At 39.5% G+C, this 144,179-nt stretch overlaps 1 pseudogene and 8 gene segments (V, D, J or C); all 9 read right to left on the bottom strand.

Annotated features, from left to right (window-relative positions):
* Nucleotides 1-9,740: 9,740 nt before the first annotated feature.
* Nucleotides 9,741-10,333, bottom strand: LOC119819840. The segment is given in 2 exon segments: nt 9,741-10,126; nt 10,226-10,333. Coding segments are annotated over 2 exon segments (432 nt in total).
* A 12,399-nt stretch (nt 10,334-22,732) lies between these two features.
* Nucleotides 22,733-25,023, bottom strand: LOC119819838. The segment is given in 4 exon segments: nt 22,733-22,885; nt 23,120-23,186; nt 24,441-24,846; nt 24,948-25,023. Coding segments are annotated over 4 exon segments (672 nt in total).
* Nucleotides 25,024-33,198: 8,175 nt separating this feature from the next.
* LOC119819837 lies at nt 33,199-33,853 on the bottom strand. The segment is given in 2 exon segments: nt 33,199-33,707; nt 33,808-33,853. Coding segments are annotated over 2 exon segments (555 nt in total).
* Nucleotides 33,854-47,420: 13,567 nt separating this feature from the next.
* Nucleotides 47,421-55,023, bottom strand: LOC119819836. The segment is given in 3 exon segments: nt 47,421-47,491; nt 54,514-54,825; nt 54,925-55,023. Coding segments are annotated over 3 exon segments (429 nt in total).
* A 29,632-nt stretch (nt 55,024-84,655) lies between these two features.
* On the bottom strand, nt 84,656-85,198 carry LOC119819835. The segment is given in 2 exon segments: nt 84,656-85,068; nt 85,153-85,198. Coding segments are annotated over 2 exon segments (459 nt in total).
* Nucleotides 85,199-88,922: 3,724 nt separating this feature from the next.
* On the bottom strand, nt 88,923-89,487 carry LOC119819834. The segment is given in 2 exon segments: nt 88,923-89,344; nt 89,429-89,487. Coding segments are annotated over 2 exon segments (468 nt in total).
* A 17,460-nt stretch (nt 89,488-106,947) lies between these two features.
* LOC119819833 lies at nt 106,948-107,493 on the bottom strand. The segment is given in 2 exon segments: nt 106,948-107,363; nt 107,448-107,493. Coding segments are annotated over 2 exon segments (462 nt in total).
* A 3,649-nt stretch (nt 107,494-111,142) lies between these two features.
* Nucleotides 111,143-112,386, bottom strand: LOC119819832 (annotated as a pseudogene).
* Nucleotides 112,387-123,997: 11,611 nt separating this feature from the next.
* LOC119819831 lies at nt 123,998-126,234 on the bottom strand. The segment is given in 3 exon segments: nt 123,998-124,102; nt 125,779-126,089; nt 126,189-126,234. Coding segments are annotated over 3 exon segments (462 nt in total).
* Between the last annotated feature and the right edge of the window lie 17,945 nt (nt 126,235-144,179).

Genomic DNA, 144,179 nt, shown 5'->3' with positions numbered 1-144,179 from the left:
TTGGAAATTAGTATGGCCACACCCGCTTGTTTCTTAGGGCCATTTGCTTGATAAACCTTTTCCCAACCCTTTACTCTGAGTAGGTGTCTGTCTTTGTGTTTGAGGTGTGTTTCTTGTAAACAGCAAAATGTTGGATTCTGTTTTCGTATCCAGTCTCTTAGCCTGTGCCTTTTTATAGGTGAATTGAGTCCATTGATATTAAGTGATATTAATGACCAGTGGTTGTTAACTTCAGTCATTTTTAGTAGTAGAGTTTGTGTGTTTCCCTTCTTCTAGTTGTGCTGGTGAAGGGTCGCTAGATGCCTGAGTTATTGTGGGTGTTGTTGGATTCCTTGGTTTGTGATTTTCCTTCTATTACTTTCTGCAAGGCTGGATTTGTGGCTGCGTATTGTTTAAATCTGTTTTTGTCCTGGAATATCTTGTTTTCTCCATCAATGGTGAATGCAAGCTTTGCTGGGTATAGTAGTCTAGGCTTGCATCCATGTTCCCTTAGTGTCTGTAGCACATCTATCCAAGCTCTTCTGGCTTTCATGGTTTCCATTTAGAAATCAGGTGTAATTCTGATAGGTTTCCCTTTATATGTTATTTGACCTTTTTCCTTTGCAGCTCTTAATATCTGTTCTTTATTCTGTATGTTTTGTGTTTTGATTATTATATGGCGTGGGGATGCTTTCTTTTGATCCAGTCTATTTGGTGTTCTGTAGGCTTCTTGTACCTTCATAGGAACCTTCTTCTTTAGGTTGGGGAAGTTTTCTTCTATAATTTTGTTGAATATGTTTTCTGGGCCTTTGAGTTGTAATTCTTCTCCTTCTTCTACCCCAATTATTCTTAGGTTTGGTCTTTTCATGGTGTCCCAGATTTCCTGAATGTTTTGTGTTAAGAATTTGTTAGATTTGTTTAGTTCTTTAATCTGTGAGTTTATTTCCTCTATAGTATCTTCAGAGTCTGAGATTCTTTCTTCCATCTCTTGTATTCGGTTGGAAATACTTGTCTCTGAAGTTTCTGTTCGTTTACTCAGAGTTTCCATTTCCAGTCGTCCCTCAGATTGTGTTTTCTTCAATACCTCCATTTCATTTTTCAGGTCTTGTACTGTTTCCCTTACCTGTTTGATTGCTTTTTCTTGTTTTTCTTGTTTTTCTTGGGTATCTTTGAGAGATTTATTTATTTCGTCTACCTTTTTGTTTGTCATCTCCATTTCTTTATGGCAGTTTTTTACCTCCTGTTTAAGGTCCTCTATTATTTTCATAAAGTACTGTTTAAGGTCGGATTCTTCTATATCTTCTGGGGTAGGGTGTTCAATTTTTGTTGTTTCAGGATGTCTGGATTGTGGTGATGTCATGTTGCCTTTCATGTTGTTGGAGGAGCTCCTGCATTGGCGCCTGCCCATCTCTTTCTTCAAAAGGAGCCCGGAGGCATTTGGTGTCCTAGACCAATCTTTGCTGTGACTGAAACTGGTTGGATCTCCCCTGTGTCAGAGGAGGACCTATTCCTTGCGTCACAATCTGAAGAAGCCCGCACTCCTTGCAGGAATCCCCAGACCTGCCTGAAGGCCAGAGTCTGATTCCTCTGGGTGGATGGCCTTAGAACAGGAGCAGGACACCAGTTCAGGTGGAACTGAACTGGTGGAATACCACACAGCGAACCTGGCAGCACAATCTGAAGGAGCCCGCACCCCTCCGCAGGAATCCTCAGACCTGCCTGGAGGCCAGAATCTGACCCCTTTGGGTGGATGGCCTTAGAACTGGAGCAGGACACCTGAGAACACTAGGGAAAGCTTGGGAGACACAGGGACGGGAGAAACAGACACAAGCCTGCACAGGGAAGTGGGGGTAGGGGGTCTGTGCTCTCTTCCAGGGCAGGTTGCCCCAGGGTCCGCATTCACTCACCAGTTCAGATGGAATGTCAGTGCACAGGATCAGGGATTCCAGGCAGCCCAGGGTCGCAGCCCAGAAAAAAGGGCCAAGGTGGGGGCAGGGCGGGATGGAATACCACACAGCGAACCTGGCAGCACAATCTGATGGAGCCCGCACCCCTCCGCAGGAATCCTCAGACCTGCCTGGAGGCCAGAGTCTGACCCCTTTGGGTGGATGGCCTTAGAACTGGAGCAGGACACCTGAGAACAACTAAGAAAACATCACTGGTGCTATTGTGTTGAGAGGTCAGCGAGGTATGAAAGTGCGTCATCAGGACTGCAGTGTCCCAAAGAATGATGGATCCTCTGGCAGACTGTCAGGTCCCCTTACAGGCCAAGCAGCTCTCAGACAAAGGCCTACCCTGCCCCAGGTAGGCCAATGTAGGAGGGGACCTCCCACGGGCCTGGGTGCACTCAATTCCAGGTCCCCAGAGCCCAAACAGGCTGAGCTGTGGGATTTTGTGGCCCCAAAGACGGGAGGATGAGGCAGGGGGAGGGGGGGAGCATTCTGGGTGCAAGCTGGGAAGGGACAGGAAGAGAGAGGCAGTATCCGGGGAGAATAACCCCTGCAGGAAGAGCAGGAAGTGTGCTGGTGGCATGGGGAGTTGTGGAATGTCGGTGGTCCCTCTCCGGGCAGCTGCCGCGGTTCGGGCACTCACTCCTCACTCACCCTAAAGAATGATGGATCCTCTGGCAGACTGTCAGGTCCCCTTGCAGGCCAAGCAGCTCTCAGACAAAGGCCTACCTTGCCCCGGGCATTCAAATGAAGGAGGGGACCTCCCACCGGCCTGGGTGCACTCAATTCCAGGTCCCCGGAGCCCAAACAGTGTGAGCTGTGGGATTTTGTGGCCCCAAAGACGGGAGGATGAGGCAGGGGGAGGGGGGAGGATTCTGGGTGCCTAAATATTTATTTTTTAAACACATAGTTAGAGCTGTCCCATCTTTTATCTGATAAACTTCATTTGAAGAGGAGTGATGCTTAATTCTGAGACACATAACTTTTCAAATTGCTTATAATAAGTGAATGTGTTCTGTTTTAGTGGGAATCTATGTCACCTCCTCCATGTCAAAAGAATTCCTCAGTAGAGAAGGTGGAGAACATGTAAGACCCAGAGAATGAGGCGGAGGGCTATGCTGTAGACTCCATGACAATGTGAGCAGACCAACAACATATCCTTATTTTCATCACATTTGAGTTGATAAATGTTATCTCATTGATATGAATACCCACTTGTTCTTCTCCAGTGAGATCAATCAGAAGGTTCCAAGAATGTGATGGAGGATAGACCAGAAACACACAAGCCTTTCCCAGACTCTTACAGGTGCAACAAGCTGGGACATCTGACATTGAGATCAAAGATATCACTGCAGAGACCATAAAACTTATTTGCAAGTGAATTGGTGTAAGAACTCTGTGGAGGAATGAATGGTGAGAGAAATGTATTTACATGATAAAAATAAAACCAATAAATTTTAAAATGTGTTTAAATACCTCAGTAGATGTACTGTATTTTGCTTTAGTCAAAACCAAATTTATTATACACCAGCAATCTGAGAAGATCAGAGTAGATCCCAAGACCTACAAACTACATTGCAATTTGACATCATTTCCAGACAGGGACTTGAGGCTCAGGCACACCTTAAAGAGAGTGTTAGCCAGGAACCTCCTGCTGACTCCTGAAGCTCAGCTGCTGTCTATAGCTGCATTGGTTCCATGATCTAAGAACCAGAGCATACCCATGATCAATGATGAAACTGATGTTCATGTTTTATGTGAGGCTAATGGAGCCAGTGGAAGATACCAAGGTTAAAGGTTTGTAGGTCCTACCAGTGTATTCCTGCTTGATCTGTTGGCTCTTGCCAAAAACCTAAATTCTACTCTAACTGGAGAATTGAATGAAGCTCTGTTGTGAATCTAGGGAACCCACTCCCAATGATCTCCTTATTACTTCAAGATTGAACCAAGTGCCCACAGCATAGCCAGGTCTTCCCTTTATGATACTATCTTGTTCTGATGAGATTGCAAATTCTATAGAAAAACAAACATTACAGTGGAAAAATGGACTTCAAAAATATTCAGATTCATTTACAATTAGTACACACTAAATTCTATAAGAGTGCAATGAGAAACATGACTTTGACGCACAGAGCAAGCCAAGTAATAAAGAAGCCAACCCTTTATGGTCTTGTGCACCTGCTGTGATTCAGCACTCTGAAATGTCTTGTGCTAGTGCTGGGGAGGCTCTGTTGGCCCTAAGTACCACCTACTGTTCCTGAGGTCTCTGTAGGAAGGCTTTGTACAGGTTCACACTGGAATTCCCTCACTTTATCTCTGGTAGAGTAATAATACATGGCTGTATTTGCAGCCTGTTCAGTTTTAAGAAAACTTGGCTCTTGGAGGTATCCCTGTTGATGGTGACCTTGGATTTGAGAACTGAATTATAATCAGTGTTTTAATTATTCCATACTATTCCCATTAACTTTAGACCTTTTCCTGGAGGCTGGTGTCCCAATTTTTATGGCAGCTGGTTAATGAGAACACAGAGAGAGTTCAGGTAAGAGACAGGGTCTGAGTCTGTGATGGCTGCACCAAGCGATGTCCTGACTCCTTCACCTGTACTTGTGACATTGCACATGGTGACAAGAAGCATCACCATCAGTATTACATTCCATACATGATGTACCTGGGTCTCTCCTGAAACCCTGAAACATTTACAGATCAGAAAGGACATGATTCAGATGAGTAGCACCAAATCACCCATGCTTTGCTGGAGGCTCCATTGAGATGGAGATAGGCCTTGACTTTCATCCTAAGCTTGAGGGCTGCTTTGCATTTGGGGAGGTTCCTGAGATATAAAAGGGAACACAAGAGGCTTTAATTTCCCTTTCAAGTGACTGAATTTTGCTTTCTGCTTCTTAGTACAAATGGAAGTGGATATTTAGGAATATTTTCCTGGTTCTGGCTGGGTTTCTAATCTCTGACAAACAAGAAATATTTTGAGTTACACTTTGCAAACTTGCCAGACAAAAGATGGGAATGTTTATGGTGAGTCTACATTCATTCAATGATGATAGAACAGGGCATCACTTACTCGACACATTTGAAAGTTTCTGAAAATTCATAAAGTGGATTTTGGATGGAATCGGGGTTTGTAGTGATCAGAAGTCATAGTAAAGAAAACTTAGAATTTATTATTTTGTTGTCAGTAGAGACATCTTATTCTTGTCCCTCATCTAGAAGATAACTTGTGATTTGCTAACATTTAGTATGTGTGATCTCTTACATTTATCTGGGAAACAACTCAAGTGACTGACTAGGATTTTATCTCATTAGGCTTAGACTATTTACCTTCTTAATTAGGGATGCCATACCTAGGTACTTGTCCTTGAACATCTTTATTCATGTTAGTCTACTTTTCTCTTTGTATGTTAGTATCTCTCTTTTTCTCTGTTCTAAGGTTGTAGCACATACGAACCAAGATTTTATATCTGTTGCATTGGCATGGATGAGAAAGCCATTAGTTCACAACACCTCATGAAAAGAAGTAACTACCAGCCAGATTTGACCTGAAGCAATAAAAAGGCAAAATGATGACAAGACATGGAGTGAGGGCATGCTTGAACAGTGGGAACTGTTTGCCTTTGGTGGGAATAACCAGAGAGGACAAAGCACTGCTGGGGTGTCTCCCATGCCTTGGTAATGTAAATCACCAGGGAAGGGAAATGAGGAGCTGTGACCAACCTGCCCTGTCAGATCCTGATATCCATCATTTCCTATTTATTGGTACCTCACATTTTATATTCCTCATTTCATCATGCATAATCTGTTTACTGTGAGTGGCAGTGGTGGAGCTAGAGCATAATGTAGACAAGACAGTCATCCTTGAAAATGCTGTTGGTAAACCAACACTATGACTGTTGTATTCTTATTCATGATGTTCAGGAAGTTAGAAGACTATTTCTCAGACATGTTTACTATGTCTCATCTTGGGTTTGTCTGATATTCTCTTTGTGGTTACAAAAATAAGGGAAGGAGTATTACAGAAATAAAAATACATTTCTGATACTGTATTTGAGAACTTGTTGTGGATTGACTTATACAGGAATTTTTGACTTTTGTTACTGCAGAGATGGTTTGTATATGTATTCTGTATTCTATTCCTACCTGGGTTTCTCTTTTCTGTGAATCTGTCTAGAACGAAGTCACTAAGAATAAGCCATTTGCAAAGGAAATGAGTTCATGGTAAAGTCACACATTATTTATAATTATCTTTTGAGAGGTGGATGCATATTCTTGAGTGTTTCATCAGTCATTTTTTCTTATGTATTGAACAAATGCCAATCATTTAATGGGCCATGTTATCATGACTATACCAGCCTGTCCATTTATGCTGTGGTTAGAATTTCATCAACATAATATAAAATAGAGTCATCAGGAAACAAAGAACCTCAGCTGGAAAATATGCCTCCACCATTTTGGTATGCATGCAAGACTTTAGGAACCATTTTCTTGCTTAATGACTAATGTGGTAGGACCCCATGATGATGTTGAAGATGTCATCCATGAGAATGTGTTGCTGGTTTGTTTAAGAAAACAGCCTGAACAACCATGGACAGCAAGCTGATAAAAAAAGAGTTCCTTATTTCTCATTCAGTCCCCACCTTCACGTTCCTAACTTGATTTAATTTCCTGAGTTTTCTTATGATGAATTGTGAGAGTTAAAATAACAGAAACCCTTTCATTCACATGTTGGTTTTGTTCATAGTGTTGATCACATTAATAGATCACAAGGTAGAGCGACTGAAAATTCTTCTCATGAAAATAGGAAAGTAAGGGACATTTTTTTCTTTTTCTTAAATTTATTTATTTATTAAAACTTTTCACCTCTTCCCATTTTCCTCCTACTCTCCCCATTCCCTTTCCCCCTCCTCCAGTCCTAAGAGAAGTCAGGGTTTTCTGCCCTGTGGGAAGTCCAAGACCCTCCCCACTCCATTCAGGTCTAGGAAGGTGTGCATTCAAACAGACTAGGCTACCAAAAAGCCAGTATATGCAGTAGAATCAAAACCCAGTGCCATTATCATTGGCTTTTCAGTCATCCCTCATTGTCAGCCACATTCAGAGAGTCCAGTTTGATCACATGCTCATTCAGTCCCTGTCCAGCTGGCCTTGGTGAGATCCCATTAGATCAGTCCCACCGTCTCAGTAGGTGGATACACCCATTGTGGTCCTGACTTCCTTCCTCATGTTCTCTCTCCTTCTGCTCTTCATCTGGACCATGGGAGCTCAGTCCAGTGCTCCATTGTGGGTCTCTGTCTCTATCTCCATCCATCGCCAGATGAAGGTTCTATGGTAATATGCAAGATATTCATCTATGTGGCTATGGGATAAGGCCAGTTCAAGCACCCTCTCTGCTGCTGCCCAAGGACCTAGCTGAGGACATCTCCTTGGACACCTGGGAAGCAGTAAGGGACATTTAAAATGTACAACTGCAACCTCAGCCACACAGAGTCCTCATTCCAGATACAACCACACATTTAAACATACATAGACAGAGACTCACAGAGAGCAAATGAGAGTTCTACTTCCAGTTACAATCCTTACCCTGAACTGGATTCACGGTTTGTAGTTATTTACAACTGTGCCATGGAAACCCATCCTACACACCCACATGAAGAAATAGTCTCACATTCACAGATAGAGGGGATTACTTTCTTTTTTTTCACAGAGTCATCTAGGTGGCCTCTCTATATAGACCAAGCTATGAGAGATTTTCTTGCTCTGTCTCCCTAGTGAATGTATTAAGACTGGTTTCACTACACCCAACCATCAAATGCAGTGTTCTTGATAATTAATGAATTTAGTTTTATGAAAAACTTTTAACACAATATATTCTGATGATAATTTCCCTTCCCTCTTCTTTTTCAGATCTTGCCCATCTCCACAATTCCAGAATTACATGAGAAGTCAGAGTTTTAAGGGTTGTTATGAGGGCGTAAAAGGTTTAGATTCAAGGCATTAATTTTCATAGAGACTGTTAATGGTTTAAAAATCCATAATTGGCAATACATTTTCTCTTTTAAAAATTATTATAGCAGGGGCCGGAGAGATTGCTCAGTGGTTAAGAGCATTGCCTGCTCTTCCAAAGGTCCTAAGTTCAATTCCCGGCAACCACTTGGTAGCTCACAACCATCTGTAATGAGGACTGGTGCACTCTTCTGGCATGCAGACATACACACAGACAGAATATCGTATACAAAGTAAATAAATAAATAAATAAATATTTTTAAAAAATTATTATACCATACACATTTTTCCTTTTACAAATTACAAGTCTTTTTATCAACGTATAGTGATGATATCCTGAGCTCAAGAGTTGGGTCAGTGGTAAGGCGCCTGACTCGCAATATTAGTATCTTAGCTTGAGGCACAACACTTAGCTTAGAAGCTGGGTGTGATGGTTCATCCTATATTCCCAGCACTGGGGAGGTTGTGAATGGAGGTTCTCTAAGACTTGTCATTCAACGATTCTATCTGAGCATGTGTTGTCTAGGTTCACTGTGAGATCCTGTCTCAAAAATATGATAGAAATCAACTGATAAACATTCTCAAACTCAACACTGGCATCCAGACACCTTTGAAAACCATATACTATGCACACAGAGTCTAGTCAAATAGCATTTACAACCATTCAAACATTGTCCTTACCCTGAATTTGATTCATGGTTTGTAGTTATTTACAGCTGTGCCATGGATGCTGCAGACCTTGGATGAACTGCTTGCTGTGGAACCCAAGAGGTGAACTCTTGTAGACTTGTTTCACTTCTCAATCTGGGGAATTTCTTTCCTTTTCCAGCCATGAGAGTGAAATATTTAAGTCTAAGAGAGTGAGAAATAGTATTTGTCTAAGTGCTTAATTCTTATTTTTAAGTGAGTGTGTTTCTTAAACATAAGACCTTTCACATCATCAGAACGCACTCTTCCACAGAGCTAGAAGACTTGTTCAATCTTTTAAAACATCACTTTTTTCCTACAGAAAAGAATTTTGGATCTGCATTTATACACTATTAAAGTAAACACGAGGAATCACAAATTCTTCTTTTTTGATGCCCACCACTTATAACTATTTCTGTAAAGGATCAATCTACTGAGCATGGATGTCATGAATGTTGGGGCATTGAGGTTAAATCAAACCAAACAAAGAAAAGATAAGGAAGAGGACAAGGAGAAGTACAGGGAAACTTCACCCTCAGCTGGTGACTCCTGTTCTGCGTCTGGACTCCATGATCTTTTCAAGACTACAGTGTAGTGGAACCACAGCATCTGATGGAATCTCACTATCCATGGTCAACTCCACAAACCTGAATTAAATGGCAAAAATGAGAGCAGACTGCACATATGAGTTACAGTGTCAGCCACACATTGAAAAGAGGAAGACAGAGGCTGTTAAACATCATATGTCAGCACACACACATACACACACACACACACACACACACACACACACACACACACACACACGGAGAGTACTTAGAGAGAAAGTGTGGGAGACAGAAAGAGAGAAAAAGAGGGAGAGTGAGAGTGAGTGAGACATTGAGAGACAGGTAGACAGAGTTAAAGGGAAACAAGGAGAAACACATAAATAAACACATACAACCCAACAGGAAAAAGAAACTGGAACAAACATTTGGACATTCAAGGATTAGTACACTCTATACCTGTAGAGAAAATCCCTAAATGTGATATGGAGAGGCAGTGCAGACACAGAGAAGTCCAGTCTTCCATGCTTCTCTGAGCAGTCTCTTCTCTGATCCTGATTTCTAAGGGATCTCAGCGACCCCTCCTGGTCCTATGTTCCCCACAGGGATGTTTATGTCTGAGCTCCCAGTAGCATACACTCACTGTGTCTCTTGCACAGTAATACATGGCTGTGTCCTCAGACCTCAGACTGTTCATTTCCAGGTACAGAGTGTTCTTGGCATTGTCTCTGGAGATTGTGAACCGGCCCTTCACAGCGTCAGCATATTTGGTATAGCCACCACCACCACTACTAATGCATGCAACCCACTCCAGCCCCTTTCCGGGAGCCTGGCGGACCCAGTGCAAGTAATAATCACTGAAGGTGAATCCAGAGGCTGCACAAGAGAGTTTCAGGGACTTTCCAGTCTGCACTAAGCCTCCCCCAGACTCCAGCAACTGCACCTCACAATGAACACCTGTAAACACAAAGAATTATGGTTAGAAAACTGACACAAAAGACATTTTTCTCTTTCTCATGTCCACACAGCACACAGTATCTCATATTTATAAATTACCTTTTAAAATCAGGACAGAGAAAACCAATATGAGCCCTAAGTCCATGGTGAGTGGTCTATGTTCAGTGTTGAGCTCTGACTGGAAGGACTTGGGATTCCAGGACTTGTCTCTTCTGCCAGAGCTGCAGGGTCAGTTCAGGGCTGGGTCTTATGGGCTCAAAGAAGCCTTATTTGCATATCTTCCTGCTATAGCAGGCGCTGTAATTGGACCTGGGCAGAAGGCAGTATTAAGCGCAGACATAAGACATCATACACACTGCTGACAGTTATAAAAATCTAAGCATTAACATACACATTTTCTTTCACTACACTGTACTTACTTCCCTTTTCACCTTATGCAAAGAAAATGTTGTGTTTTTACACTGTCATGTCTCTTTAGGATCAATGTGAAATTGAAAAGTTCCACACTCCTCTCTTTCTAGATACTATCTCTATCTGCTCCTATAAACATAGTTGAACAAATGCTTTTGTAGTATGATTGATCATCTTTTGGGTATATGCCCAAGAGTGGTATTGCTGGATCCTGACATAAGTTGATTTCAAATTTTCTGAGAAACCACATACTTATTTCCCAAGTGGTTGTACAAGTTTGCATTCCCACTAACAATGGATGAGTGTTTCCTTATTCCACCTCCTCTCCATCATAAGCTATCATTAGTGTTTTTAATCTTAGACATTCTAATATGTGTAAGACGGTATCTCAGAATTGACTTGATTTGAATTTCTCTGATAGCTAAGTATGTTGAACATTCCCTTAATTATCTTTTGCCCATTTGAGATTCGTCTGTTGAGAATTCTCTGTACCCCATTTTAACTGGGTTTTTATGAATTTTAATATCTAATTTCTTGAGTTCTTTATATATTTTGAAGATCAGTCCTTTGTCTTAAGTGGGGTTGGTGAAGATCTTTTCCCATTCAGTAGGCTGCCTTTTGTCTTAGTGACTGTGTCCTTTGCTTTAAAGGGGCTTCTCAGTTTCAGGAAATTTATTTGCAGATAATCCTATACATGATTTGTAAAATCACTTTTCACATTTGTTTAGTTGTTAATTCACTCTAAGGTGACATTATCCCATCATCAATCAGAATTAGGGGAAACACATATCAATCCTGCCTACCTTTCAGGGCTCATGCTGCAATAACAGTTATTCTGGTTTCATCTAGGTATTTCCTTTTCTATAAATTATCTAGAACAAATTAGAGGATATACTGAAGAGAAGATAATTTCAAGGACATCTCTATAAACAACTGTTACTTCGTTTCTACTCCAGAGGGAAAACTTGGCCTATGCCTATTTGTTCAATAATTTATTTATTATGTAGTGTGGATATATGAAGCCTTTTAATATTGGTAGGCTCTCCGTAAAATATTATGGATATACTATTTTCCTCATTTTTTTATTAAAAATTTCCATCTCCTCCCCCTTCTCTCCCCTTCCCTCCATCCATATCCCACCTGCTCCCTCTCCAGACCAAAGAGACATCAGGGTTCCCTACACTATGTTAAGTCTAAGGTCCTCGCAACTCCCCCCAGGTACAGGAAGGTGAGCAACCAAACTGACAAGACTCACACAGAGCCCGTCCGTGCCATAGAGTCCAAGCCCATCGATATTGTCCTTGACTTCTCAGTCAGCCTCCACTGTCAGCCACATTCAAAGAGTCCGGTTTGGTCGCATGTTCCATCAGTCCCATTCCAACTGGTCTTGGTGATCTCCCATTAGTTCTGTCCCACCGTCTCAGTGGGTGAACACACCCATCACGGTCCTGACTTTCTTTCTCATGTTCTCCCTCCTTCTGCTCCTCATCAGGACCTTGGGAGCTCAGTCCGATGCTCCAATGTGGGTCTCTGTCTCTATCTCCATCCATTGCCAGATGAAGGTTCTATGGTGATATGCAAGATGTTCATCAGTATGACTATAGGATCTGGCCTTTTCTGGATCCCTCTCCTCAGCTGCCCAAGGCACTAGCTGGGGCATCTCCCTGGATACCTGGGAACCCCTCTAGAGTCAAGTCTCTTGACAACCCTAAGATGGCTCCCTTAATTAAGATATATGCTTCCCTGCTCCCATATCCACCCTTCCTATATCCCAAGCAACCCATTCCCCCAAGCTCTCCACATCCTCCCCTTCATGCTTTTCTCTTCCCATCTCCCCTTAGCCCCATCCCACCACACCCCCAAGTTCCCAAGTTTTGCCTGACAATCTTTTCTACTTCCAATATACAGGAGAATAATTATATGTTTTTCTTTGGGTTCACCTTATTATCTTCTCAAGGATTACAAATTATAGGCTTGATGTCCCTTAATTATGGCTAGAAACCGATTATGAGTGAGTACATTCCATGTTCATCTTTTTGGGTCTGGGTTACCTCAATCAGGATGGTGTTTTCTATTTCCATCCATTTGCATGCAAAATTCAAAATGTCATTGTTTTTTATCGCTGAGTAGCACTCTAATATGTATATATTCCACACTTTCTTCATCCATTCTTCCACTGAAGGGCATCTAGGTTGTTTCCAGGTTCTGGCTATTACAAATAATGCTGCTTTGAACATAGTTGAACAAATGCTTTTGTAGTAAGATAGGGCATCTCTTGGGTATATTCCCAAGACTGGAATTGCTGGGTTCTGGGGTAGGTTGATCCCAAATTTCCTGAGAAACCACCACACTGCTTTACAAAGTGGTTGCACAAGTATGCATTCCCACCAGCAATGGAAGAGTGTACCCCTTACTCCACAACCTCTCTAGCAAAGGCTATCATTTTTGTTTTTGGTTTTAGCAAGTCTGACAGGTGTAAGATGGTATCTCAAAGTTGTTTTGATTTGCATTTCCCTGATAGCTAAGGAGGTTGAGCATGACCTTAAGTGTCTTTTGGCCATTTGAAGTTCTTCTGTTGAGAATTCTCTGTTCAGTTCAGTGCCCCATTTTTTAAATGGGTTAATTAGCATTTTAAAGTCTAGTCTCTTGAGTTCCTTATATATTTTAGAGATCAGCCCTTTGTCAGTTGCAGGGTTGGTTAAGATCTTTTCCCAGTCAGTAGGCTCTGATTAGAATAGAGTATTGGTTATGATATATTATATGTCCAAAAAAAACTTATTAAAAACATTACTCTGTTCATCCTTTTCAGGAGCAATCATGTAAGCTGATCTTCACACTGACGCTGGAAAATATGATAGTGGAACCTCTGGCTTCAACATAATGTGGAGTTAATCAATTCACTGTTATTTGTTCTGCTATCAGAATTCTGAGAATGTAGTCAATGTGGTCTCCAAGGCTTAGTCACACACTATTGGTGTCAATGCATGAATTTCTGGATAAGCCTTAGCATCAGATGAAAAGATTTTCTTTTCCATTTTAAACATGTCTGATATTTATGATCCATTAACATGGAGCCCACAGCCAACACGGCTTCTCTGAAGACACTTCTCTATCCCACACATGAGACACCAGGCTTTTCTTGTCACCAACATCAGAGAGTTCAGAGGAGTAATTCTGGGAGCAACAAAAGCACCAACAAACTGTGAAAATCATAGAACTCAGATCTATGGAAAGGGTTGGAGAGAGGAGAACCAGGGACTGGAACTGATGTCTGCTGGGATGTGCTTAATTTTGGCTGAGAATTTTGTTGGACAATCAAGTTGGACAATCTGCCTATAGAGAAATCATTAGCTTGGACTTCAAAGTGCAAGGTAATTTTTAACAAAATGTAAAGGCTCAAAAATAGAATCTTACAAAAATTTTAACAACTGTATACTTTTATAAGGTCCTATTAGTTTAGAACTGGAAAACTATGACCTGTGTCTTATCGGATCACCATCGAATAAAGTTAGAATTTAATAACAATTCACACAATAACACACATGTTGGAGAAATAGATATATGTATGCTAAAACCTTAAGTTATTTCAAAATATTACTTTTCAGCCTATGTCATTCATTCTACTTAAAAACAAAACATCGAGCTCATTCACAATATACCTTGATAGTATTGATGTATCCTAGTACCCTTTCTCATTTGATCTCACTCCAGGTGGGCCTGTATTCCCTGAGCTCTGTACTGTCCCGTGGAATCAAACTTCAGATGAGTGATAGAAAAGAGTTGTTTCTGGGGAAAAAAAATGAGTCTGTTCTGTTGATGAGAAAAAAATGTCCTAACTTTTAACAGGGAGTAGGGACAATTCAAATACAGTATTTATTAATGAAAATGAGGAATGCATAATTGCAATGGTACTTTTTGAATCAAATTTTCATATACACTAAACCAGAATTCTCCAATCAAACTAACTCCCAGAAATGAATGAGAAACTTTTAAATAAATGCTTTATTTTTAATTATGTGTGTATGCTTCTGTATAGATGCTGTAGTGATCATGAGGAAAAGCAAAGGTCACAGGGGCCTCAAAATATACATGTGGTTATGAGATGCCCTGAGTATAGGATTTACAGTCTCCAGGTTCTTTTTTTAATTTATTTATTTTTCATTAAAAATTTCTACTTCAAGGAGATACATCCAGGAGGTGTGTTCCTGACCCCATGGCAGCAGCCCAGGAGAGAGAGCCCAGACACTCTACAACCCCTTATCCTTCCTGGTCTTCCAGCTGGGGCTATTCTCCCTGGCTACTGCCTCTCTCTTCCTACCCCACCCAGCTTGCATCCAGAAAAACCCTCCCTTCTTCTTCCCCTCTACGGTCTCATAACATCCCCATCTCAGCCTGATGGGGTGCTGGGACGGGGTAGGGAATGCAACTGGGCAGGTGGGAGTTTCTTTGTTTCAATAGCCTGCCTGCAGCAAGGTAGGCCCTTTGTCTGTGAAATCCCTGGCCACCAAGGAAAACTGATCTTAGTACCAGAAGGTACATCCAGGAGGTGAGTGAGTTCCTGACCCTGGGGCAGCAGCCTGGGAGACAGAGCCCAGACACTCCTCAAACCCCATCCTTCCTGGTTGGGCGGGTGGGAGTTTCTTTGTTTAAATAGCCTGCCTGCAGCAAGGTAGGCCCTTTGTCTATGAGCTCCTTGGCAAGGAAGGACACCTGATCCTATAAAATAAGATTCATAGAGGAGCATTCTGAAGAAGAGAAGGGCAGGAGCCAATGCAAAAATTTCCCAACCCCCCTACACTTCCTGGTTTTCCTGCAGGGGCTATTCTCCCCAGATACTGCCTCTCTTTTCCTGTCCCTTTGCAGCTTGCACCAAGAACCCCCACTTCATCCTTCCATCTTCAGGGCCATAAAATCCCACAGCTCAGCCTATTTGGGTGCTGGGACTGGAAATTGACTGCACCCAGGTGGGTGGGAGGTCCTCTGTTTCAATAGCCTACCTGCAGCAAGGTAGGCCCTTTGTCAGAGAGCTGCTTGCCCAGCAAGGAGACCTGATTGTCTACCAGAAGATCCATCATTCATTGGGGTGAGTGAGTGCCTGAACCACAGCAGCTGCCTGGAGAGGGACCACAGACATTCCCCAACCCCCCTTCCTACACTTCCTGGTCTTCCTGTGAAAGGCCCCCCCCCAAGAGGACCTTCCCTCAGGAGGAGACCCCTGAGACCCAAGGATGAAGCCGAGACCAAGGATGCAAACTGCAAGAGGTTTATTAGGTAGTCACAGGTACCTGCGGGCGGCAAAGTCACTCGGGAGACTTGCGCACCTCTAGGCAAGGTGACTCCCCTTTTTATAGGGTAGGGAAGCAAAAAGCATGCGAACAGGAGCAGATGCCTGATTACATTCCCCATCCTTCCTCCAACTTTAGGTGCTTGGCCACAGACATCCTGTTTTGCACAGACAAGGTGGCGTCATCTGTGACCCTATTATTGAAAGACCCTCAGGAGCCCCTTCCCCAAAACCTGCAGCTGGCCTGTTCCCATGAGAACATCCTGTTTGTTTGAGAGAGCAGGATGTCTGTAGTTAGCACATGTGCCAATCTTAGAGTGCCAGCAGCTCACAAAAGGGATAGTCGCCCCCCACAGATGTTTCTCTTATCACGTAGCCATTCTCCTGTCGTAACAGAATGAAAATCCTCTTTCCTTTACATCAATTTTGTAGTCATGTGAATGGTGTCTGAAGTAACTTCTCCCTAGTCCAACATTATGAACTTTAGTGCTTAGTTCAAGCCTTGTTGGAAATATTACTGCAGTTGACTGGGGTTCTTTCACCTGCAGGGGCTATTCGTCCCAGATACTGCCTAACACTTCCTGTCCCTTCCCAGCTTACACCCAGAACCCACTTCATACTCCCTTCTTCAGGGCCATAAAATCCAACAGCTCAGCTTGTTTGGGTGCTGGAACCAGGTATTAAGTGCACCCAGGGCTGTGGGAGTTCTTTTGTTTCAATAGCCTGCCTGCAGCAAGGTAGGCCTTTTGCCTGCTAGCTGCCTGGCCAGCAAGGAGAATTGAACTTCTAAAAGAAGACCCATAGGGGATTATTCAGAGGAAGAAATGGGCAGGCGCCAATGCAAGAATTCCTCCAACAATTTGAAAAACAACATGAAAGCACCAGAACCCAGGGAACTGACAACAGGAGGACTTGAACACACTAATCAAGAAGAAGTAGAAAAAATTGACTCTATGAAAGTAATTGAGTCCCTTAAACAGGAGGTGAAAAACTCTCTTAAAGAAATGGACGAGAAGAATAACAAAAAGTTTGAAGATTTGAGTAAATCCGTAAAAGATATCCCAGGAGACTAAGAAAAAACAATCAAACAGATAATGGAAAGAGTTCAAGACTTGAAAACTAAAATGGAGGCAAGGAAGAAAACACAAGCTGAGGGCCGGCTGGATATGGAAAATCTACGTAAATGAATAGAGACTACAGAAACAAGCATAACCAACAGAATACAAGAGATAGAAGAAAGAATCTCAGATTATGAAGATACCATAGAGAAAATAAACACACTGATCAAAGAAAACAGCAAATCAAACAAATTCTCATCACAAAACATTCAGGAAATCTGGGACACAATAAAAAGACCTAACCTAACAATAATAGGGGAAGAAGAAGGAAAAGAATTACAGCTCAATGGTCCAGAAAATATATTTAATAAAATTATAGAAGAAAACTTCCCCAACCTAAAGAAAGATATTCCTATGAAGGTTGAAGAAGCTTACAGAACACCAAATAGACTGGATCAAAAAAAAGAACCAAACATCTCCTCGCCATATTATGATCAAAACACAAAACATACAGAATAAAGAAAGATTATTAAGAGCTGCAAAGGAAAAAGGTCAAGTAACTTATACAGGTAAACCTATCAGACTTACACCTGACTTCTCTATGGAAACCATGAAAGCCAGAAGGTCCTGGATAGATATTCTGCAGAAACTAAGAGACCATGGATGCAAACCCAGATTATTATACCCAGCCAAGATTTTGTTCACTATAAATAGAAAAAACAAAATATTCCAAGATAAAAACAAATTTAAACAATACGTAGCTGCAAATCCAGCCTTACAGAAAGTAATAGAAGGAAAATCACAAACCAAGGAGTCCAGCATTGCCCAAAATACCTCAGAAATCTAGCAACCCTTCACCACCACATCTCAAAGAAAGGAAACACACAATCTCTACTACCAAAAAAAAAATTAAACAAAAAAAACAAAAACAATGACCGGAGTTGACAACCACTGGTCATTAATATCACTTAATATCAATGGACTCAATTCACGTGTAAAAAGGCACAGGCTAACCGATTGGATACGAAACAGGATCCAACATTCTACTGTTTACAAGAAACACACCTCAACCACAAAGACAGACATCTACTCAGAGTATAGGGTTTGGAAAAGGTTTATCAAGCAAATGGACCTAAGAAATAAGCAAGTGTGACCATACAAATTTCTAACAATGTTGACTTCAAACTAAAATCAATCAGAAGAGATGGAAAGGGACACTTTATACTCATTACAGGAAAAATCCTTCAGAATGAAGTCTCAATCCTGAATATCTATGCCCCCAATATAAAAGCACGCACTTGTGTAAAAGAAACATTACTAGAACTCAAGGCAGCCATCAAATCACACACACACTAATAGTAGGAGACTTCAACACAGCTCTCTCACCAATGGACTGGTCAATCAAACAGAAACCTAACATAGAATTAAGAGACTTAATGGAGGTAATGAACCAAATGGACTTAACAGACATCTATAGGACATCTACCCATTCTGCCCATTCTGTGGCTCATGGAACCTTTTTGAAATTGACCACATACTCGGTAACAAAGCAAACTTCCACAGTTAAAAAACATATTAGTAACTACCTGCATATTATCAGATCACCATGGATAAAAATTAGAAATCAACAACAATGCTACCCCAGAAAGCCTACAAATTCATGGAAACTGAACAGTCAACTACTGAACCACACCTGGGTCAAGGAAGAAATAAAGAAAGAAATTAAAGTCTTCCTTGAATTTAATGAAAATAAAGAAACGAAATACTCAAACCCATGGGACACTATGAAAGCAGTGCTAAGAGGAAAGTTCATAGCACTAAGTGCCCACTTAAAAAAAAAAAACAGAGAAAGCACACATTGGAGACTTAATTGAACACCTGAAAGCTCTAGAAAAGAAAGGACTAGACTCACCTAGGAAAAGTAGAAGACTGGAAGTAATCAAACTGAGGGCTGAAATCAACAAAATAGAAACACAGAAAACAATCCAAAGAATCAATGAAAGAAAAAGCTAGTTCTTTGAGAAAATCAACAAGATTGACAAACCCTATCTAAACTAATCAAACAGCAGAGAGAGAATAAGCAAATTATTAAGATCAGAAATAAAAAGGGGGACATAAACACAGACACAGAGGAAATTCAGAGAATCATTAGATCTTACTACAAAAGTCTGTATGCCACAAAATTGGAAAATGTAAAAGAAATGGACAGTTTTGAGATAAGTATCATATACCAAAGTTAAACCAGGACCAGGCGAACAATCTAAATATTCCTGTTAGTCATGAAGAATTAGAAACTGTTATCAAAAACCTCCCTACTAAAAACAGCCCAGGACCAGATGGTTTCAATGCAGATTTCTAACAGAACTTCCAAGAAGACCTAATACCTATACTCCTTAAGGTATTTCATAATATAGAAACAGAAGAGTCATTGCCAAATTTCTTTTATGAAGCTACAGTTACCCTGATACCTAAACCACACAAAGACTCAACCAAGAAAGAGAATTACAGGCCAATCTCACTCTTGAACATTGACACAAAAATTCTCAATAAAATACTGGCAAACCGAATCCAAGAACACATTAGAAAAATTATCCACAACGATCAAGTAGGCTTCATCCAAGAGATGCAGGGCTGGTTGAACATATGAAAATCTATCAATGTAATCCATCATATAAATAAACTGAAGGAAAAAAAAAACATATGGTCCTCTCATTAGATGCTGAAAAAGCATTTGACAAAATTCAACACGCCTTTATGATAAAGGTCTTGGAGAGATTAGGGATACAAGGGTCAATCCTAAATATAATAAAGGCTATTTACAGCAAGCCGACAGCTAACATCTAATTAAACGGAGAGAAACTCAAGGCAATCTCACTAAATTCAGGAACACGACAAGGCTGTCCACTCTCTCCTTATCTCTTCAATATAGTGCTTGAAGTTCTAGCAATAGCAATAAGACAACACAAGGGGATCAAGGGGATTCGAATTGGAAAGGAAGAAGTTAAACTGTCGTTATTTGCAGATGCTATGATAGTGTACATAAGCGACCCCAAAAACTCCACTAAAGAACTCCTACAGCTGATAAACTCCTTCAGTAACTTGGCAGGATACAAGATCAACTCCAAAAAAATCAGTTGCCTTTCTATGTAAAAAGGATAAGGAAGCAGAGAGGGAAATCAGAGAAGTATCACCTTTCACAATAGCCACAAATAGCATAAGATATCTTGGGGTAATTATAACCAAGGAAGTGAAAGATCTATTTGACAAGAACTTTAAGTCTCTGAACAAAGAAATTGAAGAGGATACCAGAAAATGGAAGGATCTCCCTTGCTCTTGGATTGGGAGGATCAACATAGTAAAAAAGGGCTGTTCTACCAAAGGCAGTCTATAGATTCAATGCAATCCCCATCAAGGTTCCATCAAAATTCTTCACAGATCTTGAGAGGACAATAATCAACTTTATATGGAAAAACCAGAAACCAAGGATAGCCAATACAATCTTATACAATAAAGGAACTTCTGGAGGCATTACCATCCCTGACTTCAAACTCTATTACAGAGCTACAGTATTGAAAACAGCTTGGTATTGGCATAAAAACAGAGATGTCGACCAATGGAATCAAATAGAAGACCTGGATTTTACCCCACAAAACTATGAACCCTTGATTTTCGATAAAGGAGTTAAAAGTACACAATGGAAGAAAGGAGGCATCTTCAACAAATGGTGCTGTCATAACTGGATGTCAACCTGTAGAAGAATGAAAGTAGATTCATATCTATCACCATGCACAAAACTCAAGTCCAAATGGATTAAAGACCTCAACATTAATCTGAACACACTGAGCTTGATAGAGGAGAAAGTGGGAAGTACTCTAAAACATATGGGCAAAGAAGACCACTTCCTAAGTATAACCCCAGCAGCACAGACATTAAGGGCAACCTTGAATAAATGGGACCTCCTGAAGCTGAGCAGCTTCTGTAAAGCAAAGGACACTGTCACTAAGACAAAAAGGCAGCCTACAGACTGGGAAAAGATCTTTACCAACCCCACAACAGACAAAGGTCTGACCTCCAAAATATATAAGGAACTCAAGAGACTAGACTTTAAAATGCTAATTAACCCAATAAAAAATGGGGCGTTGAACTGAAGAGAGAATTCTCAAAAGAAGTTTGAATGGCCAAAAGATAATTAAGGTCATGCTCAACCTCCTTAGCTATCAGGGAAATGCAAATCAAAACAACTTTGAGATACCATCTTACCACTGTCAGACTTGCTAAAACCAAAAACAAAAATGATAGCCTTTGCTAGAGAGGTTGTGGAGTAAGGGGTACACTCATTGATTGCTGGTGGAAATGCAAACTTATGCAACCACTTTGAAACGCAGTTTGGCAGTTTCTAGGAAATTTGGGATCAACCTACCCCAGAACCCAGTAATTCCAGTCTTGGGAATATACCCAAGAGATGCCCTATCTTATTACAAAAGCATTTGTTCAACTATGTTCATAGCAGCATTATTTGTAATAGCCAGAACCTGGAAACAACCTAGATGCCCTTCAGTGGAAGAATGGATGAAGAAAGTGTGGAATACATATTAGAGACCTTCTCAGCGGTAAAAAACAATGACATCTTGAATTTTGCATGCAAATGGATGGAAATAGAAAACAGCATCCTGATTGAGGTAACCCAGGCCCAAAAAGATGAACATGGTATGTACTCACTCATAATTGGTTTCTAGCCATAATTAACGGACATCGAGCCTATAATTCGTGATCCTAAAGAAGATAAATAAGAAGGTGAACCCAAAGCAAAACAAATAGTTATCCTCCTGGATATAATATAGGATGTATATTATGCCCAAGATTGCCGGGCAAAAATTGGGAACTTCGGGGCGGGATGGGATGGGGTTAAGGGGAGATGGGGAGAGAAAAGAGTTAAGGGGAGGATGTGGAGAGCTTGGGGGAATGGGATGCTTGGGATATAGGAAGGGTGGATATGGGAGCAGGGAAGTATATATCTTAATTAAGGGAGCCATTTTAGGGTTTGCCAGAGACTTGACTCTAGAGGGGTTCCCAGGTATCCAGGGGGACTCCCTTAGCTAGTTCCTTGGGCAGCTGAAGAGAGGGATCCAGAAAAGGCCAGATCCTATAGTCATACTGATGAATATCTTGCATATCACCATAGAACCTTCATCTGGCGATGGATGGAGATAGAGACAGAGCCACACATTGGTGCACTGGACTGAGCTCCCAAGGTCCTGATGAGGAGCAGAAGGAGGGAGAACATGAGCAAGGAAGTCAGGACTGCTAGGGGTGCTCCCACCCACCGAGATGGTGGGGTTGATCTAATTGTACCTCACCAAGGCCAGCTGGACTGGAACTGAAAAAGCATGGGATAAAACCGGACTCCCAGAACATGGCAGACAATGAGGGCTACTGAGAAGCCAAGGACAATGGCGCTGGATTTGGATCTTACTACACATACTGGCTTTGGGTGCCTGGTAGCCTGTTTGGATGCTCACCTTCCTAGAGCTGGATGGAAGGAACTTGGACTTCCCACATGGCAGGGAAACCTTACTGCTCTTCGGACAGGAGAGAGAGAGGGGTAGTGGAGGGGTAGTGGGAGGGGGAGGTAAATCGGAGGCGGGAAGGAGGCAGAAATTTTTAATAATAAAAAAAAGAATGGCGGTGCTTAGTTCTCTGAACAAATCCATTAAGAAATGTTTTCAAAAGAGTTAACCAAGGTCTGATGAAAATGAGAGGCAATCACTACAATGGCCAGTCTCAGGCAGCAGCCTGGCTGGACCATTTTTCAGTAATTGAGTCATTCACTAGCCGTTCTGTGTCTGTGAGCTGTCATAACCATGACAGAAGTCTGGGTTTCTTGTTGGTCAGGAACAAAGTCCTCCCAGAATTGTATGGACCTGATGCTGGAAGGGCAGTGCAGAGAAGATGCAATTGCTTTGTAGGAGCAGTCTTGTCTCCTTCTGCAACTTCCAGATGCTTTGCCTAATGGCTGAACTTATGAATACACAGTTCTTGTCCTGAGACTTTTCCAGAACTCACAGAACACCAGAGTATCCCAGGCTTAGTCAAAGGTGAGAAAAGTTCAAGACAGTCTCAGCATGCGTTGATCAGTTTTCAGGTGTCATCACATTTTCACTGAAAAATAAATAACACATTCCGGTTTCCAATGCTTATCTATTCTTTCATAATGACACTATCCATAGGATTCCAACATACCATAAGTGAGGAATCATCAGTTTTTTTTTTCAGGTTTCTGTAGAATCCATGCTTGAATAGTCCTGAGCTGCAGATAAAGAATCTGTCTCAGATTTTACAACAGTGACTACTCATCATGTGTGCTGAGAGGCAGTGTAAATAAGTCATTGGAAGGAGCCTGCAGGAAAGAAAATGGATGAGCATGTTAAAAAAATTCCCTATGCCCTTTAAATTAGACAATTATATGAGTAGAACAAGAAATAAATATTAAAGAAGTAAACAAAGGACATGCTGTCTGTGAGTAGATTAGGGACTGACTGCAGCTAATTGAAGATCAGTGAGTGACACTGGCTGCATTGTCATCACATTTGATGATGGAGCTTCACACACAGCCAGTTCCAGTTCCACACCTGTGTCTGATGTGAGAGTGAAGGCCATCAGGGTTCTTGGGTCTCTGACCCTGCCTAATTTCCTTGTTGGCTCTAAATTGAATCCCAGTGATTCAATTTAGATGGTAAATATTGAAACTGCTTTAAATCTAATACTTCACAATTTCCAGACCCTTTTGTCCTTTTAGGATCTGATTCCAGTCCCCATACAGAAACACTTTCTCCCTTTGTCATGCTCTGTGTTTTGCTCTGATCAGAGGATAAAATATATTTATATATTAAAAACCCAATAATAAGGCTGTGGAGATAGGTATGTCATTCAAGTTCTCACTATATAAGAATGTATGAATGGGATTTCTACTGTTCATAGCTAAAAAAGCAAATACTTGGTGTGGAAAACCAATGCCTCTAAGATGTGGAGATAGTGTTACAAATGTGGAACACTGTGCAACCAGTATAGCCAGTTAGTGCAATCTAAGGCCAGTGAAATATATTTGTCTCAAACATATGGTGTAGGTTGATTGAGCACAAAATTTCATATTAACAAGTATGGAATTATACTTATACACACTTACACACTAAGACAAACAAACATACAGACAAACAGAGACACACTGACAGACACAGTCCCGCAGCACAGCAAACACAAACTGATACAGAGAGATAGAGATAGAGAGAGAGAGAAAAAGGGAGAGAAAGAGAGAGAGAGAGAGAGAGAGAGAGAGAGAGAGAGAGAGAGAGAGAGAGAGAGAGAGAGAGAGAGGGGAGTGAGAGAGAAAGAGCATGAGGGAGAAATAAAATGGAAACCACACAGCATCTCACAATGGATCACAGAAATCTGAATAAAAAATTGACACACTATACCTGTAGAGAGAATCCCCGAGCATGATTTGGAGAGTCAGCCCAGACACAAAGGAGTCCAGCCTTTTATGCATCTCTGAATAGGCTCTTACCTGACCCAGACCTCTGGGTGCTCTCTGCGTCCCCTGCTGGCCATAAGTGCCCTGCAGGGAGGATTGTGTCTGATCTCAGAGTAACTTTGCATCACTGTGAATCTGGTACAGTAATATATGTCTGTGTCCTCAAGCCTCAGACTGTTCATTTCCAGGTACATGGTGTTCTTGGCATTGTCTCTGGAGATGGTGAATCGGCCTTTCACGGCATCAGAATATTCGATGTCGCTACTATCACCACTAATATCTGCGACCCATTCCAAGCCTTTCCCTGGAGCCTGGCAGACCCAGTTCATGTAATAATCATGGAAGGTGAATCCAGAGGCTGCACAGGAGATTTTCAGGGATTTTCCAGGCTGCACTAAGCCTCCTCCAGACTCTACCAGCTGCACCTCACACTGGCCACCTGGAAACACAGAGAATGCTGGTCAGAAGACTGTCACTGAAACTATTTTTCTTTCTCATATCCACACAACACACAGACAGCATCTCCTCTCCATTAATTACCTCTTAAAATAACAGCAAGGAAAAGCCAAATAGGCCATAAGTCCATGGTAAGTGATCTTTGCTCAGTGCTGATCACTGAATGGGAGGTGCTGGGAATCCAGGACTGGGCTCCTCTGCCAGAGCTGCAGGCTCAGGGCAGGGCTGGTTTTCATGGGCACAGAGAAGCCTTATTTGCATGTCTTCCCCCTGTAGCAAGCTCTGGAGTTGAACCCTTGGGGGAAGGCAGTGCTCAGATCAGATATAAGGTATCAAAGACAATGATGACAGTTACAGAGACTTACGTACTGAAGAATCTCTATGTGCACCTTTTCTTGCTAAGGATTCACCACACTTCTCTTAGTTCTCTTTCACGCAGGTGCTCAGAACATGCTGTGTTTCCACACTGTTGTATCTCCTTACCATATCTATGTGATTTAAAAGATCCACAAGCTGTTGTGTTTCTATAGAGGGACTCTGTCTTTTCCAGTCTCTGGATTAGACATGGCTTCTCCATAATGTGGATCTTGGACAGGGCCATGCCTAACCAGGGAGGTTAGCAGAACTCTTTCCTTGTGTCAGGAGCACCTTGGAATTTTCTGAATTTTACATATTTATGAGACAATGCTGTTCTCAGGCCATAAAAGACTTTCAAATGAGACAGCCTTTGTCGCTGCTGCTCTGCTTTTGGTCATGGTTTTGACCTCATCAAAGATAACAGGCGGGGACATTTTAAAATTGTTCTGATGAAAGGATTATGTAGGGATGGTGAATGTATGCACAAATTCAAGCACCATCATACACACAGTTACACGTTTAAATGCGGCCATACACCCCAACACACACAGAGTCACGCTTACACACGCAGTCACCAAAACCAATTACCTTCCATGTAGTCACACTTTCTGACACAATTGAAAGACCTGGATAAATCCAGACCCCTTTAGCAGAAAAAAATAGAGCCAAAAATCTAAGCATGGAGAGAAGAATCAAAAATCTAGATTAGCCTGTTCAGTGACTGTTTCAGGAACTAGCTGAAGATAAAGTTAGATCATAATCTTGAGAAACAGGGAGTTACCCCCTTGTGATTATCACTGGTAATTTCTGAATTTTTCAATGACACCCTCCATACCCCCTTTGGATTATTAGGTTATGGTTTCTTCCCTTAAATACCCCATTTTCCCAGCTACTTGGGGTCGAACTCCTCCTCTGCATGAAATATGAGTCTCGGCCCCAGTGCACTGGTTCCTGTCCTGTCAATAAACTTTGTGTGATTGCAGCAAGGATGGTCTCTCGTGAGTTCCTGGGGGGTCCTGTTATCCTGAGACTTGAGTGAGGGTCTCCCCACTCTGGGAGTCTTTCACAATCACACATTCAAACACACACACACACACACACACACACACAATATCACACCCACATGTAAACACGTTTGCGGGCAGAGGGATTGGATTTCTTTTGACATGGTCACTCTGGTTGGCTTGGACTCACTATATAGACTAAGCTGATATTGAACCATGAGAGATTCTCTTACTATTGTCTCCCTAGTGACGGGATTAAAAGTATACACTACAATTTCTGACTATCTCATGCAGATTTTGTAAAAATTTGAAATATTTTTATAGAAAAATTTCTGATTATTATTTACTTCGTTCATTTTTTCCAGGTCCTTTCTCTTTCTCAAACTGCCAAACTCTATAACAAGTGGAGTTTTATGGTGGTTTTAGGGTTTAGGCTCATGGCTTTCATTTTCAAACAGACAATGAGCTTTCATTTTCAAATAGACAATAAATAGCTTAAAAATCAATAATTGACAATACATTTTATCTTTAAAAACATTATATAATGCTTGTGTTTGTCTTATATTTTAAAATGTTTTATTAATATGCACAAAATATAGCAACAAAATTCAAAACTTAGATTCCTTAGGGCTAAGAAGCCTGCCTCCTTGTATGAGTACCTTAATTGCATTCTCAGTACTTGACTATGAAGCTGGGTGTGATGGTTTAACCTTCATTTCCAGCACTTGGGAGGTGGTGACAGGAAACTCACTGTGACTTGTCATCCCAGCATTCTATCTGAACCTCTGAGCTCCAGGTTCAGTGTGAGACCCTCTCAACAAATATGGAATATGTCAACTAAGGAATACATTCAGGATCAACTTGTGACACCCACAACCATGTGCAAATACACATTGTGACTATTAGCATTTCCATAAATTCAAATATTTCCTTTTCCCCGGATTGAACTTTGTACCTATTTAGAAGCAAGTCATGGAAGCTGCAGACTTAAGCTGACTTGCTTGTTATTCTAGGAAGCAAGAAAAGGACTCTTGTGACTCATTGTATACTTGTTCCTTCTCCAAAACTTTCATCGTCCCTTACTAACATAGGGGTTGTCATTCTTTCTCCAGCCACAAAATTGCATATTTCAAGTATATTAATGTGAGAAATGATATTTTTCTGTATACAGTTCTGATCTTTTTCTTTTTAAATTGGGCTTGTTTCTTGAATTCAGGACCTTGCACATGGAAAGCAAACACTATAACCAAGAGCTATATATCAAGCCCTCCTATCTTTTAAAACATCACATTTTCAAACAGAAAATTACATTTATTATTACAGTATTCTGGTATCTAAATCTAAATCAAACACCAGCCTCTCCAAAGTCTTCATAATGTCACCACATATGACTGTATGTAAGATAGCAGAAAAATTGTAGGATCGAAAATTGTGCATCAATCTCAAGAAGGTATGGTCTGAAAGACAAAAGAAGCCAAAGAAATATGAGACAGAGAGAGAGAGAGAGAGAGAGAGAGGAAGAAACTTCATTTCCATTATGTGGCTTCTATCCAGAATCTGGACTACATGAAATGATGACATCTTTATCTTCTGTAAGGACACATAGCACTGGTTGTGATCTCATTTTCATGTTGAGCACCGCACACCTGAATTAAAAGGTAAAATAAGAGTGGACTGTGCCAATAGGCAACATGGCGTCTGCCATACACTGAGGTGAGTAAGACAGGGCTGCTGAGCTGGGTTCTCAGCCACTGAGTTCTGAATGTAACTTTGGCCCTTAGGCAGAAAATGGAGCTGGGCTGTGTTTAGAGACTTTATTATGGAAAGGGAGGCCCTGATACTGAAGTCAAACTCCAATTCCCAGTTTTTCAGGACACTTGATGCCTTAGATGGGCTCTGTGGTCAGAGGATGCTATGGTCACCCCTGCAATGTAAACTATTAATATAATATGAGAAAATATGCCTCTCTGAAGCAAACATGCTAACTCCAAGACATAAACACCAGAACAGTGATATAACAACAGATGTAAACCTACACAAAGACAGACATACTACTCAGAACATAATATATATGTTAAAATCTTAAATTACTTGATAATATTCCTTTTGAGGAAGCTACAAGTTCTATCCCACCCCCAAACTCACCTATCCTCCTGCAACCTCAGTGGAACTTTGAAACACAGCTTGCTACAATACAGAGAGGACTAAGAGGTGAATGACTGGCCACCCATTAGCATACCCCACTCTCTGTGCCCATCATAGTGGGGCAGAACCCCATGCTTCTCCTTTACATGCCTCAGCTTCTCTAGCCAGCCAGCAGGAGAGTTACCTGCCATAGGTGGCCACAATACCTTCCTATCTACCAACCCTGCAAGCTACAAGTCCCACCCTGGCCCAAAACTCACCAATCCTCCTGAAACCTCAGTGGAACTCTGAAATGCAGCCTTCTACAATACAGAGAGTGTAGAAGGAAGCGGCGGGGCTGTGTCCCGCCACCCGGCTAGCTTTACCCAAAATAATTACATGGAAACTATATTCATTTAAATAGTGCCTGGCCCATTATTTGTAGCTTCTTATTGGTGGATTCTCATATCTTGCATTAACCAATATTTAGTAATCTGTGTAGCACCACGAGGTGGATCGCTTACCAGGAGAGATTTTAACCTGCGTCCATCTCGGAGAGGAGAAACATGGCGACTCACTATGGCGACTGCCTGAAGCGTTTCCCCAACTCTGCTTCCTTTATCCCACAATTCTGTTCTGTCTACTCTGCCTACCTAATTTTCTGTCTCTTAAAGGGCCAAGGCAGTATTTTTATTAATAATGAAAGTAACACATAGACACTCCTCCATCATTTACCCTTTTTCTGTTTAAACAAAAAAGAAAGGCTTTAACTTTAACATAGTAAAATTACATGTAACAAGAGTTATCAAGCAAGAATTACAGTTACAATATTTATATCTATTTTATCTTTTATCATAACTAAGGAAAGCTATAACTATCTATTCTTCAACTCCATCAAAGACTCCAGAAGGATATAATATTACCTAAGTAAACAAGTCATATGCAACTTTCAGACTGTAGAAATGACAGAGACAATTCACTGCCTGGACAGTCACCCAAAGTTCCTCTGTACCGTTGGGGCATCCATCTTCGGCCTTCAGGCCCATAGTGTCCAGCAGACATTTCCATGACGCAGGAAATTCCAAAGACAGTTCAGTCACTTTCTGCTGTGTCCTGCAGACCGTCTCACAGACTCTTTCACGAATCAGGAACCTCAAAAGACCGTCTCACCCTTAGGCAAGTTCAGCAGTCCTCTCTCTGCAGGTTCTTTGTGTCCAGTTTATGCAACAGTCCAGGCAAGAGCAGTTTCTTGCCCAAATGGCTATCAAACTCCATAAGGAGCCTCTTCGATGCCCATCCTCTTGAAGTAGATTGGTGCTGCCAGGAGCAGACATGTCTCATTGTCATGAAAAACCCTAAGTTATTAAAACATTAAATGCCATATTCTGCAGTCTTTGAAAGATATGAAGAATGTCTATCTAACTGAAATATATCTCTACATATCTAGAAAATCTAATAACATAACTACAAGATTAACTGTTATCGATGATGTCAAGTAATGTAAACTTAAATATGATGGACTACCATATGTGTTTTACTATTTGAAAGCAAAACACCTGCATTTTAAGCAGGATTGAAGGGGAAGTTCTCTTTGGTGCTGTTTTAGTTTGTTTGATTGTTGTTTCATTTTGTCTGTTCCTGGCTAACCTGGAATTTGCTATGTAGACCAGGCTGGTCCAGAACTGAAAGTTATTCGCTTACCTTTGCCTCCATGTCCTGCATGTGGCATTAAAGTATGGGCTACCATGCCTGCTAAAAAAAAAAACCTATATTTCCTAATTATACATTACATTTTTAAATGAACTACACAATTACAATACTTTAATCAAGATCAGAAATACATATACATATAACAAATTGACCTTAAAATCCATACCAATGCAAATTATTCATATCTATATCATCTCCCCCTTTAAATGTAAAAGAACATTTATAAACAATATTTGGGAAAATGGTTGCCTCAACATTGCTAACAAGATTTCGTGTGGTTGCCCAGGAAGTCAATTGTCTCTGTCTTCTGTTGCACATTTTGGAAGTTTCTCGTTTGTGCTTCCTGGTTGCTTTAGTAATATTACGTCCCTTCTCAGATCTTTGATGGGGTTGAAGATTAGATAATTGTAGCTACCTTCTACATTATTTAGACTTCCTGAAGTAGAATGTTTAGTAAAATTTTTGTTATATGTTCCTCGCCTAATATTGTTTACTTCTTGTAATTTTATATGATCTATTCCCATTGTATATAGTTATATTTGGTTTCTGAATCTGCCTTATTTAGACAAAAGGGGGAGATGTTGGGGCAGCTGGCCTAATCCCTGCGTTCAGGGGCTTGGCTGCCCCAGGGGAGAGAGGTACCTTTAATAAGAACCGGGTTGGGGATAGCCACCCTGTTTTTTTCCCCCGCATCACCCTCTGCTTCGCTGGAGCCTTGGCTTTGTAAGTGTCCCTCTTTCTTCTTTTATTAAAACTGATCTATTCCAAAAGGACTATTTTTGGTTATTTCAAATCTCTCGCATCATTTTGGCGTTCCAACGTGCCCCCCCCCTTTCTCCAGGGGCCTGCAATCCCCCTTCCCTCGGCTCCGGCGCGTCCCCGTAGCCACACTGCGCGCCTCATTCGGCGCCACCGCTCCATCTACAGTTCCTTCAACAAGAGAGGACCAAGAGGTGAATGACCAGCCACCTGGCAGGACACCCTACTCTCAAACACTCCATTGTGGGGCAAAGCCCCAGGCCTCTCCCCCATCTGCCTTAACTTCTCTAGGCCAGGCATCAGGAGACTTTCCTGTAGGTTGGCTTCCCCAATACTCCCACCCTATCCATCAGACCTTGCAAGTTACAAGCCTGATCCTGTCCACAAAGTCTCCTATCCTCCTGCAACCTCAGTGGAAGCCTACTACAATAAAGAGAGAGCCAGGAGGTGAGGGATCAGCCACCTGGTGGGACATCCCACTATCTACGCCCTCCATAGTGTGGCAAACACCAGGTCTCTATCTGACTCTTAAGGAAGAATGGGAACTGGAATGTCTTCAGAGGCTTACTCAAGGTAATGGAGGCCCTGAGCCTGAAGGCAAACCTCAGAGAAGGTTTCAGTGGTAATGATGTTGTCATAACCTCTGTAATGTAAACTTTTATAAATAATGATAAAGTATGCATCACTGAAGTAAACACACAAACACTCAGACATATACAGAGACAGATATACAATAACAGAGACAATCCTTCCCAAAAACACAGTTACAAGAGCAGATGGATATATGTGTATTAATATATATGATGTTTGAAAATATTCTTTTCCCACAATGTCATTCATTCTACTTAAAAACAAATAACCATGCTCATTTATACTGCACTCTGATTATATTGATTCATCCCACTACCTTTTCTCCTCTTTCTCTCACTCCTTTGACCCTTCCAGCCTCTCATCCTTTCATGTCTCTTCTGTCCTCTCCTCCCTCCTCTCTTGACTTCCTGCACCAACTCTGCTTCTTTTTCTCCTTATCAAGAAGTGAGATTGCAGAGTCCCATCATCTTTTGTAATTCTCTGAGGAACTGTCCAGTTTTTATAATGTCTTAGTAGGACCACATTCCCATTTCCACAGCACAGGCATCCCTTCTTCTCCATTCCCATAATATGGTGTCATTCATTCTTTGGGTAAATGGCACTCATATCAATAGTTACAGGCAGCTAATTCTTTTGGGTTTAAGATCCATTTCCGTGGTTATGAAAAATTTTAGCTTTAAGTAACCTCCTCTGTACACTTTCACTGGTCAAGGTGAATTATCCCAATCAGAGGATGGAGGGCAGAACACTGTGTGCTCATGAGGACATCACCTCTCATATCTGGATTCCCAGAGCTATCTGTTAACCTTGTGACTCAGAACTTAGAGAAGTAAAAAAAAAGAAATTTTTTGGAAAGAAAAAAATTAAACTGTTCTTTTGGATGTTATAACAATGTTATATATTTATTTAAGAGAAAGTGGTGATATTTCAAACACAGTGTTTATTCAAAATGATCAATATATTTTGAAATATCACCATTTGAATCAAAGTCTCACATAAACTATATAGGAACTAGACCATTGGGCTAAATCACAGCATTGAATGAGAACTATTAAAGCAAATACACTGTTATAATTAGAGGTACATTCTTCTGTGTGGGTGTTGTAGTGGTCATGGAGACAAAGAGATGGCATAGGGGCCTCTAGACACACATGCGGTTCTGAGTTGCCAGCATCTTTGAGGGTTTACTGCCTTCTTTGGCTTTTTCAGGAACTGATGCTGATCACTATACTGGATCATTTTGCTCTGTGTGATGATCTGCATTTTGTTCAGGTAAAAGTACATCCTCAATTTAAAAAGCAACTATAATGGGGCTGTGAAAAACAACTTTTTGCCACACAAGATCCATTCAGTGGGTTCTGAACACAGAACTCAGAATCCTTAAATAAATAAAAAAAGAGAAATGGGTGTAGCAGTCAAGCAATATACCATATAGTGAATGTGGAGTGAGAACCATCACTGGGATTCAGTAAACGAGACTACCCAGTCGTTGAGATCCAGGCCCAGTAATAGACTCTGTCTCAAAGGAAGTGATGCAGATTATTAGAGAAATGCATCTATGTCAGGATACGTACACACACACACACACACACACACACACACACACACCTGGAGAGGAGTGAGACAGAAAGATTAAGAGAGAGAAAGAGGGAGAGTGAGAGAGACTGAGAAATAGACAGAGATAGGGAGACAGAGATAAAGGGAAACAAGGAGAAACACTATAATAAATAAACATTCACAACACAACTGGAACCAGAAATTTAAATAATAATTTGGACATTCAAGGATTTCTACACACTAAACCTGTAGAGAAAATTCTTAAGTGTGATAAGGAGAGACAGTGCAGACACAGAGAAGTACAGTCTTCCATGCTTCTCTGAGCAGGCTCTTCTGTGACCAAGATCTCTAAGTGCTTTCAGCGCCCCCTGCTGGTTTGGTGTTCCCCATAGCGGTGTTTTTGGCTTGAGTTCACAATAACATTCACTCACTGTGTCTCTTGCACAGTAATACATGGCTGTGTCCTCAGATCTCAGACTGCTCATTTCCAGGTACAGAGTGTTCTTGGCATTGTCTCCAGAGAGTGTGAACCGGCCCTTCACAGCGCTGATATACCTGGTGGTACCACCACCTTGATTAATGTCTGCAACCCACTCCAGCCCCTTCCCTGGAGCCCGGTGGACCCAGTCCATCCAGTAGCTACTGAAGGTGAATCCAGAGGCAGCACAGGAGAGTTTCAGGGACTTTCCAGGCTGCACTAAGCCTCCTCCAGATTCCAGCAGTTGCACCTCACACTGGACACCTGGAAACACAAAGAATTCTGGTTAGAAAACTGACACAGAAGACATTTTTTCTCTTTCTCATGTCCACACAACACACAGCATCTCATCTTTATGAATTACCTTTTAAAATAAGAACAAAGGAAACCAATATGAGCCTAAAGTCCATGGTAAGCGTCCTGTGTTCAATGTTGAACCCTGACTGGGAGGACTTGGGAATCCAGTGTGTGTCTCCTCTGCCAGTGCTGCAGGGGCAGGGCAGGGCTTCATTTTATGGGCACAAAGAAGCCTTATTTGCATATCTTCCTCCCATAATAGGCTCTGTAGTTGGAGCTGGGCTCAAGGCAGTACTCAGAGCAGATATAAGACATCATACACTGATGACAGTTATAGAAATTGAAGCATTATGGAGCTCTGTGTACACATTTTCCTTGTTAGGGATTCAACACACATATTTAGTTCTCTTTTCACCATATGCATGGAAAATGTTGTGCTTCCATACTGTCATGACTTTTTAGAATCAATATGAAATTTAAAAGCTCCACACACAAATGTAAGCAATGTATAAAAATATGTTGATTGGAGGTAGAAATATACATTATAATATGATAAATATATCCTAAAATTGCATCTACATGCAAAAATGTTTTAAGGAGAGGTAGAACCATGCATGCATACAGTATGACAAAATAAATTTGCCTAGATATACAAATATTGTAGATGAAAATAGGAACATATTTAATACAATTGAAGTTTATATCAATATACAAGAATCTCTACCAATGCAATTTGCCTATAAATAAGAGCTTACAAGTATTCACTCTATTACTCACTATTATTATTAGTGTGAATAAGCTCACACTAATCTATTATTCCATTTAATTTCCCCATTTTTTTCAAAGAGATCCTTTAGCCTAAGAAATGTTTTCCCAAACCCCAAATCTTATTCTATTTATAATCAATTGCTAAATGATGTCCCTAACCCCAAGAACAAACTTTGTTGGAAGAGGGAATGTTTTCTTCTAGAAATACTTCCAGCAGTCATGGAGGTGATGTACTTTCTATGTGATCCTGTGAAAGTAAAATGATGGTTAAGTTCCAAGATTACTGTCTGGTATAATTGGAAATGGTCTCTGAGTTTTCAGTAGGGTTTTTCTGAAGTTCCTATTTGGAGTTCCGGGCAGAGCGTTATAAAAATGTACACCATTTCAGCTAATCAATTTGGAACCATCTTGAGCAGCTGGTACCCAAATCAGGTCTTATAGTAGCACTATCAGCATCATGATGTCATATCAACAAGGTGGAGTTGTTGTGGGGCCAGATCTTCTTCCTGGAAACTCCAAAATTACTGCAGAAAAATTCATTGCTCATTGTGGAAAACTTAAACAATATTTATATAGACATATACTGACATATATATTCAAAGATAGAGACAAAAATCGGTATGAAGAAAGGTAAAACTTTTTCTAAACTCTTTCTTCTTTCTGTCCCTTACCAGATGGTTCTTGACATGAGACAGAAACTCCTAATTTTTATTTTAATAACTTGCTTGGACTTAGAAAAGGAAAGAGCCATTGTCCAAACCCAAAGCCCCAGCATTATATGTTCACACACACACACACACACACACACACACACACACACACACACACACACACGTTTAAATGTATGTGTTTTGATTACCTGTCCTTACAAGTCATATTTCTATGATCCTTATTGGATAGTTATTTTTTTTCTGTCAGCTCCCAAGCATTCAGGGCTCTTGAATTTTTGAAGATGTATATTTTTCAATAAAGACAATAGCAGAATCCTGCCCCAAACCTTATAATGTTTTCTTACCACCTGTATGATTGCCATCTCTGTGGATGAATTGTCATTTCTCTGTCTCAAGAGGTTTCTCTTTTTTTAAACCGAATCTTTATTAATTTTTATGGTATACACAGTTTTTCTTCTCCTATAGAAACAAGAGCAAAACCGTTTCCCCAACATAGCACATCTCCTGGTTTCCATTGTGAGGTCAACACATCCTTGAAATACTCTGGCTGTTTTAATTCAGAAGACTTTTCTATTATCCAATGTGTCTCTGCTGCTGTGGTCCCTTTCTCATTGGCTTTAAGAAAATTCAATAATAATAAACCATTATGCAATCAATTCCTGGGGGTATTTTCCATCCCTTTCTGTTTGTTTAACATATCCTTTATAGTTCGATCTAAGCTTTCTACAACTGCTTGACCTGTAGGATTGTGTATTATCCCTGTAATATGCTTTATATTATAATAAGCAAAAAACTGTTTCATTTTCTTAGAGGCATATGCTGGACCATATCTGTCTTTATTTGTGCAGGTATACTCATGTTGGCCATAACTTTAAATAAATGTGTGATTACTGAATCAGGCTTTTCAGAGCTCAAAGCAGTTTCCCTCTGAACACCTGAATAAGTGTCAATGATGTGGTGTACATATTTTAATTTTCCAAATTCTGCAAAGTGGAATACAACCATCTGTCAGATTTCATTCCTTTGAGTACTCTTTGGGTTAGTCTCTGAAGATAGAAGTGTTTGGTTATAAAAAGAGCAAGTAGGACATCTCTTTATAATCGTCTTAGCTTGTTGCCATGTAATAGAAAACTCTTTCCTTAAACCTTTACTATTGACATGATGCTTCTTATGGAATTCTGAGGCCTTCAACACACTTCCAATCAATAATCGATCAATTTATGCACTACTTTGTGCTAGAAGACCTGGCAGACTTGCATGGAATTGGATGTGTGTTATGTATATGGGACAAAGTCTATTCCTGATTATATCTTGAAACTGTGTGAATAATGAAGCCAATTCTGTATCATTTGGTATAAATTCAGTGGTTTCAATATACAAAACAATTCTTTCTGCATATTGTGAATCTGTAACTATATTAAGAGGTTCTTTAAAATCCCTTAGCACCATGAGAATAGCATATAATTCTGACTTCTGGGCAGCATTATAAGGGCTTTCTTCCACCTTACTTATTTCTTCTGATTTGTAACCTGCCTTCCATGATGTATTTACATTGGTATAAAATTTACTGGTGCCAGTTATTGGAGCATCATTTACATTTGGAGAAGAATCCAAGAAGATCTTTCTATCAGGTTAAGTTTATTGCTTTTGGGATAATTGCTATTCACCCATAATTTAGCATAAGTTCTTTGTTATGGTTCATTGTCTTCCTTTAACTTTTTAATTTTATCAGTTGTAAAAGGCACTATAATATCTGTTGGGTCTATACCTACTGTCATCTGGGAGCCAGATGAAGAAGGATGCATAAAAGAAATCCAATACTAGCTCAGAATTGAGTATCTTAGTGCGTTATTAATTTAGGGGTAGAGTCACAGATCACAATCCTCTGCTGGAAATGGGAACAGCAACCAAATCCTGAATCCTAGAAAAGATTCCAGGTATCATTTACATTGGCACAAATAATATAAGAGGCCACACCCAAGTGGGTGGGTAACAATGTCTACTGATGGTAGGAATTTCTACAGCAAGAACACTTGAGACTTTTTTTAATTTTACTCATTTCTCAGTGATGCTGTCTGACATACTCAGAAAAATTTCAAATATGTTTCTTTTGGCTGTCTGTCTTCCTCTCAGTGATTGCTGTGGGACATATTTCTATTTGCAGCACTCAATTGTTTGCATCCTGAAATTCTTCCTATGATCAATTTTTACTCCCCCCTCTGCCTTTCCCTTTCCAATTCCGATACCAGTCAGCAAATGGCTGTGTTCCTGCTGTCTTAGGTCAGTTTTTATTTCTGCAAATTTATATAGTCAGCAAAATGGGGACATTTAATGCATTTTTGTAACAATACACAAAACTTTTGCATCAATTTTGTATTTTCAGAAGACATTGTTTTTATTTTCCCAAACTGTCATGCTTTCTACCCATCAGCCCCTTTCTCTCATTACACCCAACTTTTCCTTTCAAAACCCCTGTGTTACCCTGTGCTTTTTCCCTCTTGCCGCTCACTTAAGATGTCCTTTCCTACCTTGACTTCCATTCTAGTTCTAAGCCTACAAAACAGAAGTTAGAGCACCAAACACACAGAGTCTCAAACACGCAATCTGGATTCTCTATAAGGCAGAATTTGTCCTTCCCAAACTTCAGTATATTGTGTGATATATTTCAAGTATCATTCAAGTTCCTCCAAGGCTCAGAGAATACTGATGAAGAGGATGTAGAAAGAATGTAAGGAGTGGAACACAGGGAGGGGAGTGTGAAATGTTGTCTTCTGGACATGACATGGATATTACAATCATGGACACATGATGGCTACTGATGTCTGTACAAATCCAACTATGTTCAAACCAGTCAAAACCATGATATAGATTGGGCTGATAATTCCATGGCCCTATCTCTTACTGAGAGGAGTTGAAAATTTATTTTTCTGAACAAGGGATATAGTCACTTTTTTGGGTTCAAACACATGAAGATATGGTTAACACTAACTGTGCTTAAATGAGGATAAGGTTAATAGGGCCCTGTGTTTGGAAGATGAGGGAGGAGCTGGATGGGAAAGCATCACATGTAGAGATCCTAAAGAATAAAGAAAAATAGTAAGAGCTGTATAATTGAGGCTCAAAACAATAAATTCAGAAAGCCAATTAAGGAACACTCATAAATATCAAATAACCTGGTAGGCAACTTTATCTGGGATCGTCTTCCCATCCATCTAAACTGGTAGGGTCCTTTACTTATTTCTAAAAATAAATCCATTTACAGATACTACTATACTTGATTTGTAAAATATCTTTCCACATTTGGTTATCTGTTACTGTTCTCTATGGTGACAATATCCAATCATTGATCTAGGGGGAAAAGATTTCCTTCTTGCCATACCCTTTCAGGTATCATGCTGCAGGAACAGTTATTCTGGTGTTAGGTTATACGTATGTGTCTTCTAGGTATAACCTTTTCTTTAAAATTAGAGCGATCAGAGGACATACTGAATAAAAAAGAATTTCAAGGGCATCTCTATAAACATTTGCTGATTCTTTTCTCCCATCCAGGTACTAACAAGGCCCAATCCTGTTTATCTTCTGAGATCAGATGAGATCAGAGGCATTCCGTGTGGTATGGCCATAAACTTGCTGCTTCTTTTCTACGACAGAGGGAAAATTTTGCCGGTGCCTATTTGTTTAAAAATTTATTTACCTTAATATGAATATGTGAAGACTTTTCATTTATATTGGTAAGCTCTTCAAAAATGTTCTGGGTATTCTTTTTTTTTCTCATTTTTTCATTCAAGATTTCCATCTACTCCCCCTTCCCTCCCCTCCCTTCCACCCATACCCCCACTCCACCCCTCTCCAAAGACAAAGAGCCATCAGGGTTCCCTTCACTATGTTAAGTCCAAGGTCTTCCCAGCTTCCCCTAAGTCCAGGAAGGTGAGCAACCAAACTGACAAGGCTCACAGTGAGCCCGTCCATGCTGTAGGGTTCATGTTCATTGCCATTGTCCTTGGTTTCTCAGTCCTCCTCCACCATCAGCCACATTCAGAGAGTCTGGTTTGGTCCCCTGTTCCATCAGTCCCATTCCGACTGGACTTGGTGGTCTCCCGTTAGATCTGTTCCACCGTCTCAATGGGTAAAAGCACTCCTCGCGGTCCTGGCTTCCTTGCTCATGATCTCCCTCCTTTTGCTCCTCATCAGGACCTTGAGAGCTTGGTCTGGAGCTCCTATGTGGGGCTCTGTCATTTTCTCCATCCAATGCCAGGTGAAGGTTCTATGGTGATATGCAAGATATTCATGAGTATGACAATAGGATCTGGACATTTCTGGCACCCTTTCCTCACTATATATCTTAGTTAAGGGAGCCATTCTAGGGTTAGCAGAGACTTGACTCTAGAGGGGTTCCCAGGTGTCCCGGAAGTCGACCCCAGCTAGTTCCTAGGGCAGCTGAGGAGAGGGTGCCAGAAATGTTCTGGGTATTCTTGTTCAAAAGTAAAATCCTTGTGATGAGAATAGAGTTATTGGTTCTGATATAGACTAGGTCTAACAAACTTATTAAAATTTTACCCCGTCCATCCATTTTAGGAGCAACTATGTAAGCTGATCCTCACACTGACCCTACAAAATATGATAGTGGAACCTTTGTGTTCAACATTGTGTGTAAGTATTTAATTCACTGTTATGTGTTCTGTCAGTATTCTAAGAATGTAATCAATATGGTCTCCAAATTTTCATCATACACTATTAGTGTCACAGCCTGATATTCCAGAGAATCCACAGCCTCAGATGAATAGATTCTCTTTTCCTTTTTTTATATGGTTTATTTTTTTATATTTAAAAATTTCCATCTCCTCCCCTCCTCCTCCCCCTTCCTTCCCCTCCCCTCCACCCATACCTCTCTCCAGGCCAAGGAGCCATCGGGGTTCCCTACTCTATGTTAAGACCAAGGTCCTCCCAACTCCCCCCAGGTCCAGGAAGGTGATCATCCAAGCTGAGAAGGCTCCTACAGAGCCCGTCCATGCAGAAGAATCAAATCCCAGCAGCATTGTCCTTGGCTTCTCAGTCAGCCTCCACCATCGGCCACATTCAGAGAGTTCGATTTGGTCTCATGTTCCATCAGTCCCATTCCAACTGGAGTTGGTGATCTCCCGTTAGTTCTGTCCCACCTTCTCCATGGGTGAACGCACCCCTCACGGTCCTGACTTTCTATCTCATTTTCTCCCTCTTTCTGCTCCTCATCAGGACCTTGGGAGCTCAGTCCAGTGCTCTAATGTGGGGCTCAGTCATTTTCTTCATCTATCGCCAGGTGGAGGTTCTATGGTGATATGCAAGAAATTCATCAGTATGGCTATAGGAACTGGACTTTTCAGGCTCCCTCTCCTCAGCTGCCCAAGGAACTAGCTGGGGGAGTCTCCCTGGATACCTGGGAACTCCTCTAGAGTCAAGTCTCTTGACAACCCTCAGATGGCTCACTTAATTAAGATATATGCTTCCCTGCTCCCATATCCACCCTTCCTGTATCCCAAGCATCCCATTCCTCCAAGTTCCCCCATCCCCCCCTTCACGATTTCTCTCCCCATCTTCCCTTGGCCCCGTCTCGCCACACCCTCAAGTCCCCAATTTTTGCTCGGCGATGGTGTCTACTTCCAATATCCAGGAGGATTACTATATCATTTTTTGGGAGTTCACCTTCTTATTATCTTCTCAAGGATCCCGAATTATAGCCTCAATGTCCTTTAATTATGGCTAGAAACTGATTGTAAGTGAGTACATCCAATGTTCATCTTTTTGGGTGTGGGTTACCTCACTCAGAATAGTGTTTTCTATTTCCATCCATTTGTATGCAAAATTCAAGATGTCATTGTTTTTTACCGCTGAGTAGTATTCTAACATGTATATATTCCACAGTTTCTTCATCCATTCTTCCACTGAAGGGCATCTAGGTTTTTTCCAAATTCTGCCTATTACAAATAATGCTGCTATGAACATAGTTGAACAAATGCTTTTGTAGTATGATAGGGCATCTCTTGGGTAGATTCCCAAGAGTGGAATTGCTGGGTCCTGGGGTAGGTTGATCCCAAATTTCCCGAGAAAACGCCACACTGATTTCCAAAGTGGTTGCACAAGTTTGCATTCCCACCAGCAATGGATGAGTGTACCCCTTACCCCATAACCTCTCCAGCAAAGGTTATCATTGGTGTTTTGGATTTTAGCTAATCTGACAGTGGTAAGATGGTATCTCAACGTTGTTTTGATTTGCATTTCCCTGATAGCTAAGGAGGTTGAGCATGACCTTAAGTGTCTTTTGGCCATTTGAAGTTCTTCTGTTGAGAATTCTCTGTTCAGTTCAGCACCCCATTTTTTAATTGGGTTAATTAGCATTTTAAAGTCTAGTCTCTTGATTTCCTTATATATTTTAGATATCAGCCCTTTGTCAGTTGCAGGGTTGGTGAATATCTTTTCCAGGTCTGTAGGCTTCCTTTGTGTCTTAGTGACAGTGTCCTTTGCTTTACAGAAGCTGCTCAGCTTCAGGAGGTCCCATTTATTCAATGTTGCCCTTAATGTTTGTGCAGCTGGGGTTATATGTAGGAAATGGTTTCCTGTGCCCATTTGTTGTAGAGTACTTCCCACCTTATCCTCTATCAAGCTCAGTGTGTTCAGATTAATATTGAGGTCTTTAATCCATTTGGACTTGAGTTTTATGCATGGTGATAGATATGGATCTACTTTCATTCTTCTACACGTTGACATCCAGTTGTGCCAGCACCATTTGTTGAAGATGCCCTCTTTCTTCCATTGTGTACTTTTGGCTCCTTTATAGAAAATCAGGTGTTCATAGGTTTATGGTTTAAGATCCGGGTCATCTATATGATTCCATTGGTCGACTTCTCTGTTTTTATGCCAATACCAAGCTGTTTTCAATACTGTAGCTCTGTAATAGAGTTTGAAGTCAGGGATGGTAACGCCTCCAGAATTAACTTTATTATATAAGATTGTTTTGGCTATCCTGGGTTTCTAGTTTTTCCCTATAAAGTTGATTATTGTCCTCTCAAGATCTGTGAAGAATTTTGATGGGACCTTGATTGGGATTGCATTGAATCTATAGATTGCTTTTGGTAGAATTGCCATTTTTACTATGTTGATCCTCCCAATCCAAGAGCAAGGGAGATCCTTAATTTTCTGGTATCCTCTTCAATTTCTTTCTTCAAAGACTTAAAGTTCTTGTCAAATAAATCCTTCACTTCCTTGGTTAGAGATACTCCCAGATATCTTATGCTATTTGTGGCTATTGTGAAAGGTGATACTTCTCTGATTTCCCTCTCTGCTTCCTTATATTTTGTGTATAGGAGGGCAACTGATATTTTGCAGTTGATCTTCTATCCTGCCACATAACTGAAGGAGTTTATCAGCTGTAGGAGTTCTTTGGTGGAGTTTTTGGGGTCGCTTATGTATACTATCATATCATCTGCAAATAACGAGAGTTTAACTCCTTCCTTTCCAATTCGAATCCCCTTGATCCCCTTGTGTTGTCTTATAGCTATTGCTAGAACTTCAAGCACTATATTGAAGAGATAAGGAGAGAGTGGACAGCCTTGTTGTGTTTCTGAATTTAGTGGGATGGTCTTGAGTTTCTCTCCATTTAATTAGATGTTAGCTGTCGGCTTGCTGTAAATAGCCTTTATTATATTTAGGAATGACCCTTGTATCCCTAATCTCTCCAAGACCTTTATCATAAAGGGGTGCAGAATTTGGTCAAATGCTTTTTCAGCATCTAATGAGATGACCATATGTTTTTTCCTTCAGTTTATTTATATGATGGATTACATTGATAGATTTTCATATGTTCAACCAGACCTGCATCTCTAGGATGAAGACTACTTGATCGTTGTGGATAATTTTTCTAATGTGTTCTTGGATTCGGTTTGCCAGTATTTTATTGAGAATTTTTACGTCAATGTTCATGAGTGAGATTGGCCTGTAATTCTCTTTCTTGGTTGAGTCTTTGTGTGGTTTAGGTATCAGGGTAACTGTAGCTTCATAAAAGGAGTTTGGCAGTGATTCTTGTGTTTCTATATTATAAAATACCTTAAAGAGTATAGGTATTAGGTCTTCTTGGAAGTTCTGTTAGAATTCTGCATTGAAACCATCTGGTCCTGGGCTCGTTTTTGTAGGGAGGTTTTTGATAACAGTTTCTAATTCTTTGAGACTAACAGGACTATTTAGATTGTTCGCCTGGTCCTGGTTTAACTTTGGTATATGGTACTTATCTCAAAACTGTCCATTTCTTTTACATTTTCCAATTTTGTGGCATACAGGCTTTTGTAGTAAGGTCTAATGATTCTCTGAATTTCCTCTGTGTCTGTGGTCATGTCCCCCTTTTCATTTCTGATCTTATTAATTTGTGTGTTCTCTCTCTGCCATTTGATTAGTTTGGCTAAGGGTTTGTCAGTCTCGTTGATTTTCTCCAAGAACCAGCTTTTTGTTTCATTGATTCTTTGGATTGTTTTCTGTGTTTCTATTTTGTTGATTTCTGCCCTAGTTTGATTATTTCCAGTCTTCTATTTCTCCTAGGTGAGTCTGCTTCTTTTTTTCCGGAGCTTTCAGGTGTGCTGTTACATCACCAATGAGTGCTTTGTCCATTTTCTTTAAGTGGGCACTTAGTGCTATGAACTTTCCTCTTAGCACTGCTTTCATTTTGCTCCATAGGTTTGAGTATGTTGTGTCTTTATTTTCATTAAATTCAAGGAAGACTTTAATTTCTTTCTTTATTTCTTCCTTGACCCAGGTGTGGTTCAGTAGTTGACTGTTCAGTTTCCATCAGTTTGTGGGCTTTCTGGGGGTAGCATTACACACAGTTTGAAAAATCAAGCTGAAGATGGCCTAATTTACAGGAATGAATCCATGTCTGATACTCTAAACCATCATGATTGGGGAAGTCATAGTTCTTTGTTTTTCCATTCAAAAATTTATACTTCCTCCCTTCCCTCCATTCCCCTCCCACTCTCCTACTCTCCTGCTTCCCTCCCCCTCCCTTATTAAGAAAGGGCAGGCTACCCTGCCCTGTGGGAAGTCCAAAGACCTCCTCCCCTCCATCCAGGCCTAGGAAGGTGTGCATCCAAACAGACTAGGGTCCCAAAAAGACAGTAAATGCAGTAGAAACAGGTCCCAGTGCAATTATCGATGGTTTCTCAGTCTGCCTCCATTGGCAGCCACATTCAGAGAGTCCATTTTGATCACGTGCTCGTTCAGACCAGGTCCAGCAGGATTTGGTGAGCTCCCATTAGATCAAGCACAACGTCTCAGTGGGTGGACCAACCACTATCTAAACTAATCAAAAGACAGAGAGAGACCATGCAAATTAACAAGATCGGAAATTAAAAGGGGACTAAACAATAGATGCTAAAGGAATTCAGAGAATCATTAGGACTTACTACAAAAGCCTATATGCCACAAAGTTGGAAAATGTAAGAGAAATGGATTTGTTTTTAGATAAATATCATATACCAAAATTGAATCGAGACCAGATGAACAACCTAAATAGACCTATAAGTTGTGAGGAAATAGAAGCTATTATCAAAAACCTCCCAACCAAAAAAAGCCCAGAACAAGATGGTTTTAATGCAAAATTTTACCAGAAATTCCAAGAAGAGCTGATACCTATATTCCTTAATGTGTTTCACATAATAGAAACAGAAGAGTCATTGCCAAACTCTTTTTATGAAGCTACAGTTACCCTGATACCCAAACAACACAAAGACTCAACCAAGAAAGAAAATTACAGAAAAATCTCACTCATGAACATCTATGCAAAAATCCTCAATAAAATACTGGCAAACAGAATCCAAGAACACATCAAAAATATTCATTATGATCAAGGAGGCTTCATCCCAGCGATGCAGGACTAGTTCAACATACAAAAATCTATTAATGTAATCCATCATATAAATAAACTGAAAGAAAAATATGATCATTTCATTAGATGCAGAAAAAAGCATTTGACAAAATTCAACACTCCTTTAAGATAAAGGTCTTGGAGATGTTAGGGATAAAAGAATCATATCTAAATATAATAAAAGCAATATATAGCAAGCCAACAGCTAATATCAAATTAAATGGAGAGAAACTCAATGCCATTCTTCTACAAGCAGGAACAAAAAAGGCTGTCCACTCTCACCATATCTTTTCAACAGAGTGGTTGAAGTTCTAGCAATAGCAATAAGACAACATAAGGAGATCAAGGGGATTCAAATTGGAAAGCAAGAAGTCAAACTTTCGTTATTTGCAGATTATATAAGAGTGTACATCAGTGACCACAAAACTCTACCAAAGAAATCCTACAGCTGATAAATACCTTCAGTGATGTGGCAGGATACAAGATCAACTCAAAGAAGTCAGTAGTCCTCCTATACACAGAAGAAAGAGAAGCAGAGAGGGAAATCAGAGAAACTTCACCTTTCACAATAGCCACAAATAGCATAAAGTGTCTTGGGGTAACTCTAACCAAGGAAGTGAAAGATTATTTGACAAGAACTTAAAGTCTTTGAAGAAAGAAATTGAAGAGGACACCAGAAAATGAAAGGATTTCCCATGCTCTTGGATGGGTAGGATCAACATATTAAAAATGGAAATTCTACCAAAGGCAATCGATAAATTCAATGCAATCCCCCTCAAAATCCCAACAAAATTCTTCACAGACCTTGAAAGAACAATAATCAACTTATTTGAAAAAACAAAAGACCCAGGATAGCCAAAATAATCCTATACAGTAAAGAAACTTCCAGAGGCATTACCATATCTGACTTACTCTATTACAGAGTTACTGTAATGAAAACATCCTGGTACTGGCATAAAAACAGAGAATTCAACCAATTGAATTGAAACGAAGACCTAGATATTAATTCACAAACCTTAGAATACCTGATTTTTGACAACGGAGCTAAAAGTATACAATGGAAGAAAGAAAACATCTTCAACAAATGGTGCTGGCATAACTGGATGTCAACCTGTAGAAGAATAGAAATATGTCCATATCTATTATCATGCACAAAACTCAAGTCAAAATGGATTAAAGATCTTAACATAAATCTGACCACACTGAACCTGATAGAAGAGAAATTGGGAAACAGCCTGCAACACATGGGCACAAGAGACCACTTCCTACGTCTAACCCCAGTAGCACAGACAACGAGAGCAACAATGAATAAATAGGATGCCCTGAAACTGAGATGCTCCTGTAAAGCAAAGGACACTGTCATTAAGACAAAAAGGCATCCTACTGAATGGGAAAAGATCTTCACCAACCCCACATCAGAAAAAGGTATGATCTCCAAAATATAAAAAGAACTCAAAAAAACCTAGACATTAAAATGCTAATTAACCCAATTAAAAATGAGATCATAGTTCTTAAAGAAGCATCTACTACAGTTGTTTTGCTAACTGGACATAATTGTAAATATATTTTAAATATTTACATTTGAACACATAGTTCTGATCTCAGCCTTTGTTGGATAACTTCTTTTGCAGTGGAGTAACGCTTAATTCTGTGAAACATAACTTTTCAAATTCCAGTGAATATGTTCTGATCTACTGGGCATCTATATCAATTCCTCCATGCCAAAAGAATACCTCAGTAGAAAGGGTGGAAAACATGCAATACCCAGAGAAAGAGGAAGTGTACTATGCTGTAGAACTCGATGGCAATGTGAGCAGACCAACAGCAGATTCTTATTTTCATCACATTTGACTTGACAAATGTTATCTCTTTGCTTTGAGTACCCACTTGTTCTTCTCCAGTGAGATCTATCAGAAGGTACTAAGAATGTGATGGAAGATAGCCCACAACACACAACCCTTTTCTTGAATCCTACAGGTGCCACAAGCTGGGACATCTGCTATTCAGATCAAGGATCTGTGACTCAGATATCACTGCAGAAACCACAAAGCTTGCTTGCAAGTGAATCAGTGTAAGTAAGTACTCTGGGGAGGAAGCTATGGATCTAGAAATGCATCTACTTGAGGAAATTAAAATCCAGCAAGCTTTTAAAATGTGTATAAATATCGTGGTAGGGGTAGGGTATTTTATTTTAGCCCAAACCAAATTGATTACACACCAGGAATCTGACAAGACCAGAATAGACCCTAAGACATAGAAACTACATTGTAATTTGACAGCATTTCTGGAAAGGGACTTGAGGCTCAGGGACACCTCAAGCAGTGTGTTAGCCAGGAACCTCCTGTAGGCTTCTAAATCTCAGCTGCTGCCTTTAGTCACATTGTTTCTATGGTCTGAATACCAGAGCATATCCAGGTTCTCCTTAAACCCTGAAACACATACATGTTGGAAAGCTCATGAAGCAGAGGAGCAGCACCAGGACAGTCATGGTCTGTTAGAGAAGAAGATTGCGCTTCTCAGCTAGGCCTTGGCTTTTGTCCTGAGCCTGAGGCTGCTTTGAATTTGGAGAGGTTCCTGCCAGTATAAAAGAAATCACAGGAGGCTTCCATTTCCCCTTCAGGTGACTGACTTTTGCTTTCTGCTTCTTAGTAGAAATAGAAATGTATACTCAGGAACATTTTCCTGGTTCTGGCTGGGTTTCCAATCCCTGACAAACAAGAAATATTTTGAATCACACTGTGCAGATATGCCAGGCAAAAGATGAAAATGTTTACCACGAGTCCACATTCAATCAATGATGATAGAACAAAGTATCACTTACTTGATGCATTTGAATGTCTCTAAAATTTCATGAAGTGGATTTAGAATGGAATTTGGGCTCATAGTGATCAGAAATCATACTTAATGAAAACGTAGAATTTATTCTTTTGGTGTTAGTAGAGACAACTTATACTTATCCCTCATTTAGAAGATAACTTGTGATTACTAACATTTAGTATGTGTGATCTCATGTGTTCATTGGGAAAAAACACAAGTGACTGACATGGATCTTATCTTATTAGGCTCACACTATTTACCTTTCTAATTAGGGCCACTATACCTGGGAACTTGTCCTTGAACATCTTTATTTATCACTCTGTTTTTCTCTTCATATTTTTTATATCTCTCACTTTTTCTCTCCTCAGAATGTAGCACATAAGAACTCAGGTTTTATGATTATTGCATTGTTGAGGGTTGAGAAAGCTAGAAGTTCATAACACCTCATGAAAAGAAGTAGCATCCAGCCAGGTTGAGGGTTATGTGATCTGAAGTAATAACAAGACAGAGAAACCTATGTGATGACAAGACACGGAAGCAGGGTATACTTGAATGGTGGAAACTGCTTGCCTTGTGGTGAGGATAACCATAGAGGACAAGGGACTGAAGGGCTATGTCCCCTGCCTTAGTAATGTAAATCACCAGGGAAGGGAAATGAGCTGTAACCAACCTGCCCTGTCAGATCCCAACAAACATCCACCACTTCCTTTATTGGAATCCCAACTTTTATGTCCCTCTATTTGTTGTGCACAATATATTTATTGTGAGTGGCAGTGGGGGAGCTAGATCTTAACGTAGGTGAGACAGTCATCCTTGCAAATACTGATGGGGAACAAACACTATGAGTTGAGTGTTCTCCTTATTCTTGACATTCAGTAAGTTAGAAGAATATTTTTCAGACATGTTTAGCATTTCTCATCTTGGGTTTGTCTGATATTCTCATTGTGGTTACAAAAATCACGGAAGAATAACAGAGAACTAAAGACAGATTTCTGATACTACATTTGGGAACTTGGTATAGGTCAACTTATTATTCACATATTTTTTTGCATTGTCTGTTGCAAAGATAGTTTGCATCTGTATCCTGTACTCTCTTAATTTCTGGGTTTCTGTTTCTGTGAATCAGTCTTGAAGGAATTCACTAAGCAAAAGTCATTTGCAAAGGGAATGAGTTGATGGTAAAGTCACACATTATTTACAATTTTCTTCTATTTGAGAGGCTGATCCTTATTCTTAAATATTTCATCAGTCATTTTCAACTCTCTGAAGCCTCAGCCTCAGCCACACACAGAATCCCCCTTCCAGATACAGCCACACATTTTAACATACACAGAGATACAAAAAAAGTATGAGATTCCCACTTCCAGATACAGTCCCATACCCATCCTACACACCCACAGTCAGAAACACTCTCACATTCACTGGTAGAAGGGATGACTTTTTTTCACTTTTTGACAGGGTCATCTAGGTGGCAGGGACTTTCCATATAGACCAAGCTCTGAGAGATTTTCTTGCTTCTGTCTCTCTGTTGATTGTATTAAGACTATATTTTGCCATGCCCTGCCATCAAATGCACTTTTGTTGATAATTAAAGGATTTGTTTCCTTGAAAAAACCTTCAATATAATATATTCTGATAATTATTTACATTCTCTCTTCTTTTGCAGATCCTACCCATCTCGCCATTTTCCAGAATTCCATAATGGTCAGTTTTAAGGGTTATTTATGAGGAAATATAAGGGTTTGGACTCAAGTCATTCATTTTCATATAGACAGTTAATGATTTAAAATACATAATTGTCAATACATTTTCTCTTTTAAAAATTATTTTACAGTACATGTATTTGCTTTTACTTATTACAATTCTTTTATCAATGTATAGTGATGATATCCAGGGCTCAAGAGTTGGCTCAGTGGTAAGATGCCTGCCTTCCAGTATTAGTATCTTATCTTGATGAACAACACTTAGCTTAGAAGCTGTGTGATTGTTTATCCAATATTCCCAGCACTGGTGGTTGTGACTGGAGGTACTCTAAAACTTGCCATCCCAAGAATCTATCTGCACATTTGTGCTCCAGGTTTACTGTGAGATCCTGTCTCAAAAACAAGATATAAATGAACCAATAAACACATTCAATCTCAACTCTAGCCTTCAGACATATGTGCAAACTATACACAATGCACACACAGTCTAGACAGTTAGGTTTTCAAGCCATCCAAACATTGTCCTTACCCTGCATGGGATTCATGGTTTATAGTTATTTAAAAATGTGTCTTGGAAGTTGCAGACCTTGGATGAACTACTTGCTAAGGAAGTCAAGAAACTAACTCCTGTAAACTTGTTCCTTCTCCACAACTTTACAACTGCACTTCCTATTCTGGGGACCTCCATTTCTTTTCCAGTCATGAGAGTGGCTCATTTAAGTCTCTGAAAGTGAGAAATGATATTTGTCTAAGTGCTTAATTCCTATTTTTAAGTGAGTTTGATTCTTAAATTTAAGACATTTCACATGGTCAGAAAGTACCCTGCTATAGAGTTACAAGCCAAGCTCAATCTTCAAAACATAACATTTTACTGTAGAAAATATTTTTTGATAACTGCATTTTTGCACTATTAAATAAACACTAGGAACCACAAATTATTCTTCCTTGATGCCCAGCAATTAAAACTGATTTTTTTAAAGGTTCAATCTTCTGAGTATGGATATTGAGAATGTTGGGGCAGGGAGGATAAACCATAGCCTTTAACAGGGTGAGAAGTCAACAACAGTATTTATTCTTCAATATGAGAAATGTAATTATTAAAACTTACCATTTGAATCAAGGTCTCATATAAACTACATAAGAACCAGACCATTGGTCTAAATCATAGAATTGGATGAAAACTTTTTTAAAAATACACTGTTTTAATTAGGGGTATACGCTTCTGTGTGGATAGTGTAGTATTCATGGAGACAAACAGAAGGCACAGAGTCCTCTAGACTCACATATGGTTCTGAGTTGCTTGCGCCTTCTAGGGTTTCAATCATTGGCTTCTTCAGGAAATGTTGCAGGTCAAAAGACAGGATCACTCAAGCTCAGTGTGATGATCTGTATTTTTTCAGGTAAAAGACATCTTAAATTTTAAAAGCAACTATGATGGGGATGTGAAAATCAAGGTTTTGATACACAAGAACCATTCAGTTGGTTCTAAACACAGAACTCAGAATCCATAACTAAAAAGAAAGGAAGGAAGGAAGGAAGGAAGGAAGGAAGGAAGGAAGGAAGGAAGGAAGGAAAGAAAGAAAGAAAGAAAGAAAGAAAGAAAGAAAGAAAGGAAGCAATGGGTGTGGCAGTCAACCAGGTATACCATATAGGGAATGTGGCTAATGAACAGTCACTGGTAATAACTGGAAAATCAGACTATTCAGTCATCGAGATCCAGGGCCAGTGATACAATTTGTCTCTAAACAAGTGTTGCAGATTGTTCGAGAAATGCTTCATATGTCAACACAACACACACACACACACACATGTAGTGATGAGCTGTGGGCAGTGTTCCTGCTGCCCCGCTTCCGGCTGCCCAGATCCTGCACATCTAACTTTACACACGAAATAACTCACAAATTGTATTCTTTTAAACACTGCCTGGCCCATTATTTTCAGCCTCTTAGTCACATCTTGATTAACCCATATCTAATAATCTGTGTAGCACCACGAAGTGGTGCCTTACCGTTTAGTTTCTAGCATATGTCCATCTTGGGCTGGAGCTTCATCGCGTCTCTCTCCCCTGAGGAGAGGCACGGTGGTCTGACTAACTTAGGAGAGGCGTGGCATCTGACTGAGCCATCTACCTCACTTCCTTCTTCCTGTTCTGTCTACTCCACCCACCTAAGGGCCGGTCTATCAGCTGGGCCAGGCAGTTTCTTTATTAATTATCCAATGAAATCATCAGAAGACACACCTACATCATTTTCCCTTTTTCTGTTTAAACAAAAAAGAAAAGCTTTCACTTTAACATAGTAAAATTACATATAACAAAACAGTTATCAAGTAAGAATTACAGTTACAATATTTATATCTACTTTATCTTTTATCATAACTAAGGAAAACTATAACTATCTATTTATTCTTCAACTCCATCAAAGACTCCAGAAGGATATAATATTACCTAGGTGAACAAGAAGTAAGCTACTTCCAAAACTCTAGAAATCACAGAGACATCTTGCTACTTGGACAGTCACCCAAAGTTCTTTTGTACCATTGGGGCATCCATCTTTAGCCTTCAGGTCCATAGTTTCCAGCAGACATTTCCACGAAGCAGGAAATTTCTAAGGCAGTTCAGTCACTTTCTGCTGTGTCCTGCAGAATGTCTCACAGACTCTTTCATGAATCAGGAACCCTGAAAGATCATCTCACTTTTAGGCAACTTCAGCAGTCCTCTCTCTGAGGGTTTTTTGTGTCCAGTTTATGCCAATAGTCCAGGCAAGAGCAGTTTCTTGCCCAAATGGCTATCAAACTCCATAAGTAGCCTCTTCGATGCCCATAATCCTCTTGAAGTAGCTTGTGCTGCCAGCAGACATGTCTCATTGTCATGAAAAGCCTAACTTATTAAAACATCTAAAATGTGATATCCTGTAGTCTTTGAAAGATATGAAGAATGCTTATGTAACTTAAATATATCTCTATATATCAAGAAAATCTAACTAACATAACTACAAGCTTAACTATTATTGATGATTATCCAGTAACAACCTATATTTCCTAATTATACATTAGTTTTTAAAATGAACCACACAATCAAAATACCTTAATCAATATCAGAAATACATATACATATAACAAAACTGACCTTAAAATCCATACCAATGCAAATTACTCATATCTATATCATATCCCCCTTTAAATGTAAAAGATTTATAAACAATATTTGGGAATATGGACGTAGTTATTTCTCTCCAAACTGCTTCCTGCTGAATGGGGACGCTGTTAATCAGATCTTTCATGGTGTAACCTGTATGCCAGGTTCATCTCAGTCATCAGTTGGGTGAAGTAATTTTCTGAAGTTGTTCACAGCAACCTTTCAGGAGGTCGTGGTCTATCATACCATATTGGGATAGATGCAATCCATAGGGTCTCATTTTCTGTAAAAACAAAAGAAGAATCTCTTTTCCAAATTATCATATCCTTAAATCCAAATTCTGAAGTCCAGGTATTTTCAAAATATCTATCTTGGATTAGTTCAGCAGCATTTTTAAACAAATATATTTTAGCAGCTGTTGCTCCTTCCTCAGTATTCAAACAATTCAAAGAGAGCATAATAGTATACAGCATCAAGATTCTCTGTGTATTTTCCATCTTTGTGTGACTTTATTTTAACCTCTATTTCGTTTATTTTTACTTTTATTTTTTGAGACAGGTTCTCTGTATATCTTTGTCCTGGAATAACTCTTTAGACCAGGCTATCCTTGAACTCACAGAGATAGTCTGCCTCAGCCACCCCAGTGCTGGGATTAAAGGTGTGTGCTACAATACCTTGAACTCACAGAGATCTCTGTCTCTGCCTCCCAGGCACTGGGATTAAAGGTGTGTGCCACCACACCCTAGCTACTTCCTTTTTTCTTTTTTACTTTTAAGAACTTTAACCTTTATCATGCATATATTTTTAACACAGTGTAAATCATTTAGAGGTTTTCTTTGTTTTTGAATCTCTCTTTACTCTATCTCTCTTTTTCTGACCATATGAGCCTTTAAATTACTGAGCAATATGGGTAGGATTCAAGCTGCGGCTTTGCCAGCTAGATCCAGCCCATTCCTTAGCTTTCCAGCCTCATGGCAGAGGTACTGGATGTAGCCATGTTTATCACCACAACTCTGTGGCGGTTCAAGGTCCCTGCCAGCAAGCAAGCTACAACAGTATTAAACAACAATCAAAAGCTCCATAGTCAAGACTGCCTGCTTGAAAGAGTCAGAGTTTGTCCTGGCAGTACAGACCAGAACGCCAGCATTTTAAAACAGCACAACTTTTTTCCTGCTACGGCTGAAAGCAAACAAGCATGCAGTCAGCTTTTATCAACATCATTTAAGTGTTTTGTAGCAGAACCTCTTAAAAGAGCTGCAATGTTTTGCAGCTGAAGCTGAGTCAGGAAGCCTCTCTTAGATGAGAGTGCTTGCTTGCCAGACCCGAAAAATAGAGCTTTACTCTATTCTTTCCCAAGCTTTCTCAAGCTTTCTGCGGATTCAGTTATCCACGTGGGCACCACACACACACACACACACACACACACACACACACACACACACACACGGAGAGTAGTGAGAGAGAAAGAGTGAGAGAGATTGAGACAGATACAGGCAGACAGAGAGATAAAGGGTAACAGGGAGAAACACTATAATAAATCAGCACACACAACACAACAGAAAACAGAAATTTGAATAAACATTTGGACCTTCAAAGATTACTACACACTATATCTGTAGAGAAAATCCCTAAGTGTGCTATGGAGAGGCAGTGCAGACAGGAAAGTCCAGTTTTCCCTGCTTTTCTAAGAAGACTTTTCTGTGACCCTTATTTCTAAGTGCTCTCAGCCCCCCCTGCTGGTACTGTGTGCCCCACAGGGGTGTTTGTGTCTGAACTCACAGGAGCATTCACTCACTGTGCCTTAGCTCACAGTAATACATGGCTGTGTCCTCAGACCTCAGACTGCTCATTTCCAGGTACAGAGTGTTCTTGGCATTGTCTCTGGAGATTGTGAACCAGCCCTTTACAGCGTCGATATAGGTCATGATACTACCCTCACTACTAATGGATGCAACCCACTCCAGACCCTGCCTGGGAGCCTGGCGGATCCAGTTCATTGGGTAATTATTAAAGGTGAATCCAGAGGCTGCACAGGTGAGTTTCAGGGACTTTCCTGGTTGCACTAAGCCTCCGCCAGACTCCGACAACTGCACTTCACACTGACCACCTATAAACACAAATAATTCTGGTTAGAAAACTGACACAGATGAATTTTTTTTCTTTATCATGTACACACAACACACACCATCTTATGTTTATGAATTACCTTTTAAAATAAAGACAAAGAAAACCAATTTGAACCCAAAGTCCATGGTGAGTGGCCTTTGTTCAGTGCTGAACCCTGGCTAGGAAGACTTGGGAATCCAGGGCTGGTCTCCTCTGCCAGAGCTGCAGGGTCAGGACAGGACTGGCTTTTATGGGCAAAAGAAGCCTTATTTGCATATCTTCCTGCCATAGCAGGCTCTGTAGTTGGACCTGGGCAAAAGACAGTACTCAGAGCAGATATAAGACATCATACACACTGATGACAGGTATGGAAATTGAAGCATTAATGTAGCTATGTGTACATAATCCTTGTTAGGGATTCACTGCATTTTATTTAGTTCCCTTTCTCTGTTTGCATAGAAAATGTTGTGTTTCCACACTGTCATGTCTCTTTAGGGTCAACGTGAAATAGAAGAGCTTTACACATAGCTGTGTTTCTTGATATAAGCTTTGTCCCTCTGTCTCTGCTGGACATGGCTTCTTCCTGAGGTGAATCCTGACAGGAACACTTGAAACTTTTCTGAATTCTACTTAATTCTGAGAGGTACTATCATATGCCCCATGGAATTTTGCAAATGATACATTCCTTGTTCTGTCTGTCTTCCTCTCAGTGATTGTTGTGGAGACATTTGTATTTGCAGCAGTTAATTGTTTGCATCCTGATGTTCTCCCTATGATCACTTTGTACTTCCCACTCTGCCTTTCCCACCTCAATAGCAGGCAACACATGGCTGGCTTCATGTTGTCTTAGGTCACTTTTATTTCTGCATATTTATATTTTCATCATAATGGGGGGCATTTCATAAGTGTCTATAACAAAACACAAAACTTCTGCATCAATTTTGTATTTTCAGAAGGCTCTGTTTTTGTTTTCTCAAATTCTCATGTTTTGCTTTCTACCCACTCAGGACCTTTTTCTCACTACACCCAACTTTTCCTTTGAAAACCCCTGTACTAGCCTGTGCTTTTAACCTCCTGTCCTTCACTTAAGATGTCTTTTCCTGTCTTGACTTCTATTCTAGTTCCAAGCCTACAAAACAGAAACCGTAACACCAAACACACAGAGTCTCAAACACACAGTCTGCATTCTCCATAAGGCAGAAAATGTCCTTCTCAATCTTCAATATGTTGTGTGATAAAAGATTTCCAACACCATTCAAGTTCCGCCAAGTCTCAACTGATGAAGGGGAGATGGGAAGAATGTAATGAGTGGAGCACAGGGAGGGGTGCTGTGAAATGTTGTCTTCTGGACATGACATGGGTATCACAATCATAAACTCATAATGGTTGTTGTTGTCGTCTGTCTAACCCCAAATAGGGCCAAGTCAGCCAAAACTCTGGTACAGATAAAGCTGAAAATTCCTTAATCCTACTTCTTACTGAGCAACAGTTTTTAAGTTCTTAATTAAGTATAATGTTGTTAGGGACCCATGTTTGAAAGTTGTGGGAGTATCTGGGTGGAAAACATTGCATATGGGGATCCTAAACAGAAAGAATAAAGAAAATTAGTAAAAACCTGTAGAGCTGAGGCTTAAAACAAAAATTTAGAAAGCAAATGATTAAGGAACATTCGTAAATATCAAACAACTTGGTAGACAACTTTATCTGGGACCATCTTTCCATCCAGGTAAGAACTGGTGGGGTCATTCAATTAGGTATAAAAATCTATTTGCAGATAATCCTATACATGATTTGTAATTTTTTTTCACATTTAGTTAGCTGTTACTTTACTCTTAGGTAACAATATTACGATAACATATTTATAAAAGTAACCCATAATAAGGGCATGGAGATAGTTCTGTCATTTCATTTCTTGCCACACAAGAATCTTTGTGTGAGATCTGTACTCTTGCTTGTCAAACCACAAAAAGCAAGCTGTGGCAGCCAACACCTCTTGGTTGTGGTGGAACACTGACCAACCAGTATAGTCAGTTGGTTTGATCTGGGGCCTGTGAAATATTTGTCCTGAAAATATGGTGTAGGCTGATTGAGAAAAAAAATTTCATATCAACATGTGTCAAATTATACTCATACACATGTACACATGAACTAAAACACACACAAACATACCCACAGAGAGAGACACATTGACAGACACAATTCCACATCCCAACAAACACACACACACACTCACACACACAGAGAGAGACAGAGAGGCAGAGAGAGACAGACAGAGACAGAGAGAGACAGAGAGAGACAGAGAGACAGAGAGATAAAATGGCAGGGAATAAGAAAGGAAGAGTGTCAGAGAAAAATATAATGAAAAAATCAAAGCACATCACAATGGAAAACAGAAAATTGAATAAAAAAATTCAAGGATTACTACACACTATACCTGTAGAGAGAATTCTGAGTGTGATTTGGTGAGTCAGTCAAGATACAAAGGAGTCCAACCTTTTATGCATCTCTAGACAGTCTCTTACCTGACCCAGATTTCTGGTTGAGCTTCCTGACCCTGCTGGTCATGAGCACCCTGCCAGAATGTTTGTGTCTGATCTCACAGTAACTTTGCATCACTGTAATCTATTGCAGTAATTCATGGCTGTGTCCTCAGGCCTCAGACTGCTCATTTCCAGGTACAGGGTGTTCTTGGCATTGTCTCTGCATATGGTGAACCAGCCTTTCACAGCTTTGGAATATTTGATGTAGTTACTACCACCACTACTAATTTGTGTGATCTATTCCAGGCCTGATGGAAACAGCTCATGTAGTAATTATTGAAGGTGAATCCTAGGGCTGCACAGAAGAGTTTCTGGAACTTTCCAGGCTTTTGACCTCCCGACTTCACCAGGTACACCCTACATTGGACACCTGGAGATAAAGAGAATTCTGGTCAGAAGACTGTCAGTGAAGCTAGTTTTCTTTCTCATGTCCACACAAAACACAGCATCTCCGCTCCATTTTTTACCATTTAAAATAATGACAAGGAAAATCCAAATAAGCCACAAGTCTATTTGGAGTGGTCTGTGTAGAGTGCTGATCACTGAATGGGAGGACCTGGGGATGCAGGACTGGGCTCCTCTGCCAGAACTCCCAGATCATGGCAGGGCTGGTACTCCTGGGCACAGAGAAGCCTTATTTGCATGTCTTCCTCCTGTAGCAAGCTCTGGGGTTGGACACTTTTGAGAAGGCAATGCTCAGAGCAGATATAAGGCATCAAACACATTGATGACAGTTATAGAAACTGACATAGTAAAGAACCTCTATGTGCACCTTTTCCTTGCTAAGGATTCACCACACTTCACTTAGTTCTCTTTCATGCATGTGATTAGAAGATGTCGTGTTTCTACACAGTTGTATCTCCTTAGTACATCAATGTAATTTAAAAGATCCACAAACTATTGTGTTTCTATATAGATGCTCTTTCTTCTTCACTTTGTGGACTAGACATGGTTTTCCATAATGTGTATCTTGGACAGGGTCATGCCAGCCTGGAGAGGTTAGCAGAACTTCTTCCTTGAGAAAGAGGCACTTGGAATTTTCTGAGTTTTACATATTTATGTGACAATGCTCTCCTCAGGCCATAGAAGACTACAAATGAGAGAGCCTTTGTCACTTCTACTTCACTTTTGGTCATGGTGTTGACCACGTCATTAGATAAGAGACTGGGAGAATTTAAAATTTTTCTGATAAATGGATAGATATGCAGATGGTGATAGTCTGTACAACTGCAACCAGAGTCATACATAGTTACAGTTTTAGGTGTGTCCATACATCCCAACACACAACACACACACACACACACACATACATGCTCACATGTGCACACACACTAAGAATCACACACACAGTCACAATTATAGACCATAACAAATCCAACTACCCAACAAGGAGTCACATTTACTGATACAATCCCACATTCAAACACTCACAAGCACAAACCCCATCACATCCACATGTAGAAACACATATTCAGAGGTGGAGGGGCTGAATATCTTTCTGCCTATCTTTTTATATGACCACTCTTGTTGGTTTGGACTTACTATACAGACCAAGCTGATTTTGAACCATGAAAAATTCTCTTGCTACTGTCTTCCTAGTGACAGGATTAAATATATACACTATAATTTCTGACCATCTTATGGAGATTTTGCAAAGTCTTGAAACATATTTTCATAGAAAATATTCTGATCATTATTTCCCACCTCATCTTTTCCCAGTTCCTTCCTCTTTCTCAAGTTGCCCAACTCTAAAACAGGTAGAGTTTTGTGGTGATTTAAGGCATTCAATTTTTATTGATTTTTATTAAGCTCTACATTTTCTCTGGACATTCTTTTTATATAGATAATAAATAGTTTAAATGTTTAATTGACAGAAACACAGTTTGTTTCAATACTGAGGGTACATAAGAGGCGAGTGAGCATCCATGTGTCAGGACACCCCACTCTGTAGGACCTCCACAGTGGGATGAAAACCTGGTGACATTCCCCAACTCTATTGGCTTTTCTAGCCAGCAAGCTGGAGTGTATCCTTCAGGTAGGCTCCTCTGACATCAACCCCATCCACCGGACCCTCCAAGCTACTAGGCCTACCCCATCCCCAAATTTGCCTATCCTTCTGCAACCTCATTTGAACTCTGAAACACAGCTTCCTCCAAAACTGAGAGGATGTAAGAAGTGAGTGAACAACCACATGGCAGGACCCCCCCACTCTCTAATCCCACCACAGTGGGGGTAAAACCCTGGCACCTTTCCCCAGCTCCCTTAGATTTTATAGCCAGCCAGTAGAATAGTTTCCTGCAGGTAGACTCCCCCATTACCCAAGTCCATCCACCAGACCCTGTAAACTACTATCCTCATCGTGAACCTCTAAACTTGTCTATTCTCCTACAACCTCAGAAGAAATCTGAAACACAGCTTGAAACAATACAGAGAGCACTAAGAACTTGCTACAATACTGAGGGGACCAAAAGCTTGCTATGCTACCGAGGGGAACAAGAGCTTGCTCCAGCACCAAGGAGACCAACAGAGAGGAACAAGAGAAGGAACCAGGAGAGAAGACCAAGAGGGCAGTTTTAGAGAAACCTCAGAGGCTTACTGACACAGACATTAACACTACAGAGCAAACAAACAAACAAAAAAAAAAAAAACAAAAACACGCAGACAGTCAAAAGAAAAATTGGACAAGGTGTGAAGACACTGCTGCCCTCAATTGAAGGAAGAGATGGGTAGGCACCAATGCAAGAATTCATCCAACAACCTAAAAAACAACATGATAACACCAGAACCCAGTGGTCCCACAACAGAAAGACTTGATTATCACAATCGAGAAGAAGCAGAAGAAAACGACTTTAAATGTAACATTATGAAAATGATGGAAGCCTTTAAAGAAGAAATAAAAAAAGCTTTCTTAAAGAAATGGAGAAGACAAACAAAAAAATTGAAAAACAATTAATAAATCCCTCAAAGAAGTCCAAGAAAACCAATTAAAAAGAATAATCAAAAAGGTAGAGGAAACAGCTCAAGACTTGAAGACTGAAATAGAGGTAACAAAGAAAACAAAAATCAAGGGCATAATTAACCCAATTAAAAAATGGGGCGCTGAACTGAACAGAGAATTCTCAACAGAAGAAGTTCGAATGGCCAAAAGACACTTAAGGTCATGCTCAACCTCCCTAGCTATCAGGGAAATGCAAATCAAAACAACTTTGAGATATCATCTTACACCTGTCAGATTGGCTAAAATCCAAAACACCAATAATAACCTATGCTGGAGAGGTTGTGGGGTAAGGGGTACACTCATCCATTGCTGGTGGGAATGCAAACTTGTGCAACCACTTTGGAAAGCAGTGTGGCGGTTTCTCAGGAAATTCGGGATCAACCTACCCCAGGACCCAGCAATTCCACTCTTGGGAATCTACCCAAGAGATGCCCAATCATACAACACAAGCATATGCTCATCTATGTTCATAGCAGCATTATTTGTAATAGCCAGATCCTGGAAACAACCTAGATGCCCTTCAGTGGAAGAATGGATGAAGAAACTGTGGAATATATACATGCTAGAATACTACTCAGCGGTAAAAAACAATGACATCTTGAATTTTGCATGCAAATGGATGGAAATAGAAAACACTATTCTGAGTGAGGTAACCCAGACCCATAAAGATGAACATGGGATGTACTCACTCATATTCGGTTTCTAGCCATAATTAAAGGACATCGAGCCTATAAATTTGAGATCCTTGAGAAGATAATAAGAAGGTGAACTCCCAAAAAAAGATATAGTAATCCTCCTGGATATTGGAAGTAGACACGATCGCCAGGCATAATTGGGAACTTGAAGGTTGGGCGAGACTGGGCCAAGGGAAGATGGGGAGAGAAAAGTGTGAAGGGGAGAACGGGGGAGCTCGGAGGAATGGGGTGCTTGGGATATAGGAAGGGTGGATATGGGAGCAGGGAAGCATATATCTTAATTTAAGGAGCTACCTGAGGGTTGTCAAGAGACTTGACCCTAGAGGGGTTCCCAGGTTTCCAGGGAGATGCCCCCAGTTAGTTCCTTGAGCAGCTGAGGAGAGGGAGCCTGAAAAGGCCAGTTCCTATAGCCATACTGATGAATTTCTTGCATATCACCATAGAACCTCCACCTGACGATAGATGAAGAAAATGACAGAGCCCCACATTGGAGCACCGGACTGAGCTCCCAAGGTCCTGATGAGGAGCAGAAGGAGAGAGAACATGAGAAAGAAAGTCAGGACCGTGAGGGAACCTCCAGCTGGCGACAGATGGGGAAGGTGACTGAGCCCCACATTGGAGCACTGGACTGAGCTCCCAAGGTCCTGATGAGGAGCAGAAGGAGCGAGAACTTGAGGGAGAAAATCAGGAACGAGAGGGGTGCGTTCACTCAAGGAGACGGTGGGACAGAACTAATGGGAGATCACCAACTCCAGTTGGAATGGGACTGATGGATCATGCGACCAAACCCGTCTCTCTGAATGTGGCCAACAGCGGGGGCTGACTGAGAAGCAAAGGACAATGGCTCTGGGCTCTGATTCTTCTGCATGGACGGGCTCTGTGGGAGCCTTCTCAGCTTGATCGATCACCTTCCTGAACCTGGGGGGAGTTGGGAGGACATTGGTCTTAGCATAGAGTGGGGAACCCTGATGGCTCCTTGGCCTTGAGAAGGAAGGAGGGGAGGTATGGGTGGAGGGGAGGGGAGGGAAGGGGGAGAAGGAGGAGAGGGAAGGGGGGAGAGGAGGGGAGAGAGGGGGGAGGAGGAGGGAAGGAGATGGAAATTTTTAAATATAAAAAAAAATAAACCATGAAAAAAAAAGAAAAAAAAAAGAAAAAAAAAAGTAAAGATGAAAATATAGAATCTGAATGAGGTTTGCTCAGGAGCCTGGGTTACTGCTTGGAGCTTCAGTTAGGTTCCAAGAGGAACTGAAGCTGCTGTCTGAGGGGTGAGATAATGTAAAGTAAATAAAAGTTTAAAAAAAAAATAAAAATAAAAATAAATCAAGGGCATTCTGGATATGGAAAATCCAGATAAATGAACAGGTACTACAGAGAAAAGTATAACCAACAGAATACAAGAGATGGAAGAAAGAATCTAAGGTTTTGAAGATACTATAGAGGAAATAGGATCATTGATTAATGAGAGCATTAAATTCAACAAATTCTTAATATAGAACATACAGGAAATCTGGGATACCATGAAAAGACCAAACCTAAAAATAATAGGAGCATAACAAATATAATAAAATAATATAAATTATATAAGTATATAAGTATATAAAGTTTATAAAATAATAGGTATAGAACTCTAGTTCAATGGCACAGAAAATATGTAAAACAAAATCATATATTAAAACTTTCCCATCCTAAAGAACGATATCCCTATGATGGTACAAGAAGTTCAAAGAACACAAAATACACTGGATCAAAAAACAAAACAAACAAAAAACCCATCACCTCACCATATAATAATCAAAGTGGAAAACATATAGAATAAAGAAAGAATATTATGAAATACAAAGGAAAAATGTGAAGTAACAAATAAAGGTAGATGTATGAGAATTACACCTGACTTCTCAATGAGAACCATGAAAGCAAGAAGGATCTGGTCAGATGTGATGCAGACACTAAGAGACCATGGATGCAAACCCAGACTACTATATCCAGCAATGCTTTCAATCACTATCGATGGAGAAAACAAGATATTTCCTGACAAAAAAGAATTAAACAATAAGTATCCAAAAATTTAGCCCTACAGAAAGTACTAGAAGGAAAACCCCAACCCAAGGAAGCAAACTGACCCGTAAAAACACAGGCAACAGATAATCTAAGACCACCAAAGCACAACAAAGGGAAACACACAAACACTACTATCGAAAAGTAACTGGAGATCAGAGGGGTGAGTGAGTTCCTGACCAGCAGCAGAAGCCCGGGAGATGGAGCCCAGAGATTCCTCAACTCCCTATCCTTCCTGGTCATTTTGCAGGGGCTACTCTCCCTGGCTACAGCATCCCTCTTCCTACCTCATCCCAGCCTGCACCCAGAAAAACCCTCCTTTTTCCTCCCTTCTTCGGGGCCATAAGATCTCCCAGCTCAGCCCCTTTGGCACTGGGACAGGGTGGTAAGCGCAACCCTGAGGCAGTTTCTTGTTTTAATAGCCTGCCAGCAGCAAGGTAGGCCTTTTGTCTGAGAAGTCCCTGAACACCTAAGGGCTCTGATCCTGTACCAGAAGACCCATCAGAGTGGTAAGTGAGTTCCTGACCCACAGCAGAAGCCTGGGAGATGGAGCACAGACTTTCCTCAAGCCCCTATACTTTCTGGTCATCCTGCAGGGGCTACTCTCCCTGGCTACAGCCTCTCTGTTACTATCCCATTCCAGCTTGCACCCAGGAAACTCCTACCATCTTCCTCCCTTCTTTGGGGTCATAAGATCCCCCAACTCAGCCTGTTTGGGTGCTGGGATGGGGTGGTGAGCGCAACCAGGGTAGAGCTCCTCAACCGGGCTGGACTTCGTTGGTTTCAATATCCTGCCTACAGCAAGGTAGGCCCTTTGTCTGCGAGGTCCCTGGCCAGCAAGGGGAACTGATCCTATACCAGAAGATCTATCAGGGAGCATTCAGAGGAAGAGATGAGAAGGCATCAATGAAAGAATCCCTCCAACAATCTGAAAAACAACATGAAAACATTGGAACCCAGCAAACTTAAAACAGGAGAACTTGAACACCCTAATCAAGAAAAAGTTGAAAAAATTAACTTTATGAAAGTGATAGAGTCTCTTAAATAGGAGATGAAAAACTCCCTTAAAGAAATGGATGAGAAGAATAACAAAAAGTTTGAAGAAATGAGTAAATCCATAAATGATATCCTAGGAAACCCAGAAAAAATATCAAACGGATAATGGAAACAGTTCAAGACTTGAAAACTGAAATGGAGGCAATGAAGAAAACACAAACGGAAGGCCAGCTGGATATCGAAAATCTAGGTAAATGAGCAGAGACTACAGAAACAAGCATAACCATCAGAATACAAGAGATAGAAGAAAGAATCTCAGATTCTGAAGACACCATAGAGGAAAAAAAAATCCGCACTGATCAAAGAAAACGGCAAATCCAACAAATTCTCATCACAAACATTCAGAAAATCTGGGACACAATAAAAAGACAAAACCTGCTAGGTCCCTATTGGGGCTGGGACCTGGTGCTGAGTGGCAAGAGATCCTTTGTTTCACTCAGTTTGCCGGTGGCAAGCTGGGCCTTTTGTCTGTGAGATTCCTGCCCAGCAAGGAGCCAATATCCTTTAACAGAAGACCCACTGGAGGGGTGAGTGTGTTTCTGACCAGTGGGCTGCAGAAGCCCGGGTCACAGAGCACAGACATTCCTCGACCCCCTAATCTCTCTGGTCATTCTGCAGGGGTTTCTCCCCACAGCTACTGCCCTTCTCTTCCTATCCCATCCCAGCGTCCCTAAGCCACCCCTCCCCTCCTTCTTGGCCAAAAGACCCCCCTGCTTGGCCTGTATTGAGGTTGGCACCCAGTGGTGAGTGGCGGGAGATCCTTAGTTTCACTCAGCTTGCCAGGGCGAGCTGGGCCTTTTGTCTGTGAGGTACCTGCCCAGGAAGAGGCCATATCCAGTTAAAGAATACCTATCAGAGGGGTACCTGCCCAATAAGAAACCTTTATCCTGTAACAGAAGATCCATCGGAGGGGTCTCTGGCCAACAAGGGGCCATAATCCTGTACCAGAAGAACTACTGGAGAGCATTTGAAGGAAGAGATGGGCAGGCACCAAGGCAAGAATTCCTCGAACATTCTGAAAAACAACATGAAAAAGCCAGAACCTAGAGATTTTACAACAGAAGGACTTGAATAATCTAATCTAGAAGAAGTGGGAAAAAATGACATTATGAAAGTGATAGAGTCCCTTAAACTGGATATGAAAAACTCCCTTAAAGAAATAAATGAGAAGTATAACAAAAATTTCGAAGAAATGAGTAAAACCGTAAAAGATACCCTTTAAAACCAAGAAAAAACAATCAAACAGATAATGGAAACAGTTCAAGAATTAAAAACTGAAATGGAGGCAATGAAGAAAATACAAACCAAGGGCCGGCTGGATATGGAAAATCTAGGTAAACGAATAGACACTACAGAAACAAGCATAACAAATAAAATACAAGAGATAGAAGAAAGAATCTCAGATTCTGAAGATAACATTGAGAAAATACATGCACTGATTAAAGAAAATAGCAAATCCAACAAATTCTCATCACAAAACATTCAGGAAATCTGGGACACAATAAAAAGATCAAACCTAAGAAAAATAGGGGTAGTAGAAGGAGAAGTAGTACAGATCGAAGGCCCAGAAAATATAGTCAACAAAATTATAGAAGAAAACCTTCCCAACCAAAAGAAAGATATTCCTATGAAGGTTCAAGAAGTATATAGGACACCGAATAGACTACATAAAAATGTCCCTTTGCAGCCGGGCGGTGGTGGCGCACGCCTTTAATCCCAGCACTTGGGAGGCAGAGGCAGGCGGATCTCTGTGAGTTCGAGACCAGCCTGGTCTACAAGAGCTAGTTCCAGGACAGGCTCCAAAGCCACAGAGAAACCCTGTCTCGAAAAACCAAAAAAAAAAAAATCCCCTTGCCATATAATAATCAAAACATAAAATATACAGATTAAAGAACGAATATTAAGAGCTGCAAAGAAAAAAGGTCAAGTAACATATAAAGGTAAACCTATCAGACTTACACCTGACTTCACTATGGAAACCATGAAAGCCAGAAGATCCTGGATAGATGTACTGCAGAAAATAAGAAACCATGGATGCAAGCCCAGAATACTATACACAGCCAAGCTATCACTTACTATTAATGGAGAAAACAAAATAGTCCAGGATAAAAACAAATTTAAACAATATGTAGCCACAAACCCAGCATTACAGAAAGAAATAGAAAGAAAATAGCAACGACAAGGAACCCAACAAAGCCAACACTACCTACAATAACTCAGTCATCTAGTGACCCTTCACCAGCATAACTCAAAGAAAGGTAACACCCAAACTCTACTACCAAAAAAATGACCAGAGTTAACAACCACTGGTCATTAATATCACTGAATATCAATGGACTCAATTCACCTAAAAAAAAGACACAGGCTAAGAGATTGCATATGAAAATAGGATCCAACATTCTGCTGTTTACAAGAAACACACCTCAACCACAAAGACAGACATCTACTCAGAGTAAAGGATAGGGAAAAGGTTTTTCAAGCAAATGGACCTAAGAAACAAGCAGGCATGGCCACACTAACTTCTAACACAGTTGACTTCAAACTAAAATCAATCAGAAGAGATGAAGATGGACATTTTATACTCATAACAGGCACAATTCATCAGGAAGAAGTCTCAATCATGAATATCTATGCCCCTAATATAAAAGCACCCACTGATGTAAAAGAAACATTACTAGAAATCAAGACAGTCATCAAACCACACAAACTAATAGTAGGAGACTTCAACACACCTTTCTAACCAATGGACAGTTCAATCAGACAGAAACCCAACAGAGAAATAAGAGAATTAATGTAGGTAATTAAACAAATGGACTTAACAGACATCTATAGAACATTCCACCCAAATAGGAAAGAATATACCTTCTTCTCTGCATCTCATGGAACCTTCTGGAAAATTGACCACATACTCGGTAACAAAGCAAACTTGTACAGTTACAAAAAAAAAAAATAGTAACCACCTGTGTCTTGTCGGATCACCATGGATTAAAGCTAGAATTCAACAACAATGCTACCCCCATAAAGTCTACAAACTCATGGAAACTGAACAGTTAACTACTGAACCACATCTGGGTCAAGGAAGAAATAAAGAAAGAAATTAAAGTCTTCCTTGAATTTAATGAAAATAAAGACACAACATACTCAAACCTATGGGACACTATGAAAGCAGTGCTAAGAGGAAAATTCATAGCACTAAGTGCCCACTTAAAAAAAACGGAGAAAGCACACATTGGAGACTTAACAGCATACATGAAAGCTCTAGAAAAGAAAGAATCAGACTCACCTAGGAGGAGTAGAAGACTGGAAATTATCAAACTGAGGGCAGAAATCAACAAAATAGAAACACAGATAAACAATCCAAAGAATCAATGAAACAAAAGGTTGGTTCTTGGAGAAAATCAACAAGATTGACAAACCCCTAGCCAAACTAATCAAATAGCAGAGAGAGAAAAAACAAATTAATAAGATTAGAAATGAAAAGGGGACATAACCACAGACACAGAGGAAATTCAGAGAATAATTAGATCTTACTACAAAAGCCTGTATGCCACAAATATGAAAAATGTAAAAGAAATGGACATTTTTTTAGATAAGTACCTTATACCAAAGTTAAACCAAGATCAGGTGAACAATCTAAATAGACCTGTTAGTCACAAACAATTAGAAGCTGTTTTCAAAAACCTCCCTACCAAAAAAGCTCAGGACCACATGGTTTCAAAGCAGAATTCTACCAGAACTTCCAAGAAGAGCTTATACCTATACTCCTTAATGTATTTCACAAAATAAAAAAGAAGAGTCATTGCCAAATTCCCTTTATGAAGCCACAGTTGCCTTGATACCAAAACCACATAAAGACTCAAACAAGAAAATTCTAGGCCAATCTCACTCATGTACTTCGATGCAAAAATTCTCAATAAAATACTGGCAAACTGAATACAAGGACACATCCAAAAAATAGATACATTATGATCAAGTACTCTTCATGCCAGAGATGCAGGGCTGGTTCAACATATGAAAATCTATCAATGTAATCCATCATATAAATAAACTGAAGGGAAAAAAACCATATGATTATTTCATTAGATTCTGAAAATACGTGACAAAATTCAACACCCTTTTATGATAAAGGTCTTGGAAAGGTTACAGGTATAAGGTTCATACCTAAATATAATAAAAGCTATTTACAGCAAGCTGACAGCTAACATCAAATTAAATGGAGAGAAACTCAATACCATTCCACTAAAATCAGGAACATGACAAGGCTGTCCATTCTCTTCTTATCTCTTCAATATAATGCTTGAAGTTCTAGCAATAGCAATAAGACAACATAAGTGGTCAAGTTGATTCGAATTGGAAAGGAAGAAGTTAAACTTTCGTTATCTGCAGATGATATGATAGTGTACATAAGCGACCCCAAATCTCTACCAAAGAACTCCTACAGCTGATAATCACCTTTAGTAATGTGGCAGGATACAAGATCAACTCTAAAAATTTAGGTGCCGTCCTATACAAAGGATAAAGAAGCAGAGGGAAATCAGAGAAGCATCACATTTCATGATAGCCACAAATAGCATAAATTATCTTGGGGGTAACTCTAACCAAGGAATTGAAAGATCTATTTGACAAGAACTTTGAAGAAAGAAATTGAAGAGGATACCAGAAAATAGAAGGATCTCCCTTGCTCTTGGATTGGCAGGATCAACATAGGAAAAATAGCAATTCTACCAAAAGAAATCTATAGATTCAATGCAATCCCCATTAAAATATCATCAAAATTCTTTACAGACATTGAGAGAACAATTATCAACTTTATATGGAAAAACAAAAAACCAAGGATAGCCAAAACGATCTCATACAATAAAAGAACTTCTGGAGGCATTACCATCCCTAACTTCAAACTTTATTACAGAGCTACAGTATTGATAACAGCATTGTATTGGCATAAAAACAGAGAAGTCGAACTTGGAATTGAATAGAATCCCGGATATTAACCCAAAAACCTATGAATACCTGATTTTCAAAAAAGGAGCTAAAAGTATACAATGGAAGAAAGAAAGCATTTTCAACAAATGGTGTTGGCATAACTGGATGTCAACCTGTAGAAGAATGAAATAGATCCATATCTATTACCATGCACAAAACTCAAGTCCAAATGGATTAAAGATCCCAATATCAATCTGAAGACACTGAACCTGATAGAAGAGAAAGTGGGAAGTACTCTATAACATATGGGCACAGGAGACCACTTCCTATGTATAACCCAAGCAGGACAGGCATTAAGAGAAACATTGAATAAGTTGGACCTCCTGAAACTGAGAAGCTTCTGTAAAGCAAATGACACTGTCATTAAGACAAAAGGGGTACCTACTGACTGGGCAAACATCTTCACAAACCCCGCAACAGACAAAGGTATGATCTCCAAAATATATGAAGAACTCAAGAAACTAGACTTTAAAAAGCTAATTAACCCAATTAAAAAATGTGGCACTGAAGTGAACAGAGAATTCTCAACGTAAGAAGTTCAAATGGCCAAAAGACACTTAAGGTCATGCTCAACCTCCTTAGTGATCAGGGAAATGCAAATCAAAACAACTTTGAGATACCATCTTACACCTGTCAGAATGGCTAAAATAAAAAACACTAATGATAGCCTTTGCTGGAGAGGATGTGGAGTAAGGGGTATACTCATCCACTATTGGTGAGAATGCAAACCTGTGCAACCACTTTAGAAATCAGTGTGGTGGATTCTCAGGATATTCAGAGTCAACCTACCCCAGGATCCAGCAATACCATTCTTGGAAATATACCCAAGAGATGCCCTATCATACTACAAAAGCATTTGTTCAACTATGTTCATAGAAGCATTATTTGTAATAGCCAGAACTTGGAACAACCTAGATGCACTTAAATGGAAGAATGGATAAAGAAAGTGTGAAATATATACACATTAGATTACTACTCAGCGGTAAAAAATAATGACATCTTGAACTTTACATGCAAATGGATGGAAATAGAAAACACCATTCTGAGTGAGGTAATCCAGACCCAAAAAGATGAATTTGGTATGTACTCACTCATCAGTAGGTTCTAGACATAAATAAATGTCAGTGAGGCTATAATTCCTGATCCTAGAGAAGCTAAGTAAGAAGGTGAACCCAAACGAAAACATATAGTTATCCTCCTGGATATAGGAAGTGGACTAGATTACCAGGCAAAAATTGGGATCTTGGGGGTGGGGGTGGGGTGGCAGTAAGGGGTGATGGGGAGATGTTGAGAGAAAGTGAGGAGGGGCAGATGGGGAGACCCTGGGGGAATGTGATTGTTTTGATGGAGGAAGGGTTGATAGGGGTGCAGGGAAGAAGATATCTTAATTAAGAGAGCCATTTTAGGGTTAGCAAGAGACTTCACTCAAGAGTGGTTCCCAGGTATCCATGGAGATTTCCCCAGCTGGTTCCTTGGGCAGCTGAGGAGAGGGAGCCTGAAATGGCCCTTTCCTATAGCCATACTGATTAATATCTTTCATATCACCATAGAAGCTTCATCTGGCGATGGATGGAGATAGAGACAGAGACCCACATTGGAGTGCAGGACTGAGCTCCCAAGGCCCAAATAAGGAGCTGAAGTAGGGAGAACATGAGCAAGGAAGTCAGGACTGAGAGGAGTGCACCCACGCACTGAAAAGGTGGGGCTGGTCTAATGGGAGCTCACCAAGGCCAGCTCGACTGGGACTGAAAAAGCAGGGGATCAAAACAGATTCTCTGAACGTGGCAGACAATGAGGGCTGATTGAGAAGCCAAGAACAATGGCACTGGGTTTTGATCCTACTGCATGTACTGGCTTTGGGGGAGCCTAGTCTGTTTAGATGTGCACCTTCCTGGACCTGGAAGGAGGGGTTTGGACCTTGGACTTCATGCAGGGCAGGGAACCCTGACTGCTGCTTGGATTGGAAAGTGAGAGGGAGGGTAGTTAAGGGAGGGGGAGAGAAATGGGAAGAGGGGAGGAGGCAGAAATTTTTAATAATAATAATAATAATAAAAAGACAAAAATTAAGAATAATAGGGGTAGATGAAGGAGAATTACAGCTCAAAGTCCCCAAAAATATATTCGATAAATTATAAAAGTAATCTTTCCCAAGCTAAAGAAAGATATTCCTATGAAGGTTCAAGAAGCACACAGAACACCAAATAGACTAGATTAAAAAAAATCCCCTCACCATATAATAATTAAAACACAAAACATACAGAATAAAGAAAGAATATTATGAGATGCAAAAGAAAAAGGTCAAGTAACATATCAAGGTAAACCTATCAGACTTACACCTGACTTCTCTATGGAAACAAAGAAAGCCAGAAGGTCCTGGATAGATGTATTGCAGAAACTAAGAGACCATGGATGCAAGCCCAGACTACTATACCCAGCCAAGATCTTGTTCACTATCAATGAAGAAAATAAAATATTCCAGGATAAAAGCAAATTTAAATAATATGTACCCACAAATCCAGCATTACAGAAAATAATAGAAGGAAAAAATCACAAAGCAAGGAGTCCAACAATGCCCACAATAACTCAGATATCTAGTGAATCTTCACCAGCACAACTCAAAGAAGCGAAACACACAAACACTACTACCAAAGAAAACCCCCAGAGTTAACAACCATTGGTCATTATTATCACTTAATATCAATGGACTCAATTCACCTATAAAAAGGCACAGGTTAAGAGATTGGATATGAAAACAGTATCCTACATTCTGCTATTTACAAGAAACACACCTCAACAACAAAGACAAACATCTACTCAGACTAAAGGATAGGGAAAAGGTTTTTCAAGCAAATGGACCTAAGAAACAAGCAGGCATGGCCATACTAATTTCTAACACAGTTGACTTCAAACTAAAATCAATCAGAAGAGATGAAGATGAACATTTTATACTCATAACAGGCACAATTCATCAGGAAGAAGTCTCAATTATGAATATCCATGCCCCTAATATAAAAGCACCCACTGATGTAAAAGAAACATTATTAGAACTCAAGGCAGCCATCAAACCACACAAACTGATAGTAGGAGACTTCAACACACCTTTCTAACCAATGGACAGTTCAATCAGACAGAAACCTAACAGAGAAATAAGAGAATTAATGTAGGTAATTAAACAAATGGACTTAACAAACATCTATAGAACATTCCACCCAAATAGGAAAGAATATACCTTCTTTTCTGCATCTCATGGAACCTTCTGGAAAATTGACCACATACTCGGTAACAAAGCAAACTTCCAAAGTTACAAAAAAAGTTAGTAACCACCTGTGTCTTATTGGATCGCCATGGAATAAAGTTAGAATTTTAACAACAATGCTACCCCCATAAAGTCTACAAACTCATGGAAACTGAACAGTTAACTACTGAACCACATCTGGGTCAAGGAAGAAATAAAGAAAGAAATTAAAGTCTTCCTTGAATTTAATGAAAATAAAGATACAACATACCCAAACCTATGGGATACTATGAAAGCAGTGCTAAGAGGAAAGTTCATAGATCTAAGTGCCCACATTAAGAAAATGGAGAAAGCTCACATTAGAGACTTAACAGCACACCTGAAAGTTCGAGAAAAGAAAAAGAAGCAGACACAGGAGGAGTAGAAGATTGGAAATAATCAAACTGAAGGCTGAAATCAACAAAATAAAAACACAGAAACAATCCAAAGAATCAATGAAACAAAGAGCTGGTTCTTTGAGAAAGTCAACAAGATTTACAAAACTATTCAAATTCAGTCAAAAGGCAGAAAGAGAACATGCAAATTAACAAGATCAGAAATGAAAAGGGGGACATAACAACAGACAATGAGGATATCCAGAGAATCCTTAGGTCTTACTACAAAGGCTCATATGCCACAAAGTTGGAAAATGTAAAAGATATGGACTTGGTTTTAGATAATTACCATTTACCAAAATTAAATCAAGACCAGGTAAACAATTTAAATAGACCTACATGTCATGAGGAAATAGAAGCTGTAGTAAAAAACCTCCCAACCAAAAAAGGCCCAGGAACTGATGGTTTTAATACAGAATTTTATCAGAACTTCCAAGAAGAGCTGATACCTAGTCTTCATAATGTGTTTCACAAAACAGAAACAGAGGAGTCATTGCCAAACTCTTTTTACAAAGCTACAGTCACACTGATTCCAAAACCACACCTAGACACAACCAAGAAAGAGAATTACAGACCAATCTCACTCATGAACATCAATGAAAAAATTCTCAATAACATTCTGGCAAATAGAATCCAAGAATACATTAAAAAATTATCCATTACAATCAAGTAGGCTTCATCTCAGAGATGCAGGGCTGGTTCAATGTATGAAAATCTACCAAAAGCAATTTATAAGTTCACAGCAATCCCCATTAAAATCCCAAAAAATTCTTCACAGACCTTGAGAGAACAATTATCAACTTTATTTGGAAAAACAAAAAAATCCAGAATAGCCAAAACAATTTTATACAATAAAGGAACTTCTGGAGGCATTAGCATCCCTGACTTCAAATTATTACAGAGCTATAATAATGAAAAAAGCTTGGTATCGGCATAAAAACATAGAAGTTGACTTTGGGATCGAATAGAAGACCTGGATATTAACCCACAAACCTATGAACACCTGATTTTTGACAAAGGAGCTAAAAGTATACAATGGAAGAAAGAAAGCATCTTCAACAAATGGTGTTGGCATAACTGGTTGTCAACCTGTAGAACAATGAAATTGATCCATATCTATCACCATGCACAAAACTCAAGTCCAAATGAATTAAAGATATCAATATCAATGTGAGTACCCTCTTCCTGATAGAAGAGAAAGTGGGAATAGTCTACAACATATGGGCACAGGAGACCACTTCCTACGTATAACCCCTGTAGTACAGGCATTAAGGGAAACTTTATAAATGGGACCTGCTAAAACTGAGAATCTTCTGTAAAGCAAAGGATACGGTCATTAAGACAAAAAGGCAACCTACTGACTGGGCAAACATCTTCACAAACCCCGCAAAAGACAAAGATCTGATATCCAAAATATATAAAGAACTCAAGAAACTAGACTTTAAAAAGCTAATTAACCCAATTAAAAAATGTGGCACTGAAGTGAACAGAGAATTCTCAACGTAAGAAGTTCAAATGGCCAAAAGACACTTAAGGTCATGCTCAACCTCCTTAGTGATTAGGGAATGCAATCAAAACAACTTTGAGATACCGTCTTACACCTGTCAGAATGGCTAAAATCCAAAAAACTAATGATAGCCTTTGCTGAAGAGGATTTGGAGTAAGGGGCACACTCATCCATTGCGGGTGGGAATGAAAACTTGTGCAACCACTTTGGAAATCAGTGTGTTGGTTTCTCAGGAAATTCGGAGTCAACCTACCCCAGGATCCAGCAATACCATTCCTGGAAATATACCCAAGAGATGCCCTATCATACTACAAAAGCATTTGTTCAACTATGTTCATAACAACATTATTTGTAATAGCCAGAACCTCAAAACAACCTTGATGCCCCTCATGGAAGAATGGGTAAAAAAAAGTGTGAAATTTGTACACTTTAGAGTATTACACAGTGGTAAAAATCAATCTTGAATTTTGCATGCAAATGGATGGAAATAGGGAACACTATCCTGAGTAAGGTAACCCAGACCCAAAAAGATGAATATGGTATGTACTCACTCATTAGTGGATTCTAGCTATAAATGAAGGACATTGAGCCTGTAATTCATGATCCTAGAGAAGCTAAATAGTAAGGTAAACCCCCCTAAAAAACGTAGTTATCCTCCTGGATATTGGAAGTAGACAATATTTTCAGCAAAAATGGATAGCTTGAGGGTGGGGGTGGGATGGGGCAAAGGGAGAGGGGGAGAGAGAAGTGAGAAGCGGAGGATGGGGAGAACTTGGGGGAATGAGACCGTTGTGATGGATGAGGAGTGGATATGGGAACAGGGAAGTATATATCTTAATTAAGGGAGCCAATTGAGGATTGGCAAGAGACTGGACTCTAGAGGGGTTCCCAGGTGTCCAAGGAAATGTCCCCAGCTTGCTCCTTGTGCAGCTGAGGAGAGGGTGCCTGAACTGGCCCTATACTATAGCCACTCTTATGAATATCTTGAATACCACCATAGAACCTTCATCTGGTAATGGATGGAGATAGAGACAGAGACCCACAATGGAGTACTGGACTGAGATCCCAAGGTCCAAATGAGGAACAGAAAGAGAGAGAACATGAGCAAGGACGTCAGGGCTGCCAGGGGTGCACCCACCCACTGTGACAGTGGGGCCGATCTAATGGGAACTCACCAAGGCCAGCTTTACTAGGACTGATGCAGCATGTGATCAAACTGGACTCTCTGAGTGTGGTTTACATGGAGGGCTGACTGAGAAGCCAAGGACAATGGTACTGGGTTTTGATTCTACTGCATGTACTGGCTGTGTGGGAACCTAGTCTGTTTGGATTCTCACCTCCTACACCTGCATGGAGCGGGGAGGACCTTGTACTTCCCAAAGGGCAGGGAACCGTGACTGCTCTTTGGACTGGAAAGGCAGGAGAAAGGGGAATGGGGGAAGGGGAGGGAAATAGGAGGAGGGGAGGAGGTGAAAATTTGTAATAATAATAATAATAAAATGGAAAAAAGAAAGAAAGAAAAATAACTGGAATTAACAACCACTGGCCATTAATATCTCTTAATATCAATAGACTAAATTCACATATAAAGAGATACAGGCTAAGAGAATAGATGCAAAAACAGGATTCAGCCTTCTGATGTATACAAGAAACATACCTCAATCTCTAAGACAGACACTATTTCATGGTATAGGATTGGGAAAAGGTTTTCCAATCAAATGAACCCAAGAAACAAGCAGGTGTAGCTATCCTAATATTTAACAAAATAGATTTCAAACTAAAATCAGTCAGAAGATATGGAGAAGGACACTATATACTCAAAACAAGAACAGCCCATTAAGATGTAGTTTCAATTCTGAATGTCTATGCCCTTATACAAGAGCACCCAAACATGTCAAATAAATGTTGCTAAAACTTAAATCACATATCAAACCATACACACTAATAGTAGGAGACTTCAACACAGAAGATTAACAAAGATATAAAAGCACTAACAGATACCATGAATCAAATGGACTTAATAGACATCTATAGAACATTTCACCCAAATACAAAATAATTTAATAATTTACCTTCTTCTTAGTATCTCATGTAACCTTCTCTAAAATTGATCAAACCTCCACAGATATAAAAAAATTGGAGTAACCCTATGTCTTATCAGATCACCATGGATGAAATTTAGAATTTAACAACAATATTACTCTCAGAAAACCTACAAACTCATGGAAATTGAACAGTGAACTACTGAACCACCACCCCTGAATCAAGGACAAAATATAGAAAGAAATTGAAGATGTCCTTGAATTTAACAAAATATAAAGATACAACATATCCAAACCTATGGGATACCATCAAACAGTGCTAAGAGTAACATTCTTAGCACTAAGTGCCCACATAAAGAAAACAGAAAAAGCTCACATTAGTTACTTAAAAACACACCTGAAATCTCTATAACAAAAAGAAGCAGATGCAACAAGGAAGTATAGAAGACAGGATATAATCCAATTGAGGATAAAATTAATAAAATGGAAACAAAGAAAACAATACAAAGAATAAGTGAAACAAAGAGCTGGTTCTTTGAGAACATCAACAAGATAGACAAACCCTTATCCAAACTAATCAAAAGGCAGAGAGAGAACATCTGAATTAACAAAATCAGAAATGGAAAGTGCGATATAACAAAAGGCACTGAGGAAGTTCAGAAAATCATTAGGTCATACTACAAAAACCTGTACCCCACAAAATTGAAAATGTAAAAGAAATGGACAAATTTCTAGATAGACACCATATACCAAAGTTAAGTCAAGACGAGATAAACAATTTAAATGGACCAATAAACTGCTAATAAATAGAAGCTGAAATCAATAACTTCCAAACCAATAAAAGCTCAGAGCCAGGTAGTTTTAGTACAGAATTATACCAGAATTTCCAAGAAGAGCTAATAACTGTAGGCCTCAAACACTTCCACACAATAGAAACAGAAAGAACTTTGCCCTACTCTTTTTATGAGACTACAGATACCCTAATACCAAAATCATACAAAGACTCAACCAAGAAATAGAATTACAGACCAATCTTACTCATGAAAATAGATGCAAAAATACTCAATAAAATACTGGCAAACCAAACCAAGAACACATCAAAAAAAAAAAATTCCACACCATGATTAAGTCAATTTCATCCCAAAAATGCAGGGCTGGCTCAACATAGGAAAATCCATCAATGTATTCCATCATATAAAAAAACTGAAAGAAAAAAATATATGATCATTTCATTAGATGTTGGAAAAGCATTCGGCAAAATCCAATAGACTTCATAATAAATGTCTTGGAGAGATCAGTGATACAAGGAACTTATCTAAGTACAATAAAAGCAATATAAACAAACACAACATCAAATTAAATGGAGAGAAACTAAAGCAATTCCACTAAAATCAGGAAAAAGACAAGGCTGTCACTCTCTCCATATCTCTTTAACATATTTCTTGAAGTTTTAGCTATACCTATAAGACACCAAAAGGAGATCAAGGGGATTGAAATTAGAAAGGAAGAAGTCAAACTTTTGTTATTTGCAGATGATATGATAGTATATATAGTTGACCACCAAAACCCTTCCAGAGAAATCATACATCAGATAAATACATCCAGTGATGTGGCAGGATACAAGATCAACTCAAAAAAATGAGTAGCCCTCCTATATACAAGTGATAAAGAAGCTGAGAAGGAAATCAGAGAAAAATCAGAGAAAAAGTCACAAATAACACTAACCAAAGAAGTAAAAGGTCTATTTGACAAGAACTTTAAGTCTTTGATTAAAGAAATTGAACAGGGTAAACAAAAAAATGGGAAGATCTTCCATGCTCTTGGATAGGTAGGATCAACATAGTAAAAATGGTAATCCTACTAAATGCAATCTATGGGTTCAATGCAATCCCCATCAAAATCCCAACAAAATTCTTCACAGTTCTTGAAAAAAATCACTTTAAAATGGAAAAACAAAAAAACCAGGATAGCAAAAAAATTAAAAAAAAAATAAATAAACATCCTGTATAATAAAGGAACTTGTGGAGGCATCATCATCCCTGACATCAATCTTTATTACAGAACTATGGTATTGAAAACAGCTTGGTATTGGCATAAGAACAGAGAGCTTGATCAATGGAACCAACAACAAGATTTATATATTAATCCACACATGTATGAAGACCCAATATTTGAGAAAAAACTAAAATTATACAATGGAAAAAGCAAAGTATCTTCAACAAATGGTGCTGGCATAACTGGATGTCAACATGTAGAAGAATGACAATAGATCCATATCTGTCCCCATGCACAAAACTCATCCAAATGGATTAAAGACCTCAATATATATCTGACCACACTGAACCTGATGGTATAGAAAATGGGAAGTAGTCTTCAATGCATAGATACAGGAGTCCACTTTCTAAATATAACACAGGTAGCACAGACACTAAGAGTAACCATAACCAAATGGTACCTCCTGAAACTGAGGAGCTTCTGTAAAGCAAAGGACACAGTCAATAAGACAAACTTGCAGCCTACTGAATGGGAAAATATCTTCACCAATACTACATCAGACAAAGAACTAATTTAAAAAATATATAAAGAACTCAAGAAATTAGACATTAAAATTCTAAATAACCCAATACAAATTGGCTACAGAACTAAAAAGAGAATTCTCCACAGACAAGTCTCAAATGGCCAAATGATACTTATGGAAATTTTCAACACCCTTAGTTATCATGGAAATGCAAATCAAAACAACTTTGAGATACTATCTTAATCCTGTCAGAATGGCTAAGATCAAAAACACCAAAGATAGCTTATGCTAGAGAAGAAATGGAGTAAAGTGAACACTCATTCATTGCTTGTAGGAATGCAAACTTCTAAACCACTTTAGAAATCAGTATGGTGGTTTCTTGGAAAATTGGGAATCAACCTACATCAGGATCCAGCAATACCACTCTTGGGCATATAGCCAAAGGATACTCAATCATACTACAAAGGCATTTGTTCAACTATATTCATAACAACATCATTTGTAATAGCCAGAACCTGGAAACAAACTAGATGCCCCTCAATGGAAGAATGGATAAAGAAAATGTGGCACATTTACATATTAGAGTACTATTCTGTGGTCAAAAACAATGATATCTTGAATTTTGGATGGAATTAGAAAACACTGTCCTGAGTGAGGTAACCCGGACTCAAAAATATGAATATTGTATATACTCAATCATAAGTGGATATAAATGATATTGAGACTATAGTTCATAATCCTAGAAAAGCTAAATAATAAGGTGAACCACAAACAAACAAAAAACATATGTCCACTTGGAAGTTGTAAACAGACAAGAATGCCTGACAAAATTGGGAGCATGGTGGTGAGTGGAGAAGGGAACATGGAAGGGGTAGAGTAAAGGGAGGGGTGAGGATAAGTTGAGGTAATGAGCTAGTTGATTAGGAGTAAGAACAGAGTTGAGAGCTAGGAAAGAGATATCTTCACTGAGGGAGCCATTTTAGAGTTACCAAGAAACCTGGCTCTAGAGAAATGTCCAGGAATCTGCAAGGATGACCCCATCTAAGACCCTAAGCAATAGAGGGGAAAAAACCCAAACTTGACTTGCCCTGTAATCAGACTAATAAATATATTAAATATCACAATAGAACCTTCATCCAGTAACTGAAGGAAACAAAGGCAGAGACCTGCAATGTATCACTGGACTGAGCTCCCAAAGTCTAGTTAAAGAGAGGGAGGTATGAGACTATGAGCAAAGAGCTCAAGGCCGTAATGGGTACACCCACTGAAACAGTCTGCCTGAACTAATGGGAGTTTACCAATTCCAGATGGACTGGGGAGGAACAAGCATAAGACCAATCTAGTTTCTCTGAATGTGGTTGACAGTTGCATGGCTGGGACAGACTGAGGGACCACTGGCAGTGCTCCAGGATTTATCCCTACTGTGTATACTAGTTTTTGGAGAACCTATTCCCTTTGGATGATACCTTGCTGAACCTATATATTAATAAGTATGGCCTAGGACCTTAAAGCAATGTGCCTGTCCTTTCGGAGGATTGGATGGGGTGCTGTGGGAAGGCATGTGGAGAGAAGGGGAGGAGGGTAAGGAGTGGTAACTTGCGTCGGTATGTATAATGAAAAAAATAGTTTGTTTTCTTTTTCAAAAAATTAAATAAAAAAGAAAAATGCATAACTGACCATACATTTTATCTTATAAAATCATTCTATAATGTATATATTTGTCTTATAGTGTAAAATGCTTTTATAAATGTATACAATATATAGCAACAAAAAGATGCCTCAGTGTTAAGTTTCCTGCCTCCATGTATGACTGTCTCAGTTAAGTTCTTAGTACTTAACTATCAAGCTGGGTGTGATGGTTTATCCTACATTCCCAGCACTGGGGAGGTGGTGGCAGGAAATGCTCTGTGACTTGCCATTCCACCATTCTATCTGAAACTCTGAGCTCCAGGTTCAGTGTGAGACCCTCTCTCAACAAATAATGTAGATGTCAACTGAGGAATACACTCTTGACTTACTTTTCACCTCCAAAACCATGGGCAAAGATACACTGTGGCAATTAGTGTTTCCATTCATTCAAGCATTTTCCTTTTACTTTGAAGCTATTTAGAAGCAAGTCATGGGAGCCCCAGACCTACACTGAGCTGATTGTTATGGGAAAGAAAAAGAGAACTCTGTGACTCACTATATACCTGTTCCCTCTCCAATGCTTTCATCTGCCCTTCCTTCTCTAGGGATTCCTTCTTCTGTCACAAGATTGCCTATTTTAAGTCTATCATTGTGAGAGATGATATATTTCTGTATACAGTTCTGATATTTTCTTTTAAATTGGTCTTGGTTGTTTAACTTAAGACCTTGCATATGGAAAGCAAACACTATATCCCAGAGCTATAAATCTAGCCCTCTTATTTTTTAAAACATGACATTTTACTACAGAAAATAACATTTTTATTACAGCATTTGGTTATTCATTTCTAAAACAAACACCAGCCTCCTCAAATTCTTCTTGCTGTCAGGACTTATGACTGTATGTAGGACAGGAAAAAAAATGTAGGATCAATATTCTGTGCATCAATCTCAAGAATGTAGGGTATGAAGGACAAATAAAATCAAAGGTATAAGGAAAGAAAGAGAGAGAGAGAGAGAGAGAGAGAGAGAGAGAGAGACAGAGAAAGAGACAGAGAGAGCAGCTTTGCCTTCTATCGAGAATCTAGACCACATGATATGATGGCATCATTATCTACTGTAAAGACCCATAACACTTGCTGGAATTTCATTATTCATCTTGGACACCGCACACCTGAATTAAATGTAAAAATAAGAGTGGACTGTGCACATAAGCATGATGGAGGAGAGTTATCTGTCTATGTTACTTTCATTGGTTAATTAATAAAGAAAACTGCCTTGGCCCTTTAGGAGACAGAAAATTAGGTAGGTGGAGTAGACAGAACAGAATTCTGGGAAAGAGAGGGGAGACGCTTTAGGCAGTCACCATGATTCTCCTCTCTGAGATGGACGCAGGTTAAGATCTCTCCTGGTAAGCCACACCTCGTGGTGCTACACGGATTACTAAATATGGGTTAAAGGAAGATGTGAAAATTAACCAATAAGAGGCTACAGATAATGGGCCAGGCAGTGTTTAAAAGAATACAGTTTCCGTGTAATTATTTTGGGTAAAGCTAGCCGGGTGGCGGGACACAGCCCGCCATTCCTTCTACATAAGCAACATGGCACCTTCCACAGACTGAAATGAGTAAGACAGGGACTGCTGAGCTGAATTCTCAACCACTAGTGTTCTGAATAGAACTCTGACCCTTAGGCATAAAGTGGAGATGGGCTGTGTTTAGAGCCTTTATAATGGGAAATGAGGCCCTGACTCTAAAGTAATCCCCCAAGTGACAGTTTCCCAGGACACATGAGTTTTACTCTTCATTCAGAGGATGCTGTGGTAAACTCTGTAATGTAAACTATTAACATAGTATGAGAAAATATGCCTCTAGAAGGCAAACAAGCTAACTTCAAGACATTAACACAGAAAAACAGACAAATAGACAAATAGCAGAATAGCAGAAGAGAGAAAGATACACAAACACAAACATACTTGGAGAAACATATATATATATATATATATATATATATATATATATATATATATATATATATATGCTAGCATCTTAAGTTATTTAAAAACATTCCCTTTCAGCCTATGTCACTCATTTTACTTAAAAAATCTAGCTCATTAACAATATACCTTGATAATAATGTATCTTAGTACCCTTTCTCATCCGCATCTTACACCAGATGACCCTGTGTTTCCTGAGCTCTGTACTGTCCCGTGGAATCAAACCTCAGATGAGTGATAGAAAAGAGTTGTTTCTGAGAAGAAAAATGAGTCTGTTCTTTTTATGAGAAAAAATAGTGTCATAACTGGGGGCTGGAGAAATAGCTCAGCGGTTAAGAGCACTGTCTGCTCTTCCAGAGGACCCGGGTTCAATTCCCAGCATCCACATGGCAACTCACAACTGTCTGAAAATCCAGTTTCAGGGGATCTTACACCTTCACACCAATGTACATAAAATAAACATAAATAAACCAAAAAAGCAGTCTTTTTTATAAAAAAAAAGTGTCATAACCTTTTTCAGGGCATATGGATGATTCAAATGCAGTATTTATTTATCAAAATGAGGGATACACACTTGAAATGGTACTCTTTGAATCAAAGTTTCATATATACTACACCAGAACTATCCCATTAAGCTAACTTCCAGCAAAGAATGAGAAACTTTTAAATAAATGCTTTATTTATAATTATGTGTATATGTTTCTGTGTAGTTGGTGTAGTGATCATGGAGAAAAACAAGAGGTCCCAGTGTCCTCTGGGCTCACATGTGATTATAAGCTGCCATATGTCTAGGATTTACATTATTTAAGCTTTTTAGCTTCTCCTTGATCGTATGGTGATCACCACAGAATCACTCCCACCTTGTGTGATGATTTGCATTTTGTTGATTTCAGAGCATATCCTAAATTTAGAATACAACTTTAATGGAGCTGTGAAAATAGCGCTGCGCTTCAGGTTCTTGTCATAGCAGAACCATTGACTGGGATCTAAACTATGAATTCAGGTCTCCAAGACTGCAAAGAAAGCTGTGTGCCAGTCAAAGAGTTATCTGTGGGATGTGGGGATGAGATAATCACTGGGGCTCACTCGTTCACCAATCTAGCCATTTGTGAGAGCCAGACAAGGTGATAGAAGTTGTTTTTATAAATATTTTTTAGATGGAGGACCCTTGATAGTCTGTGCTTTTTATTTGGGGACTCCTCAATAAAAAGGGACCAGGAGGAGAAATACAAGATAGTGGTTGGACAATAAATGGGAATTTGGAATTCTTTATAAGAAAAGGTTCTTAGGAGAAGTAGGTAACTCTGGAAAAATTTGTTATTAGTAAAAGCATCAACAAATCACAAACGGAAATTCGGTTTTTATAGAACTCAGATGCTATGGAAAGGGCTGTTGACAGTTGGATGCAATAATGAAGCTTATACCAGTTGGGATGTGCATACTAGTGGCTGAGAATTTTGTACATTGAGAGCATGCAAATATGCCTGCAGAGGAATTATTCCTTGAAAATTAGGGTGCATACTAATTTTTAACAAGATGCAAATGTTTAATATTAGAGCCTTTCACAAATGATAACCAAGTATAATCTTTTAAGTTTTCTTGGTTTAGAAGAAGGAAATATTGCATATTTCATTTTCAAATCCACCCTTGGAAAGTCTATTTTACAGAGAAGCTGTAGTTTCTCCATCACATGTTCAAAAACAAAGAATAAATTACAAAATATTCAAAATTCCCAAGCTTTACATTGAAATTTCCATCGACAAGTGTCACAATTTCAGACTCCTTTTGATATATTATTTTGTGCGCACACACACACACATACAGAGAGAGAGAGAGAGAGAGAGAGAGAGAGAGAGAGAGAGAGAGAGAGAGAGAGACAGAGAGAGAGAGAGAGAGAGAGAGAGAGAGAGAGAGAGAGAGAGAAAGAGAGATAGAGAGAGAGAAAAAACACCACAGAATATATTAAATTAGTTGCCATTCTTTCTGGTAATCAGAAGCAATTGGATAACTTAGAGAATATGTAGGAAAAAATTTGATCTCATGTTTGCACACAAAGAAGATTGAATATAATAAGACAAAGGAGAGGGGCCTCAGAATATGTTTGGCTGGAAAAGCAAACCACAGGTTCTGATATTAAAATCCAAGGTCATGAAGCCTTAGCCTCTGAGATGAATATACTTAGTGACCTCTGCTGGTCCCAGATGTTTCTATAAGGAGGTTGTTGTGTATGCTCAAAATGAAGTTTCCTCACTGTGTCTCTGGCACAGTAATATATGGCTGTGTCTTCAGTGTGCAGACTGCTCAATTTTAAGAAGACTTCACTCTTGGAGGTGTCCCTGCTGATGGTGATTCGAGATTGGAGAGTTGAACTGTACTTTGTGCCTTTACCAGTCCATATTACTCCCATCCACTCCAGATTCTTTCCTGGAGGATGGCGAATCCAGTGCATATGAGAGTCAGTTAGTGAGAATCCAGAGACAGTGCAGATGAGAAACAGTGTCTGTGAGGGCTGCACCAGGCCAGGTCCTGACTCCTTCAGCTGTACCTGGGAAAAGACACCTGAAGACAAGCAACATCATGATCAGTCATACATTACATAGATGACATGCCTGGTTCCCTCTCCTGAAACCCTGAAACACTTACAACTTGGAAATGACACCAGGCAGAGGAGCAGCACCAGGACAGCCATGATTTGCTGGAAGCTCTAGTGAGAAGGAGATCGAGCTGCTCAGCTAGGGCTTTTATAGTGAGCCTGAGGGCTGCTTTGCATTGGCACATGCTCCTGAGGGGATAAAAGAAAGCAAAGGTCTTGGTTTCCACTTCACTCAGGTGAATGATATTTGTCTTATGTTTCTTAGAGGATTTGAATATGGGAACTCAGGAACATTTTCTTGTTACTGTTTGTATTTCCAAACCCTGACAAATGGGAATTAGTATGAATCACACTGTGTAGACCTGACATGCAAAACATAGGAGTGTTTCCCCTAAGTGAGTCCACATTTATGGAGTGCAGGCAGAACAGTGTACCATAACCTAAATGTGTTTGTATATCTCTATAAATTGTAGCACTGAATTAATATGGAATTGGGCCTCTTAATAATCAGTAACCCTACTTTATGAAACAACAAAATTTATTCACTTGATGTCAGTGAAATCATTCTTATTCTCATCACTTGCCTAGAAGATCACTTGTGAAGATGAAGCTCACTAACATTATTACATGTGATTTCAAGTGTTTATCTGAGAAGATACTCAAGAGACTTATTTGGTTTCTACCTCATGTGGCTCAACCTATTCACTTTCTCATTTTAGAGCATAGTATCGAGGGACTGGTTTTAGTACCTCTTGACATATGTCAGTCTACCTTTCTCTATGTACTTTTATCTCTCTTTTTAGCCATTAATACAGAAAAGCCATGTTCCTATATGTAATTATTGCATTAATAAGGGATGGGAAATTTGGCTGTCAAAAAAAAAATTCCAGAAATCACAGTATTATGCAACTAGTCATGAGAGTTGTGTTAAGGAAAGTGAAAAATAGTGAAGGGAAGCTGAAGCATTACAAAAAGTGAAGAAGTAGGCACCCTGTACCTTGAGTTGTATATCACAATAGAGAACAAGAGTGTGAAGAACTTTCATCCTTGCTTTGGTAATACAAACCATAGGGGAAATAAAGTGCAGAGCTGGACCCACACGGATCAATCGGCATTAGAAAATGTCTGTGTACTACTTGGGATTGGATATTTCACATTTTAAATCAATAGCAACATGAATGATTTTTATATTCCATGTATCTGATAAATTTATTTAATAAATTAAATTTATTTAATAAATTTATCAGACACATTATTTGTGATTATTTTCAATAACATGGGATACAAAAAGATATTGTATAAGAGAGATTCCATATGCCTGAAGACAGAAGATGAATGTGAGAACCTGGAGAAGAACAATCCACTAAAATGGAGAACACAATGACTAGGAGAGTCTGCTTCAACTAGAAAAAACAAAAAAAACAGTCAATGTCTGTCCAAGTGCAACAAAGGCCAGTGGCCAGTGAGCAATGCAGTGAACTCATCAAGTGAGCGTAACTGTTGTAAATAAAACTACCCAATGTTCCCTAAAATAATGAGATGAGGCAATCATGAAAGGAGATTCAAGGGAACAATGAAAAAATTTTTCTTTTTCTTTTCTTACGGTATAATATTTTCTTTTATTGAGGTTAAATATTTGTTCAGGGGATTTATGGAGGGGGAAGGAGGAAGGGGAAAGAAAGGGGGAGAGCAGAGAAGTGGGGAGAGAGGCAGAAGCGAAGCTGCCTCTCCGAGAGGAAGATGGAAAAGAGCACGGTATAATATTTTCATAGCTGTCTACTCACTTGAAAACTTTGCAGGGTGCTGATATTTGAATGCACAAATTATTATTTGGCCACATTAATTCAATAAATTAATTTAAAGAAAGATAACCAATGTAACTTCTGTGCCCACTTTTATTTATGGACAATTGTACGGAAAATAATTAAGTTAAAATTATAGGGATGTGATAACTATAATCACAATTAATTGTGGGAGACTCTGTGAGATTTGACACCTCAGGCTTCATTTATAGAGAGTTCAGCAGAGAGAGACAATATAACAGTGGGATATGGAAATAATCATTGAAACGCAATAATGTATTTAAATTGAAAATGTCATTTTCTTCGAATCCTCATGTAGAAGTGAGAATACTGGGCATGTGTTCGTGTATACAAATTTTTTGTGGTTTGCCCAAACTCCTTTACAGTAACGTAACAGAACCATGTTCCCTTTTACATGGCACAGGGCCAATTTCTCTCCATCCCCATAGCACTGTGATTTCTTTATTTCCTTTAGTAAATGAGTCTTGAATTATTGGTTACAGGCAACTTATTCTTTTGACTTTAACTTTCACCTTTTTGTTGATTAAAGTTGCTTGTTCTATGCAATCTGCTCTGCCCACATATGCTGGCCAAGATGAAAGAACCAACGGAGAGGATGGCATGCAGGAAAATGTCTGTTCATGAGGGCATTAGAGCTATGTGCTCTCCTTAGACTCAAATTTCAGACAAGTGATAGAAATGAGTTACATTTGAGAAGAAAAATGAGACTAATCTCTTGAATGAGGGAAAAATGTTAGGAGTTAAAGGTCTTAGCCTTTTACTTTTTGAAATTTTCTCTATGTATCAAAGCTTTATATAAACTATGAAGTACTCACATTGGGTTAACTCTAAACAGTGGATGAGAAAATGAAATATTTTGTTTCTAATTATGTGTGTATGTTTCTGAGTGAGTAGTGTAGTGTGCATGGGGCCAATTAGAGACCATGGGTTCTCCAGATTTACAGGTAGGTATGACTTAACCATTGTGGGTGCCAGAAATTGAAACTGCTTCCCTGCAAGAACAGTCTGCTCTCTGAACCTCTGAGCTGCTTCCCAAAGGGGCAGATAAGCAGTGGCAACCTTCCCTTTTATGTTTGCTGCATCTCAGTTCTCAACAGTTGAAATATCAAACCAATCTGCATGAACATGGAGGGCCTTATATCAGAACAGCCCAGCATCAAGAGGACAAAATGACCACTTAATCTGTGGAATTTAAGAAGCTCATTTTAGGAATAGTAAATAGGGAAGTCTGATCATAGTTTGGACAGTGTAGAGTGAGAAGATTAATCAGCTAGTTGGGAAGGATTATCTCAAAGAATAAGTTATATGGAAGTTGACTAAAGTTAATAAGAACACATTCTGCTTCAAATATGGAGAAAGTTAGTTTTAAAGGTAGACAGATCCCAAACCATAACAATTTGTTTTGCCTGAGGAACCACTGCTTGTAAGTCTGATGGTAAAACTAATTTTAACCAAGGTGCAAATGCATGAAATTGCATCTGTCAAAAGCAATAATCAATTCTATCCTTTTATGGGACCTTCTTGGTTTAGAAGGAAACTATGGGTATTTCAGTTTCCAGGTTGTTGTGTGAAAATAACTTTAAATTAGGGAAGCTGTGGTTTCTCTATCACAGGTGCAAAATCAAAGAGGACAAATTTTAGCTCTTTTGAAGTTCTCTAGCTTATAACTGAACCTAACATCCAACAAGTGTCATAACTGCAGACTCCCTTAAAATATATTAAGAAAATGTGTGAATATGTATGTATATGTGTCTGTATGTAAAACATGCAAAGTTATATGTTATTCTGTCTAATATCAAGAAGCAGGTTGTTAGCTTACAGGGCTTTTGGGAAAAGCTATTCGTTATAGAATTTGAACACATATGAAGTTTATTAGACTATGAGGGTGAAGAGACACCTCTAGAGATTTTTTTCTTATTTGGGTTTGAAAGAGGAAAACACAGGTTCTAATTTTGAAACATAGTCTCATGCAGCATAGTCTAGAAATTCTTATCTTATTAAGCAACCACATAATGGTCTTGGGATACCCTTTTGATCCCCAATGCCCCATGCTGGTCGTGAGTGTCTCCACATGGAGGTTTTTGTGCAGGCTCACACTGGAATTCTCTCACTGTGTCTCTGGCACAGTAATACATGGCTGTGTCCTCAGTTTGCAGACTGTTCAGTTTTAAGAAAACTTGGCTCTTGGAGGTGTCCCCGATGATGGTGATTCTGGACTGAAGAGCTGAATTATAATCTGTGCCTCCACCACTCCATATTGCTCCCATCCACTCCAGACCCTTTCCTGGAGGTTGGCGGAACCAGTGTACATCATAGCTGGTTAATGAGAATCCAGAGACAGTGCAGGTGAGTGACAGGGTCTGCGATGGCTGCACCAGGCCAGGTCCTGACTCCTTCAGCTGTATCTGGGACAGGATACCTAGGGACAAGCAACATCACCATCAGTCATATAACCCATAGATGAAAAACCTGGGTCCCTTTCCTGAAACCCTGAAGCACTTACAGCTTGGATATGTCACCAGGCAGAAGAGCAGCACCAGGAGAGCCATGCTGTGTTGGAGGCTCTAGTCAGAAGGCGATGGGGCCTCTCAGCTTGCCCTTGGATTTCATCCTGAGCTTGAGGACTGCTTTGCATTGGGGGAGGTTCCAGAGTGCATAAAAGGAAGCACAGACAATGTTTCCAATTTCTGCTCCAGGAAACTGAGATTTGTTTTGTGTGTCTTAGAGGTATTTGATATTGAACCTCAGGAACATTGCCATGATGCTGTCTGGATTTCCAATTCCAAAGAAACAGGAAATATATTTAGCCATACCATACAGGCCTTAGAAGCAAAACATGGAAGTGTTTACATTAACTAGGTCCAAATTAATTTAATGCAGACAGAGGAGAATATGAGGTTCTCAAAATATTTATGTATCTCTGTAACGTCCAGGAGAGAATTTAAATGGTATTGATACTTTTGGTGATCAGAAATCCTGTTTAAGGAACTATTTAAAATTCTTCCTCTTTGTGTCTGTGGAGTTGTCTCATTCTTATAACTTCTCAGGAAATAACTTGTGAGGAAGCAGCTCACACATATTTCATACATGTGATTTTACATGTTTATCTGTAAGGAAGTCTGTGGGACTGATTTGGGTCCCATCTTATTAAGCTCAGATTTCACCTTCTTACTTAGGAACATCCTACCTGGACACCAGTTTTCATTCCTCTTGATTTATTTCAGTCTATCCATGTACTTTTATATCTTTGTCTGTCACTCTCCTCAGCTTGTAGCCAATCACAGGTTCCTAAATATGATTGTTGCTTTGGTAAGTTATGGGAAACTTAGCTACTCATAACACTTCATAGAAAACAAAAGCATGCAAGCAGGTTTGAGGGTTATGTTCACTGAAGTAATAAGAAGACAGAGAACATTTAGTGATGACAAGAAGTGGACTGGAAGGCAGATATGAGTATGGGTAAACCTGTGACTTGAAAAGAAAGCAAGAGTTTCTAGTGTCTTTTTCTGTGTTTTGTTAATGCAAATAACCAGGGAAGAGAAGTGCAGAGTTGGAACTAATCTGTTCATTCTAGACTCAGGAAATATCTGTCTAACTTGGCATTACAGATGTCACAATTTGTGTCCATTATTTCCTTTTGCATACTCTTCACTTTAACTGTCAGTTGCTGTGGTAGGATCTGCTCTTTACTTTAAGGAGACAGCCATTCTGTGAAAGCACTGATCATTATGTACAGTATGAGTTCAATCTTCCCTGTATTTTTGAATGTTTCAGGGTTATAAAAAGATTTTTTTTCAGACATGATGATTAGTATGCTTCATTTTTTGATAGTTTCATCGTAGTTACAATAATTTGGGAATGAATATCTTAGAAGTAAATGCACATTTCTTATATTATATTGGGGAACTATTTATAAATCCACTTATTCAAATATATTTTGTCCTTAGTTAATTCAGAGATATTGTCTAAGTTAGGTTTCCATTCTGTGAAAAGACACCATGACCACTACTGTTATAAGGAAACTGTATAATTCAGGAGGCTTTCCTGCAGCTCCAGAAGTTCAGACATTCTAAATCATGGCAGGAAGAATGGCAGTGTGCACGATGTCATGGTGCTGAAGGAATAGCTGAGAGTCCAACATCTTCCAAGGAATAAGCAGTCAACTGACAGACTGGGCAGCATCCTGAGCATAGAAAACCTCAAAGCCTACCCTCCACAGTGACACATTTCCTCTAACCAGGCCGTGCCCACTCCACCAATGCCACACATATTAAAAGTGTCTCTCCCTTTGATATTACATGGGCCAATTTCATTCAAACTCCCACAGAGAGTTTGTGTCCATATTCTATACTCTCTTACTCCTCAGGTTTCTCTTTTTACATGAGACTCTGGAGAAGAAAGTCGCTGGGAAAACAGCATTTGCAAAGGGAATTCATTCATGGTAAAGTCACACATTATTTAGTATTACCATCCATTTGAGAGGTGTATCCTTATTCTTAAGGGTTTATTCAGTCATTTGTTTAATTATGTAAAGTGGATAGATGGATAATCACTTAATGGGTCATGTAGAATTAACAGTACCAGCCTTTCCACTAGTGTGGTGGTCAGAATCTTTTTATATGATATAGGCTAGGGTTATCATTAAAAAGCAAACCTTAGATCCTCCCGTCTTTGGGGCCACAAAATCCCACAGCTCAGCCTGTTTGGGCTCTGGGGACCTGGAATTGAGTGCACCCAGGCCGGCGGGAGGTCCCCTCCTTCATTTGACTGCCCAGGGCAAGGTAGGCCTTTGTCTAAGAGCTGCTTGGCCTGCAAGGGGACCTGACAGTCTGCCAGAGGATCCATCATTCTTTGGGGTGAGTGAGGAGTGAGTGCCCGAACCGCAGCAGCTGCCCAGAGAGGGACCACAGACACTCCACAACTCCCCCTGCCACCAGCACACTTCCTGCTCTTCCTGCAGGGGTTATTCTCCCCAGATACTGCCTCTCTCTTCCTGTCCCTTCCCAGCTTGCACCCAGAATCCTCCGCCCCTCCCCCTGCCTCATCCTCCGATCTTTGGGGCCACAAAATCCCACAGCTCAGCCTGTTTGGGCTCTGGGGACCTGGAATTGAGTGCACCCAGGCCGGTGGGAGGTCCCCTCCTTCATTTGACTACCCAGGGCAAGGTAGGCCTTTGTCTGAGAGCTGCTTGACCTGCAAGGGGACCTGACAGTCTGCCAGAGGATCCATCATTCTTTGGGACACTGCAGTCCTGATGACGACTTCTGGAGATGCACTTTCATACCTCGCTGACCTCTCAACACAGTAGCACCAGGGATATTTTCTTAGTTGTTCTCAGGTGTCCTGCTCTAGTTCTAAGGCCATCCACCCAAAGGGGTCAGACTCTGGCCTCCAGGCAGGTCTGAGGATTCCTGCGGAGGGGTGCTGGCTCCTTCAGATTGTGCTGCCAGGTTCGCTGTGTGGTATTCCATCCCGCCCTGCCCCCACCTTGGCCCTTTTGTCTGGGCTGCGACCCTGGGCTTCCTGGAATCCCTGATCCTGTGCACTGACATTCCATCTGAACTGGTGAGTGAATGTGGACCCTGGGGCAACCTGCCCTGGAAGAGAGCACAGACCCCCTACCCCCACGTCCCTTTGCAGGCTTGTGTCTGTTTCTCCCATCCCTGTGTCTCCCAAGCTTTCCCTAGTGTTCTCAGGTGTCCTGCTCCAGTTCTAAGGCCATCCACCCAAAGGGGTCAGATTCTGGCCTCCAGGCAGGTCTGAGGATTCCTGCGGAGGGGTGCGGGCTCCTTCAGATTGTGCTGCCAGGTTCGCTGTGTGGTATTCCACCAGTTCAGTTCCACCTGAACTGGTGTCCTGCTCCTGTTCTAAGGCCATCCACCCAGAGGAATCAGACTCTGGCCTCCAGGCAGGTCTGGGGATTCCTGCAAGGGAGTGCGGGCTTCTTCAGATTGTGACGCAAGGAATAGGTCCTCCTCTGACACAGGGGAGATCCAACCAGTTTCAGTCACAGCAAAGATTGGTCTAGGACACCAAACGCCTCCGGGCTCCTCTTGAAGGAAGAGATGGGCAGGCGCCAATGCAGGAGCTCCTCCAACAACATGAAAGGCAACATGACATCACCACAATCCAGACATCCCGAAACAACAAGAATTGAACACCCTACCCCAGAAGATATAGAAGAATCCGACCTTAAACAGTACTTTATGAAAATAATAGAGGACCTTAAACAGGAGGTAAAAAACTGCCATAAAGAAATGGAGTTGACAAACAAAAAGGTAGAAGAAATAAATAAATCTCTCAAAGATACCCAAGAAAAACAAGAAAAACAAGAAAAAGCAATCAAACAGGTAAGGGAAACAGTACAAGACCTGAAAAATGAAATGGAGGTATTGAAGAAAACACAATCTGAGGGACGACTGGAAATGGAAACTCTGAGTAAACGAACAGAAACTTCAGAGACAAGTATTTCCAACCGAATACAAGAGATGGAAGGAAGAATCTCGGACTCTGAAGATACTATAGAGGAAATAAACTCACAGATTAAAGAACTAAACAAATCTAACAAATTCTTAACACAAAACATTCAGGAAATCTGGGACACCATGAAAAGACCAAACCTAAGAATAATTGGGGTAGAAGAAGGAGAAGAATTACAACTCAAAGGCCCAGAAAACATATTCAACAAAATTATAGAAGAAAACTTCCCCAACCTAAAGAAGGATGTTCCTATGAAGGTACAAGAAGCCTACAGAACACCAAATAACTGGATCAAAAGAAAGCATCCCCAAACCCTGTCTCGAAAAACCAAAAAAAGAAAAAAAAAAGAAAAAAAAATAATCAAAACACAAAACATACAGAATAAAGAACAGATATTAAGAGCTGCAAAGGAAAAAGGTCAAATAACATATAAAGGGAAACCTATCAGAATTACACCTGATTTCTCAATGGAAACCATGAAAGCCAGAAGAGCTTGGATAGATGTGCTACAGACACTAAGGGAACATGGATGCAAGCCTAGACTACTATACCCAGCAAAGCTTGCATTCACCATTGATGGAGAAAACAAGATATTCCGGACAAAAACAGATTTAAACAATACGCAGCCACAAATCCAGCCTTGCAGAAAGTAATAGAAGGAAAATCACAAACCAAGGAGTCCAACAACGCCCACAATAACTCAGGCATCTAGCGACCCTTCACCAGCACAACTAGAAGAAGGGAAACACACAAACTCTACTACTAAAAATGACTGAAGTTAACAACCACTGGTCATTAATATCACTTAATATCAATGGACTCAATTCACCTATAAAAAGGCACAGGCTAAGAGACTGGATACGAAAACAGAATCCAACATTTTGCTGTTAACAATAAACACACCTCAACCACAAAGACAGACACCTACTCAGAGTAAAGGGTTGGGAAAAGGTTTATCAAGCAAATGGCCCTAAGAAACAAGCGGGTGTGGCCATACTAATTTCCAACAAAGTTGACTTCAAACTAAAATCAATCAGAAGAGATGGAAAGGGACACTTTATACTCATAACAGGAAAAATCCGTCAGAATGAAGTCTCAATCCGGAATATCTATGCCCCTAATATAAAAGCTCCCACTTATGTAAAAGAAACACTTCTAGAACTCAAGGCAGCCATCAAACCACACACACTAATAGTTGGAGACTTCAACACTCCTCTCTCACCAATGGACAGGTCAATCAGACAGAAACCTAACAGAGAATTGAAAGACTTAATGAAGGTAATGAACCAAATGGACTTAACAGACATCTATAGAACATTCCACCCAAATAGGAAAGAATATACCTTCTTCTCTGTGGCTCATGGAACCTTTTCGAAAATTGACCATATACTTGGTAACAAAGCAAACTTCCACAGTTACAAAAAAAAATTAGTAACCACCTGTGTCTTATCGGATCACCATGGATTAAAATTAGAATTCAACAACAATGCTACCCCCAGAAAGCCCACAAACTCATGGAAACTGAACAGTCAACTACTGACCCACACCTGGGTCAAGGAAGAAATAAAGAAAGAAATTAAAGTCTTTCTTGAATTTAATGAAAACAAAGACACAACATACTCAAACCTATGGGACACAATGAAAGCAGTGCTAAGAGGAAAGTTCATAGCACTAAGTGCCCACTTAAAGAAAATGCAGAAAGCACTCATTGGTGACTTAACAGCACACCTGAAAGCTCTGGAAAAAAAGAAGCAGACTGACCTAGGAGAAGTAGAAGACTGGAAATAATCAAACTGAGGGCAGAAATCAACAAAATAGAAATACAGAAAACAATCCAAAGAATCAATGAAACAAGAAGCTGGTTCTTGGAGAAAATCAACAAGATTGACAAACCATTAGCCAAACTAATCAAACGGCAGAGGGAGAACACGCAAATTAATAAGATCAGAAATGAAAAGGGGGACATAACCACAGACACAGAGGAAATTCAGAGAATCATTAGATCTTACTACAAAAGCCTGTATGCCACAAAATTGGAAAATGTAAAAGAAATGGACAGTTTTTTAGATAAATACCATATACCAAAGTTAAACCAGGACCAGGCAAATGCTCTAAATCGTCCTGTCAGTCGCGGAGAATTAGAAAATGTTATCAGAAACCTCCCTACCAAAAAGAGCCCAGGACCAGATGGTTTCAATGCGGAATTCTACCAGAACTTCCAAGAAGACCTAATACCTATACTCCTTAAGGTATTTCATAATATAGAAACACAAGAGTCACTGCCAAATTCCTTCTATGAAGCTACAGTTACCCTGATACCTAAACCACACAAAGACTCAACCAAGAAAGAGAATTACAGGCCAATCTCACTCATGAACATTGACGCAAAAATTCTCAATAAAATACTGGCAAACCGAATCCAAAAACACATTAGTAAAATTATCCATTACGATCAAGTAGGCTTCATCCCAGAGATGCAGGGCTGGTTCAACATACGAAAATCTATCAATGTAATCCATCATATAAATAAACTGAAGGAAAAAAACCATATGGTCATCTCATTAGATGCTGAAAAAGCATTTGACAAAATTCAGCACCCTTTTATGATAAAAGTTTTGGAGAGATTAGGGATACAAGGGTCATTCCTAAATATAATAAAAGCTATTTACAGCAAGCCGACAGCTAACATCAAATTAAATGGAGAGAAACTCAAGGCTATCCCACTAAATTCAGGAACACAACAAGGCTGTCCACTCTCTCCTTATCTCTTCAATATAGTGCTTGAAGTTCTAGCAATAGCAATAAGACAACATAAGGGAATCAAGGGGATTCAATTTGGAAAGGAAGAAGTTAAACTTTCATTATTTGCAGATGATATGATAGTATACAGAAGCGACCCCAAAAACTCCACCAATGAACTCCTACAGCTGATAAACTCCTTCAGTAACGTGGCAGGTTACAAGATCAACTCCAAAAAATCAGTCGCCCTCCTATACACAAAGGATAAGGAAGCAGAGAGGGAAATCAGAGAAGTATCACCTTTCACAATAGCCACAAATAGCATAAGATATCTGGGAGTATCTCTAACCAAGGAAGTGAAGGATTTATTTGACAAGAACTGTAAGTCTTTGAAGAAAGAAATTGAAGAAGATACCAGAAAATGGAAGGATCTCCCCTGCTCATGGATTGGGAGGATCAACATAGTAAAAATGGCAATTCTACCAAAAGCAATCTATAGATTCAATGCAATCCCAATCAAGGTCCCATTAAAATTCTTCACAGAGATTGAGAGGACAATAATCAACTTTATAGGGAAAAACAAGAAACCCAGGATAGCCAAAAAAATCTTATACAATAAAGGTACTTCTGGAGGCATTACCATCCCTGACTTCAAACTCTATTACAAAGCTACAGTATTGAAAACAGCTTGGTATTGGCATAAAAACAGAGAAGTTGACCAATGGAATCATATAGAAGACCCGGATCTTAAACCACAAAGCTACGAACACCTGATTTTTGATAAAGGAGCTAAAAGCACACAATGGAAGAAAGAAAGCATCTTCAACAAATGGTGCTGGCATAACTGGATGTCAACCTGTAGAAGAATGAAAGTAGATCCGTGTCTATCACCATGCACAAAACTCAAGTCCAAATGGATTAAAGACCTTAATATTAATCTGAACACTTTGAGCTTGATAGAGGATAAGGTGGGAAGTACTCTACAACAAATGGGCACAGGGAACCGTTTCCTGCGCATAACCCCAGCTGCACAGACATTAAGGGCAACATTGAATAAATGGGACCTCCTGAAGTTGAGCAGCTTCTGGAAAGCAAAGGACATTGTCACAAAGACACAAAGGCAGCCTACTGACTGGGAAAAGATCTTCACCAACCCTGCAACTGACAAAGGGCTGATATCTAAAATATATAAGTAACTCAAGAGACTAGACGGTAAAATGCCAATTAACCCAATTAAAAATTGGGGCGCTGAACTGAACAGAGAATTCTCAACAGAAGAAGTTCGAATGGCCAAAAGACACTTAAGGTCATGCTCAACCTCCCTAGCTATCAGGGAAATGCAAATCAAAACAACTTTGAGATATCATCTTACACCTGTCAGATTGGCTAAAATCCAAAACACCAATTATAACCTTTGCTGGAGAGGTTGTGGGGTAAGGGGTACACTCATCCATTGCTGGTGGGAATGCACACTTGTGCAACCACTTTGGAAAGCAGTGTGGCGGTTTCTCAGGAAATTCGGGATCAACCTACCCCAGGACCCAGCAATTCCACTCTTGGGAATCTACCCAAGAGATGCCCAATCATACAACAAAAGCATATGCTCATCTATGTTCATAGCAGCATTATTTGTAATAGCCAGATCCTGGAAACAACCTAGATGCCCTTCAGTGGAAGAATGGATGAAGAAACTGTGGAATATATACATGCTAGAATACTACTCAGCGGTAAAAAACAATGACATCTTGAATTTTGCATGCAAATGGATGGAAATAGAAAACACTATTCTGAGTGAGGTAACCCAGACCCAAAAAGATGAACATGGGATGTACTCACTCATAATCGGTTTCTAGCCATAATTAAAGGACATTGAGCCTATAAATTTGGGATCCTTGTGAAGATAATAAGAAGGTGAACTCCCAAAAAAAGATATAGTAATCCTCCTGGATATTGGAAGTAGACACGATCGCCAGGCAAAATTGGGAACTTGAGGGTTGGGCAAGACTGGGCCAAGGGAAGATGGGGAGAGAAGAATGTGAAGGGGAGAATGGGGGGAGCTCGGAGGAATGGGATGCTCGGGATATAGGAAGGGTGGATATGGGAGCAGGGAAGCATATATCTTAATTTAAGGAGCTACCTGAGGGTTGTCAAGAGACTTGACCCTAGAGGGGTTCCCAGGTTTCCAGGGAGACGCCCCCAGCTAGTTCCTTGGGCAGCTGAGGAGAGGGAGCCTGAAAAGGCCAGTTCCTATAGCCATACTGATGAATTTCTTGCATATCACCCTAGAACCTCCACCTGACGATAGATGAAGAAAATGACAGAGCCCCACATTGGAGCACCGGACTGAGCTCCCAAGGTCCTGATGAGGAGCAGAAGGAGGGAGAACATGAGAAAGAAAGTCAGGACCGTGAGGGAACCTCCAGCTGGCGACAGATGGGGAAGGTGACTGCGCCCCACATTGGAGCACTGGACTGAGCTCCCAAGGTCCTGATGAGGAGCAGAAGGAGCGAGAACATGAGGGAGAAAGTCAGGAACGTGAGGGGTGCGTTCACTCATGGAGACGGTGGGACAGAACTAAAGGGAGATCACCAACTCCAGTTGGAATGGGACTGATGGATCATGCGACCAAACCCGTCTCTCTGAATGTGGCCAACAGCAGGGGCTGACTGAGAAGCAAAGGACATTGGCGCTGGGCTCTGATTCTTCTGCATGGACTGGCTCTGTGGGAGCCTTCTCAGCTTGGTCGATCACCTTCCTGGACCTGGGGGGAGTTGGGAGGACCTTGGACTTAGCATAGAGTGGGGAACCCTGATGGCTCCTTGGCCTTGAGAGGGAGGGAGGGGAGGTATGGGTGGAGGGAAGGGGAGGGAAGGGGGAGAAGGAGGGGCGGGAAGGGGGAGGAGGAGCGGAGGGAGGGGGAGGAGGAGGGAAGGAGATGGAAATTTTTAAATATAAAAAAAAAAATAAACCATGAGAAAGAAAAAAAAAAGCAAACCTTATTTGGAAAAAAATACCCCCATTAGATTGGTCTTCAGACAAGACTGATATTATTTTCGTCATTAATGACTGATGCAGGAGGGCCCAGACAGATGTAGATGTTGTCATCTGTGGGTAGGTGTTCCTGCATTTAATAAGGAAGCAGGCTGCATAACCAGGGAAAACAAACCTATGAATTGAGGTTATCTATCTATCTATCTATCTATCTATCTATCTATCTATCTATCTATCTACCTATCTATCTATCTATCTATCTTTCTATCTATCTATCTAATCTATCTATCTATTTTTCAAGACAGAGTTTCTCTGTAGCTTTCAGGCCTGTCCTGGAACTAGCTCTTGTAGATCAGGCTGACCTCGAACTTACAGAGATCCACCTGGCTCTGCCTCCTGAGTGCTGGGATTAAAGGCATGAATTGAGTTTATTTGTGATCTCCAATTAAGTTCCCACTTTTATGTTTCTTAGGTCTTGATTTCACATCCTAATTTTCCTCCATGATGGTTTGTAGTATTTAAGATTACACAAACACTTTCCTTTCTATATTGCTAACCACATCAATAAGTAACAGACTGGGTCAGTTTAAAATTTTTCTGATGAGAGAACGAGGGAGGGGATGGTGACAGTATGCACAACTGCAACCATAATCACAGATACAGTTACACTTTTAGGTACAGCCACACTTAGCAACACACACATTCACACTCACACAGAGTCACACTTACAGACACAGTCACAAATATAATTACACCCAAATGGTAACATTTAATGATGCAGTCACACACACATACACACACGCACACATACACACACACACACACCTCCACCACCACCACCAACACCACCTTCACCACTACCACATCCACATGTAGAAATATTTATTTATAAGCAGAGGGACTGAATTTCTTTCTTCCTGTCTTTTACACAGGCCCACTCTGGTTGATTTGGGCTCACTATGTAAACCAAGCTAATAATGAATCATGAGAGAATCTATTGCTACTGTCTCCCCAGCAACACAATCAAAGTTGTTCATTCCCAACCACCTCACACAGAGTTCTTAAAAAATTGAAATAATTTTTTCATACAATGAATTCTGATCATTATGTTCTTCCCTCATCTCCTTCCATATCTTTCCTCTTTCACAACTTGCCCAACTCTATAACAGGCTTAGTTTTACAGACATTTTTGGGGCCAGACACATAGTATTCATTTTCATATTGACAATAAATGGTTTAAAAGTACATAATTGACAATACTTGTCCTCTGAAAAATTATTAGATGATATATATGCTAGTTTCATAATTTACAACAGTTTTATTGATGTTTACAATAAACAGTGCTACAATTCAGGACTGAGGAGGTGACTCAGTAGTAAGGTGCCTGCCTCACAGAATGGGTGTTTCAATTTGATTTTCAGCACTTAACTCTGAAGCTGGTGGTAATAATTTATCCTTATATTCTCAGAACTGGTGAGGTAGTAAAAGGAGCTTCTCTGGATCTTGCCATCCAACTATTCTATATGACCCTCCTGAACTTCAGGTTTAGTGTGAGACCCTCAAAAAATAAGGTAGATGTCAACTGAGGAATACACTCAGAGTCAACTTGTGTCCCCTACACCCATGTGCAAACATACACTGTGATCATTAATGTTTCCATTTTTTGATCGTTTCCCTTTCCATGTGTTGAGCTCATCATTTATAGTTATTTAGAAGCAAGTCAAGAATGCTTCAGTCCTAGGAAGAGCTGATTTTTATGGGAAGCAAGAACAGAACTCCTCTTACACTGTATACTTATTCCCACTTGAAAACTTTCATCTGCCCTTTCTACTCTAGGAGCTATCATTTCTTCTCCAGCCACAAGATTGCTTGTTTTAAGTCTATTAATGTGGTAAATGATATTTCTCTGTATACAATTCTGATTTTTTAAATTTGAACTTTTTCTTGAATTTAATACCTTGTAGAAGGACTGCAAGTACTATAACTCAGAGCTAGCCTAGCCCTCCTATCCTTTAACATATCACATTTTCCATCAGAAAATAGAGTTTTGATTACAACACTCAAAGCAAACACCAACCTCCCCACTTCTATTTGATATCCAGCACTTTTGAATGTATGTAACACAGAAGAAAAATGGATATGATCTATATTCTGAAAGTAGTAGGAAGAACAAATAAAACCAAAGAAATAAAATGAGGCTGAAAAAGAACCTTCCTTCCCAGCTTATGGCACCCATCCAGAATCTAGGGTACATGAATGATGAAATCATTATGTACTGTAAAGATTTCTAGAACATTCAGGAATCTCCCTAATTATATTCAACACCACACACTTGCATCAAATGGTAAAAAATAAGAATGTACTGTGCACATGAACAACACAGTCTGCAACACAATAAACTGAGGAAGTCTGGGGCTACTGAGTTGTGCTCTCAGGCATTGGTGTTCTGATTGTCACTTTGAATATTAGGCAGAAAGTGGACCTGGGTTGTGTTTAGAGCCTTTATAAAAGGAAAGGAGGCCCTGACTGTGAAGTCAATACCCCACTCCAAGTCTCCCAGGGCACCTGATACCTGAGCTGGGCTCTGTGGTCAGAGGATGCTGTGGTAACCTCTGTAAGGTAATCTATTAACATAATATGAGAAAATATGCCTCTCTTAAGCAAACAAATAAAATCCCAGGAATAGACACAGACAGACAGACATAACAACAGAAAAAAACCTATACAAAGACATATATACTAGAGAAAGAGATATATGTAGGTCAATACGTTATTTGAATGTCATTTATTCTATTTAAAATATCATGTTCATTCATAATATACCTTGATAATATTGATACATCCAATACCCTCTCTCTCCCACATTCTACTCTGGATGACCCTATGTTCCCTGAGCTATGTGTTATGCTGTGAACTGAAATCTCAGAGAAGTGATTAAAATGAGTTGTTCTTGAGAAGAAAAATGAGACAGTTCTTTTGATGAGAAAGATGTCATAACCTTTAACAGGGAGTAGTGATGATTCAAACACAGTATTTATTAATTAAAATGAAGAATTAATACTTGGAATGTTTCTTTTTGAATCAAAACATCATATATACTACACAAGAACACTTCCTTCAGATTAACTTCCAGCACTAGATTAGTAGTTTGTTAAATAAATATTTTTTTCAAGACAGGATTTCTTTGTGTAATAGTCCTAGCTGTCCTGGATCTGACTCTGCACACCATGCTGTGCTCGAACTCAAATGATCAGCCTGCTTCTGCCTCTTTAGTGCTGAAATCAAAGATGTGCACCACCACCAGCAGCAAATACAGTATTTTGAGTTATGCATACATGTTTATGTGTGGATGGTGTAGTGATCATGGAGACATTCAGAGGTCTGGACTCACATGTGGTTATGAACTGCACTGAGTTTATGGTTTATAATCTCCTGTTTCTTTAGTTTTTTAAGATCTGATGCTGTTCACCACAGAACCAGTTTTACCCTTTATGTTTTCATTTTGTTAATGTCTGAGTACACCCTAAATTTAAAAAGCGACTTAAATGGGGCAATGGAAATAGCTCTGCAGGTCAGAACCTTCAATTGGGATCTTAACTAGGAGCTCAAGTCTTCAAGGCTACAAAAAGAGCTGTGTGTCAGCCAACAAGTTTTCCCACTCACAGGATGTGGAGACAGCATAATCACTGGGACTCACTAAAACTAATCTTACCATTTGTGATCTCCAGGCTATGACCAAGGAAGTCCTTCTGTCTATGTGTTGCTTTTATTGGTTAATAAATAAGGTGCTTTTGGCCAATGGATTAACAGAATATAGCCAGGCTGGAAGAGATATATAAAGAGAGAGTAGGCAGAGTGAGTGAAACTCCATGTATTGGCCAGAAGAGAAAGACATGAGCTGCCTCCCAGAACCGTGCCATGAGTATCATGGTAAAATATAAAATAAAAAGAAATGGGTTAAGAAAAGATATAAGAGGTAGCTACCAATATGCATGATAGTGATTGGCCAAGCAGAGATTAAATAATATAGTTTCTGTGTTGTTATTTTGGGAGTCTGGGTGTCCGGGAAATAATCAAACAGCCTCCAGCAACAGGGCCATGTGAAACAACTGGTCTTTAAGATAAGGTGCTGATTGACAGGTGAATTAGTTACATATCAAAATGTACACAAATACACATATATATGAGGGCAGGGTTAAAGGAAGGGAGAGAGAGGCAGAAAAACAGTATAACAAATACATACATATATAGAAACAATTTTATAAAATAAAAAAGAATAAAATTAATACAAAAACACTTACCAAACTGAAAAACAGAAATTTAAATAAATATTTGGACACTTAAAGGATTACTACACACCACACCTGTAGAGAGAATTCCTGATTGTGATATAGAGAATCAGCACATCAAAGATGTGTCTGGCCTTTTCTGACTCTCTACTGTGACCCAGAGCTGTGTGTGAACTTAGTGCGCCCTGCTGGTCCTTAGGAACCTGCAGGAAGGTTTGCATCTGAGCTCTAACTGTGTACTTTGCACAGTAATACATGGCTGTGTCCTCAGACCTCAGACTGACTATTTCCAGGTACAGAGTGTTCTTGTCCTTGTTTCTGGAGATGGTGAATCAGATCTTCATGGTGTCAGCATAGCAGATAGAACTACTACCACCACTAATGCATGCAAACCACTCCAGCCCCTTTACTGTGACTGGGCAGAACCCTGTTCATGTTATAGTTACTGAAGGTGCAACCACATAGTCTCAGAAGCTTTTCAGGGTTTACTAAGAATCCCCAAGATTACAACTGTACCTCTCACTAGACACCTGAAAGCACAGAGAAATCTGATAATAAAACTGACCGAAATCCATTTTTTTTCATTCTCATACACACAGGAGACACACTGTCTCATCTCTATAAATTACCTTTTAAAATAATGACAAGAAAAAGTGAGCTAATCCTCAAGTCCATGGTGATTTGCCTGATTTAGTGCTAATTACTGAAGAGGAGGACCTGGGAATTCAGGGCTGGGCTCATTTGCGAGAGCTGCAGGATCAGGGTAGTGCTGATATTCATGGGCACAGAGATGACTTATTTGCATGTCTTCTTGGTATAGGAAGCACTGGAGTTGGATCTCATGGGAACCATTTCTCAGAGCAGATAATAATCACCAAAGACAACGATGACATTTATAGAATTTGACACAGTATTGTCGTTCAGTATTTATCCTTTCCTGGTAAAGGATTAATCAGCTTTTGTTCTCTTTTGTGCAAATGCACAGAACGTTCTTTCTTTCCATAATATATGTCTCCTTTGTATAAATATACAATTAAAGAGTTCTACACATATCACAGCCAAGCTGTGAAACCTTTTCTACTGGATGTGACATGGTTACCACATTCATGAACTCATATTGACTGATGTTTTGTGTGTAAGCCCTACATAAGACCAAGTCTGCCAAAACCCTAGTGGAGATTATTTGCAGACATTACTTCTTACTGAGGAGCTGTTGGATTAAATCATTTATGGAGAGGAGAAATGCTTCTTTTTAGAGACTACAGTTAACTTTCCTATATTGCAGTGCTTGTCTTCACACATATACAAAAATGGATAATGTTAACTGACCTTCTAAATGTCGTAATGTGGTGTGACACATTGGGGAAGATTTGAAAAGGAGTTGAAGGGGAAAAGGGTAGAGATTTGATCCTATTTAATTCTATAAATGACTATACATTTTTTTCAAATAAAGAAAAAATTACTATCTACCCAATGACTGAATGGTTTAAAGACAAAAAGAATCATCAATGAAAATACTTATGTAAGTGTTTGCTAAATTTGTTATACAGGGGTAACAAGGCAACCCTCAGTAAAAGGAATGATGATGAAGGTTTACCCCACTTTATTTCTGCTGTTACACTGTAGTAGCATGATGGTAAAATCAGCTTGGTACCAGCACAAACCCAAACAATAAGAGAGTCTGGGAGAAGAGTTTGAGACCTAATGTGGTGGATGATGTTTAGGGAGATGTCAAGAGTACATTGAGTATGGCTAGGTCACTAAATGGGTTATCTTAGTCATCTAGGGACATCAGACACACTGAAAGCATGACATTGGTAATATCGAAATGTAGAAAATCAGAAGATGTGCAGGGTAAAGGATGATGACTCAGTTTGGGGAAGAGCACATGGGCCAGGGAAAAATGCAAATTTACCACTTACACTTTCTTGACACATGTGGCAACTGAAGTATCAATAATTGGTAAAAAATATGTAACAATAGAGACACTTAACAGAAAGGGCCTGAGACAGAATAGTGGGGCATTGACAAGTGGGCCTTTATGGGATTCCTTAGTGGAGATGTTCACAGAATAAAAGTTGTAAGAACATTCAATGTATTGTTTTGCTGGCTCTGTGCAACAAGTAGAGGGCCCTTGATAGTCTGTGCTTGTGATTTTTGAATTCCTCAATAAAGAGGGACCAGGAAGAGAAATACAAGGTAGTGTTTGGACAATGGATGGGAATTTGGAATTAAAGTAAGGGTTCTTAGGAGAAGCATGTAAATCTGGGAACCATTGTTACCAGTAAAAGCATCAACAAATCACAAACTGAAACTCACTTTTCATAGAACTCAGATGCTTTGGAAAGGGCTGGTGACATTTGGAGGCAGTAGGGATGTGCACACTAGTGGCTGAGAATTTTGTACATTGAGAGGATGTGAATATGCCAACAGAGGAATAATTTCTTGAAAATTAGGGTGCATACAAATTTTAACAAGTTGCAAATGTTTAATATTAGAACCTTTCACAAATGATAACCAAATATGATCTTTTAAGTTTTTTTGGTTTAAAAGAAGGAAATTTTGTATATTTCATTTTCAAATCTACCCTTGGAAAGGGTATTTTACAGATAAGCTGTAGTTTCTCCATCACATGTTCAAAAACAAAGAGAATAAATTACAAAATATTCAAAATTCCCAAGCTTTACATTGAAATTTAAATCAACAAGTGTCACAATATCAGAGTCCTTTTATTTTATTTTATTTCAAATACACACACACACAGAGAAAGAAAGAAAGAGAGAGAGAGAGAGAGAGAGAGAGAGAGAGAGAGAGAGAGAGAGAGAGAGAGAGAGAGAGAACTACTGGAGAGAGAGAGAACACGACAGAATATATTAAATTAGTTGCCATTGGTTTTTAAAAGGATTTATTTTATTTTATGTGCATTAGTGTTTTGTTCATGTGTCTGTGGACCACATGTGCCCGACTTCCTCAGAGGTCAGAAGAGGGCATAAGATCCCATGAATCTGGAGAGTGAAAAAGGTATGAACTACCATGTGGGTGCTAGGAATTGAACCCAGGTCCTCTCCAAGAACACCCAGTGCTCTTAACCATTAGGCCATCTCTCCATCACACATTAGTTGCCATTCCTTCTGGTAATCAGAAGCAATTGGATAACTTAGAGAGTATATAGAAAAAAATTGGGTGCTGGAGAGATGGCTCAGATGTTAAGAGCATTGCCTGCTCTTCCAAAGGTTCTGAGTTCAATTCCCATCAACCACATGGTGGCTCACAACCATCTGTAATAGGGTCTAGTGCCCTCTTCTGGCCTGCATGCAGACACACAGACAGAGTATTGTATACATAATAAATAAATAAATAAATAAATAAATAAATAAATAAATAAATATTTTTAAAAAAGAAAAAAAAATTGATCTCATGTTTGCACACATAGAAGATTGAATATAATAAGACAAAGGAGAGGGGCCTCAGGATATGCTTGGCTGTAAAAGCAAACCACAAGTTCTGGTATTAAAATCCAAGGTCATGAAGCCTTAGCCTCTGGGGTGAATATCCTTAGTGCCCTCTGCTGGTCCCAGATGTCTCTACAAGGAGGTATTTTTTGTGTAGGCTCAAATTGGGCTTTCTTCACTGTGTTTCTGGCACAGTAATATATGGCTGTGTCTTCAATATGCACAATGTTCAATTTTAAGAAGACTTCACTCTTGGAGGTGTCCCTGCTGATGGTGATTCGAGATTGGAGAGATGAACTGTACTTTGTGTTTCCATCACTCCATATTACTCCCATCCACTCCAGACCCTTTCCTGGAGGATGGCGAACCCAGTGTATATCATAGCAGGTTAGTGAGAATCCAGAAACAGTGCAGGTGATAGACAGGGTCTGTGAGGGCCTCACCAGGCCAGGTCCTGTCTCCTTCAGCTGTACCTGGGAAAAGACACCTCGAGACAAGCAACGTAATGATCAGTCATACATCACATAGAAGACATGCCTGGGTCCCTCTCCTGAAACCCTGAAACACTTACAACTTGGAAATGACACCAGGCAGAGGAGCAGCACCAGGACAGCCATGATTTGCTGGAAGCTCTAGTGAGAAGGAGATGGGGCCTCTCAGCTAGAACTGGGCTTTTTTAGTGAGCCTGAGGGCTGTTTTGCATTGACACACGCTCATGAGAGAATAAAAGAAAGCACAGTGCTTGGTTTTTCACTTCCCTCAGGTTATTGAAATTTGTCTTAGGTTTCTTAGAAAATTTGAATATAGGAACTCAGAAACATATTCTTGTTATTGTTTGTATTTCCAAACCCTGACAAATGGGAATTAGTATGAATCACACTGTGTAGACCTTGCAAGCAAAACATAGCAGTGTTGACACTAGGTGAGTCTGCATTTATGCAGTGCAAGCAGAACAGTGTACCATAAACTAAATGCATTTGTAAATCTCTATAAATTGCAACACTGAATTTAGTATGGAATTAGGCCTCTTAGTTATCAGTAACCATACTTTAAGGAACAACTTAAAGTATATTACTTGGTGTTAGTGAAATAATTGTTTTTCTCATCACTTGTCTAGTAGATAACTTGTGAAGAAGAAGCGCACTAACATTATTACATATGATTTCAAGTGTTTATCTGAGAGGATACCCAAGAGACTTATTTGGTTCCTACCTCATGTGACTCAACCTATTCACTTTATCATTTTGGAACATAGTATGGAAAGATTGGTTTTAGTACCTCTTGACATATGACAGTCTACCTTTCTCTATGTACTTTTATCTCTCTTTTTAGCCAGTAACACAGAAAAACCCATGTTCCTATATATAATTATTGCATTAATAATGGTTGGGAAATTTAGCTGTCAATAAAACTTCAGGAAGCACAGTAGTATACAACTAGTCTTGAGAGCTGTGTTAATGAAAGTGAAAAATAGGGAAGGGAGGCTGAATCATTACAAAAAGTGGAGAAGTAGGCAGTTATAAATATGGGGAATCCTGTGCCTTGAATTGTAGATCACAATAGAGAACAAGAGTTTATATAGCATTCATCCTTGCTTTAGTAATACAAACCATAGGGGAAATAAAATGCAGAGCTAGACCCACACTGATCAATCAGCATTTAGAGAATGTCTGTTTACTATTTGGTATTGGATATTTCACATTTTAAATCCCTTATTTGTGTGTGCATAATCTTTGTACTAGTGTAGCAATGGTAAAGACAGGTCTTAGCATTAGGGATTCAGCCATCTTGTGCAAGCTCTGATGGTCACTTCCACTATGAGTACTGTGTTTCACATGTTCTTTGCTCTGGATGTTAGAATATTTTTCAGATATTATTCTCAGCATGTTTCATCATGGGCTTATCTGATATTTTTATTGTGTTAACAAAAATTTGGGAAAGAATATTACATAAATAAATGTGCGTCTCTTGTACTATATTGGAGAATTTGGTCTTTGGTTGCTTCAGAGATAGTTTGTGTCATTGGGTTTTTCTTTTCCATGCATTTCCTAAAGAAAGTCACTAAGCAAATTATTTGTAAAGGATAGGAACTCATGGTAAATCCACCTATTACATATAATTATATCCTACTTGATAAGTAAATTCTTATTCGTAAGTCTTTTATCAGTTATCTGTTTACTTATATCTGATGGACACATGAAGATTCACTTAATGGGTCCTGTTATAATGGCAGTACCAGCTTGTACATTTGTGGTGTGGTTAGAATTGAGCCTATAAATTTGGGATCCTTGAGAAGATAATAAGAAGGTGAACTCCCAAAAAAAGATATAGTAATCCTCCTGGATATGGGAAGTAGACACGATCGCCAGGCAAAATTGGGAACTTGAGGGTTGGGCAAGACTGGGCCAAGGGAAGATGGGGAGAGAAAAATGTGAAGGGGAGAACGGGGGGAGCTCGGAGGAATGGGATGCTTGGGATATAGGAAGGGTGGATATGGGAGCAGGGAAGCATATATCTTAATTTAAGGAGCTACCTGAGGGTTGTCAAGAGACTTGACCCTAGAGGGGTTCCCAGGTTTCCAGGGAGATGCCCCCAGTTAGTTCCTTGGGCAGCTGAGGAAAGGGAGCCTGAAAAGGCCAGTTCCTATAGCCATACTGATGAATTTCTTGCATATCACCATAGAACCTCCACCTGACGATAGATGAAGAAAATGACAGAGCCCCACATTGGAGCACCGGACTGAGCTCCCAAGGTCCTGATGAGGAGCAGAAGGAGGGAGAACATGAGAAAGAAAGTCAGGACCGTGAGGGAACCTCCAGCTGGCGACAGATGGGGAAGGTGACTGCGCCCCACATTGGAGCACTGGACTGAGCTCCCAAGGTCCTGATGAGGAGCAGAAGGAGCGAGAACATGAGGGAGAAAGTCAGGAACGTGAGGGGTGCGTTCACTCATGGAGACGGTGGGACAGAACTAAAGGGAGATCACCAACTCCAGTTGGAATGGGACTGATGGATCATGCGACCAAACCCGTCTCTCTGAATGTGGCCAACAGCGGGGGCTGACTGAGAAGCAAAGGACATTGGCGCTGGGCTCTGATTCTTCTGCATGGACTGGCTCTGTGGGAGCCTTCTCAGCTTGGTCGATCACCTTCCTGGACCTGGGGGGAGTTGGGAGGACCTTGGACTTAGCATAGAGTGGGGAACCCTGATGGCTCCTTGGCCTTGAGAGGGAGGGAGGGGAGGTATGGGTGGAGGGAAGGGGAGGGAAGGGGGAGAAGGAGGGGCGGGAAGGGGGAGGAGGAGCGGAGGGAGGGGGAGGAGGAGGGAAGGAGATGGAAATTTTTAAATATAAAAAAAATAAACCATGAGAATGGAAAAAAAAAAGAATTCCATGAACATAATACAAGCTACAGTCATCAGGAAAAAAAGGGCTTTCATATAGAAAAATCTACTCCACCAGGTTGTTCTTTAAGAATGAATGCAGGGACATTTTCTTGAGTAATTATTGATGAGGGAAGGTTTAGACACATAGGGTAGTGCCATCTTTGGGAAGTTGTTCCTGGTTTGTATAAGCAAGCATGCTGAACAACCAGGGAGTGCAGGCCAATAAATAGGGTTCTTTATGGTTTTCTATTCAGTTCCCACCTTCAGGTTCCTGCTCTGATTTCAAGTATACCTACACTCACATTAAGTCTCAACAGTGGATGAGAAAATGAAATATTTTGTTTTTAATTATGTGTGTATGTTTCTGTGTGAGTAGTGTAGTGTGCATCAGGACAAATAGAGACAATGGGTTCTCCAGACTTAAGGTAGGTATGACTTAAACATTGTGGGTGCCAGAAATTAAAACTGTTTCTCTGAAAGAAAAGTATGCTCTCTGAATGTCTGAGCTGCTTTCTGAGTGCACTTATGAGCAGTGGCCACCTTACCTTTTATGTGTGCTGCATCTCAGTTCTCAACAGTTGAAATATCAAACCAATCTGCATGAGCACGGAGGGCCTTGTATCAGAACAGCCAGGCATCAAGAGGACAAGATAACCACTTACCCTGTGCAACTTAAGAAGGTCATCTTAGGAAAAGTAAAATTGGGGAAGTGTGATTATGGTTTGAACAGTGTAGAGTAAGAAGATTAATCAATTAGTTGGGAAGGATTATCCCTAATAATGAGTTATATGGAAGTTGACCAAAGTTAATAACACATCCTGTTTTCATATACAGAGAAAATCATTTTTAAAGTTAGACAGACCCCCAAACAATAACTATTCATTTAGCCTGAGGAATCACTGCTTATAAGTCTGATTGGAAAGCTAATTTTTACCAAGATGTAAATGCATGAAATGGGACCTGTCAAATGATGGGGGAGAGTTATAACCAATAAGAGGCTGAAACTATGGGCCAGGCAGTGTTTTAAAAGAATACAGCTTCCGTATAATTATTTTGGGTAAAGCTAGCCGGGTGGCGGGACACAGCCCGCCGCTTCCTTCTACAGTCAAAAGCAATAATCAATTCTATCCTTTTATGGGACCTTCTTGGTGTAGAAGGAAACTATGGATATTTCAGTTTCCAGGGTGTTGTGTGAAAATGACTTCAGATTAGGGAAGCTGTGGTTTCTCTATCACAGGTGCAAAAACAAAGAGGACAATTTTCAGCTCTGTATACATAATATCTGTATACATAATAAAATGTGTAAATATGTATGCATATGTATATGTGTGTGTATGTAAAACATATAAAGTTATATGTCATTCTAGCTAATAACAAGAAGCAGATTGTTAGCTTACAGGACTTGTAGGAAAAGCTATTTGGTATGGTATTTGAACAAATAGGAAGTTTAGTAGACTATGACAGTGAAGAGATGTCTCTAGAGATTTTTTTTCTTCTTTGTGTTTGGAAGAAGAAAACACAGATTCTAATTTTCAAACATATTCTCATGCAGCACAGTCTAGAACTTCTTATCTTATTAAGCAAGCACATATTGCTCTTGGGAGAATCTGTTGGTCCCAACGCCCCCTGCTGGTCATGAGTGTCTCCACATGGAGGTTTTTGTGCAGGCTCACACTGGAGTTCTCTCACTGTGCTTTCGGCACAGAAATACATGGCTGTGTCCTCAGTTTGCAGACTGTTCAGTTTTAAGAAAACTTGGCTCTTGGACATATCCCTGGTGATGGTGATTCAGGACTGGAGAGCTGAATTATACTCTGTGCCTTCACCACTCCATATTGCTCCTATCAACTCCAGACCTTTTCCTGGAGGCTGGCAGACCCTGTGTACATCATTGCTCCTTAATGATAATCCAGAGACAGTGCAGGTGAGCGACAGACTCTATGATGGCTGCACTAGACCAGGTCCTGACTCCTTCAGCTGTATCTGGGACAGGGCACCTAGGGACAAGCAACAACAAAATCATTCATATTACCCATGGATGAAAAACCTGGGTCCCTTTCCTGAAACCCTGAAGCACTTACAGCTTGGAAATGTCACCAGGCAGAGGAGCAGCACCAGGAGAGCCATGATGTGTTGGAGGCTCTAGTCAGAAGGAGATGTGGCCTCTCAGGTTGGCCATGGATTTCATTCTAAGCTTGAAGACTGCTTTGCATTGGGGGAGGTTCCAGAGAGCATAAAAGGAAGCACAAGCAATGTTTCCAATTTTTCCTCCAAGAAACTGAGATTTGCTTTGTTTGTTTTAGATACTTGATATTGAACCTTAGGAACATTTCCGTAATGCTGTCTGGATTTAATTCCAGAGAAACAGGAAATATTAAGAGTCATACTGTGCAGTCCTTCAAAGCAAATCATGCAAGTGTATACTTTAATTATGTCCATATTCATTCAGTGAATGCAGAGGAGAATACCAGGTTCTCAATATATATATATATATGTATGTCTATAACTTCTAGGAGAGAATTTAATGGTATTTGTACTTTTGATGATCAGAAATCCTGTTTAAGGAACTACTTAAATATTTTTCTCTTGGTGTCTGTGGAGTTGTCTCATTCTTATAACTTCTCAGGAAATAACTTGTGAGGAAGCAGCTCACACACATTTCATACATGTGATTTTACATGTTTATCTGTAAGGAAATCTGTGGGACTGATTTGGGTCCCTTCTTATTAGGTTCAGATTTCACTTTCTCACTTAGGAACATCCTACCTGGAAACTAGTTTTCATTCCTCTTGCTTTATTTCAATCTATATGTACTTTTATATTTTTCTCCATCACTCTCCACAGTTTGTATTCATTCACAGTTTCCTAAATATGATTGTTCTTTTGGTAAGTTATGGGAAGTGCAGCTACTCATAACCCTCATAAAAAGCAACAACATGCAGCCAGGTTTGAGGGTTATGTTCACTGAAGTAATAACAAGACAGAGAACATTAAGTGATGACAAGAAGTGGACTTGAAGGCAGATATGAACATGGGGAATGCTGTGACTTGAATGATAGTCAAAGCATAGAAAAGAAGAGTTTCTAGTGTCTTTTCCTGTGACTTGCTAAGGCAAATCACCAGGAAGAAGAAGTGCAGAGCTGGAACCAACCTGCTCTTTCAAGACTCAGGAAATGTCTAACTTGGCATTTGAGATTTCACAATTTGTGTCCATTATTTTTTTATGCATAGTCTTTTCAGTTTTTACTGTGAGTTGCAATGGTAAAAACTGCTCTTCACTTTAAGGAGACAGCCATCCTAGTAAAACATTGATCATCATGTACAGTATGAGATCAATGTTCCCTGTATTTTTGAATGCCTCAGTGTTATAAAAATATTTTTCAAACATTATGGTTAGTATGTTTTGTCTTGGTTTTTTTATATTTTCATTTTCTTTACAATAACCTGGAAAGTAGTATCTCAGAAATAAATGCATATTTCTTATAATATATTGGGAACTAGGTTTAAATCTACTTATTCAAATATTTTATTTGTTCTTAGTTACTTCACAGATATTGTCTAAGTTAGGTTTCCATTTCTGTGAAAAGACACCACGACCACTACTGTTATAAGGAAGCTGTATAATTCAGGAGGCTTTCCTGCAGCTCCAGAAGTTCAGACATTCTAAATCATGGCAGGAAGAATGGCAGCGTGCACGACATCATGGTGCTGAAGGAATAGCTGAAAGTCCAACATCTTCCAAGGAACAAGCAGTCAACTGACAGACTGGGCAGCATCCTGAGCATAGGAAACCTTAAAGCCTACCCTCCACAGTGACACATTTCCTCCAACCAGGCCATGCCCAGTCTACCAATGCCACACATCTTAAAAGAGTCACTGCCTTTCATATTATTTTGGCAAATTTCATTCAAACTCCCACAGAGACTGTGTCCATATTCCATTCTCTCTTACTCCTTGGGTTTCTCTTTATCCATGAGACTTTCAAGAAGGAAGTCACTGGGAAAACGGCATTTGCAAAGAGAATTTATTCATGGTAAAGTCACACATTATTTATTATTATCTTCTATTTGAGAGGTGTATCCTTATTCTTAAGGGTTTATTCAATCATTTGTTTAATTATATAAAGTGGATAGATGGATACTCACTTAATGGGTCATGTAGAATTAACAGTAACAGCCTATCCACTTGTGTGGTGGTCAGAATCTTTTTACATTATATAAACTAGGGGTATCCCACATCAGAGCTCTGGCTGAGCTCCCAAGGTCCCATTGAAGAACAGAAGGATGGAGAATATGAGCAAGTAAGTCAGGACCACGAGGGGTTGGTCCGTCCAATGAGACAATGTGCCTGAGCTAAGGGGAGCTTACCAAATCCAGCTGGACTGGGACTAAATGAGCATGGGATCAAACTGGCCCCTCTGAATGTGGCTGGCAATTGGGGAAGACTGAGAAGCCAATGATATTGGCAATGGGATTTGTCTTTACTGCATATACTGGCTTTTTACGATCCTATTCTATTTGGATGCATAACTTCCTAAGCCTGGATGTAGTGGAGAGGGCATTGAATTTCCCACAGGGCAGGGTACCTTGCCCTCACTCCGAAATGGAGGGACAGGGGGTGTGTGTTGGGGAGCAGGAGGGAAGTGGAGGGAAGGAAGTGGAAATTTTGATTGGTATTATTTATAAAGTAATAAAAAACAAATAAACTAGGGTCATCATGGAAAAAGGAACCTTAGTTGCAAAAAATACACAGATTAGTATGCAGACAAGACTGTAATGTCATTTTCTTGATTAATAACTGATGTAGGAGGGCCAAGACAGATGTAGACATTGCCATCCATGGGCAGGTGGTATTTGTGCATTGTATAAGGAAGCAGGCTGCACAACGATGGAGAAAAAAGTCTATGAATTGAGTTTATTTGTGATCTCTGATTCAGTTCCCAATTTCAGGTTTCTGTCTTGATTTCAGATCGTAATTATCTGCCATAGTGGACTGTAATATTTAAGATTACACAAATCCTTTCCTTTTCATGTTACTGACCACATCAATAGGTAACAGACTCATTTTTCAGATGAGAGAATATGGGTGGGGATGGTGACTGTATGCACAACTGCAACCATAGTCACACATACAGTTACACTTTTAGGTACAGCCACACTCCAAAACACACACATTCACACTCACACAGAATCACACTTACAGACACAGTTACAAATATAATTACACTCCAACAGTCACATTTGCTGATGCAATCACACATCCAAACACACACAGAGATACAGACACATACACTCACATGCACATACACACATATGCATGCACACACACACACACACCACCACCACCACCACCACCTCCACCACCTCCACCACCACCACATTCACATGTAGAAATATTTATTTATAAACAGAGGTGCTGATTTTCTTTCTTCCTGTCTTTTTCACAGGGCCATTCTTGTTGGCTTTGTCTCACTATGCAGACCAAGGTGATATTGAACCATGAGAGATTCTCTTGCTACTGTCTCCCTGGTGACTGAATCAAAGGTGTGCGCCTTCACTCCCAACCATCTCATAAAGTGTTCTTAAAACTTTGAAATAATTTTTCCATATAATAAATTCTGACCATTATTTTCTTGCCTCGTCCCTTTCCATGTCTTTCCAATTTCACAACTTACCCAGCTCCACAACAGGCTTAGTTTTACAGCTAATTTTGGGCCCAGACTCATGGCTTTCATTTTTATAGTGATAATCAATGGTTTGAAAATCTAGAATTGAAAATACTTTTCCTTTAAAAAATTAGTATATGATGTATATTCTAGTTTTATAGTTTACAATATTTTTATTAATATTTCAATGAATACTGCTACAATTCAGGGCTGAGGAGATGGCTAATAGTCAGGTGCCTGCCTCACAGAATGACTGTTTCACTGTGATTTTCAGCACTTAACTCTGAAGCTGGTGGTGATGATTTATCCTTATATTCTCAGAACTGGTGAGGTATTGAAAGGAGCTTCTCTGGATCTTGATATCCAACCATTCTATCTGACCCTCCTGAACTTCAGGTTTAGTGTGAGACCCACAAAACATAAGGTAGAAGTCAACTGAGGAATACACTCAGAATCAACTTGTGGCCTCTACACCCCTGTGCAAACATACACTGTGATAATGAGTGTTTCCATTCATTAGAACATTTCTCTTTTAATGTGTTGAGTTCAAGTTTATAGTTATTTAGAAGCAAGTTATAGATGATGCAGACCTAGGTAGAGCTGATTGTTATGGGAAGTAAGAGCAGAATTCCACTGACTCACTGTATACTTATTCCCACTCCAAAACTTTCATCTGCCCTTCCTACTCTAGGAACTACCATTCCTTCTCTAGTCAGTAATAAGATTGCTTGTTTTAAGTGTATTAATGTGAGAACTGATATTTTTCTGTATATAATTCTGATATTTTCTTTGTAGTTTTAACATCATTCTTGAACTTCATACCTTGTAGATGGAATGCAAGTTCTATAACTCAGAGCTAGCCTAGCCCTCCAATTCTTTAAAATATCATATTTTCCATCAGAAATAATGTTTTGATTACAACATTCAAAAACAAACACCAGCCTCTCCAAGTTCTGCTTGATACCCAACACTTATGACTACATGTAACACAACAGAAAAAAAGTATAGGATCAGTATTTTGAGCATCAATGTCTAAAATGTAGAGTAAGAAAAACAAATAAAACTAAAGAAATAAAATGAGGCCAGGGGAAAGAAACTTCCTTTCCAGCTTGTGGCTCTCATCCAGAATCTAGAGTACATTAAATAATGAAATCATCATGAACTGTAAAGTTTCATAGAACATGCATGAATCTCCCTATCTATATTTAACACCACAAACTTAAATGAACTCGTAAAAAATAAGAATGTACTGTGCACATGAACAACACATTGTCTGCACCACACTGAACTGAGAAAGGCAGGGGCTACTGAGTTGTGCTCTCCATCACTGGTGTTCTGATTATCACTTTACAGCTTAAGCAGAAAGTGGATCTGGGTTTTGTTTACAGCCTTCATAATGGAAAGGGAGGCCCTGACTGACTGTGAAGTCAATCCCCTAAGTCTCCCAGGGCACCTGACACCTGAGCTGGGCACTGGGATCAGAGAATGCTGTGGTAACCTCAGTAATGCAAACTATTAACATAGTATGAGAAAATGTGCCTCTCTTAAGCAAACACAAACTCCCAGACATAGACACAGACAGACAGACATAACAACAGAGAAAATCCTATACAAAGACATATATACTAGAGCAAACATATATGTAAGTCAATATATTATTTGAATATCATTCTTTCTACTTAAATATCACATTCACTCACAATATAGATTCATAATATTGATACATCCATTACCCTCTCTCTCTTGCATCCTAATCTAGATGACCGTCTGTTCTCTGAGCTATGTATTGTCTTGTGGACTGAAATCTCAGAGAAGTGATTGAAATGAGTTGTTCTTGAGAAGAAAAATGAGACAGTACTTTTCATGAGAAAAGGTGTTCTAACCTTCAACAGTAAATAGTGATGATTCAAACACAGCATTTATTATTCAAAATGAGAAATTAATACTTGAAATATTTCTTTTGAAACAAAACAGTATTTATACTACACAAGAACACTTCCATCAAATTAACTCCCAACACTAGATGAGTAATTCTTTTAATAAATACTTTTGTTGCTTTTTCAAGGCAGGGTTTCTCTGTGTAATAGTCCTAGGTGTCCTGAAACTGGCTCTGCAGACCAGGCTGGCCTCAAACTCAAATGATCAGCCACCTCTGCCTTCTGAGTGCTGAAATTAAAGATGTGCACCACCACCACCATGAAAATACATTATTCTGAGTTATGGATATGTGATTATGTGTGGATGATGTAGTGATCATGGAGATAAACAGAGGTCACAGGGTCCTCTGGACTCACATGGGGTTATAAACTGAATCTAGGGTTTACAATCTCTTCTTTCTTTAGTTTATTCTAGATCTGATGGTGATCATCACAGAATCAGTCCTCCCTTCTATGATAGTTTTCATTTTGTTCATGTCTGAGTACACCCTAAAATTTAAAAGGCAACTAAAATGGGGCAGTGGAAATAAATCTGTAGATCAGGTTCTTGCTGAAGCAGAACTTTTGATTGGGATCTTTTTTTTTTTTTTGGTTTTTCGAGACAGGGTTTCTCTGTGGCTTTGGAGCCTGTCCTGGAACTAGCTCTTGTAGACCAGGCTGGCCTCGAACTCATAGAGATCCGCCTGCCTTTGCCTCCCGAGTGCTGGGATTAAAGGCGTGCGCCACAGCCTCCCGGCTTGATTGGGATCTTAACTAGGAGCTCAAGACTTCAAGGCTACAAGAAAAGCTGTGCAGTAGCCAACAAGTTTTCTCATTTATGGTATATGGAGACAGCCTAATCACCTTACTCACTGATCAACCAGTCTAGCCATTTGGAATATCCAGGCCATGGTGTAGTGTTGTAGGACGAGTGGGCTGCATCCTGCCACCCGACTAGCATAACCCCCAAAATAATTACATGGAAATTGTATTAATTAAATTACTGCCTGGCCCATTACATCTATCCTTTTCTTGTCTAAATCTTACATCTTGATTTAACCCATTTTTAATAATGTGTATTTCACCACGAGATTGTGGCTTACTGGGAAAGATTCAGCATGTCTGACGTGGAGGCTGGCACCATGGCTGCAATCTCTCTGCCTGCCTTCTTCCCAGAATCCTGTTCTGTCTACTCTGCCCACCTAATTTCTGCCCTATCAAAAGGCCAGTGCAGTATCTTTATTTAACCAATGAAAGTAACACATAGACAGGAAGACCCCCCTACACCAGTGTATATATATGTCGAGAATAGGCAGAGTCAGTGAGACTCCATGTAGCTGCCAGAGGAGAAAGATGTGAGCCACCAGCTGAAATCTTGAAATTTTTCCAGTAGAAATAGTTCAACCAAAGATATAAGAGGTAACTATCAATATGCTTAAGTGATTGGCCAAGCAGTGATTTAAATAATGTAGCTTTTGTGTGATTATTTTGGGAGGCTGGGAGGCTGGGAAATGAATGAAACAGCCTCCAGTAACAAGGCCATTTGACATAACTTGTCTTTAACATAAGGTGCAGATTGACAGATGAATGAGTTACATATCAAAATGTACAGAAATACACACATACACAGGGGTGGAGTTAGAGGGAGAGAAAGAGAGAGGAAGAAAAACAGTATAGCAAATACATATATAAATACAATTTTATGAAGTAAAAATGAATAAAATAAATAAAAGAACACTCATCAAACATAAACATTTCAATACATGAACTTCAAAGTGGCTTAAAATTGTATGATGTAATATTGATGGGAACCTCAGGAGAGAAATAAATGTTTTTACTTACAAGACAACTTTTGTAATGTACATCAAGATATACATTAGTAAGCAGAGATGGGTAGTATGCTGAAAATACCTCAGTAAATTTTAAAATTCTGGCTAATTTAGCTTCAGTTCCTGTCATGCCACCTCCTGTGGAGTGTGTGTGGTCACTCATGTAAGATATGGCACAATCTTCAAGGAAGAGTACCTGCAGAGAAGGTGTGTGTGTGCTGTCCTTCCAGCATTGGAGTCCTTGAATTTTGGCATTACCTACTTATGTTTTAAGGAATTCAGTCTAATTTCTTCCGGAAAGAAAGATAGTAAATTTATGTTTCCAGAGTCTACTGATGAGCCATTGCCCTTTACAGGAGTATATGATGCTAAAGGAAGATGATGGGTTAACATTTAAGAGAAAAAAATTACAGGTTTAACGTGGTGCTTAGTAAATAAAGAACAAAATACAAACTTAATTAAAGAATTGAGACAGATTCAGCAAAGATGGGATAAGTATAAGAAGAGAGAGATAAATGCCTGGAACATCTTGAGATTGGTTTTGGGAAAGGTTTGAAATGGATTTAAAATCATGGAGGAGAAGAAAAGAAATTCTTCTCCATATATTGCAGAAATATAAAAAGACTAGAGACTATTTGACTATTATCCCTGACTGCTTGCCCTTAGCTCAAAATGGAATGAATTCATAACCTAGATAAAGTTTCACATCAAAACAAATGCCAAGCCATGACAAGCATGTCCAATCACAGACTCATACCAGGGACATCTATCTGATGAAAATATATTCTCGTGTATCTGATATAATGATTCTAAGAATAATCTGTATCACATGAAAAACAATATATTCTGTTAAGCATTTTTTTTCTGTATATATGATGAGCCTCATGCCTAGTAAAGATGCATTCAGATGCAATTCCTTTGAGTCTTGTGTCTGTCATCCACGGACTCCTTACCCACCAACTCCTGAGACCCTGTCCCATCAATCCTAGCGCCCTGGCTGAGCTGGTTCATTGCAAGTCCCCACTTTCACTCAAGGAAAAGCTACATGCTAATGGCACATAGTATAAGGACTATGGGAATGTGAGAGGTAGAAACATCATTCATTGAGGGAGTCTTTATGGGAATATGTGGAGCTCAGGCTTTCAGACAGAGAATCCAGGTGGAGAGAGAGTGTAACTGTGGTATCAGGAAATAAACATGGAAGTACAAAAAATATCTGTTCCAAATGAAAATTCCACTCCATTTACACACAACTCATCTATTGATGATCACATGGCATTTGTTTCTAATTCTCTGCAGATCCTACACATTATTAACCAATGTCTAGCATAACCATGTTTCCATTGAAAGGTGTAGTGGCATTTCATTTGCACTTTAATAACCATACCTTACCTGAAGATCACTTACTCGATGCATTTTAATGTCTCTGAAAATTCATAAATTGGATTTAGAATGGAATTCGGGTTCATAGTGATCAGAAATCATACTTATGAAAACTTAGAATTTATTCTTTTGGTGTCAGTAGAGTCATCTTATTCTTGTTTCTAATCTAGAAGGTAACTTGTGATTACTAACATTTAGTATGTGTGATCTCATGTGTTCATTGGGGAAAAAAACAAGTGACTGATTTGGATCTTATTAGGCTCAGACAATTTACTTTCCTAATTAGGAACACCATACCTGGGAACTTGTCCTTTAACATCTTTATTTTTTTTCTCTTTGTATTTTTATATTTCTCTTTCTCTGTCCTCAGGTTGTAACACATAATAACTCATGCTTTATGATTATTGCATTGTCGATGGATGAGAAAGCCAGAAGTTTATAACACCTCATGAAAAGAAGTAACATCCAGCAATGCTTGAGGGTTATGTGATCTGAAGTAATAAAAAGACAGAAAAACATATGTAATGATAAGACATGGAAGCGGGGTATAGTTGAACAGTTGGAACTGTTTTGCCTTGTGCTGAGGATAACCATAGAGGACAAGGGACTGCAGGACTTTTTCCCATGCCTTGGTATTATAAATCAACAGGGAAGGGAAATGAGGAGCTGTTACCATCCTACCCTTCCACATCTCAAAGAACATCCATTTACTTTATTGGTACCCCACATTATATGTCCCTCAGTTTGTTGTGCATAATCTGTTTACTGTGAGTTACAGTGATGGAGCTAGAACTTAACAAAGGTGAGGCAGTCATCATTGCAAATACTGATGGGAAACCAACACTATGAGTGTGGTGTTCTCCTTATTTGTGATGTTCAGTAAGTTAGAAGAATATTTTCAGACATGTTTATTATGTCTCATCTTGTTTATGTCTAATAATCTCATTGTGGTTACACAAATTAGGGAAGGTGTATCAGAGAAATAAAGACACATTTCTAATACTATATTTGGGAACTCGGTATAGGTTGAATTATTATTCACATATTTTTACTTTGACTATTGGAGAGATAGCTTGTATCTGTATTCTGTACTCTCTTCCTCCCTGGGTTTCTGATTCTGTGAATCTGTCTAGAAGGAAGTCACTAAGCAACAGCCATTTGCAAAGGGAATGAGTTTATGGTAAAGTCACACATTACTTATAATTATCTTTGATTTGAGAGGTAGATACTTATTCTTAAGTGTTTCATCAGTCATTTTTATTTCTTATATGGTGGACAATGGCACTCATTTAATAGTTCATGTTATCATGACAATAGTAGCCTGTCCATTTTTGTTGTGATTAGAATTTCATCAACATAATACAAAATAGAGTCATCAGGAAACCAAGAACCTCAGCTGGAAAATATGCCTCCATCATATTGGTCTGCAGGCAAGACTGTGGGAGCCATTTTCATGATTAATGACTGATGTGGGAGGGCCCATGCTGATGCTGAAGATGGCATCCATGAGAAGGTGTTCCTGGTTTGTATAAGAAAGCAGGCTGAACAACCACGGAGAGCAAGCTGGTAAACAGAGTTCATGCTTTCTGATTCAGTTCTCACCTTCAGCTTCTTATCTGTTTTATTGATTGATTTTTATTGAGCTTTACATTTTTCTCTGTTCCACTCCCTTCCACTGGCCTCCCCTTCAACCCTTTCCCAAGGTCCCCATGTTCCCAATTTACTCAGGAGATCTTGTCTTGTTTTCTACTATCCCTGTAGATAAGGTCTATGTATGTCTCTCTTAGGGTCCTCATTGTTATCTAGGTTCTCTGGGATTGTGATTTGTGGGGTGGTTTTCTTTGCTTTATGTTGAAAAACCACTTATTAGTGAGTACATGTGATAATTGTCTTTTTGGGTCTGGGTCACCTCACTCAAAATGATGTTTTCCAGCTCTATCCATTTGCCTGCAAAATTCACGATGTTGTTATTTTATTCTGCTGTGTAGTACTCCATCATGTAAATGTACCACATTTTCCTTATCCATTCTTCAGTCGAAGGGCATTTCTTGATTTAATGTCCTGATTTTCCACATGATGGATTTTGAGAGTTAAGATGACAGAAAGACAGAAATCCTTTCATTTATATGTTGGTTTTGTTCAAAGTGTTGATCACATTAATAGATCACAATGTAGAAAATTCTTCTCATGAAAGTAAGGAAGTTGGGAACATGACAGGCTTCCCAACTGCAACCTCAGCCACACACAGAGCTTCCCTTCCAGATACAGCCACACATTCCAACATACACAAACAGAGACACACACAGAGGGAATGAGAATCCCACTTCCAGATACAGTTCCATATCCATCTTACACAGCAACACTCGCAAACACTCTTCCATTCACAGGTAGAGGGGTTGACTAACTTCCTTTTTTGACAAGGTCATCTGGGTGGCCTGGACTTTCTCTATAGACCAAGCTATGAGAGATTTTCTTGTTTATGTCTCCCTATTGAATGGATATTTCACTATGCCCAACTACCAAATGAGGCATTGTTGAAAATTAATATTTTTTTTCTTGAAAAACTTTCAACAGAATATATTCTCATAATTATTTACTTTCTCTCTTCTTTTGCAGATCCTACCATTTTCCCATTACCAGAATTCCATAATGGTCAGTTTTAAGGGTTATTTATGAGGATATATAAGTGTTTAGACTCAAGGCATTCATTTTCATATAGACAGTTAGTGGTTTAAAAATCCATAATTGGAAATGCATTTTCTCTTTTAAAAAGTATTATACAATACACATATTTGCTTTTTACAGATTATAATTCTTTTATCAATGTATAGTTATAATATCCATGCTCAAGAGTTGGCTTGAGTGGTAAGATGACAGCCTCGCAGTATTAGTATCATAGCTTGATTCACAACACTTAGCTTAGAAGGTGGGTGTGATGGTTTATCCTATATTCCCAGAACTGGGTGCATTGTGACTGGAGGTTCTCTAAGACTTGCCATTCCAAGAATGTATTTGAACATGTGCTCTCCAGGTTCACTGTGAGATGCTGTCTCAAAAATATGATAGAAATCAACTAATAAGTACACTCAATCTTAACTCTAGCCTTGAGATACATGTGAAAACCATATACATTGCACATACAGTATACTGAGTTAGCATTTCCAACCATCCAAGCAATGTCCTTTGATGGGCAGCTGACCAATCCCTTGTCTGAGAGGCATGACCTCTCCGGGGTGCAAAATACCTTTAAAAGATCTGTGTTTTGGCTGTTTGCTTATTGGTTCCCTGCTCTTCGCTGGAAGTCTGGCTCTGTCAGTTTCTCCCATTTTCTCCTTTTATTAAAACTGAGTATTTCATTTAAGGCTAGTTTGGTTATTTCCCATTGATGGCCGACCACCCCAGCTACAGTCTTTACCCTGTATTGGATTCATGATTTGTAAATACTTAGAACTGTATGATTGGTGCTGTAAACATTGGATGAATTGATTGCTATGGAAACCAAGAGATGAACTCCTGTATACTGTTCCTTCTTCCCAACTTCTCAATTGCACTTCCTATTCTGGGGACTTCCATTCCTTTTTCCAACCATGAGAGTGCCTCATTTAAGTCTCTGAAAGTGAGAAATGATATTTGTTTAAGTGCTTAATTCCTATTTTTAAGTGACTCTGATTCTTGAAGTTAAAACATTTAACATGATCAGAAAGCACTCTACCACAGAGCTACAAGCCAAACTGAATCTTTTAAAAACATCACATTTTTCTACAAAAAAATAATTTTTGATGACTGCATTTATGCACTACTAAAATATACACCAGGAACAACAAATTCTTCTTCCTTGACGCCCAACACTTATAATGGATTCTGTAAAGGATCGATCTACTGAGGATGGATCTCAAGAATGTTGGGGTAGGGAGGATAAATCAAACCAGACAAAGAATACAGAAGGAAGAGGACAAGGAGAAGTAGAGGAAAACTTTGCCCACAGTAGTGATTCCTATTCTGAGTCTAGACTCCATGACCTTTTCAAGACTACTGTGTAGTTGAACCACAGCATCTGATGGAATCTCATGTTCGTGTTCAACCCATATACCTGAATTAAAAGGTAAAAATGAGAGCAGACTGCACATTTGAGAAACAGTGTCTGCCACACATTGAAAAGAGAAAGACAGAGGCTGATTGAACATCATATGTCATCACACACACAGAGAGAGAGAGAGAGAGAGAGAGAGAGAGAGATGAGAGGAGATGAGAGAGAGAGAGAGAGAGAGAGGAGAAGGAGAGAGAGAGAGAAGAGGAGGGAGGGAGGGAGGAGAGGAGAGAGAGAGAGAGAGAGAGAGAGAGAGAGAGAGAGAGAGAGAGAGAAGTTAGGGAAAAAGTGTGAAAGAGAGAAAGAGGGAGAATGTGTGAGAGAGAGAGACATGGATAGGTAGACAGTTAAAAGGAACCAAGGAGAAACACTGTAATAAATAAACACACACAAACAGACAGGAAAAGAAATTGGAATAAACATTTGGACATTAAAGGATTAATACACACTATACATGTAGAGAAAATCCCTAAATGTGATATGGAGAGGCAGTGCAGACACAGGGAAGTCCAGTCTTCCATGCTTCTCTGAGCAGGCTCTTCTCTGACCCTGACTTCTATGTGATCTCAGCGCTACCCTGCTGGTCCTATGTTCCCCACAGTGGTGTTTTTGTCTGAGCTCACAGTAGCATTCACTCACTGTGTATCTTGCACAGTAATAGATGGCTGTGTCTTCAGACCTCAGTCTGCTCATTTCTAGGTACAGAGTGTTCTTGGCATTGTCTCTGGAGATTGTGAACCAGTCCTTCACAGCGTCAGTATAACTGGTGGTACCACCATTGTAATTAATGTATGCCACCCAAACCAGTCCCTTCCCTGGAGCCTGGCTGAACCAGTTCATGACAGAACCACTCAAGGTGAATCCAAAGGCTGCACAGGAGAGTTTCAGGGACTTTCCAGACTGCACTAAGCCTCCCCCAGACTCCAGCAACGGCACCTCACACTGAACACCTGTAAACACAAAGAATTCTGGTTAGAAAACTGGCACAAGACATTTTTTTTTCTTTCTTGTGTCCACAAAACACACAGTATTTCATTTTTATAAATTACCTTTTAAAATAAGGACAGAAAAAATCAGTATAAGCCCTAAGTCCATGGTGAGCAGTCTGTGTTCAGTGCTGAACCCTGACTGGGAGGATCTGGTCTCCACTGCCAGAGCTGCAGGTTCAGGGCAGGACTAGTTTTTATGGACACAAAGAAGCATTATTTGCATATCTTCCTGCTATATCAGGGTCTGTAGTTGGACATGGGCAGAAGTCAGTACTCAGCACAGATATAACTCATCATACACACTGATGACAATTATAGAAATTGAAGCATTAACATAGCTGTGTACACATTTTCCTTCTTAAGGATTCACCACACTGTACTTAGTTCCCTTTTCACAATATGCATAGAAAATGTTGGGTTTCCACACTGTCATGTCTTTTTAGGATCAATGTGCAATTGAAAAGCTCCACACTGCTATCTTTCTAGATATTATCTCTGTCTGTCCCTTTGTCTCTGCTAGACATGGCTTCTTCCTGAGGTGGATCTTGGGTAGGGTCACACTGCCTCTAAGTAAAAGTTTTCTGTGACAGAAACACGTGACACTTTTCTGAATTTTCTTCAGTTCTGAGAATTGTTGTCCTATGCCCCCAGGAAATTTGCAAATGAAACATTCCTTGTGGTAGTCTATCTTTCTATCATTAATTGCTATGGAGATATATTTATATTTGCAGCACTTATTTCTTTGCATCCTGAAATTTTCCCTAAGATCTCTTTCTACTCCCCACAATGCCTTTTTTCCTCCAACTTGATACCAGACAACACATGGCTGTCTTCAATTTTTCTTTTTTTTTATTTTTATTTTTTATTTTATTTTATTTTTTTTCTCATGGTTTATTTTTTTTATATTTAAAAATTTCCATCTCCTTCCCTTCTCCTCCCCCCTCCCTCCCCTCCTCCTCCCCCTTCCCTCCCCTCCTTCTCCCCCTTCCCTCCCCTCCCCTCCACCCATACCTCCCCTCCCTCCCTCTCAAGGCCAAGGGGCCATCAGGGTTCCCCACTCTATGCTAAGACCAAGGTCCTCCCAACTCCCCCCAGGTCCAGGAAGGTGATCGACCAAGCTGAGAAGGCTCCCACAGAGCCCGTCCATGCAGAAGAATCAGAGCCCAGAGCCATTGTCCTTTGCTTCTCAGTCAGCCCCCGCTGTTGGCCACATTCAGAGAGACGGGTTTGGTCGCATGATCCATCAGTCCCATTCCAACTAGAGTTGGTGATCTCCCATTAGTTCTGTCCCACCGTCTCCATGAGTGAACGCACCCCTCTCGTTCCTGACTTTCTCCCTCATGTTCTCGCTCCTTCTGCTCCTCATCAGGACCTTGGGAGCTCAGTCCAGTGCTCCAATGTGGGGCTCAGTCACCTTCCCCATCTGTCGCCAGCTGGAGGTTCCCTCACGGTCCTGACTTTCTTTCTCATGTTCTCTCTCCTTCTGCTCCTCATCAGGACCTTGGGAGCTCAGTCCGGTGCTCCAATGTGGGGCTCTGTCATTTTCTTCATCTATCGTCAGGTGGAGGTTCTTCTTATTATCTTCTCAAGGATCCCAAATTTATAGGCTCGATGTTCTTTAATTATGGCTAGAAAACGATTATGAGTGAGTACATCCCATGTTCATCTTTTTGGGTCTGGGTTACCTCACTCAGAATAGTGTTTTCTATTTCCATCCATTTGCCTGCAAAATTCAAGATGTCATTGTTTTTTACCGCTGAGTAGTATTCTAGCATGTATATATTCCACAGTTTCTTCATCCATTCTTCCACTGAAGGGCATCTAGGTTGTTTCCAGGATCTGGCTATTACAAATAATGCTGCTATGAACATAGATGAGCATATGCTTGTGTTGTATGATTGGGCATCTCTTGGGTAGATTCCCAATAGTGGAATTGCTGGGTCCTGGGGTAGGTTGATCCCGAATTTCCTGAGAAACCGCCACACTGCTTTCCAAAGTGGTTGCACAAGTTTGCATTCCCACCAGCAATGGATGAGTGTACCCCTTACCCCACAACCTCTCCAGCAAAGGTTATTATTGGTGTTTTGTATTTTAGCCAATCTGACAGGTGTAAGATGATATCTCAAAGTTGTTTTGATTTGCATTTCCCTGATAGCTAGGGAGGTTGAGCATGACCTTAAGTGTCTTTTGGCCATTCGAACTTCTTCTGTTGAGAATTCTCTGTTCAGTTCAGCGCCCCATTTTTTAATTGGGTTAATTGGCATTTTACCGTCTAGTCTCTTGAGTTCCTTATATAGTTTAGAGATCAGACCTTTGTCAGTTGCAGGGTTGGTGAAGATCTTTTCCCAGTCAGTAGGCTGCCTTTGTGTCTTAGTGACAATGTCCTTTGCTTTCCAGAAGCTGCTCAACTTCAGGAGGTCCCATTTATTCAATGTTGCCCTTAAAGTCTGTGCAGCTGGGGTTATGCGTAGGAAAGGGTTCCCTGTGCCCATTTGTTGTAGAGTACTTCCCACTTTCTCCTCTATCAAGCTCAATGTGTTCAAATTAATATTGAGGTCTTTAATCCATTTGGACTTGAGTTTTGTGCATGGTGATAGATATGGATCTACTTTCATTCTTCTACAGGTTGACATCCAGTTATGCCAGCACCATTTGTTGAAGATGCCCTCTTTCTTCCATTGTGTACTTTTGGCTCCTTTATCAAAAATCAGGTGTTCATAGGTTTGTGGTTTAAGATCCGGGTCTTCTATACGATTCCATTGGTCAACCTCTCTGTTTTTATGCCAATACCAAGCCGTTTTCAATACTGTAGCTTTGTAATAGAGTTTGAAGTCAGGGATAGTAATGCCTCCAGAAGAACCTTTATTGTATAAGATTTTTTTGGCTATCCTGGGTTTCTTGTTTTTCCATATAAAGTTGATTATTGTCCTCTCAATCTCTGTGAAGAATTTTAATGGGACCTTGATTGGGATTGCATTGAATCTATAGATTGCTTTTGGTAGAATTGCCATTTTTACTATGTTGATCCTCCCAATCCACGAGCAGGGGAGATCCTTCCATTTTCTGGTATCCTTTTCAATTTCTTTCTTCAAAGACTTAAAGTTCTTGTCAAATAAATCCTTCACTTCCTTGGTTAGAGATACTCCCAGATATCTTATGCTATTTGTGGCTATTGTGAAAGGTGATACTTCTCTGATTTCCCTCTCTGCTTCCTTATCCTTTGTGTATAGGAGGGCGACTGATTTTTTGGAGTTGATCTTGTAACCTGCCACGTTACTGAAGGCGTTTATCAGCTGTAGGAGTTCTTTGGTGGAGTTTTTGGGGTCGCTTATGTATACTATCATATCATCTGCAAATAATGAAAGTTTAACTTCTTCCTTTCCAAATTGAATCCCCTTGATTCCCTTATGTTGTCTTATTGCTATTGCTAGAACTTCAAGCACTATATTGAAGAGATAAGGAGAGAGTGGACAGCCTTGTCATGTTCCTGAATTTAGTGGGATAGCCTTGAGTTTCTCTCCGTTTAATTTGATGTTAGCTGTCGGCTTGCTGTAAATAGCTTTTATTATATTTAGGAATGACCCTTGTATCCCTAATCTCTCCAAGACCTTTATCATAAAGGGGTGCTGAATTTTGTCAAATGCTTTTTCAGCATCTAATGAGATGACCATATGGTTTTTTTCCTTCAGTTTATTTATATGATGGATTACATTGATAGATTTTCGTATGTTGAACCAGCCCTGCATCTCTGGGATGAAGCCTACTTGATCGTAATGGATAATTTTTCTAATGTGTTCTTGGATTCGGTTAGCCAGTATTTTATTGAGAATTTTTGCGTCAATGTTCATGAGTGAGATTGGCCTGTAATTCTCTTTCTTGGTTGAGTCTTTGTGTGGTTTAGGTATCAGGGTAACTGTAGCTTCAAAGAAGGAATTTGGCAGTGACTCTTGTGTTTCTATATTATGAAATACCTTAAGGAGTATAGGTATTAGGTCTTCTTGGAAGTTCTGGTAGAATTCCGCATTGAAACCATCTGGTCCTGGGCTCTTTTTGGTAGGGAGGTTTCTGATAACAGTTTCTAATTCTTCGCGACTAACAGGATGATTTAGAGCATTTACCTGGTCCTGGTTTAACTTTGGTATATGGTATTTATCTAAAAAACTGTCCATTTCTTTTACATTTTCCAATTTTGTGGCATACAGGCTTTTGTAGTAAGATCTAATGATTCTCTGAATTTCCTCTGTGTCTGTGGTTATGTCCCCCTTTTCATTTCTGATCTTATTAATTTGCGTGTTCTCCCTCTGCCGTTTGATTAGTTTGGCTAAGGGTTTGTCAATCTTGTTGATTTTCTCCAAGAACCAGCTTCTTGTTTCATTGATTCTTTGGATTGTTTTCTGTGTTTCTATTTGGTTGATTTCTGCCCTCAATTTGATTATTTCCAGTCTTCTACTTCTCCTAGGTGAGTCTGCTTCTTTTTTTTCCAGAGCTTTCAGGTGTGCTGTTAAGTCACCAATGAGCGCTTTCTCCGTTTTCTTTAAGTGGGCACTTAGTGCTATGAACTTTCCTCTTAGCACTGCTTTCATTGTGTCCCATAGGTTTGAGTATGTTGTGTCTTTGTTTTCATTAAATTCAAGAAAGACTTTAATTTCTTTCTTTATTTCTTCCTTGACCCAGGTGTGGGTCAGTAGTTGACTGTTCAGTTTCCATGAGTTTGTGGGCTTTCTGGGGGTAGCATTGTTGTTGAATTCTAATTTTAATCCATGGTGATCTGATAAGACACAGGTGGTTTCTAATAATTTTTTGTAACTGTGGAAGTTTGCTTTGTTACCAAGTATATGGTCAATTTTCGTAAAGGTTCCATGAGCCGCAGAGAAGAAGGTATATTCTTTCCTATTTGGGTGGAATGTTCTATAGATGTCTGTTAAGTCCATTTGGTTCATTACCTTCATTAAGTCTTTCAATTCTCTGTTAGGTTTCTGTCTGATTGACCTGTCCATTGGTGAGAGAGGGGTGTTGAAGTCTCCAACTATTAGTGTGTGTGGTTTGATGGCTGCCTTGAGTTCTAGAAGTGTTTCTTTTACATAAGTGGGAGCTTTTATATTAGGGGCATAGATATTCAGGATTGAGACTTCATTCTGATGGATTTTTCCTGTTATGAGTATAAAGTGTCCCTTTCCATCTCTTCTGATTGATTTTAGTTTGAAGTCAACTTTGTTGGAAATTAGTATGGCCACACCCGCTTGTTTCTTAGGGCCATTTGCTTGATAAACCTTTTCCCAACCCTTTACTCTGAGTAGGTGTCTGTCTTTGTTGTTGAGGTGTGTTTCTTGTAAACAGCAAAATGTTGAATTCTGTTTTCGTATCCAGTCTCTTAGCCTGTGCCTTTTTATAGGTGAATTGTGTCCATTGATATTAAGTGATATTAATGACCAGTGGTTGTTAACTTCAGTCATTTTTAGTAGTAGAGTTTGTGTGTTTCCCTTCTTCTAGTTGTGCTGGTGAAGGGTTGCTAGATGCCTGAGTTATTGTGGGCATTGTTGGACTCCTTGGTTTGTGATTTTCCTTCTATTACTTTCTGCAAGGCTGGATTTGTGGCTGCGTATTGTTTAAATCTGTTTTTGTCCTGGAACAAATGCTGTTGTAGTACGAATGATCATATTTTGGGTATATGCCCAAGAGTGGTATTGCTGTATCCTGAGGTAAGTTGATTCCCAATTCTCTGAGAAACAAACCATACTGATTTCCCAAGTGGTTTTATAAGTTTGCATTCCCACCAGCAATGCGTAAGTGTTCCACTACTACATATCCTCTCCAGCATAAGCTATCATTAGTATTTTTTGCTCTTTTCCATTCTAACATGTGTAAGACAGTATCTCAGAATTGTTTTGATTTGTATTTTCCTGATAGCTAAGGATGTTGAACATTCCCTTAAATATCTTTTGTCCATTTGAGATTCTTCTGTTGAGAATTCTCTGTTTAGTTCAGTACCCAATATTTAATTGGGTTATTTTGAATTTTAATGCCTAATTTATTAAGTTCATTATATATTGTGAAGATCAGTCATTTTGTCTTAAGTGGGTATAGTGATGATCTTTTCCCATTCAGTAGGCTGCCTTTTGGTTTTATTGACTGTGTCCTTTGCTTTAAAGAGGCTTCTCAGTTTCAGGAAATTTATTTGCAGATAATAATATACATGATTTGTAAAATTGCTTTTCAAATTTGTTTAGTTATGACTTTTCTCTAAGGTAACATTATCCCATCATCATTCAGAATTAGAGAAACACATATCAATCCTGCCTACCTTTCAGGGCTCATACTGCAATAACAGTTATTCTGGTGTCATCTAGGTATCTCCTTTCCTATAAGTTATCTAGAACTAATCAGAGGACATGCTGAAGGGAAGAGAATTTCAAGGGCATCCCTATAAACAACTGTTACTTCTTTTCTACTCCAGAGGGAAAACTTTGCCTGTGCCCATTTGTTCAATAATTTATTTATCTTAGTATGGATATATGAATTCTTTAATTAATATTGGTAGGCTCTCCATAAAATGTTCTGGATATTCATGTTCAAAAGTAAAATCCCTAGGATTAGAATAGAGGTATTGGTTCTGATATATTTTATGTCCAGCAAACTCATTAAAAACCCTGTTCATCCTTTTCAGGAGCAACCATGTAAGCTGATCCTCACATTGACCCTGGAAATTATAACAGTGGAACCTAGGGGCATAGATATTCAGGAATGAGCTCTATCCGAAAAAAAATGTTGCTGTTATAAGTATCGAGTGTCCTTCTCAATCTGTTCTGATTGATTTTAGTTTGAAATCATTTTTTAGATATTACGATAGCCACATCAGCTTGTTTCTTAGGTCCCTTTGATTGGAAAACATTTTCCCAACTCTTTACTCTGATGTAGTGTCTGTTTTTGTGGTTGAGGTGTGTTTCTTTTAAACAGCAGAATATTGGATCCTGTTTTTGTATCCAGTCTCTTAAACTGTACCTTTTTATAGGTGAATTGAGTCCATTGATATTAAGTGATATTAATGACCAGGTGTTAATTCTGGTTATTTTTATTTTTATTTTGGTGGTAGTGTTTGAGTGTTTCAATTCTTTGGGTTATGCTGGTGGAGGGTTGTTTGATGTCTGTGTTATTATGGGTGTTGTTGGATTCCTTGGGTTTTGGATTTCCTTTTAGTACTTTTCGTAAGTATGGGTTTGTGGCTACGAATTGTTTAAATCTGTTTTTTTTTCCTGAAATATCTTTTTTTCTCCATGGATGATGAAAGAAAGCTTTGCTGGGTACAGTAGTCTGGGATTGCATCTATGATCTCTTAGTGACTCCAGCACATCTATCCAAGACATTCTGGCTTTCATGGTTTCAACAGAGAAGTCAGGTGTAATTCTGATAGGTTCACCTTTATATATTACTTGACCATTTCCTTTGCAGCTCTTAATATTCGTTTCTTATTCTGTATGATTTCTGTTTTGATTATTATATGGCTATTGAATTTTTTTTGATCTATTCTATTTGGTGTTCTGTATGCTTCTTGTCCCTTCATAGGAATATCCTTCTTTAGGTTAGGAAAGTTTTCTTCTATAATTGTGTTGAATATATTTTCTGGGCCTTTGAGCTGTAATTCTTCTCCTTCTTCTACCACTATTATCCTGAGGTTTGGTCTTTTCATGGTGTCCCAGGTTTCCTGAATGTTTTGTGAAAAGAATATGTTGGATTTGCTGATTTCTTTGATCAGTGAGTTTATTTACTCTATAGGATCTTCAGCTCTTGAGATTCTTTCTTCTATCTCTTGTATTCTGTTGAATATACTTGACTTCATAGTTCCTGTTTGTTTACCCAGATTTTCCATATCCACACGTCCCTATAGCAAAGGGTGCTTAGGAGTAAGAGGTATGTTTACTGGGCCTCTTAGGCTTATAGGACAATTGTGGGATCTTTGGAGAGGGAGAATGACAATAACCATAAATTTTTGTTACAACAATTTGTTAAAAACGCAACTAATTAACTTTTCTTGAATATCTACTGAGTTTCAACTCTTGAGGACACTGGTATTGGACCAGGAAGTCTGAAGACAAACCATCTATAAACATAGAAAATTATACAAATTACAAAATCTATTATAAAATTTCAGTAAGCATCCTTCTAAGGAGGAAAAAGCCAGGAGAAATTATGAAGAAGCTTAAATATTTCAGTAAATGAGTCTCAAAGTGACTGGTAAACATGTATGATGTAATATTTATGTAATATTAGTATAATATTTATGGGAACATCAGGAGAGAAATGACTGTTTTACTATCTTACAGAACAATGGTTTCATCAGTGTTTACTCACAAGAGAGCTATTGTGATGTACAATGAGGTATACAATAGATATCAGAGATTATAGTATGCTGAAAATACCTCAATAGGTTTCTTTTTAAATTCTGACTAATGTAACTTCTGTCTCCACTTTTAGTTAAAGACAAGATCCATGCTAATGATACATGGAATAAGGACCATGGGAATTTGAGAGGGGGAGCACCATTCATTGAGGGTGTCTGTATGGGACTTCACACCTCAGGCTTATGAGTGAGTAGATGTAATAGTTGTCTTTCTGGGTCTGGGTTACCTCATACAAAATGATGTTTTCTACCTTCATCAATTTGCCCGCAAAATCAAGTTGTTGTTATCTTTTCTGCCTTGTAGTACTCCATTGTATGAATGTATCACATTTTCCTTATCTGTTCTTCAGTCCTTCTTATAGGTGTAAAATGGAACCTCAGAGCCACTTTCATTTGCATTTCCCTGATGTCTAAGGGTGTTGAGAATATTTTTAAGTATCTTTCAGCCATTTTAGACTCATCTGTTGAGAGAGCTCTGTTTGACTGTACTCTCTTTATTATTATATTATTTGTTCTTTTGATAACCAATTTCTTGTATTCTTTCTTTACTATGGAGCTAATTCCTTTTTCTGAGGTGTGTTTGTTGACAAACTTTTCCCATTCTATAGGTTGCTGTTTTGCTTTGTTGACCATGTCCTTTGCTTTACTGAAGATTTTTAGTTTCATGAGGTCCTATTTATCTCATTTATTTCTTTCATTGTCTGTGCTACTGGAATTATATTTAGGGAGTAGTATCCTGTGCCAATGTGTTCAATGTGTTCCCACTTTCTCTTCTATGAGGTTCGGTGTGGTCAGCTTTATGTTGAGGTCACTGGTCTATTTGGACTTGAGTTTTGTTCATTGCAATAAATATGGATCTATTCTCATTCTTCTATATATTGATATCCAGTTATGCCAGAAACATATGTTGAATATGCTTTCTATTTTCCATTTTGTATTTTTTAATTATTTGCTGTTTGTAGCTGTGTAGATATCTGAGTCTTTGTTTCAGTTCTATTGGTCCTTCTGTCTGTTTTTATGCCAATTCCAGGGTGTTTTTTAAATACTATAGCTCTGTAGTAGAGTTTTAAGTCAAGAATTTTTTTTGTTATACCTCTAGAAGTTTTTTTTAATTTTTGCTTCTTCTTCTTCTTCTTCTTCTTCTTCTTCTTCTTCTTCTTCTTCTTCTTCTTCTTCTTCTCCTTCTCCTTCTCCTCCTCCTCCTCTTCCTCCTCCTCCTCCTCCTCCTCCTCCTCCTTCTTATTATTATTATTACAATTTTCACCTCCTCCCATTTCCCTCCCCATCCTCCCATTCCCCTTCCCCTCCCTCTCCAGTCCAAAGAGCAGTCAGGGTTCCCTGCCTTGTGGGAAGTCCAAGGTCCTCCTCCCTCCATCCAGGTCTAGGAAGGTGAGCATCCTACCATACTAGCTTCCCACAAAGCCAGTATGTGGAATAGAATCAAAATTCAGTGCCATTGTCCTTGGCTTCTCAGTCAGCACTCCATGTAAGCCACTTTCATAGAGTCTGGCTTGATCACATGCTCCATCAGATCCAGTCCAGCTGGCCTTGGTGAGTTCCCATTAGATCAGCCCCACAATCACTGTGGGTGGGCACACCTTTTACAGCCCAGACATCTTTGCTCATGTTCTCCCTCCTTCTGCTTCTCATTTGCACCTTGGGAGCTCAGTCCAGTGCTCCAATGTGGGTCTCTGTGTCTATCTCCAACCATCGCCAGATGAAGGTTCTATGGTGATATGCAAGATATTCATCAGAGTGGCTTTAGTATAGGGCCAGTTCAGGTGCCCTCTCCTCAGCTGCTCAAGGAACAAGCTGGGGACATCTCCTTGGACACTTGGGAACCCCTTTAGAAGAAAGTCTCTTGCCAACCCTCAAATGGCTCCCTTAATAAATATATATACTTCCCTGCTCCCATATCCCCTCCTTCTCCTTCCTAATTGTCACATTCCCCCAAGTTCTCCCCATCCTCCCCTTCTCACTTCTCTCTCCCAATCACCCCTTACACCCATCCCACCTCCACCCTCAGGCTCTCCATGTTTGCCTGGAAATCTTGTCTACTTCCAATATCTAGGAGGATAACTACATTTTTTGGGGGGGTTCACCTTAGTATTTGGCTTCGCTAGGATCAAGACAAAAAGGCAACCTACTGATTAAGAGAAGATCTTCACCATCCCCTCAACAGACAAAGGTATGGTCTCCAAACTATATAAAGAACTCAAGAAACTAGACTATAAAATGCTAATTAATCCAATTTAAAAAATGGGGTACTGATCTGAACAGAGACTTCTCAACTGAAGATCTTCAAATGACCAAAAGACATGTAAGGTCATGCTCAACCTTCTTAGTCATCAGGGAAATGCAAATCAAAACAACTTTGAGATACCATCTTCCACCTGTCAGAATGGCTAAAATCAAAAACACCAATGATAGCCTTTTCTGGAGATGTTTTGGTGTAACGGGAACACTCATCCATTGCTGGTGGGAATGCAAACTTGTGCAAACACTTTGAAAATCAGTGTGGCTGTTTCTCAGGAAATTCAGGATCAACCTATCCCAGGATCCAGCAATACCACTCCTGGGAATATACCCAAGAGATTTCCTATCATACTACAAAAGCATTTGTTCAACTATGTTCATAGCAGCATTATTTATAATAGCCAGAACCTGGAAACAACCTAGATGTCCCTCAATGGAAGAATGGATAAAGAAAGTGTGGAATATATAAGCATTAGAGTACTACTCAGCAGTAAAAAACAATGACATCTTGATTTTGCATGCAAATGGATAGAAATAGAGAACACTATCCTTAGTGAGGTAACCCAGACCCCAAAAGATGAATATGGTATGTACTCACTGATTAGTGGATTCTAGCCATAAATAAAGGACATTGAGCCTATAATTCAGGATCCCAGAGAAGTTTCTTTATTTTTACAGGATTGTTTTTACTATCCCGCATGTTTTGCTTTACCATACGAAGTTGAGTTTTGCTCTTTTGAGGTCTGTGAAGAGTTTTACTCAGATTTTGATGGATATTGCATTGAATCTGTAGATTGTTTATTGTATAATTGCTATTTTTGTTACGTTAAGTCTACCCACCAAAAAGCATGGGAGATCTTTCTATTTTCTGTCATCTTCTTCAGTTTCTTTTTTCAAAGATTCAAAGTTCTTGTCATACCGACCTTCCACTTGTTTGGTTAGAATTAATATAAAATACTTTATGCTATTTCTGGCTATTGTGAAGTGTGATGTTTCTCTCATTTATTTCTCAGTCCCTTTATCATCTGTTTAAAGTAGGGCTATTGATTTTTTGAGTTAATTTTGTATCCTGCTACATTTACTGAAGGTGTTTATGAATAGTATTAGTTAATTGGTAGAATTTTGAGGTCACTTATGTAAATAACATATCATCAGCAAATAGTGAGGATATGACTTCTTTTCTGATTTGTATCCCCTTGATGTAATTTTGTTGTCTTATTGCTCTGGCTAGAAATGCAAGTAATATAATGAATAGATATGGAGAAAGTGGACAGTCTTGTCCTGTTCCTGCCTTCAGAGGGATCGCTTTGAGTTTCTCTCTATTTAGTTTGTTGTTAGCTGTTGGCTTGCTGTATATTACCTTTATTATGTTTAAGTATGTTATGTGTATCCTTGATCTCTCTAAGACCTTTATTATGAAGCAATGTTTTATTTTTACCAAAGTCTTTTTTAGCCTATGCTGAGATTATCATGTTGTTGTTCTTTTCCATTTTGTTTATATGGTGGTTTACATTGACAGATTTTTGTATGTTGAACCATCCCTGCAAATCTGGGATGAAGCCTACCTGGTACGGTAGATGCTTTATCTGCTGTGTTCTTGGATTTATTTTGCAACTATTTTTAAAATAATTAATGCTAATTGTAATGAGCTATAATCATTTCTTTTTCTTTTTTTTAAATACCTTCTTTAATTTTAGAAATCAATCCCAGTTTCAACTCTCTCCCTGCCTCCCATCCCTTCCACCTATTTCCCCAAACCTTCTCCATCAACTGCTCAAAGAAGATATGACACATTGATTTGGGGAAGTTCCAAGGCCCTCCGTATTATATCTAGGCTTATCAGGGTATCCATCCAAAGAGAAGAGTTTCACAAATAGCCAATGAAAGGAGTAGGGATAAATCCTGGTGCCAATGTCACTGACCCTGTAGTCTACTTGAACCATACAACTGTCGCACCCATTCAGAGGGACCAGTTTGGACCTATGTGGTTCCTTCTCTGTCTTGCTGAGATCTTGAGCTCCCATTACACAGATAAAATGTCTCACTAGGGTCCCTTCCCAGCTTGCACCCAGAACCCCCCCACCCTGCTACATCCTCCCATCATTGGGGCCACAAAATCCCACAGCTTAGCCTGTTTGGGCTCCAGGACCAGGAATTGAGTGCATTCAGGCCGGTGGGAGGTCCACTGTTTCAATAGCCTGCCTGCAGCAAGGTAGGCCCTTTGTCAGGGAGCTGCTTGGCCAGGAAGGAGACCTGACTGTCTACCAGAAGATCCATCATTCACTGGGGTGAGTGAATTGAATTCATTGGGGTGAATTGAACTTCTAAAAGAAGACCCAAAGGGGATTATTCAGAGGAACAAATGGGCAGGCGCCAATGCAAGAATTCCCCCAACAATTTGAAAAACAACATGAAAGCACCAGAACACAGCTAACTTACAACAGGAGGACTTTAACACACTAATCAAGAAGAAGTAGAAAAAATTGACTTTATGAAAGTAATAGAGTGCCTTAAACAGGAGGTGAAAAACTCCCTTAAGGAAATGGATGAGAAGAATAACAAAAAATTTGAAGAATTGAGTATATCCGTATACAATATCCTAGGAAACCAAGAAAAAACAATCAAACAGATAATGGAAACAGTGCAAGACTTGAAAACTGAAATGGAGGCAAGGAAGAAAACACAACCCGAGGGCCAGCTGGATATGGAAAATCTATGTAAACTAACAGAGACTACAGAAACAAGCATAACCAACAGAATACAAGAGATAGAAGAAAGAATCTCAGATTCTGAAGATACCATAGAGAAAATAAACACACTGATCAAAGAAAACAGCAAATCCAACAAATTCTCATCACAAAACATTCAGGAAAACTGGGACACAATTAAAAGACCAAACCTAAGAATAATAGGCGTAGAAGAAGGAGAAGACATACAGCTCAATGGTCCAGAAAATATATTTAATAAAATTATAGAAGAAAACTTCCCAAACCTAAAGAAAGAAATTCTTATAAAGGTTCAAGAAGCTTACAGAACACCAAATAGACTGGATCAAAAACAAATCATCCCCTTGCCATATTATAATCAAAACACAAAACATACAGAATAAAGAAAGAATATTAAGAGCTGCAAAGGAAAAAGGTCAAGTAACTTGTAAAGGTAAACCTATCAGACTAACACCTGACTTCTCTATGGAAACCATGAAAGCCAGAAGGTCCTGGATAGATGTTTTTCAGAAACTAAGAGACCATGGATGCAAGCCCAGATTAGTATACCTAGCCAAGCTTTCATTCACTATAAATGGAGAAAACAAAATATTCCAGGATAAAAACAAATTTAAACAATACATAACCACAAATCCAGCCTTATAGAAAGTAATAGGAGGAAATTCACAAACAAAGGAGTCCAGCATTGCCCAAAATAACTCAGACATCTAGTGACCCTTCACCAGCACATCTCAAAGAAAGGAAACACACAATCTCTACTACCAAATAAAAAATGACAACCAGAGTTGACAACCACTGGTCATTAATATCACTTAATATTAATGGATCCAATTCACTTGTAAAACGGCACAGGGTAAGAGACTGGATACGAAAACAGTATCCAACATTCTGCTGTTTACAAGAATCACACCTCAACCACAAAGACAGACACTTACTCAGAGTAAAGGGTTGGGAAAAGTTTTATCAATCAAATGGACCTATGAAACAAGCCGGTGTGGCCATACTAATTTCTAACAAAGTTGACTTCAAACTAAAATCAATCAGAAGAGATGGAAAGGGACACTTTATACGCATTACAGGAAAATCGATCAGAATGAAGTCTCAATCCTGAATATCTATGCCCCTAATATAAAAGCACCCACGTATGTAAAAGAAACATAACTAGAACTCAAGGCAGCAATCAAACCAAACACACTGATAGTGGGAAACTTCATCACTTCTCTCTCACCAATGGACAGGTCAATCTGACAGAAACCTAACAGAGAATAAACAGACTTAATGGAGGTAATGAACTAAATGGACTTAGCAGACATCTATAGAACATTCCCCCCAAATAGGAAAGAATATATCTTCTTCTCTGTGGCTCATGGAACCTTTTCAAAAATTGACCCCATACTCTGTAACAAAGCAAACTTCCACAGTTACAAAAACATATTAACAACCACCTGCATCCTATCAGATCACCATGGATTAAACTTAGAATTTAATGACAATGCTACCCCCAGAGAGCCTACAAACTCATGGAAACTGAACAGTCAACTATTGAACCTCACCTGAGTCAAGGAAGAAATTAAAGTCTTCCTTGAATTTAATGAAAATAAAGATACAACATACTCAAACTTATGGGACACTATGAAAGCAGTGCTAAGAGGAAATTTCATAGCACTAAGTGCCCACTTAAAAAAAACGGAGAAAGCACACATTGGAGACTTAACAGCATACCTGAAAGCTCTAGAAAAGAAAGAATCAGACTCACCTATGAGGAGTAGAAGACTGGAAATTATCAAACTGAGGGCAGAAATCAACAAAATAGAAACACAGATAAACAATCCAAAGAATCAATGAAACAAAAAGCTGGTTCTTGGAGAAAATCAACAAGATTGACAAACCCCTAGCCAAAATAATCAAACAGCAGAGAGAGAAAAAAACAAATTAATAAGATTAGAAATGAAAAGGGGACATAACCACAGACACTGAGAAAATTCAGAGAATCATTAGATCTTACTTCAAAGCCTGTATGCCACAAAATTGGAAAATGTAAAAGAAATGGACACTTTTTTAGATAAGTACCATATACCAAAGTTAAACCAGGACCAGGTGAACAATCTAAACAGTCCTGTTAGTTGCAAAGTATTAGAAACTGTTATCAGAAACCTCCCTACTAAAAAAAGCCCAGGACCAGATGGTTTCAAAGCAGAATTCTATTAGAACTTAGAGGAATACCTAATACCTATACTCCTTAATTTATTTCATAATATAGAAACAGAACAGTCATTGCCAAATTCCTTTTATGAAGCTACATTTACCCTGATACCTAAACCACACAAAGACTCAACCAAGAAAGAGAATTACAGGCCAATCTCAGTCATGAATATCGATGCAAAAATTCTCAATAAAATACTGGCAAACAGAATCCAAGAACACATTTGAAAAATTATCCACTATGATCAAGTAGGCTTCATCCCAAAGATGCAGGGCTGGTTACTCCTCAGCGGTAAAAAACAATGACATCTTGAATTTTGCATGCAAATGGAGGAAAATAGAAAGCACCATCCTGAGTGAGGTAACCCAGGCCCAAAAAGATGAACATGGGATGTACTCACTCATAATTGGGTTCTAGCCATAAATAAAGGACATCGAGCCTATAATTCATAAAAATCCTAGAGAAGCCATATAAGAAGGTGAACCCAAAGAAAAACATATAGTTATCCTCCTGGATACTGGAAGTAGACAAGATTGCCGGACAAAAAATGGGAACATAGGGGTGGGGTGGGATGGGGGGAGGGGGGATGGGGTGAGAAAAGTGTGAAGTGGAGGATGGGAAGAGCTTGGGGGAATAGGATGGTTGGGATATAGGAAGGGTGGCTATGGGAACAAGGAATTATATATCTTACTTAAGGGAGCCATTCTAGGGTTGGCAGAGGCTTGACTCTAGAGGGGTTCCCAGGTGTCCAGGAAGACGCCCCCAGCTAGGTCCTTGGGCAGCTGAGGAGAGGGTGCCAGAAATGTCCAGATCCTATTGCCATACTCATGAATATCTTGCATATCACCATAGAACCTTCACCTGGCATTGGATGGAGAAAATGACAGAGCCCCACATAGGAGCACCGGACTGAGCTCCCAAGGTCCCGATGAGGAGCAAAAGGAGGGAGATCATGAGCAAGGAAGTCAGGACCGTGAGGAGTGCGTTTACCCATTGAGACGGTGGGACAGATCTAACGGGAGACCACCAAGTCCACTTGGAATGGGACTGATGGAACGTGCGACCAAATTGGACTCTCTGAGGGTGGCTGATGGTGGAGGCTGACTGAGGAGCCAAGGACAATGGCGATGGGCTTGGTCTCTACGACATGGACGGGCTATGTGTGAGCCTTGTCAATTTGGTTGCTCACCTTCCTGGACCTGGGGGGAGTTGGGAGGACCTTGGACTCAACATAGTGTATAGAACCCTGATGGCTGTTTGGCCTCAAGAGGGAGGGAGTGGGGGTGTAGGTGGAGGGGAGGGGAGGGAAGGAGGAGGAGGAGGGGAGGAGATGGCAATTTTTAATAAAAAATAAATAAACTGGAAAAAAAATATCGTTGAAAACAGAAAAATAGGAAGAGAAAAATATGTCATCCACAATCTTTATATGTCTGTCTTTTTGGCTGGGTGTTAACAGTTAATATTAAGTCATATATATATATATATATATATATATATATATATATATATATATAATGTATTATCATATATAATATATAACAAATATATAAAATACATATTATATGTGTAAAACAATCTGCAAATTTTCATGTCATGTATTATAAAAATTTTCTCATATTAGTAAATATTGTCTGAAATACACCTTTTCATAGCTATAAGTATTATAACATATGAGTGCACATTAGTGTTTAAGATAGATCTAAATATATGTTACTCTTCTACACAGTCCCACGATGATAATCCACCTCTCCACAGACCCAAAAGCAATGGAACCAACCCACAATGGATGAATCAAATGTTTTAAATTATCCAGTGGTATAAATCCCAAAGTCATAAATGCCTGTGTACGAAGAACCATCTTTGCCTTCTTGTTTGTATTAATTATTTAATATACTATTGAACTAAAAAAAAAAACAAACAAACAAAAAAAAAGAAAATCTATCAATGTAAGCCATCATATAAATAATCTGAAGGAAAAAAAACATATGATCATTAGATGCTGATAAAGCATTTGACAAAATTCAGCACCCCTTTATAATAAAGGTCTTGGAGAGATTAGAGATACAGGGGTCATTCCTAAATATAATAAAGGCTAATTACAGCAAGCAGAAGCTAACATCAAATTAAACGGAGAGAAACCCAAGGCCATCTCACTATATTCAGGAATATGACAAGGCTGTCCACTCTCTCATTATCTCTTCAATATAGTGCTTGAAGTTCTATCAAAAGAATAAGACAACACAAGGGGATCAACGGGATTCGAATTGGAAAGGAAGAAGTTAAACTCTCGTTATTTGCAGATGATATGATACTGTACATAAGCGACCCCATAAACTCCACCAAAGAACTCCTACAGCTGATAAACTCCCTTAGTATCATGGCCAGGTACAAGATCAATTCCAAAAAAAAATCCGTTGCCCTCCTATATACAAAGGATAAGGAAGCAGAGAAAGAAATCAGAGAAGTATCAC

This window comes from Arvicola amphibius, chromosome 7, assembly GCF_903992535.2.
Source record: "Arvicola amphibius chromosome 7, mArvAmp1.2, whole genome shotgun sequence".
Lineage (NCBI taxonomy): Eukaryota > Metazoa > Chordata > Mammalia > Rodentia > Cricetidae > Arvicola > Arvicola amphibius.
The sequence above is the reverse complement of the archived record's forward strand: the minus strand, read 5'-3'. Positions and strand labels throughout refer to the sequence as shown.